Genomic DNA, 119,552 nt, shown 5'->3' with positions numbered 1-119,552 from the left:
GTGCAGTCACAGAAGCCCACCCTAGAAGGCCACCTTAGAAGCCCACTCAGGTTCATAGGGAGGGGACAGAGATGCCATCTCTTGACTGGGGGCAGGGAGGCAGGGTTTTTGGAAAAGCATGTAAGACTGAATTGGTCACATTGTTGTGACCAATTTTAAAAAATACAATCTACCACAGAAAGTTTGATACAATTTCGTTGGATTAATAAATGACTGTATACCATACACAGTAAGACCTATTGACATCTACTCTATGCAAGTATCTAACTCATAGAGCTGTTGTGAGGATTAACTGATTAGAACTGTATATCCAGAGCACTTAGAATAGATTGGCACATAGTAAGTGCTTATGTAAATATTAGCTATACTCTAAAGTTCAGGAAAATTAGAAATAATAATTACAGGTAGCATTAACCACTCTTCCTTGCCACTCAATTTTCAGTTGTCCATTCTGCTATTCACTTTTTTTTTTTTTTACCTTCTTGGTTTACCTTCTTGTTTTGGTGGAACACATCATCTGAAGGCTTCTTAAGAAAAGGCACATGGGAGATAAGTTTTTTGAAATCTTGCATGTCTGAAAATATCTTTATTGACCCCCAACTTGACGGATAGTCTGGACAGGTATGAGAATCTATGTTGGAAATAATTTTCTCCCTGATTTGTAAAGTCTTTATTCCACTGTCTTCCAGTTTTGTGGGTTGCTGTGGAGAAGTCTGATGCCATTCTGGTTCTCGGCCCTTTGTATGAAAACTCATTTTTCCCTCTGGGTGTTCGTAACATCTTCTCTACGTCCCCAGTCTTCTGAAATTTTATCATGATGTGCCTTGGCGTGGTTCTGGTTTTGTCCATTGTCTTGGGCTCAGTGAGGCCTTTCAGTGTGGAAACTCATGTCCTTTCGTTCTAAAAATATATACAATTGAAGTATTTAATGGATTTCTTCTCCTCAGTTTCCCAGATGTCCTGGACGAGCTTTCTAATTTTCTGATGCTTTCTTACCTCTTTCTCTTCTTTTTGCCTTTTATCTATACATTCTAGGATATTTCCTCTACTTTATCTTCCTACCACTCTATCATATTTTTAATTTGAAAGAGCTCTGTTTGGTTCACTGAGTGTTAATTTTTTAAAATTTTATTTATTTATTTAGTGTGAAGAAGATTTGCCCTGAGCTAACATCCATTGCCAATCCTCCTCTTTTTTTGCTTGAGGAAGATAAGCCCTGAGCTAACATCTGCACTAATCTTCTTCTACTTTGTATGTGGGATGCCTCCACAGCATGGCTGATGAGTCAGCACCCGGGATCCAAACCTGTGAACCCCTGGCTGCCAAAGCAGAGTGCGCAGAACTTTAACCACCCGGCCACAGGGCCAGCCCCAGAGTGTTCATTTTTTAGAGAATCTATTCTATTGCATTCTATTTTTATTTCTCAAAGGAGCTAGATAATAGATTTTTCAAAGTTTTCTTCTCTCCGTGTAGTCTCCTGTTCTGTGTTTCATGCCTGATCCCTCCCTTAAATTCTGATGACCTTCGGCTGTCTCCTCTTATTTAAGAATGCCAGATTTAGCAAAGCAAAATACAACAAAACAAAACAGGACACCTATTTAAATTTGAATTTTAGATAAACAACAAACAATTTTTAGTGTATGTTCCATGCAATATTTAGGACAGACTTATAGCATATAAGTATTTTATACTTTAGTAAAAAAATTATTTGTTGTTTATCTGAAATTCCAATTTAACCAAGTGTCCTATATTTTGCCTAGCAAAATCTCAAAAATCTCTTTACATTTAAACTTTAAAATTTGCCTAGTGAAATCTCAAATGCTGCCTGGGAGCTCTGTGTGCACGTGTAAGTGAGCAGGGCTTGATTACTGCCAGTTGCTCCAGTTTCACTGAGTAACTGATGACAGTTCTTTAGGTCTTACTTTTCCCTGAAGGAGAGTATTCAAACTCCCTAGCCTGGCTGCCAGTGTTGCAGAAGCCAAGTGAAGGAAGAACACTGAGCAGCTCAATATTCATCATATTAAGTTTCAAATAGACCTTCAATTCCCCTACCTTGTGTGGTGGATTAAAGGTGGATTAAAGGTGGTTGCAATTTTTTTTGCTAGTCCCCCCATTCACAGATGGAAGGGGATTTAGCCCCTTCTCTGGAATCTGGGCTGGCCTTAGTGACTTGCACGGCCTAGAGAATGCAACAGAAATAATGCTCAGAGGCTTCCAAGCCTAGATAATAAGAAGCCTGGTAAGTTCTGCCTGGCTCTCTTGGAGCATCCTTTCTAGGAGCCCTGAGCCTCTGTGTAGGAAATCTAGCTACCCTGAGCCTGCCATGTGGAGGGAGCCCGTGTAGGTGCTCTGGTCCACAGTGCCAGCTGAGACCAGACTTCCAGCTCTCCTTGCCATGGTGCCAGACATGTGAGTGAATCCTCTAGACTGGCCCATCTGCCAGCTGAATATCACCAAGTGACCTTTGTTGATGCCAGGTGGAACAGAAGAATTGCCCAGCCAAGCCTTGTCCAAATTTAGACCCACAGAATCATGAGATATAATAAAATGGTCATTGCTTTAAGTCACCAAGTTTTGGGGTAGTTTGTTCGGCAGCCTTAGATAACCAGAACATCTTGTCTACACCCGGTATGCCCCACTCCAGAGATCCTCTGCTTTACCTCCTCCAGAGACCATGTTTCCAATCTTCTGCCCGAGCGGGAGAGGGGCAGTGGCATCTGAGCAGTACTGTGAAGGGGGTGGAGGAGACTGCTTCCTGTACACACTTACAAACAATCCTCTTGTTTTCAGTCTTAACTATATACCCACTTTAAGAAACACCGGGGGCAGCAGTTTCCTACGTATCTTGAGAAATTCTACAGTATCGTGTTGCTTCTCAGCTTTCCCTACTCCTGGCTTCGGAATCAGTTTTCTCAAGTCTGCTAAGTCAATTCTCACCTGTCTATCTGCTTTCCAGTTTCCAAAGTTTTGCTATTTTTCCTCTCTTGTTCTTATGAGATTAAAAAAAAAAATCTACTATTGCTTGAGTTGGATTTCAAGAGGGAGCTGAGGTAAATGTTTGGGTTCATTCTGCTCTCTTGAATTCAAAGGCTTCGTTTTGTCTTTAATTTCAACAATTGTATGAATTTTTAAAACACTCTGTGTTAGATCAGGTTCCCTAGAAGCAAAGCGTAAGAACGGGATTCTTGTGTAAGTGCCTTAGTGAGGGAGTATTCTCAGGAGAAACCTGCGAGTAAGTAAAATAGCACACAGAGGGAGGCAGAGCGAAGCCGTGGTTTCCGCTGAAATGTAGCCTCAGCCTAAACCCGTGGGAGCTCTGGAATATAAAGGTATCACAGGTTTATTCCTGGCCTTTGGTACCCCATAAAAGCCAGCTTCTGCCTGTGGCCTCCCAACCTGGCCTGAGGGCAATTACGGAGAAAAAGGGGCAGCTGTGAGCTGGGGGCCCCCTCCTGGGAGAGGTGATCTCAGCCGGGTGCTAACAGCATCTGCTCCATTCCTAACCTTTTATTTTTTAGGGTGGCCTAATTGTTATTTTTTAGGGGATGCCATAGTCTTTCTAATCTCTCTGAGGAAATGAATTATCTTTAATTCCTTCTTTTTATACTGTTTGTCTTGTTAATTTTGTTTCCTCCAGGTAAGTTCATAAACTGAAGCTCAGGACTTTTAAGCAGACCCAGGTCTAGAATCCCCATCAGTCTGATCCTTGCTCTTAACCATGTTAAACCAGCGCCTTTAGCTACATCTTAACGAAATAATTTAATGTTACCTCTCCAGCTTTAAGGGTGCAATTAGGCGCCTGGATTTTGGTCTGCTGGCTGGCAAACACACTCCCAAAGCTACCTACCCTTTGCTAAATAAAATCGCAATTTGCCTGTAGACTCAACGGATTCATGCTGCAAGCATTCACTGAACACCTATGTGCCCGAAACGGTCCTGGGCGCGGGTACAAAGATGCCTTAGACTCAGCTGGTGCCTTCAAGAGGCTTGTCTCCAGTCGGGGAAGCAGATAGGAACACACAAAACCGCGTTACAAGAGGGGAGCGCTGCCCCAAGGCCGAAGTCCGGAGCTACTGATCAGTGCCCAACCCTGGTAATTTACAGGGGAAGAGAGACAGATCCGGGCTGCTCCTGACCCTCTTTCCCAAAGGCTTCCCCAAGGGAAGGGAACTCTGTTTTCCTCAAGGGAGATGTAAAACTCCTGGGAACTTTTTGGAACGCACGTTTTAACGTGCCAAAGGGAAACGCAGTGTGCCGTTTTGATTTGACTTTCCACTCTTCCGGCCACAGGCTCGACGTGAGTCCTGACGTTGAGAGAGAAAGTGCAGTTTCCTAGGAGGAAGTTTGGATTCCCGGGCGCAGGGAGGGTGCGGGCGAGGCCCGAGGGCTCAGACCTCCGAGAGGGTGGGGGCGCCCGGGCGCCGACCGGCCGGAGAGTCCAGCTCTCTGCTGGGGCGGGAGCCGGGCTGGGCGGCGCCGGGCGGGCTGTGCGATGCGGGCGGGCACGAGGCTGGGAGCGGGGACAGCGGGCCAGGCCGCGGCCCGGGGCAGCCCCCCACCTAGGGGCGAGGCCGGCCCCTCCCTGGGCGCCCTGCGCGGCGGTCCCGGCCCCGGCTCCAGGTGCGCTCGGTCCGCGGAGGGTTTTCCGGTCCCGTGGGCAGAGGAACGACCAGGAACTCGGCCTGTCTCCACCCCGCAGTGGGGCGGGTCCGCCTGCAATAAGACCCGCTGCCCGGCCCCCAGGAGGGTGTGACCTCCGTGGCCGCAGAGGACGAGCGCCGTCCCGTCTCGGCACGAGCGGTAAGGGGGCCCGGGGCCGGGGGGTCCTGGGCTGCGGGAATGGGGCGCGGCAGCCCCGAGCGCCTCGCGGGGACGGCCGGTTCTGCGCCGGGCCCCAGAGGGGTTGCCAGTCGCCGGCCTTCGGGCGGGGCCCGGCGGCCACAGGGCGGAGCGGGAGCCGGCGGCCCGAGACTGGCTCGCGGTGGGCGAGAGGCAAGCCCGGGATTATCCACTGGCCCCGTCGAAAACGATGTCCAGGGCGGGTTATACTCAGGATGTAGTGCTGTTAGAGACCAGAGCAGTTACCTACTGAGTTCATGTGCCAAAAACACGGTGTTGGGTTTGGGCATTAAGAAGAAAGGATTGTATGATCTCGCTCATGTGTGGAAGATGAAAAACAACAAACACACAGATACAGAGATTAGATTGGTGGTTACCAGAGGGGTAGAGGGGAGGAGGGAGGGGGAAAGGGGTGTAGGGCGTGTGTGTCCTGTGACTGATGGTAATTAGTCTTTGCCTGGTGAACATGATGTAGTCTACACAGAAATCGAAATGCAATGATGTACACTTGAAATTTATAAAGCGTTATAAACCAATGTGCCCTCAATAAAACTTAAAAAAAAAAAAAGGAAGGATTGAGTTCATATTCTCTGGAGCTGACTCAGACTAACACCCAAGTTTTACTTTTTAATTCTTTCTTTGCTCCTTTTAAGAAACTTACTGCTTTCTCCTAGTTTCTTACTGCTTCTCTCCTTCTTGTGTATCTAATGCCTTCTGCACTATGCCTGGCACATGGACATCTGTTATTATGAGGTCCTTAACTTGGCACAGTCTGGCTCTTTTGTCATGGCTTTGACCAGCGGGAGACTTTGGGACCAAAGAAGTTATTGCTTTTCAACAATCGGCCTAATTTCAAGTGCTCCCCAAGTTGGTGCAAGTCCTCTCTGAGCTGTTTGGGGCATTGTGGGTCCTGAGTAACCCACACCTTTCAGGAAAAATGAGCATTTGCTCTCTCCAGCTGACAGAATGGATAGGGTCTCCTTCACCAAATTATGTATCTCTTTGCCCATCAGTTCTAGAACCCTCTGCCTCCTTACACTGCAAGTACAGTGGTCCCTCGATTTTGGGGTGGAATTGGTTGCAGGACCCCTTTGGATACCAAAATCCGTGGGTGCTCAAGTCTCTTATATAAAATGGCATAATATTTGATATAACCTATGCACATCCTCCCGTATACGTTAAATCATCTCTAGATTACTTATAATACCTAGTGCAATGTAAATGCTATGTAAATCGTTGTTATCCTGTATTGTTTAGGGAATAATGACAAGGAAAAAAAAAGTCTGTACATGTTCAGTACAAGCACAAGCATTGGAGGCCTTTCGGTCTGTGATTGGTTGAGTCCTGGGATGTGGAACTGCAGATATGGTGGACCAACTGTAACTCTACTGATAGCCAAACCGGAGCTCTTTAGTTGCCAGGGAATTCTCAGATGACAGAGAGATAGGAGAGGAAGGGGACAGGCACGAGAAAATGGGTAACCATAGCCCCCTAAGACCTGCTTTCTTCCCAGAGCCCTATCTGGCCAAAGCCACATCTCCTACATTCAGCTCAGGTCAGATTTCTGTTGCTTTGGGGACACACACACACACACAGACACAGACACGAGCATGCCCAAATACACAACTAGTAGATCAAGGGGTCTACAAATTTCCCTCCTGGATTTTCTTGCATTTGGTTAGGGATAAGTTTTCTCTGCAACGTAGAGAGTAACATGCGCAGTCAAGTTGGACCACACCAGCCCTCAGCATCTGGAGGGAGCCTCCTGGTCCTCCCAGGACTCATACCCAGTGGCCCGTTCCTTTGTTTACGTCCAGCACTCATTCGTTTTCCCGATCTTGCCCATCCACTTGCAGACTAAGCCTGCTCTTCTCCATGAGAGATGAAGGTGATGGCAGGCCCTGGAGATGGTAGGCTGTGTGCCAGAGAACACCTGAAGCTTCAGAATAAACAAGGGGGGGGATTTTCCTTGGATGTCAATTTTACCCAGATATTTGAGGATAAATCACTTTTCATATTCAGACAATCACGGATATATTGTGGACTGAAGTTCAAAATTTAGATACTTTCTTAATATAAAGCAAGAAACTTCAAAACATTTTTGCTTTGGCTTTGGGTTGCACTTTGGCCCCAACTTAGTCCTTGAGAGTTTGCTTTCACTGCAATTAGGGCTGCTGATGGAGGCAGTTTGATAGATGCAGCAGTGTCCTCCCTGGAGAGACTTTGAAAGACAGTCATACTAGGTGACTCATTTAATCTTATTTCAACCAGAGGTGGGGTCGTTAACCTTGTTTTACACGTGAGGATCCCAAGGCTCCCAGCTGTGGTCCTTGGTCCAGGTTAGACCACTTGTAAACAGATATATTCTCTCTGCCCCACTGTGGCTCCATCAGAGCTTGGTTTATAATGACTGGGGATTTAGATTTGTGGCTTCAGGGCTTATTAACTAAATCTTTACCAAATGTTTTCCTTTCGCTCTTCAACTTTCTTCTTGCTGAGCTGACATATGCGATACGGTTGAAAGAACTGGAGCTGTTTCACCCGGAAAGGGAAGATTGCAGTGGGTGATGGAACGCGTATTAAGGGCCCTAAATTCTTGAGGGCCTTGGTGTGTGGACGAGGGAATAAACTCACTCCTTGTGGCATTGAGTGGAACTGGGTAGGAGTTTTTTGGATGGTGAATTCTGGTTAAATTTAGGGAAGTTGCTTTTGAAACCCCCGGGTCAGGTGGCCTGGAGTTGGCCAGAGCTTTCTCACCAGAGGTGTTGAAACGGAGGCCCCACAGCTCCTTTTTTTTTTCTTTTTTTTGAGGAAGATTAGCCCTGAGCTAACTACTGCCAGTCCTCCTCTTTTTGCTGAGGAAGGCTGGCCCTGAGCTAACATCCGTGCCCATCTTCCTCTACTTTATATGTGGGACGCCTACCACAGCATGGCGTGCCAAGCAGTGCCATGTCTGCACCTGGGATCTGAACCCGCGAACCCCAGGCTGCCAAAGTGGAACATTCGAACTTAACCGCTGCGCCACTGGACCAGCCCCCACAGCTCCTTTTTGATTGGTAGAAGGTTAAACTAAGGTGATTTCTAACGCCGTAGTTCCCAGACTTCAGGGTGTATCAAAATCCCCCAGGGAGCTTGAACAACATCCAGATTCTTGCCCCACTCCCAGAAATTCTGATCCACTATGACAGGTGGGACCCAGGAATCTGCATATTTAATAGGTTCTCTGGGTGATTATAATTCAGGTGTTTCTTGGACCTTGCTTTGAGAAACTAAGCTTTAGAAACACGTATATGAATATGCACATGCTTGTTAAATTGAATAAAGCATTGACAAAAAGATAGGACTTAAGGGATCTTAGGGCTGTTGTTATGCTCTAAACTCTGGGTAACGTGATAAATGCTGAAATTGTCCCCACTCACAAGGATAGCTCTTTATTACACTTATCACGTCAAATTCACCCCATGGTTTTACGGTGCTTAACACTTCTAGACATACATGGGGCTCCAACTAAAGATTTTTTATTTGTTTTTAAATTTAATTGAAACTGAGAAGAATTACTGTATTAAGATTAATTTCCCTAAGAGAAATCAGTACTAGAGACGTAACGTACGGCTTGACGACCGTAGTTCACGCTGCTGTGTGACATGGAGGAGAGATGTCCAGAGAGTAAATCCTGAGTTCTCTTCACAAGGAGAAATTTTTTCTTTTCTTCTTTCTTTTCTTTTTATCTATACGAGATGATGGATGTTAGTTGAACCTATTCTGGTAATCATTTTACAATATATGTAAATCAAACCAAAAAAAGAAATTAATTTCCCCAGGAGTTTAGGATTTCCATCTAAGGCCGGTTGTCGGTTTTGTTGGGAGTAACTTGTCGTGTTCAGTTGTGTTTGAACTGGACTGAGAGCTTTTGCTATGGGAACCTGAACCACTGCCTTTGAAGAATTCTTTTTAAAGGTTCAAGATGTTTGAGGTCGGTAAATTGCCTACTGCTTCTTGGTCTGGACTGCTAGGCATAAAACCCAGAGTGAATGTTTTATCCACAATCAGCAGCAGCGATAAATTGCAGCTAAAGGCCGGACTGTAAATTATTCTGCAAAAGACCTTCCACCTTTCCCCTCTCAATGTCATTAACCCTTTAAGGCCTAGGTATAGCAGCATGAGCAGCAGGAGGCCCCATGAGTGGACTTCTGGGAAGTCATCAGAAAGGCCTTCCCGCCCAGTCACTGTGGATTCAATCCTCTGGGTTAAGGCCCTCACTTCCCCCCTCCCAGGAGGTAGCATTAAATTATTACCAGAAGCTAAGGGAGAGGGGCTCCGTGATAAGTGGGAACAAGTTCTCCTGATTTATGTGTGGTTGAACCAGCTCCCCTGGAGGAGGTCCTACAAACACAAGCCCGGTTATATAATCAGCCCCCAGCATCTTCCCACTCACTCCTCTCCAGGGGGCTCAGGAAAGCATTTTCTGGGTCCTGCTTAGCTTCAGCTTCTGCTGTTGCTGCTTTTTGATGCTGTACCATGACCTGTTGACTCAGTCGTTCTCATCTTTGTTAGAGTCACAGACCCCTTTAAGAATCTGGTTAAAGCCATGAATCCTCTCTAGAGAAAAATAAACACATATTTGACATTTTTCATACAGTTTCAAGGGTTTATGGACACTCTTCTACACCCAATCATGTATACCTAGCAGGTATGTAGACATCATGTTAAGAATTACCCTGAAATTTGGCAGTGTTTGTCAAAGTAAAAAAATGCATTTACCTTTGTTCCAGCAATTTGAATTCTAGGAACTTATCCTAAAGATATACTTGGACATGTGTAGAAAGACATATGTACAAGGATATATACATTGTTTATAGCAGCAAAAGATTGGAAATGACCTAAATATCTATGAGTGAGGGACTGGTTGAATTATGGAATATCTATGCTGTGCGATATTGTGTAGCTGTTAAAATTTTTTTTTTAAAGATTGGCACCTGAGCTGACAACAGTTGCCAATCTTCGTTTTTTTTATTCTTCTCCCCAAAGCCACCCAGTACATAGTTGTATATTCTAGTTGTAGGTCCCCCTGGTTGTGCTGTATGGGACGCCATCTCAGCATGGCCTGATGAGCGGTGCTGTGTTTGTGCCCAGGATCCAAACCAGCGAAACCCTGGGCCACCGAAGCAGAGTGCATGAACTTAACCACTTGGCCGCAGGGCCGGCCCCTGTGTAGCTGTTAAAAAGTGATACAGGTTGATAGGAACAGATAGAGAATGATATTGAAGGTACATTTTTATTTTTATTTTTATTTATTTATTTTTTTGAGGAAGATCATCCCTGAGTTAATATCTGCCACCAATCCTTCTCTTTTTTGCTGAGGAAGACTGGCCCTGAGCTAACATCCGTGCCCATCTTCCTCTAACTTTATATGTGGGACTCCTGCCACAACATGGTTTGACAAGCAGTGTGTAGGTCTGCACCTGGGATCTGAACTGGTGAACACCGAGCCGCCAAAGCAGAACATGTGAACTTAACCACTGTGCCACTGAGCCGGCCCCTGAAGATACATTTTTAAAAAAACAAAATACAGCCTTGCATGATGTGCTACCGTTTCTGTATATGAGAATGATGGGGGCTGTTTATAGTCTTTTTTTTTTTTTAAGATTTTATTTTTCCTTTTTCTCCCTAAGCCTCCCAGTACATGGTTGTGTATTTTTAGTTGTCGGTCCTTCTAGTTGTGGCATGTAGGACACCGCCTCAGCGTGGCTTAACAAGCGGTGCCATGTTCTTGGCCAGGATTCGAACTGGCGAAACCCTGGGCTGCCGAAGCAGAGCGAGCGAACTTAACCACTCAGCCACAGGGCTGGCCCCTATTTATATTCTTATATACTTGTTAATGCATTAAATCCTTCTAAACGAATACACAGGAAGATTACAAGCATGGTTGCCACTGGGGGCGAGGAGGTGGAGTTCTTAGAGATTTATCACTATATACCTTTTTGTGTCATATTCTTTATGTGTCATTTATTCATAAATTTACTTATTCGCTCGTTCAGCACATATTGATTTCATAGCTACTTTTGCTGTTACTACTCTAAGCGCCAAGCTCACAGTCTGAAATGAAGCAGAAAATCCCCAAGCTCCCTGAGGTTTCATCTAAGCATTTACTCTGTCCTGGGGCCGGGTTCTCTGAGGTCCTGTGACAGAGCATGTAGCTTCTATAATCTAAATGTCTCTAGGTGACTATTTAACCAGTGACCTCGAAATCATTTTACGAGCTTTGTTAGAAGTTCAGTTCTCTTAAATATGAACTTAAATGGTTTAATTTGACCTCTACATCTGAAGTATGTGTGAACCACATAGAGATTTTGAGGTTTTTTTAATCATATTCTTGTATTGTCAGTTTTTTAAGATAGTTACAGATATCGCCTGCCCATTTAACATTGTTTGTGAAGAAGGGAATGAAACAGAAATGAAGAATGTATAATTACCAAATTTTCCAAGCTCAAAATTAATATATGACCGTATATTTTCTTATTCGTATACAAAAAGCTAACGTGCACCTAGGCTTCCTTTTCCAATGAGATGAAGTAGCAATCGCTGATTCTTATCATACATTTCAGTTGGGTTATTTTTCCGTTTGGCTATACTTCAGCTTGTTCCAAAAATACTGTAAGGTGCCTTGAATTGCATGGTGGGGAAAGCTCTGTATGTAAATGGTCTGGTCGGTTCCATGTGTCTTTAGCTGCAGAAGCAGAGAGAGGAGGTGGGCGATAAGTCACGGCCTGTAGACCAGACAGACTTGCTGGGGTGGGGCGCTTTGTCAGAGAAAGTCCTGGCAGTGATATCAGGTCGTGGGCACTGAGGGGCTTGGCTTTGGCTTCAGGACCTGCACCTCCTTCTTCATCCACACTGTGCCTTAGTCTTTGAGGGTGCTGCCTCTCTGCATGCCGGAACCTCCGTGCCGCAGCTATCAATAGCTAATGTTCACCAAGTGTCTCCTATGAGCCTGACCCTGGGCCAAACACCTGGCGTGGCTTTTTAAAAATTTTTCACCCATATTAGGTGGGTGCTACTAGTATCATCCCCATTGTACAGATGAGGAAACTGAGGCACAAAGGGGTTGAGCAGTTTGCACGAGATCACCTACTAGCAAGTGGTAGAGCCTTGGCGGACTGATTCTGTATCCTGTGCTCTACCACTCTGTCTACTGTATAATGGGCTAAAAGTGGGGAATCAGCCTGAAAAGGCAGGGCTGGGGGATTAAACTGACCATGGGGCTGGACTCTCTCAGAGGGGAAGTGGTAGAGTCTGTCCAAACCACTTGTCCAAGAGGAACTTGATGGTGACCTGGGTCATTCTAAGTATCCAGGGGGTCCCAGATGATAGGTGAGGAGGGGAGGGCAGACAGTGAACCGGGAGGATGTGCTGTGTCTGGATTCTGGGGGCACATCCCTGTGGGAGCAAGACGTGGAGCAGCATCTAAAGGCAGGAGAGGCAGCTCAGCACCTCAGGGAAGGGTCTTCAGCTGTTATGCAGGATGTCAGCAGCCCCTGCCAAGTGGACCAAGGTTCATTTATTTATTATGTAATGTGACAGACACTAGAGATTCAAGGATAAAATACACAGACCCCATCCTTAGGGAGATAAACAATCGAATCACCAATTCAAAAATCATGGGACTGTGCAGTAAGTGATTTGATGCTTTATGCCAGACTCCCCATGGAATAACAGACGAGGTGCACCTAACTCATCACGGGTAGTCAGAGAAGGCTTCCTGGAGGTAGCATAGGAGAAGGGCTTATTTACAGGCATGGGGATGAGAAAGCAAGACCAGGCACACTGCAGGAGTGGCATGTTGATCAGAGCAGGGCTAGTCTCAGAGGACAGAGCAAGAGGGCCCTCAGAAATTAAGGTCATTCCGTAGGCCTATTGGAGACATGACCAATCAGTATTGGGGGACAGGTCCTAGAGAGTCCAAGGGTCCCAGGGTAAGAACTGCTGGCCTGGATTATGAATCCCTCTTTTCTTTTGCATCTGCTCCACTGCTTAGCACAGTTATGTAATACATGTTTTTGAATAAGATGGAAGCGCTGGATACCAGGAAGGAAATCAAGGCAGAGATCCGGCCTTGGAAAAACAAGACTCCCCACTGCCCTGTCCTATGGCTGGCAACTCGGCTTGGACACAGGCTCCTTCCCTGACTGACTGAATCTGGGTGAGGGCTCACTGTGTGCTCCTGTCTCTGGGATTCCCCATCACAGGAATGTTCACACCTTATTGTGTCTGATTATAGGACTGTGTCCTCCACTCAGCTTTGAGCTCCTCTGCAGGTAAGGACCACGCAGCCCCCATCCTCTGGCCTAGCACATAGTGGGTGCTCACCAAAGGTATGCTGAATGAATGTACGATTGCCCATGGCCTGGAAAATTTAGTCAGCCTCCAAGCCTGGCCTGCTGCAAAATGATCCACTTTTGAAAATTACTTTCCCACCCCTTGTCTCCCACCGTTCTCTTCATTTCCTTAAGCTCCAGCCCAACTCCATATGAATGACCACTATTTTGCAAGGGTCTTACCATTTGTGATCATAGCTGAGGCTTCATTTTTACTGTTCTTTCTGCCCGAAATCTCCTTCCCTTTTGAAATCCTGTCTGTCCTTATAAGCCTTAGTCAAATAGAGCCCCTTACTCTCTGGAATGTAGAGGGGGACTTAGTCTGTCGTCTCCGCTTATCCTGCAACTCTGGTAATAGTACCGCATGCTGCTTTGTCATCGGATTCGTTTGTTATATACCTGCTTTGTTTCTCTTCCTAGCTTACATGCCCCTCCAGAGCAAGATCACGTGTCCTCCATCTTTGTTTCTCTCACAAAGTCTGGTACTTGGTAAGGGTAAGATAAATATTTAAGGAAGGGCTGTAAGTGCCTGCACACACAGCCAGTGGAGGTTTTGGAACTGGGGTCTCCTGCAGGGACTGTCTGCATGAGAATCAGGGCCTGGAACTGGGTGCGTGGCGAGTAACCAGGGGTGCTTATTGCAACTTGATTAAATGAGGTCTCTGGGCCCCACCTAAGGTTTCCTGACTCAAGCTCTGGAGTCTAGCATCCCTCAGATCTGTGTTTCTAAATGCCCCCTGGGAGATTTTGTACACAGTAAACTTTGAGAACTTTCCCCGGGTACCATGGTAGGTGCTCTGCCCTCTATATTAGATTAGGATCCTTTTGAAGCCATTGCTCTGGACACTGTGTCCTGACATCATCCAAGGCCAGAGAAAAGGGGGAAGTTGGCAGGCTGACTCTGCCTTTTTCAGCCTGGGCGAAATCCTTTCTCCAAGTTTCTGGGCAGGTTTATCTTTATTTCTCATTGTCCAGAAGGGGGTCACACGGCCACTCGTAAACCACTCGTAGAGTTGTAATGGGCTTGTCTTGGACCAGTCATTATGTCCTCCTGGGGTGAGTCCCGCCTTCTTGGTTTACCAAATCCACTCCCTGAACTCATGAAGGTTCTCTTAATGGGGAAGGAGGGTATAGTGGGGGTTGACGTTATTGCTAATCCTCAAAGACGTCCTGCACAATAGTCACTACTATCTGAATTTTATGCCAGAATAAACTGGCTGTTATAGGTGGGGTTAAGTCTGGAGAGCAGAGCAGGCACTGAAATGTGCCCTTACTCTGGATTCCCAGCCTCTGGTCTGCAGTGCTGAATGATCTTCACAGCCTGTGCTAGCGCTCACCTGTGGGAGGAGAATTGAATTTGCAGTTCCATGGATTTCATAAAATAACAGATCAGGCTTACCAGGAGTAATGCATGTTTGCAGTGGGTGGTTTGAGGACTCTGGTGTTTAAATCATCTTTGGCCAACACGTTCCCTGAGTCATATTTATACAGACATTTTAAAAAGTGTTAATGTTGTGGTTCCCCCCTCCATGAATGTAATTCCTCTTGTTTTTCCCCCCTTTTTCCTTATACTTGATGTAAGATCAAGAGTGGGAATGTACACTAATAAAATGCCCATGAGGTGGAATCACCTGGAGGGCTTCTTAAAAAGCAAATTGCTGGGCCCCACCCCCGAATTTTGGATTCTGTAGGTCTAGGGTTGAGCTGGAGAATTTGCCGTTTTAACAAGTTCCCAGTAGATGGTGATGCTCTTCGTGGGGGGACCACACTTTCACAACCACTGAGTTATGTGAACCTCTTTTGGGTTGAAATACTGCTCTGGATCTATTGAAAAGATAAACACAGTGAGATTCTAATCATGCACATGGCACATTCTACCCTGTCCAAATTCTGTGTGCTTCCTCTTAAAGGTGCCCTGGGACCGCCCCACCGGGGCTCTGCTATACGTGGATGGGAACCCGGGTCTTCTGTACTGTGAATCTGGGCTGGGCTTATTCCTGGGAAGGGAGACGGTGGAGTAACATCCACACACCTCCCTCCAGGCCAACCATGGTTGTCTGGGCAGCAAAGGTGGCCCTAAATCTTGGCCTTAAAATCCCACTTTCACCTTGAAAAGGAATGAAATTTTGATACATGTTCAAAGATGGATGAACCTTGAGAACATTAGGCTAAGTGAAATAATCCAGACACAAGGACAAATACTATATGATTCCACATACATGAGGTACCTAGAACAGTCAAATTCATAGAGACAGGAAGTAGAATGATGGTTATCAGTGGTTGGGGTGAGGAGGAAATGGGGAATTATTGTTTAATGGGTACAGTTTCTGTTTGGAATGACGGGAAAGTTCTGGGAATGGATAGTGGTGCTGGTAGCATGACATTGTGAATGTAGTTAATGCCACTGAAGATTACACTTAAAAATAGTTAAAACGGTAAATTTCGTTATATGTGTTTTACTACAATTACAAAAGAAATCCTGTTTTCGTTACTGTTGTGTCTCACAGTGGTGTGCTGGAGCATCCTTTGCGTCCTTGTATCAGCTCATCAAAGCTGATTATTAAATTTCCAGGGTTTTGCCAACTGATTGTTAAATATAGTCATTATTTTAAAATTAAATTATATGAATTTAGGAGTAAATAAATGATATTAAAATATAACTGTTTATAAATAAGTTATATTTAAAACAACTCATCACTTTCTAATTATTTTACTACCTCTTACTATTACATACGCTCTTGAGGTTATTTATGTCTATTCTGTCTGTGTGGTGGAAATGCTATATAATGGTGTACTACTGCCTACTTATTCCCAGCTACTAAGTACGGTAACATCACATTGGTGACTTGAAACCGGTCATGATAAAAATATTTACACCAGGAGCCAGCCCTGTGGCCAAGTGGTTAAGTTTGCCCGCTCTGCTGCAGGAGCCCAGGGTTTCACCGGTTTGAATCCTGGGCGTGGACATCGCACCCCTCATCAGTCCATGCTGAGGCGACATCCCATATGCCACAACTAGAAGGACCCACAACTAAGAATATACAACTGTGTACCGGAGGGGGGCTTTGGGGAGAAAAAGGAAAAAAATAAAATCTTTAAAAGAAAATTTACACCAAAGAAATAGCTACAAATCAGGGTTTTCTTTCCTTGGAGAGCCATTTGTGAAGTTCTTCAGGACCCCTCTGGTCTTACCGTGCCTTGTTGGTGGGGCAGAGTTGGAGTAAGTTTGGAGGAATAAAGCGTTAGCTATTTGAGATCTTCCAACGAAACTTTCTTTTAATTGAATTCTAGCCCCTTCCAAATAGCACTGCCTTTGGGCGTTTTTGCGGTGCCTAAAAAAGAAGAGGTTGTGGCTGAGTTTGGTGGGTGGGAAACAAGATGAGTCATATGATAAATGACTGACTTATCCTCCTGGGCAAGAGTTTCCTCAACTGGAACGTGAAAGGGGTGGGAGAAAAACTAGTGGAAATAAAATAAAGTGATTTTTCTAGCAATGGGGAAGAGAGACTTTTTTTAAAAATTTGTATTATGGACATTTTCCACCATACAACCAAGTGAGAGAATAGCAGAATGAACCCCCATGTTTGTATTCAACGCCCAACTTAACAATTATCAGCATTTCACCCAAAAACAGACTTTTCTAACTATTGAATAACAGGGAGGAGTACAAAGGAAAAGATGGATAGGTATGATTTAACATTTTTCTTCCAGATTTTGAGTATACTAAAAGGAGACTATTAAAATTGGAAAAATACCTAATAATAAATTTTAAGTATAAAATGTTAAATTTTGCAATGTATACATAATTTCTATAAATATGTTAGTAAAGCAGCAAGATCCTAAAAATGGGCAAAAAATACAAACAGATAATTCACAAATAAGGATACTAGTAGGAAAAAAAGTAAGATTCAGTGTTCCTACTGCTGATTTTAAAAAGCAAGTTAAACCAATGATAAAGTTTAATATTACACCTAAATATTAAATTATAAATAAATAAAGCAAGCTTATAGCTGGCTGGGCTTTGGATAGCTTTGTAACTTTGAAGAGCAAAGGGAAGTGTTCATAATTTTCAGATATTGTAAGGAATAGGTCAAAAGGAGAATAAAACATCTACAAAGCTCATTATGGAGATTGTAGTCATGGTATAAAAAATCTGAACAACCAATAGTAGGGACATTGAATAAATTATATCAATATGATGGAAGAGTGTAAATTTATTGAAATGATAAATATGGTGATTGTGTAGAATGTGAAAAATTAAGAGGAGAGAGTAGAACACAAAATTATATGCATACTGAGATTACAGATGTTCTAAAAGATTGGAACAAACAGAAAATCCAAGTAAATGGTAAGTTACATTGTTTAAAATGTCCTTTTCCGTGCTTACAGTTGATTTAATAACTTACAAAATAAAATGAAAGGGGGGGTAGATGATTGCTAACGGCCTTACAGTCTGTAAAATTCTATGAAAGTTAATCTTTTCGAAGGCAGTTCAAAGATCCATAATTTTCAGCATTACAATGGAAAATGTTGCCTCTCCCCACATTCTGCTGGGTTTGGGAAACAAGTTTATTAGATTAGGTAACAGCGGGAGGAAAGGAGAGGTTAGGAGTGGCAGGTAGAATTAGCACTCACTCTCCAGGCTCCATACTTCATTGGCACCACCATAAAATCCTGAGTTGCTAAAAGAGACATAAAACCAAATAACAAATTTTATGCCATGTACATTTATTATCGGTAAAATTTAAAAATAAAGGTTATTTTTAAATAGCTAACCAGTATATTCTGTTTTATCTTTTCTGTGATTTCCTGAAGTGTTAATATTCAATTTTCTATGATCTCTGCAAATAGTCTCCATTTCTTTTAGAAGGATTCCTGCTGGAGGATTCTATTTTATGAAAAAAAATTTTTTTTTAGTTGAAACCCAATAGTAGTGAAAAGAATGATACTTAGATATGATTTGGTAAGCCCTCTTAAATATACTTGTGTGTTTTAAAAATCTAAAATCTCTTGCCTCTTGATTAAATAGAGAAAAGGAGGAAAAGAGTGATCATAGAAAATTAATCTTGGCCTTGATGTGCTGAGTACGGAATATTTAAGCCAAAATCTTTAGTCTCAAAGGATTAATTGATATTCCTATGCTAGTCATTTTTCTCCTCCTATTTAGAATGCTGTTATTCTGCCAAATATTGAGGATGCCCAAGAGTTCCCTGAATGTTTCTTCTGAATAATGAAGTGGATTATTTTCAGGGATAGGCTTTTCCTTTAAATATTCCAGGCTTTGTTTCCTTCCCCTTGTTCTCTAGCATTTTGTCCTAGGTCCACATTGTGTTTTTCTTGCTTTTTTAAACAAATGGGTAAATGAATGCATTAAGAAGATAGGTTTTTTTGTGAGATTTAAAAGAGATAATCTGATCATTCACATAAAGTGTTTAGAATAGTATCTGATACAGAATAAAATAAGTGCTGGACAGTAGATCTGATTATTACTAAGCAAGGTGAAATATGTCTAGAGCAGTGCTATGCAATAGAAATAGAAAGCGAGCCACAAATGTAAGTTTGAATTATCTAGTAGTGACGTTTTAAAAAGTAAAAAGAGGCAGGTGAAATTAGCTTTAATAATATAGATTATTTTACCCAATAGATCCAAAGTATTATCATTCCAACATGTAATCAGTATGAAAAAATTTTTTTTTTAAGATTTTATTTTTTTTCCTTTTTCTCCCCAAAGCCCCCCAGTACATAGTTGTATATTCTTCGGTGTGGGTCCTTCTAGTTGTGGCATGTGGGACGCCGCCTCAGCGTGGTTTGATGAGCAGTGCCACGTCCGCGCCCAGGATTCGAACCAACGAAACACTGGGCCGCCTGCAGCAGAGCGTGCGAACTTAACCACTCGGCCGTGGGAAAAATTATTAATGAGATATTTTACAGTCTTCTTTTCATACTAAATCTTAACAATCCGGTGTATATTTTACGCTGACAGAACATCTGAATTTGAAGGCTAAATTTTCATCAGAAATACTTGATCTGTGTTTAGATTTCATAAAATTGAGTTTTCACATAGATTTACATACCCAAATTGTTTTGAACATACGTAAAAGTTTTCCAGTATCTGAACTGAGTACCAAAAATAATTTTGCTTTAATATTTGCATACACATTAAAAAAACTGGTTCATCTTTTTTAGAATTGATTTGACTTTAAAATGAAAAGCATATCACTTTTAAAACTACATCTGCCCATGTTAATTCACTAACTCCTGTTCCGGTTCAGTCTCTCTTTCTTTACTTACCAGTCTTAATGCTTCTGCCTCTCCATGTAATTCCACATCAGTAACATGCCTCCATTTAAAATTTTAAAATGTGTCCGTAATCGTTTTTTTCAAACTAGAAAATAATTTGTTATAACTGAAATAAGTATTTAGGGGCCAGCCCCGTGGCATAGTGGTGAAGTTTGGCACGCTCTGCTTTGGCGGCCCAGGTTCAGATCCTGGGTGCAAACCTGCACCCAGGTTTGCACTTGTCAGTCATGCTCTAGTGGTGACCCACATACGAAATAAAGGAAGATTGGCACAGATGTTAGCTCAGGGCTAATCTTCCTCAAGCAAAAAAAGTGGAAGATTGGCAGCAGGTGTTAGCACCGGGCAAATCTTCCTCTGCAAAAAAAAAAAAAAAAAGTATTTAAATTTAATGACAAATTACAATTTACATAAATATCACTGTAACTCGTGCTGTCTGTAACACATATTCAAATAAACACATTAAAAATGTTTCATCAGTGCATAGAAAAATATCATTCCAAGTGGATAACTCTGTTGATACCGACTGGATTGGTGATGTGGTTAGGTGTAAGACTAGAAAAGATGGCGTGCCTGACGTGTGCACTACACAGTGTGATGTGAAAGTGAAATAAACGTAGCAGGACCAAAACATTAAAGTTGTGTGTTATGGAAAAATGCCTTATACCGCTTCAGTTTTAAAATTTAAATTTAATTAAAATTAAACGAAATTAAAAATTCAGTTTCTCAGTCACACTAGCCACATTTCAGTTGCTCAGTAACTCCCTGTGGCTGTGGCTGCTGCATTGTTCAGCTTGGGGATAGATTGTGTCTGTCAAAAGACATGGTGAACAGAACACCTTAGTCTCACCCTTTCCACCTTGCTGTGTTGGCATTGGCTTTGAGCAGGAGAGAAAGTGATACAGTGCCTGGTCCAATTCCCAGTTTCTAGCTGGTTTTCTCTTTGTTCCCCTCTGCCTCTCCAAGGTAGCAGCTTCTCCTATCTCCAATGCCTGATTCTCTGAGCTAAATATGTGTATATACATCCCAGCATGCATTTCTGCCAGGGGTCTTCTCATCGGTCGTCTTTTCCGACATCCACTCTGCCACCACAGTGTCCACCCCAACACCTCTTGGCTAGTTTGGGGGTGAATAGGGTCAGTAATGGGTCCACCTCACAGCTCCTCAACTCAGGAGGGTGGGCTGGGATGGGGTTTTCTGAATAGATCTCTACATCAGACAGCTGATGGAGAGTTATAACCCGTATCCCCAATGTCACACACACACACACACACACGCACACACACACACACACACTCCATCTGCCTTAAGTTAGTTTCATTTCCTCTCAGCTTCTGACTTTATCTCATGTCAGTCGCAGTCTTTTTTGTTTTGTCATGAGTTTCTTCCCTTGCCTCCCCATGCCTCCATGAGGTTTTTAATGAAGAATTGGGAGGGGCTTCATCAGAAATAGCAAGTTCCCTATGTGAATCAGATATTCACTGTGGAAGAATTTTAACTGTTCTGTTTTTGTATTCTTCTGCCAGAGTCAGCTTGAAGTCTGGAAAGATTTGCAAATAGAGCCCTGCCCTGGCCCACTGAGGGCGTGGCTGATCCAGGGGGAGGGGGAATTGTCCACAGAGCTAGCCCTCACATATTTGCAGGGCATGAGAGGCGTCAGAATAAAATGTGACATTTAAGAGAGCAGTGTTTCTTCTCTGCTCACTTCCAGGTCTCCAAAGTTGAAACCAGTGTCATCTATGAAGGTAGACTCAGCTGCTTTTCCTGTTCATCTGGGAAGAGAGTTTTCTTCCCTCATAGGCAAACAGGTGGTGGTGTTAGTAAGGAAAAGACTGGCCTGCATAATGCCTGTTTTCCTACCTACAGGCAAATAAAACAATGGGAAGCCTGGCCACTTGTCTGGCCTTCTCACTGACTCACTGCAAATCTCTTACCTCCTGTACTTTTGTTTTTCATTTGGGTCCAGTCTGCGTATTCCTTTCCTGCATCACAAGGATTTTGTAAAGAAGGATGGAGTGAATTTTAGTTTCTCTGGGAAAGATTGTAAGAGAAAGACCAGATGCTAGACTTAGTGTTCTTTTTTCTGATGAGGTGCTCCTCCTGTTTTATCCCCAAGACTTGTGATTGCTGAGACAAGAGAAGATATCGAGAGTACTGGTCAACCTTGGAATTTGAGTCTCAGGATATGGCGGCCTGCAGTTTGTGATTCGTAAGGAGAGGCCAGGGGTGACCCAGATGCGGTTGGACATATGAGAATCCCTGGTACTAGAACAGACGAGACCTGGAGATCAACGCTAGTAGCTTGTGATCAACTAGTTGGGGTTCCTGTATGAACAACTAGTTGGGATTCTTGTGTGAACAACTGGTTGGGGTTCCTGTGTGAACAACTGGTTGGCCTTCCTGTGTGATCAACTAGTTGGAGGGTGGTGTCGCCAACTTCACAGCCTAGTTGCTAATTTTACATGATGGCCATTCAGATAGGCAGGAACTCTTCCCTCCTTTGAATCATCCTTCCTTCCACATCACCCTACGTCCATAACAAAGTGTCTGGAGCCCAGAACCCAACCACTCAAGTTTATAACTCTCCTACACATACTTCCTAGCTACATGATTTGGGGCAAGTTATAATCTCTCTGTACTTCAGTTTCCTCATTGGTAAGATGGAATTAGTAACAATGGTTACTTTATAGGGTTGTTGCAAAGGTTCATCAAGTTATTACATCATATGAAGTAGTTAGAATGGTGCACCCATTATGTACTCAACAAATGTTAGCTATTCTTTTTATTACTATTCTCTCCAAGTAACCACATCTACGTGTTCTAGCATTACCTGTTTAGTGAGCTGTTTAAGGTGTGGGTTACCAACTCTACCCATATTAAAAACATCTGTGGTATACAGAGATCAGGCTTTCACATCTACCAACATGTCAAACCAGATTTACCTTATGGTTCTTTTGGCCTCCAAGTCAATGAGGTCCTGTGTGTCCGTCATCTGGCAAGATCGTTGTTCTCACACTGCCTGAATTCTAGGACAGCACCTTCACTGGTGCCTGATGGACCCACCCCTTACCTGGAGACAGGGCTGTTTCCTTACCTCTCAGCCTTGGAATTGCTCGCTCACCTGTGGTTTACTTGACATTTTGATTAGAAATAGGGGAAAATCAACTCTGTGAGATGAAAAGAATGGTTGTATTTTAAAGTCTAGAGGGGCACTGCCTCTGACGGCATAAGTAACTGCCATCTAGGGCTTGAGAAAACATGTCATAGCTGCGCCAAACCCATCTTAGGCTTTGAATGAAAGCCCAAAATGTTTTCTGTTCTTAGCATAAGCTAGAAGAGCTATTTCTGGCATTCCTTCTCTCTCTCTCTACTGCTCTACACTGGATAGTCTTACTCTTGCTGGCACTAGGATAAACATAACCAAATGGGGTCATTACTTCTAACCTCCTTGGACACTGGATTCGGACTACCCCAAGGGCGCGAGGCATCGGTCCGTCTCTGAAGCGGGCTGCACTTTGGGCACTTTTATGTTGTGGTTGAATCAGCCATGACCTCCCTCCTGCACTGAGCTCAGGATACTGGGCCCTGTTATGGGGCGGGGGTGAGTACAGAGTGTGCCTGGATGGAATCTTTATGTCCTTCTCAACTGGAGATGGCACGACTCTGACCACGTGTCTGCTCCGAGAGGCATTGTCAGGAACCGTGTTGCATTGTTCTCCCACCAGAAAGGCCGGATGGCTGAACTAGGGCAGGCATTTGTGGGGTTGGAGCTGTCCTCGCTCTGCAAACAGCCCCCAGCCTTGGGTCAACACTTTCGATTGGGAGCTGTCTGCCAGTCAAAGTGTGGTCCAGTGTCCACCAGGTTAGTCTGGGAGAGGAGTATTTTTGTTGTTGTTTTATTTTGTTTTGTTTTGCATGCAGCTTGTTAAAGATATGAAGAACAAGAAAACGTTTAGCTCAGCAAAAAAAGTGACAATTTAAAGTTTTTATTCCGTTATTACCCTAAAAGCTTCCAGTATTGTCACCTGCTTTTATACATAATTACACACACATGTACATACGCATGCATTTGGCCTGGCATGATACAATGCTTTCTAGAGTCAGACGGACCTGTGAAAACACAGCTCCTATCACCTACTACATGAGTGACCCTGGGTGCTGTACTTGACTTTTCTAAAACTTAAGTTACCATGCCGAGTTCATTGGACAATGAGAGGACAAAATGATACAATATTGATAAGAGCACCTGGCACTCATATAACTAAGTAGTCAATAAATATTTATTTAAAAATAAACTCCCTCTAGCTCCAGTGCACAGAACAAGGACCACAAGGCCATCTTTCCCGAGAAGTGGCAAAGCCTGCCCCGTGGAGGAGGGAGCCCCGTGACCAGAGGGAGGATGACTGACGGCTGGGAGATGACCATTCAGAGAGGTTGTATCACGCCCTCGCAGTGGGAAGGAAGTGCAACGACCTCATTGCCAACAGCTTCCAGGATATTTTTTTCATGATAAGTTATTCTTGAACAGACAAGACATAGGGGATAATTTTCTGCATAAAGGGTATATAGATGGAAATTTAAATTGTGCCTTTTAGCACCTAGAATGGTATTGGTCATGGGGCAGGCATTCAGATATTATTGCATGAGTGAATGAATGTGCGTGAAACATCAGTTAAACTGTCATATCAGTCCCATGACTGTGAGCAATAATCGGCATTACCAGTACATCCACTTCTTGTTTCTGTGGTCACTGGCCTGAGAGGAGGGGAATCTAAACAGTTTGTCTGCGCTTAAAAGGCAGAATAGGGGCCAGCCGGGTGGCATAGTGGTTAAGTTCGTGTGCTCTGCTTTGGCAGCCCAGGGTTTGCAGGTTCGGATCCCAGGCACAGACCTAGCACTGCTTGTCAAGCCATGCTGTGGCAGCATCCTGCATAAAATAGAGGAAGATTGGCAACAGATGTTAGCTCAGTGCCAATCTTCCTCACCAAAAAAAAAACAAGGCAGAATAGTTAAAAAATACCACCAATGACAAAAAGGCCAGCCAACCAGAATTCCAAAGATCTCCAGTCCACAGGTGGCACTAGAAGTTGCTCACATAAGAAAAGAAAATCACTTAGGAAAATCTGAAACACTGTACTATGCAAACTGAATACCAGAGAAACAAAGTAAGGTAGCTACACATTTATAAAGTTTATTAGAATATGCTTTGGTTTGTACCCTACTTGAAGCTTGAGCCTAGGGAAACTGAGGTATTATGTGAAGTAGAAAGACATTTAGTTAGGCACACATTGAACTAAGAGTGCAGGACTCAACCACCTCTCCCAGTTATCATTTAGGCTACCTCAGTGCTCTTTTCATTTTTCTAATCTTATCTCTCTCTCTTTTTTTTTTTTTTGAGAAAGATTAGTCCTGAGCTAACATCTTCTGCCAATCCTCCTCTTTTTTTTTGCTGAGGAAGACTGGCCCTGAGCTAACATCCATGCCTATCCTCCTCCACTTTATATTTGGGACACCTGCCACGGCATGGCTTGCCAAGTGGTGCCACGTCCGAACCCAGGATCCGAACCAGTGAACCCCGGGCCACCCGAAACGGAACATGTGAACTTAACTGCTGCGCCACTGGGCTGGCCCCTAATCATATCTCTTAATACAATATAGAACTCACCATAGCCAGCGTTCGTTATTCTATCATCCAGCTGGGTTGTAAAGTGGAGATGATAATTATGACTGTAAAGGTTATTGGGTAGATTAAGAAAATGTAGAGGAACGTTTAGTAAATGTTCCTCCCCTCCTTCTCACTGCCTTTTGGACAAAGGAATTGTTGGAGTAAAACCTTTAATAGACTTTGGCATGATGTGAGAATGGTAGAGAAGGAGTGGGGATATTTTAAATTGTGTATAAAATATGTGTTTTCTATTATTTATAGATTGAAATTACTATTATTATTGTCCCCCCAATGCTGTGAATAAGTGGCTAAAATTTGGATGAAAGATTGTCAATAAGTTACCTGCCAGGAGCTGGCCCCGTGGCCGAGTGGTTAAGTTCTCACGCTCTGCTGCAGCGGCCCAGGGTTTCGCTGGTTCGGATCCCGGGCATGAACATGGCACCGCGCGTCAGGCCACGTTGGGGCGGCGTCCCACATGCCACAACTAGAAGGACCTGCAACTAAGATATACAACTATGTACTAGGGGGATTTGGGGAGATAAAGCAGAAAAAAAAAAAAAGGATTGGCAATAGTTGTTAGCTCAGGTGCCAATCTTTAAAAAAATAAGTAAATAAATAAGTTACCTGCCAGGTGCTGGGTTGGAATAGATCCTTTCCTAAGATGGTTAGCAGGCAGGTTTCCAAATTTGTCTGCATTCATTTATCTTACACATCTTGCCTTTGATTAAATGTTTGAAAATGCTTATTTCTCCAGACTCAGACCCATGGTTGCAACAAAACTTCCTTTACCTTTAGAAGGATCTAAGTTCCAAGGAAAAAGAGTTGCTTTCATTTTCCTACTTCATAGACAGTTTTGAAAGCTTTTAGTCTTGGGTGGGGCCCAGGCACACCGTCCACAAATCTACAGCCTAAAAGTTTAAATTTGTCATCCTGTGGGATGTAAAATGAAACCATGTACCAAAGAAAAATGGTGAATGACTCACTCACATGTGATCTTTGGGGAAGAGAGGGATTCAGTAAGAATGTGCCACAAGGACAGCAAATCCCTTCATAATGAACGTTCCCGTTGCCTGTCCTGGGATGTGGGTCAATGTTGTGAGTCTGAATGGAGGCCATCCCGTTAAGCTGGAGTTTCAAAGAGAGCATCTGGTACTGGGGTGAATTCATCATGGTGCCACATCCAGCAGGACCAGAGAGATTGTATTCATCAGCCCACCAAGAAGGGATTCAAGTCTCAGGGACAGGTTCATATTTACAGGCTGACCATACACCTGCACACGCATGTGTCACACACAAACACACACGCTGCTAATTTATTTATTTACATTGAGAAATGTAATTGTTACTTAGACAAAAATTCTCCTGCTCCAGGACTTTGTAGACAGATCCACATGGGAACCCACACTCTAGTCCAGAGGTTGCCTGGCAACCATGGAATCAGAACAGAGGGTTTTAGATGGGTAAAATTCATCTTCACAGTGGGGAAATATCTGACCCTGGACCACTGGATCCTGGGGCCACCCCCCCCTTTCCTTAGGACAGGGCTTTGATGAATATTTCGAAGTAACCTCCTCTGAGGGTTTTGCGTGGAACTTGCATTGCTGGTGGACACAGTTTTTCTTTAAATATGCTAATACCTTTCAGCAAGCTGGCTTCATCCCAGGAGCCATTCTTTATCTTTGAAATGAGTTTGCATATCTTTGTTTTGATAGTGATTTGCTGATTTTAATAGTTTAATGCTCAAAGAACAATCTAATTTGCCTGCTCTCCAAGTTCTGGGTGAGCGGGGAGGAATACACCGCATTGCTGCCTCCACGTGTGGCATACTGAAATATTGCTTGAAGTCAGAGGCCCTTGTTCCACGGACCTGCAGTCTGCTGTGGGGACATAAGAAACTTTGTACTTGAGTCAGCACCTGGCTTGCCAATTTCTAGCAGGGTACAATAGGACAATTTGCGGGATAGTGAAATAATTATCCTTCTGGACATCGAACTGGAAAAAAGTAGGGATGTGTTCTTTTTTGTTTGTTTTTTGTTTTTTTTAATTAAGATTATGATAGTTTACAACCTTGTGAAATTTCAGTTGTATGTTATTGTTAGTCATGTTGTAGGTACACCCCTTCACCCTTTGTACCCTCCTGCCACCCCCCTTTCCCCTGGTAACCACTGATCAGTTCTCTTTGTCCATATGTTAACTTCCACCTATGAGTGGAATCATGCAGAGTTCATCTTTCTCTATCTGGCTTATTTCACTTAACATAATACCCTCAAGGTCTATCCATGTTGTGAATGGGACGATTTTGTCCTTTTTATGGCTGAGTAGTATTCCATTGTATATATATACCATATCTTCTTTATCCAATTGTCAGTTGCTGGGCACTTAGGTTGGTTCCATGTCTTGGCTATTGTAAATAATGCTGCGATGAACATAGGGGTGCATGGGACTTTTGGAATTGCTGATTTCAGGTTCTTAGGATAGATACCCAGTAGTGGGATGGCTGGGTCATATGGTATTTCTATTTTTAACTTTTTGAGAAATCTCCGTACTGTTTTCCATAGTGGCTGCACCAGTTTGCATTCCCACCAACAGTGTATGAGGGTTCCTTTTTCTCCCCAACCTCTCCAACATTTGTCACTCTTGGTTTTGGATATTTTTGTCATTCTAACAGGTGTAAGGTGATATCTTAGTGTAGTTTTGATTTGCATTTCCCTGATGATTAGTGATGATGAGCATCTTTTCATGTGTCTATTGGCCATCCTTCTATCTTCTTTGGAGAAATGTCTGTTCATGTCCCCTACCCATTTTTCGATTGGGTTGTTTGATTTTTTGTTGTTAAGCTGTGTGAGTTCTTTATATATTATGGAGATTAAAGTAGGGATGTGTTTTTGACATGCCTAATTTTTCTTTATGAATCCATCATAAATTATGTATGCAAATTTATGTAATCTTCTCTGAAATAGGTCGGACTTATTTACAACTTATTAATCCTTTATGTAACTGCTACTGGGGTAGATCTCTTATGTGTACTTCCAAGCTGTGTTTCAGTTGCTCTAAAACTATGTCTTCAGATCGTCGGGAGCCGTATCATGGGCTCTAGTTGTGGAGTTCCAGTATTATGAAGGTAGTGTAGTTTCCCGCCCACAAACTGCATAACCCTTAGATTTTTTCAGACATCACTAACATATGGTCCCTTCAGTCTTTACCTTTCCATCTTGAAGAGTCCTGGTGCTTTTAGGGCCATTGGAGCCATGCTCAAACCTGAGTGTGTTTGCATTTTATAGATGTAAAAACTGAGGCACAGTTGCTAATTATTTTGCCCCACCTGTGAGCAGCAAAGGAGTTTTTAAAAAACCAGCACAAAGTCTGAGTCATTGGGAACTTGGTGATATTGTTCAGGTTATGGAATTGTAGGCCAGCCTTCAGAGAGAAAGAGTGAATCAAGGAAGTGGAGGCAGAAAAGGATTCCTGTAAAGAATCCTTGGCTTTGCAGGGCGGTGGAAAGGGTGGGAGGACGTTTACAGATGGAGCTTCAGGGAGAAAGGCCTTTATTGTTTGGGGGCTGGTTATTTTGTGCAGTTAAGAAGAGGCCTACAGCCATTCTGTGTCCGGGGAGGGGTGTATGTGATTTCTTCCCCTCCTTTCCGCTCCCCCCTTCCTTGCCGAGAGTAATTGAGACCTTCCTCAGTGCCAGACGCTGTGCTAGGAAGCGTTTGTGTGGATTAACTTTACATATATTATCGATATCTAATGAAAGAAACACGGAGTACCATTGTCTGCATTCATTTCTATAATCTATTTAGAAACTCAGTTGGTACTAGTAAATAATAAATATACAACAGCTGTCTGTGTATAAATGGACTTATGCTGTGTGCTGTCCAAGTTTCAAAATAAATTGTCTGGCTAAAAAGCACCCCGTGTTCGAGTATGATACATTTTTTTCCTGTAGTAAAATATTTCTAGCTCATTGAATAATGGCTCTCAGTATTTCCAGAAGGCTTTGCTCAAGCGGTCTTTCTACTTCTTGATGTGGTAAAAAGGACCAGAAGTGTTCATATTAAAGGCTGGCTTCTTGGGGAGGAGTCCCCATTCTCTGCCTCCTCACTGGTTGTCATTGATTCCAAAACCACATGGAAGCAAAGGGCGGGCCCTTGCTCCTAAAAGCTGTGTATGCCAGGTCATCAACCAAGCAGCAGCAACTCAGTCCAACTCACATATCAATTATACTTAGGGATATGGATGCATTTTGATAATTCATATGATGTGAGCCAGGGCCTCCAGGTGAAGGAGTGGCTAAGGCCCATGAAAGTCTCAAGCAGCCCTGCTCATGGCTTCCCCTAGCACATTCTGGGCAAGTGAGAAAGAGGCACCCCTTCCTGCCCCACAGATGGTCCTGGCCCACTCCAGCCCCATCTCCTGTCACTCTGGCCCTTGTTCTTGATGCTTTTGTCTATCCCTGAAACACAGTAAGTTTATTCCTGCCTCAGGGCCTTTGCACTAACTGCTCCCTCTACCTGAAACCGTTCTCCTCCAGAACTGTGAATGGCCAGCTCCTTCTCATTCAGGTCTTAGCTTGGATGTCATCTCCTTGGAGATGACTTCCCTGATCACCCTCTCCAGGCCAGCTCCTTTCCAGTAACCTGATCATGTCATCCTCCCTACCAGGGGTCAGCGAACTTTTTCTGTGAAGGACTAGATATTAAGTATTTTCAGCTTTGTGAACCCCACAGTCTCTGTCATAACTACCCAGTTCTGCCATTGTAGCATGAAAGCAGCCATAGACAATATGTAAACCAATGGCTGTGGCTGTGCTCCAATGAGTCTTTACCTATGAACACTGAAATTTGAATTTTATGTAATGTTCACATGTCATGAAATATTACTCTTTTGGTTTTTTTTGTCAACCATTGAATATGTAAAAACCATTCTTAGCTAGTAGACCGTACAAAAACAGAATTTGGCCCATGAGCTGTAGTGTACTGATTCCCATTCTATACCATTATCCTGTTGTATTCTCATCTTACTGGTATCTGCAATTGTCTTATATATTCATTTGTTTATTTGTCGTCTGTCTTTCCTGGTAGAGTGTGAGCTTCTTGAAGGCAGGTTCCTTGTCTTAGTCACTGTATTATCTCTGTCAGCTAGAACAGTGCCTGGAATATAGAGGGGCTTTATGAATGTTTGGTGATTAAATCCGTATAGTCCATGAGCCACTAAATCCAGTAAAGTCTCCCTTCCAAAGTTTCCCTGTGTATATCCTGTTCCAGGTGCCACACCCTGCTGAGGCATTTGCCTCGGCCTGTCTGTTCCTGTAGTGGAATCTTATGCCTTCCTGAGCCCTTATCTCTCACTCCAATCTACCCCATGGTATAGTCACTTGCTAAAGCATGTCTTTTATTATATCATTTCTCTGGAAGAACCAAACACTTTCCCCTGTTTTCGCTTTACCTACAGTGTGATGTCAGACTCCTCAGCTGGGCATTCAAGGCCCTTACTAATCAGTTCCCCAGCTGCTTTTCCAGTCTCATCTCCGAGCCTTCCCTGGAATGAGCCCTCTGCTCCAGCAGCCTCCTGTCCTCATTGTCCCTGAAGCCACTGCTCGTTCCCACCCCTGCACCTTTGTCCAGGCTGTGCCCCAGAACCATTTCCCCTTAGGAAGGGATTGACCTTCTGTGTGATATGAGGCGAGTCTGCAAGGAGTGATGGGAAACAAGGAAGAGTGGAGCTGAGCATAAGGGAAGCTGGAAGATGAAGACTGAATGTGACCAGACATGAACTAATCAGTAGGAAAGTGGGTTAAGAAGGATTTAGTTATTCTGGGGAAATAATTGAAAAGTGCTGCTTGGTAGAACTGTCTAGGTGAGGGCTTCTCAAACTACCGTGCAGACAAATATTTGGAGAATCTTGCTAAAATGCAGAGTCTGGGAATAGGTCTGGGGGAGGCCTGAGATTCTGCATTTTTAACAAGCTTGCAGGTGATGCTCATGCTTCTGGTTGTTTGAGTATCAAGGATCTAACTAAATGCTTAGGAAAGGAGCCTTTTCCATAGGACCTAGATATGGAGACAGGAAGCCAGTGGGCCTGCCCTTCAGAGGCCTGCCTCTATGTCATGAGAACCCCCCAAGGGTCCTAGTCTACAGTAAAGACAATGCTTGCATTCTGAATGACTGAATAAATGTGTGATGGTTCAAGTCTTTTTGATGAGGGAGGGAGTGCCAAAGAGAACTAAGGACAAAGCTGAGTGTGGAAGGCTGCAGCTTAAAGGGAAGAAGCCCCTCTAAGTCCTGAGATGGTGGCAGTGAAAGTGATCACTGGGAAATGAAAAGAATCTAATGCTGGTTGGGCCGCTGACCTGTCATCACACACGCACACACACAGACGTGCGCACGTACACAGAATAGAAGCGGGAGTGAAGTACTTTTCCCTGATGCAGTTGGATTGTCTCTTCTCTCCAGAGAGACACCTCTTCTGATCCACTAGAGCATACAGTTCAAAATCTAGGTTAGGCTTGAGTACAAATATGTACTTCACCCTAACAACACAATAGGAATCATTTCTGTAACGCGGATCTCCAGACAGAAGAGCAGGTACGTCTTTTGCTGGTGTAGTAAACTTGCCCGTTCAAACAGTTTCTCTTTAATTATTAACCTGGCCCTTGTATCTTTGGCTAATCAGTAGCTGGCTTTTTGATGAAATTGGGTGTTATTTCCCTATGGCTTCAGTTCATGCAAACTACAAGTTATCCCGATTAATGATTTTAATGACACTCCCTCACCACAGTAATTTCCCCTCTGCTTTTCTCACAGAGGAGCTTCTTCAAGGCGGGCTGAACTCTGATCCCGACAGAGAGTCATGGCCATGGTAAGTAGGGGAGCGCCTCACCCTACCTGGTACCAGCCACAGACAGGTACAGGATGTATACTTAGGGACCGTTGGCTTATACAAAGGCTCGTTTGCTCAACAGAGGGGCGGGAAGAGGAAATGAAAAGGCAGGTTTTTTTTTTTTAAACACCAGTTTAATTTCTTTCAGAGGTGGTGAGTAACTTGACCCTGAAAATTAATTCAAAGAGAGACTCCTTTGAATTCTTCCAACATCTTGAAATACAGAAACAAGTTATAGTTTTCTCGCTGCGGAAGCACCACATGTTCGTTGGAGAAAATTTAGGCAAATAAAAAGGAAGAACTAAAAATCCTGCAGATTCTACCAGCAGGAGATGACTGCCATTCACTTTTTGGTGTAACCCCATCATTTCAGGCTCATCAAGAAGGGTGGTTCTTAGCCATGTGGGCTTGTCATCTGCCTCCTGCTTCTGGCCGCGACTGGACTCCTCAGAGCTTGGTTATCCGATCTTTGAGACAGGCAGGGAATTGGATCCCTCTGAGAGTTCCATAAAGTTCAGTGCTGGTGTGGAAGCTGAGCCTCTGCACTGCTGACATGGCTCTCCCTGAGGCTGGCCATCTGCTCTCTGTCTCCCACCCAAATGAGGTTTCTGAATGGGCGGGTGATGCTGATCCCTGGTCTTCCAGGAGAGAGTAATGGAAGTAGAATCTTATACCTGGAGAGGAGCTAGGGATCCCACCCGTTCTAGATGCCTTTCTTTAGGAAGATGGGTGTGTGTAAACTGTCCTGAACAAATAGTAATATACTCTTAACGTTTTTTTATATTAGACATTCTAGAATTTTATTCATCATCCCTGATAGCCAAAGTCCTACTTATGTCTGCTCAGAATCTCTTATGCTTTAATTTAAAATCCATTTCTTCTTGATTGAGTCTCCCAGGACATGGAGAACATGTATTTAGAAAGGTTTATGGTGCTCCTACTTTGTGCCAGATGTGGTACTTGGCTCGGGGACTCAGAATTAATGGGACAGTCTTTCTGTCTTCAACAAGATCACAGCCTTCCTACACTGAGAACTGTAACCAAGTGACCCTTTAGTGTGCCTTCCACTCGAGCAAAATCACCTCAGTCGCTCTTGTCTTTCATCTTAGAACCTGTTTTTCCATCATGACTGTTATTTATTGGACAGATAAAGGACCTTTTTAAAGGAAAAGAAAAACAAACAATAGTCACAATATTATAGTTCCCAAATATTTTCCATCATTTTATTTTAGACCCTATTCATATGTATAATGGTTTTTAAATAGTAGTAATAAGAGCATAAGTAACAGTTAGGTGTATACTTACTCTGATCTTTGCTACGCTAACATGTTTATATTACTTTTTATAGCATCTTAAAATTACTTCTATGAAGGGGTAGAGTTATGGGTGTTTTAATTTTCTTCTTAATTCTTCTTTTTTAAAAATTTCCAAATCTCTACAATGACTGTATGATACATTTCTAAAAGGAAAACATGTTTTAAAAGCCATTGTAGTCAAGTATTAAAAATTTTTTTTTCTAGAGGTTTAATTAACATATAGTGAAATGCACAGCTCTTATGGTTGCTGGTAGATGAGTTTTGACAAAGGCATGTACTCTTTTATCAAGATAGAACATTTCATCACTCCAGGAAGTTCCTTCATGCCCCTTCTTGCTCCCACCCTGCTCCTAATTCCACACCAGAAACGCAACCACTGTTCTGATTAGCCCCATAGATTAGTTTTGCCTATTCCAGAACATCCTATAAATGGAATCACAGAGCCTGTACTCTTTTGCTGGTTTCCAGTGCTGAGCGTTATATTTTTTGCAATCCATCCATGTTGCTGTGAGTATCAGCAGTTTGTTCCTCCACTCCTTTTTATTGCTGATTAGTATTCCATTGTATTTTAATCTTTTGGACATTTTTCATCTTCCTGATTATTTTAATAGCCAAATAACATTTCATGGATTGTGATATAACATCTATTTCTAGCTGTTAGTTTTTATCATTCTTCCCTACATCCTCCCTGTTTCCTTTGTCTGCTGCCACAAGAAGCCTTCCTGGGTGGAATCCCCTGCCTTCCCAGAACAGACAGTGGTGCATTATACCCTGGAATTTAATCAATACGGATACTTTAGGGCTGACAGGAACAAATTTCCTGAGCTTATCTTTTTCCTGGAAAAAAGGAGTCACTAAGAATGTTAATTGATAACCTAACTATCTTTGCAAATCCCCCTATCGATTCATCTTGTTAGATATTAATTTTAATCCCACAGTAGTGTCCCACAACAATGCAGTTTGCTTTAAAGTTGAATGCAGTATTTGAATACCATCCAGAATTTTTTCAATACTCAAGTTCCAAAAAAACATTGTGGAACATTTGACTCACAAAGCTGTCTCCTGGTGGGGCCAAGGGCTGAGTTAGGCCATGTTGGAATTTTGACAGCAAATCACCAATTTGCTTATTACTATAGATATATAGTAGAAAAAGGGGAATAAAGTGCTATGTTAATTTCCTAGGGCTGCCATAACAAAACACCACAAACTGGATGGCTTAAAATAGTGGAAATTTGTTGTCTCAGTTCTGGAGGCCAGATACCCAACCAAGGTGTGGGTAGGGTCGTGATCTCTCTGAAACCTGTAGGAGGCTCCTTCCTTGCCTCTTTCTAGCTTCTGGTGGTTTGCTGGCAATCTTAGTCATTCCTTGGCTTGCAGCTGCTTCTCTCCAGTCTCTGCCTTCATCCTTATGTGGTGCTCTCCATGTGTGTCTCTGTCTTCACATGTTGTCTTCTTATAAGGACACCAGTCATATTGGATTCGGGGCTCACCGTGCTCCAGTGTGACCTCATTTTAATTCAATTAATTACATTTACAATGACCCTATCTTCAAATAAGTTCACATCCTGAGGTGCGTGCATACTGGGGGTTAGAGCTTCAACATGCCTTTTTGGGGGGAAATACAATTCAGTCCATAACAGTGCCCAAGGAAGTTAATGTTATAGATTTCTGCTTTTCTCTGTGAGGTATACAGAGCATAATGACTAAGTGCTGGATGCTGACCATATCCAGGAGGTGAAAGCCTGGTCTTTCAGCAGACGAGGCCCATACCCTCTGGTACCTGAGGCCTTTGGATGGGCTCGACGTGAGCCACAGTGGGCCTGAGAGGTGCAGGCCAAGGTGGACTAGCTCATAGAGCTCAAATCTAACTGGCTAGAGAACTGCCCTAAGGGTGTGAAAATCCTCCATTCCTTTAGATGGCCCATATTACATCCTTGGATCAAATTAAATCATCAGAGAGCTTCAGATCTATTCTACATCGTTTTCACTATCTACATCGCATTGTACAAACTCCCTATTCTAGATTTTGCTTTGGAGTTACCCCATAGGCTTGTGTTAAGGGATATTATCAGAAATAGATGTAAGAATCTCATTATTATTTCTACTGTGGAGATGTTGTTGACATCATATTTAGTAATAATGGTGATGATGATAGCCGCTAAGTTTGAGTCTTTGTTTTAGTGTTCACTGTTGACTGGATTCTGTGCTGAGTGCTTTGCTATATTATCCTGCTTCATTATTAGAACAACCCTGTGGGTTGATATCATTATCAACACACATGAGAAAAACAAAACTTCCCCTAGCCCATCCAGCCAGAAAGATTCAAACCCAGTTCTATCCCACTCAATGCCGTGTCGCTTCCCGCTAAGCTTTGCTGCCTCTCACTGTAGGCCACCATGTCTCCCTCATGAAGACCCGCAGATGAAATTCCCCCAATACTAGGATTCCCTTTATAGTGTTCATGACTCTTTGAGTGATGTAGAAGAGACAGCACTGACTGTCTCCATGAATATTAGTACATTTTAGCGGAATCATGGGCACGAGACTATGGGGTACATTTCAACCAAAGCTTATATAAAACCCTTCTCCCTTTGTAATAATTCATAGTCATCCCCCTGTTCTGTTCCCTCCCATCACCATAACATCTTACCACTCATGACTACTAAAAGAGGCATTATCAGAAAGGTTAGGAGAAACAGACCTGTTGATGTAACCTCAGCCCCAAGTTTAGCCTTGGCTGTCTCTTCCTAGCCTCAGCTGTGAGCTCTTAGCATCTTAAAAGCACAAAGTACCAGCTCTGGACAGAGGACGGTTTCCAGATGGGTCTGAACTCCATCGACATCTGGGCACCAAGAATATCACTTAGATCCTTGCTCCTGTGCAGCCTTAGCTGATCAAATGTACACCACAATGGCAGACACCTGACAAATTAAGGGAAAAGAGACAAGGCAGAATAATTTTAGAAAGTGCTGCTTATGACTGATTAGGCCGTTTTTAAAGACAGAATTCAGAATATCAAAACATGAATTGCTGAAGGGTTGTAGTAACGCTTAGTGTCAGCACATAGACGGGAAGATATATTAAAGAGTAAAGCTAGTTTGATTCTACTCTCTGCTGCTAAATCAGGGAGCCGAGAAGAGCTCCGCTAACACAGATTGCATCTCTCTAAACTCAGTACAAAGAAAGGCGGGGCATTTCTTGGGCAACTGGTTTCTTTTCTTCCCATGAACACAACAATCCTCATTACTGATTACAAATCTCTCTTGCTTTGGCTTCTAGGCAGAGAAATCTGTGGCTTCTCTCTAATAACTGCACAGGCCCTTAAGGTCTGCAGTTTGGTTTCCTTCCCACCTGCGTGACTGTACCTTAATTTTTGATGTTTTATGTCTCATCACTGAATTTCTTCATCTATTTATTTACTTTTTTTTTTTGGAGGAAGATTAGCCCTGAGCTAACTGCTGCCAATCCACCTCCTTTTGCTGAGGAAGACTGGCCCTGAGCTAACATCCATGCCCATCTTCCTCTACTTTATATGTGGGATGCCTACCACAGCATGGCTTGCCAAGAGGTGCCATGTCTGCACCCGGGATCTGAACCAGCGAACCCCAGGCCGCCAAAGCGGAACATGCGCACTTAACCGCTGTGCCACTGGGCCAGCCCCTATTTACTTTTTTATACTGAGTTATATGTATTTCTCTTTGCTGTCTCATATAACATAAATCACATATTAATAAACTGGTAAATACATTAGAAATATTCAGGGCACTTTGATATTAATTGGTAAATTATCTCTAAGTTTTAATCCAACTGAGATGGTTCCTACTGGTCATCAACCCATGTTTTGCTTGTTGATGTTTTTCATTTTTCATCTTTCTTTGCAGAGGGTCAGGGTCACTAACTTTTTGTCCCTGGTACCGTATCAGAGTACGTCTTACTTTAAGGCAGGTTGATCATTTCCAGTGATACTAGTCATCATCTCGGTTGTCTAGAGTTGGTGTCTCCTCTTCATGACTTTCCGTTCTCCCCTCTGCCCTCTCAGTCAGGCTGTGTCATCTCCATTCCACTGGGAAAGCTCTTGTCAGGATCACCAGGCACCTCCATGTTGCCAAATCTGACCATCCCTTCCGTGTCCTTCTCTTATCCCTGCCTCAGCCGGCACTGACCGCTCCCGCCTTCCTCAGCCTCTGGACTGCACACTCTCTTGGTTTTCCTTTTACCTCAAGGACCAGTCGTTCTTGGTCATCCTTTCTGGATTCTCCTTCTCTGCTGGACCTATACTGCTGGAGAGGCCTAGGTTTGTCCTAGGATCCCTGTTCTTCTCTATCTTCATCTCGTTTAATACCATCCAAATGCTGAAGTGTCCTAAATTTATTACTCTAGACTTGACCTCTAGACTTAGATTGTATAATATACTGTCCTTTTGACAACTCCACTTGGATGTTTAATGGACATCTCAAACTCAGCGTTTGAAAACAGAAGTTCTAAATCCCACCCCTACTGCCACCCCAAATCTGGCAGTCCTCCGGCTGTCCCCATCTGGGTAAATGCTACCACTCTCTGCTCAGCTACTCAGGGAAAAAGATTTAGAGTTAGACCTGATTCTTTTCTTTCCTCACCTCCCCCGTCAGTCCATCAGCAAGTTCTGTCGCCTTTGCTCCAAAACATGTGCTGAGTCTGTTTCTTTCCATCTTGACTGTTTCACAAGGGTGAAATGGTGGGCAGGCATCATATCCCTGGATCTTGGCCCAGATTCTCAACTGGCCTCTGCATCTCCCTACAGCAGCCTGAGTGGTCTTTTAACATGTAAATCAGATTGTCTATCCCATCCCCTTGCTAAAAACCTGCTGGTGGCTTCCCACTGCACCTAGAATAAAATATAAATTTACCCAGTTTGTGAGGACTGCCTTGTTCTGGCCCCAGCCCACCTCTCTGATTTTCTTTCCCTTTTAAAAAATTTTTATCAGGGAAAATTGTAAACACATACAAAAGTAGACCAAATATTAAAAAGAATCCCATTGTTCCTAACAATAATGATTAACTCATGGTCGATCTTCTTTCTTCTTTATTTCCACTTACTTCCCCCCACCTGTGTAATTTGAAGCAAATTCCAGACATCTTATCAGCTCTCTATAAACTATATATAAGATTAGAGCTATTAAAAAAATGTATATAACCAATACCATTAGCATACCTAAAAATGTTAACACTGATTCCTCAATGTCATCTAATATCAAGTCAGGGTTCAAATTTCCAACTGTCTCATAAATGTCTTATCTTTTTTACTGTTTGTTTGATTTAGAGTCCAAATAGGGTTCATGCATTGTAATTATTGACATGCCTTTTTAATGTTTTTTAAGCTACAGTTCCCTTCCATCTCTTTCTTTTCTAATTCCCCTTGCAATTTCTTTGCTGAAGAACCTAGCCCATTTGTCAAGTGGTGTTTCTCAGTCTGGATTTTGCCAATTACAGCCCTGTGGTGGGAGTGAACATTTTCCTTTCTTCTTGATTTATGGTCAATTGGTATTTGGCTCCACAGGCTTGATCGGATTGAGGTTTGAGTTTTTCCCTTTTTGAGGGACGTGATAACTTCATAGGTGGTGGTGTAACATATCTTACCACTCTCCTCCTTGCTGCCAATTTGAGCCACTCTGGCCTCTGCCCCTCTCCTCCCATAGAAACTAGTTCCAGCCTCAGGGCCTTTGCCTTAGCTGTTTCCTCTGCCTGTGATGCTTTCTCCTCCTTTGCATGGTCAATGCCTCATGTCAGTCGGATCTCAGCCTAAATGTCACTCAGAGCAGCCCTTCCAGGACCTTTCAATCTCCATAGCACTTCTCACTGCCAGGCACTTGTTAGAATATTAGTTTGTTGGCTTGTTTACTATCTGCCCTCCCACCCCACCGCCTGAACTAGAACCTCAGCTCCATGGGAGCAAGAGCCTTATCTGTCATCATCACTGCTATATCCCCAGCCCATGGGGATGTCTGGCCCATGGTAGGTGCTCAGCAAATGTTTGCTAATGAGAATCTCTTTGTCAGTAAGATGCTGCCTGTCAGTCACACCTTTCTCTGTACGCTTAGGCAGCCAAAGGTGGCACCGTCAAAGCGGCTTCAGGATTCAACGCCATGGAGGATGCTCAGACCCTGAGGAAGGCCATGAAAGGGCTCGGTAAGTGTCCCACTGGAGGTGAGCACTCTCATGTGTTGTGTCTCAGAGTCACACAGAGGGTGCTGTGTCCACTGGCAAATGTGAGCAGGTCTCACTCTCAAAAAACACAGTGGGAATGAGTTGCTTTTCAAGACAAATTAGGTGGGAGGGCATTAATTATCTACTTTTACAACAGAATTGTAAATTTAATGCACTCATTCTGGAGTTCCCCAATTATTTAAATCTGTTTTGCATTACAGCATTCTGAATCCGTATGTAAAACTTTAGAAATGTATTTGTTTTCCAATTAGTGCTGTATGTTTGTAGTGCCATGAGGTTTACAAAGCACTTTCACAAACATTATCTCAGTGTGTACATGCAACAACCCTGTGATTTGGTGAAAGCAGCTATTACTGTTGTGATTTTCGCCTTGCTGTACAGATGTGAAATTGAGATCCAGAGAAATTAAGTAACATAGTAAGTCACATTGTAAGGGGAACTGAGCCATGAGTCATGCTTGGCAGAGCCCGTCTTGAGGTTGGGCCTGCAACTCTAAGTCCATGGTCTTTCCCTTGAGTCCCTCTGCCTGTTGCTGCTGTGATGGGCATAGCGGGGAGGTCCTGACAGGCAGCGTGTGGGATTTCATGTGAGAAGGCTGTGTGTACAGGACCAGAGCACTTGTCTTCCAGTGCTCTACCCTCCAGCTGGCTCCCCGAGGGCAAAGGCCTCATGCTGGGTGGGCACAGCCATGCGGGGTGCGCTTCAGGCTGCCCTGGCCTAGCCCCTTGCCTGGGTGGACATTTGGCCAGAGAAGTGCCCTCTGGTTTGTAGCTGCTATTTAGAATCTGCTTGAGATTTGGATAAAAAAACTTGACCATGAGGCTTTATTTCCTAGTTTTTTAACCCAAAAACGGTTCACTTTACTTAGCCCCCATGCTACTAACAGCAGCAACAGCAATAAAAATAATAGTGGATGTTTGTTAAGCTCTTCTATGGGTTGGGCATAATTCTCCACGTGGATTGTTTTAATCCTGACAGCAGCTTGTTTTACTGATGAGAAAGTTGCGGTTTAGGGAGATTAGCTAACTTGCCCAAGGTCTCAGAACTAGTAAGTGTTAGAGTCGGGATTCTAGGCAATTCTAGGCAGTCTGACTCCAGAGCTGGGGTTAAGTCACTGTGCTGCCCTGCTGCCTACCTCTGCACAGAACATTGTTCTGAATCTACGTATCCTTCTCCTCATCTTCCATTTTTCACAAATAAAATGGAAAATGTACTTGGCCCACCCTGTTTTCAGGTTATCCTCATTCTTTGCTATATAGCAAAAACACCATCTTTCAGAACGTGGACCACATGGCATTCAGAATTTTCAAAATAAGAGTTAGGAGACATTCGACACAACCAAGCATTTTCAGTGCCTGTGTGTGGGCCAATGCAAAGTGGATGGTTGGAGGAGACAAGTATTATAAAACCTAGTCCTTGTGGTCAAATAGTCCATGGGTGCTAGGTGGCTAAGGCGTGTACAGAAATAACTATGATCAGTTCCTAATATGATAGAGATAGGAGGGGCACAAATAAGACCCCATTAGGGTTCACAGAGGAGATCACATTTCAAATGCGGGCATCAGGCAGAACTCCTTGGAGAATGTAGAATTTGAGATAGGCCTTGGGAGATGAGGTGAGTTTCAGTAAATAGAGATAAAAGAGAAGGTGTTTCAGGTGAATGGAATAGCATGAGCAGAGGTGTGGGATGAGTGTGAGCATCGTCCCATTTCCTAGTCTAGCTGAGGCCCAGGGCAGTCACAGTGAATACATGGAAAGGTGGATTGTAGCAGGAGGTACTTGCAAAGCAGGAGTAGGCTGGTTGGGAGCTTTCTGAGAAGACAGATAGCAAAGAGAGGGCCTGGAAGTGTTACTGAGAAGGCCACCTGGAGAATCACAGACATGGGGGCATGGTCCAAAGGCATTGGCTGGGGGACAACAGATGCCAGAATAATGACACTAAATGGATGAGGTTAGGGAGACATATAAACCAATAGACTGACAATGAAGGAGGTCAGGAGAAAGGAGTGCAGTACAGTTGGGTCAAGTATAGTTATTCAAGAGCTGAGTCGGTGGATCTGGCTGCCTGGTATCTTTTTATGTGGGTATTTATGATAGTGAATGGGATCTCGTGGAGAGTCTCGGATGGCAGACTGCAGCGCCTGTAGTAAATCCAGCAGACCAGGGAGCCATTGTGTATTCCCGAGCAGGGGAGGAATGCATTTTAGGAAAATGAATCTGGCAAGACTTTGGAAAGACCAAATAGGAGGTAAGATTACTAGTTAGCCAACTTTACAGTTGTCTAGGAAGAGACCCCCAAATCCTGAACTGGAGTGGTAGTGGTAGGAATCAAAAAGAGGAGGTGGATGCAAAAAAGGTTGTAGAGCTAGATTTTGCATAACTTGGCAGGAAATTTGAATGTGGAGGAAGACAGAAAGTGAAAAACATCAGAGCTGTTTTGAGGGTTCATACTTGACTAACTGGAAGAGGGGTGGTGCCCTTTCACAGAAACTGGGTGAACAAAAGGTGATGGGCCTTCTCCCCGCAGCTGAGAGCTCTGAAGGTTGTGTCTTTTACCCTCTGTTTTTTTTTAAGAGACCTGAAAGTAGGTCCCTAAGATATATAAACTTAAAGTTCTGTAGCTTCCTCCCTACACCTCACATTTTTCTGGATCTCTAATCTTGGAAAGAATAACTGTGATGAATCTATATTTTTTCATTTCTCCCTGAAATATTTAAGTAGAATCCCTTCTGTAACCCATCACAACGCCCCCATATAGTATAAACAGTGAAGGAACAGGAAACTCACCAAACATGCATGAACATCCAGCTGTTACTAAGACGAGGGACCAATTTGAAAAATCAGAATAAAGTCCCCCTATAAAAGTTGCTGCAAGAAACAGGCAAACAAAACTTAGGACATTTTTAATTTGTAATTCATATTATAAAGCTTTGATAGGATATCGCATCATGGGAATTTGTTGGGAGTTATAAAAAGGGAATCATCTGAGATCAGGAAACATAGCTTGGAGATGAAAAACACAATTACAGATCTTAAAACTCGGTGAATGCAGTGAACAGCCAATTTAAACCCTGCAAAGTGCCAAATCAGTGAATGAAAAGACGAGTTTGAATTGTTTCAAAGCTTGGAGGAAATGATAAAGGGATAAAAACAAAGAGAGAAAAGGCAAGAACGTGGAAGATAGATACAGGGGATCCAAAAGACATTATAAGAATTCCAGAGGAGGGGAAGAAGCATGATCCCAGTCAACACTTACTGAGTATTTAGTAAGTGCTGGGCATTGTGCTGAGTAACTCACTTAAGGGAAGTACTATGATTACTCCCATTTACAGATAAGGAAACTAATGCCTGGAGATGTTAACTATTTTGTTCAGTGGCAAACAGCTAATTAAAGGAGAGGCTAAGACTCAAATCTAGTGTCTGTTACCCCCACAATAGACAAACCCTCTGAACAAGGACCTCTTTTCTTAGAAAGCTCTCTGCGTGTGTTTGGGTTACTCCAGTGTCTGCAGAGGAACCCATTTTCTCATCCCTCTCAAATCACATTCACTCACTGTCTCTGCTCCACTCCCAGGCACGGATGAAGATGCCATAATCAGTGTCCTCGCCTACCGCAACACCGCCCAGCGCCAGGAAATCAGGACAGCCTACAAGAGCACCATTGGCAAGGTAGGCACAGTCTCTCCATCTCCGTGTTGACGAGGGACCTGTCAGGCAACAAGGAAGCAGGGCTAGTTCCCGATCTAGGTTCCTGAAGTAGCCCTGTGTTTTTAAAAGATGGACCCCTTGCCATGTGTAAGGATGCTCTTGAAAAAAAAAAAAAAAGACAATTTCAACACGTGTTTCCTCCACTATCCTTAGCCAGAAGTGATGTCGGGGAGCTCTTGATTCATGGAGCTCAGGCCAAGCTTAGTCTCTTCCCACTCAAGTCTTCTCAGGGACTTGGTTGTTGAATGGACTCAACCACCACCCTTTTGAGCACCGGGCAGGGCTGAGCTTCCAGTGTGGCTTCCCTGAGCCGATGGCTTCTTTTAGGCCACCGTGGATGAAGACCCTCCAAACTGACTGAAATATTTAAATTCAGTTTGTTTTAAGTAGGCTCTTCCACATAAACCCATTTGTAGCATATATTCGTTCCTTTGATGATCCGCAATTGAGGGACACCCCCTTAGATTCTAGAATGGGGCTTTATGTGTGTATGTCTGTGTATTTTAGTAGCTCATGCATTCAGAGGTTGTTCACTCACCATGTTTTCCTCTTTGAGTCTGAATCCCACATCCCTCAGGAACCCTCTCTTAGTCTCATTTTCAATGACTCCCTTGCCAGAGTCATTCCACCCCATCTTTCCACAGCACTGAAAACCTATCTCTGATTAGCAAGAATCTTTTTATTGAGGAAACATTATCAATAAGAGCCTCCAGTTCTCAGAGTACAGTAACTCCATGACGTGTTTCTATCCTCGAGATACTTTACAGCCAGTCAGACGGCCACTGCTTCTCAAGGACAGCTCTAAACTGCTGCGTGGGACAGGGCTGCTCCGCTATGGCCTAGAGCGTCTGATGTGCACCTTGGCTGGGCCCCCCCGGTCGGGAACAGGATTCTTCTGATCAGATTGCTTGTACTATCTTCTGTGCGTTGTAAACTCTTCTCCATCCCCAAAGAAATTTATTGAGCAGAAATAGGCATGAACGTGCGTGTGATGTGTGAACTAGAGACCTAAAGGGTGTTGCCACACACATTCGGGTTGATTATTCAGCTTCAGAACTAAGCTAGTCTGGTGGCAGTTTGTTAAGATGAGCAACATTAACGGATTGACTGAGCACTAATTTATTTAGTCATTCATTCATTCATTCATTCATTCACTATGTCTGGACATAGCATAAAAATATACACAATAGGTTGAAATACAGTGTTATGGAATCAGGTTTGTGGGAATCAGAGATCTGGACTTGAATAGCAATTTAGCCCCTTATTAGTTGGTTGATCTTAAGCAGGTTCTTAAATTCTCTGACCTGTTCTAGGAGGAAATGTGAATAAATGTCTTTAGTATTTTGTCCTTTGTCCAAATAAGTACATTTCTTTTTAGGAAGTGAGCCTTAAGAAATAATCATGAGGGGCCAGCCCCGTGGCATGGAGGTTAAGTTCACACATTCTGCTTCAGCAGCCCGGGGTTCGCTGGTTCAGATCCTGGGTGCGGATCTATGCACTGCTCATCAAGCCACGCCGTGGCAGGCATCCCACATATAAAGTAGAGGAAGATGAGCATGGATATTAGCTCAGGGCCAGGCTTCCTCAGCAAAAATGAGGAGGATTGGCAGCAGATGTTAGCTCAGTGCTAATCTTTCTCAAAAAAAAGAAATAATCATGAATGATTGCAAAGATACAACTAAACGCATGTGTAATTTAACAGTAGAGAAAAACCAGACACAGGGGACTGGTTAAAATGTTATTGCATCTACATATAGAAATTGTAACAGCTATTAAAAATGTCATAGATGAATATTGATTTGGAATATATTCAAGATATATTGTTAAGTGAGCAAATACATTTAACTCAGTGTCTACTAAATTTTTGATCTCAGGACACTCTTAAATTACTGAAGACTTTTTTGTTTTTGTGGATTATATCTGTTGATATTTACCATATTAGAAATTAAAATTGAAGACATTTAAAAATATGTATTTGTTAACTTATTTAAAAAACAATAAACATATTACATGTTAATATAAATAACATTTTTATGAAAAACAGGTACATAGTCCAAAAAAAAAAATTTAGTGGGAAGATTGGCACTCTTTTACATTTTGCAAATCTCTTAACATCTGGCGTAATGGAAGATGGTTGGATTCTCATATCTGCTTCTGCATTCAGTTTGTTGTGATGTGTGGTTTTGGTTGAGGTATATGAAGAAAAGCTAGTCTCCTATAGATATGTAGTTGGAAAAGAGAGGACTATTTTAATAGCCTTTTAACATAATTGTACGTGTGTCAAGTAGCCTTTGGAAAACTCCGTTGTACAATTGTGAGAGAATGACAGCGTAAAGGCAAATAACGTCTTAGTGTTATTATGAAGATAGTTCAACTTTGTGGGCCCCCTGAAAGGGTCTTGGAGACCCCAGGCGTCCCTGGACCACACTCTGAGAGCGGCTTGTTTCAGTTACTACATGGAGCAGTTAAGCAGAACCGCTTTCTTGCATTGTAGGACCTGATAGACGACTTGAAGTCAGAACTGAGTGGCAACTTCGAGCGGGTGATCTTGGGGATGATGACGCCCACCGTGCTGTACGACGTGCAGGAGCTGCGAAGGGCCATGAAGGTTTGTGCCCCCTCCTCGCGTGCTGTCTGTGCCGTTAGTGCAAACGCTGGGGAGCTTTCTCAAGAAACTGTGATAATGGCCTTCTGAGAGTGGGGAGGATGAGGTACAGGAGAAAGATTTTCCTTCATTTGTGACAACTTGAAAACGTGACATTGCATTATAGCAATTGTAATTTTAAAATTGTTTTCCGAGAGTTATGGAAGCATTTGCTCTTTCCTATGGCTCCAGGGGGAATGATTATAGTTGTGCTTTTGGTGCAGTTCCAGAAACTTTCTTGTCGTGTTAGTACTTTTGAGGTAGGAAACTTTATGACTGACACGTTGGTGGCCTCTGGGCTGCTGTGGGCTCAGAACTGGCGGAAAAGGTTGTCTGCCTCCCTAGATGCTGGATCCACTGTGCCCTCACCCAAGGTCTGCCAATTTTTAATGACCAAGTATGAAATTCAAACACAATTACCCTCCTCAACCGTGTCAATAAATACTCAGCCTCATGGAAGGTTCTGGGCTAGGCTCTGGGTAAGCAAAGAGTCTTTGCCAGAAGATTCTGCCCTTCAAGGGAAAAGTACAGGGACGTCCAGGAAAGATTAAGTCCCCAGAGGGCAGAAACTGTCCCTAACCTGGCACCTTAACTATCAGTAGAAAGAGCCCATGAATGTTTGTTGTTACTAATAATGATTATGGTAAACACATTGGAATTTGAGCAGGACAGTTAAAAATTAGCAAATCCTGTTGCTAGAGCCCCGAGGGTTGTCTTTATTCTCTACAGATTCCTGGCTGCATTCCTTCTGTGTCTGGCACTCAACTTTGTAAACTGGCTCATAACACCCTCTTCCTCTGGGTTTCGTGTTTAGGGAGCTGGCACGGATGAGGGCTGCCTGATTGAGATCCTGGCCTCTCGGTCACCGGAGGAGATCCGGCGCATAAACCAGACCTACCAGCTTGGTATGTAGCATCCTCAGTGGCCTGGCTGAGGTTTTGCTGGGATTTGAGAAGTAAACTAGCAGCAGGTCGTTACCCACTGATTAGACCCTGTTCATAGAAACACTGACCATGAGGCATCCTCAGTTCCAAGCTCTGCTTTCAGGCAGATCCCCGTCTAGGCAAAGACTGTCTGTTGGCTTCTCAAAACTTCTCAGGTGAAGATGCCACTCTGCTTAGGCTACCCAGTGCAGTGTTCTAATCTTCTGAAGGCTGGAAAATTGTTCCTTATTATCAAGCAGAGAATCAAATATGCTTGTTCAAAAAGGGTGGCACCAGTGAATTCTCTTGTTCCAAGGAATGGCCTGGAGGGGCCGTCTGGCCCAACTTCTTACATCCAGATTGGACTGTATGTCCTCCAGCCTTCTCAGAATGCTAGCCATTTACTTGCTTCTTACAAATCTCCAGAGGACAATACATATGAAGAGCCTTTAAAAGATGCATACCTTTTTTCCCCTAAGAATATAATAAAAAAGTGCACAAAGATTTAGATCCTGCAGTGTTTGTTTGGCATTGTTTATAGTAGCTAAAAATGTCCAACAGTAGCAGATTGGCTAAATAAAATATGATACACTCACACAACAGACTATTATGTAGTCATCAAAATGTATACTGACAGATAATATTAAATTACATTACATGATATGGTATATGGATGAGTGAAAAAAGACAAATTATAAAAAGTATGCTATGATCCCATTTTTTTTAGGAAAGAAAAATAATATGTGTATGTGGGGAAAAATGAGGAAGGATATTCACCAAAATGTTATCAATGATTATTATTTTGGGGTGATTAGATTATGGTGTGGTTCCCCCCCCTTCATTTTACTTATTTGTTTTTTCCTAAGTTTTCTGTAGTAAACATGTAGTACTTTGGGAGAAAGAGAACAAAACAGTAAGAGGTTTTTGGTAAGTGTCCAGAGCCGGAGATTCTAAACCTGGAGAGTGTGGTTCTGGCACCGGGATCTGCATGTCTGCTGAGGGCAGGTCTTCTCCCCGAGGACTGTGAAGGGTTGGAGCTTCTCTGGGGATGCTCTCCAGCTAGTGACATGGCAGGGAAGGCACATGCTAGAATTTGAGCCTGACAGCCCCCTGCTTGTCCCCACCGCGGGTTCGGAAACTCGGCTCCCTTTGCCTTTCTGCACGCCGATCAACAGTTACTGTTCTCTGTGTCCCCGAAAAGCACGTTCAGGACAGACCCCTGGACAGTAGGGACCGGAGAGTGAGGATTACACCCCAGCTGTCTCGACCTCCCGTTTTAAGGGACAGGAATATCTCATTTCCACTGTAATGACAAGCTAAGCTTATCTTCACTGTTTTATCAGAGTTTAGTTTTTGAAAAACCGTGGGGTGAAAAACCTCATGAGGAGCTGCGTCAGTAAACAGGTTGGTCCTGGAGAGGACAGAAGGCTCCGGAGTGTGACACAGTGTTGGGCAGGACTCTGTCCTGATGTCGCTAATTTTACTCTCTTGCTAGAATACGGGCGGAGCCTTGAAGATGACATTCGCTCTGACACGTCTTTCATGTTCCAGCGCGTGCTCGTGTCTCTGTCCGCTGTGAGTGGTTCCCTCTGGTGGCTGCTTCTGGTGGGGGTTGGGTTTTATTGAGACTCTTACTCTGTATCCCCTTTTCCAGGCTTTCTCATCCTTTCAACCTCCCAAATGTGAACGTTCCCCAGGTGTTTTTCTTGGGACTCTCTGTTGTTTTATCTTCTCTGCTTTACAGTCTCTGGCCAGTCATGGATGCCCATTTATTCTAATTTTACTTATTTAGTTAGTTCTAATTTATAGTTACAAGTACCTAATACATGCCAGGCACACTGAAAATTAGGAAGATGATTAAGAGGCAGTTCCACGGCTTTAAGAGTTTATATTGTCATAAGGAGTATATCAGGTACACAGTTGCTATAATAAAGGCATGAAAAGTTAAGTACCAAGGGGGAGGCACAGAGTAAAAGGAAGATTCAAGAAGCGAGTTTGGTTGCAGAAACAAAGGAAAGGCTTCATGACAGAGGTGCTACTTCAGAGTGTGGAGGGTTTGCTAGGATTTCAAGAGGCAGAGGTGTGGGTGGGTATATTCCAGGCAGGAAGAACAGCAAGAAAGGGCCAACGAGACAGGACACAGATATATTCGGGGAACAACTGGCTGAGCGGTTGGGCTGGTAATTTTAGGAGCAAGGTGGAAGGATGAACTGGGATTCTGTATGGGAATGAGTTTGCCCTTTCTTTGGAGAGCAGTAGGGAGCCACTGAAGGTTTTGGAGTGGTAGAGTGGTGTGATTGGAACTGCGTTTTCAGAAGAGTGATGTAATAGTGATGTGTAAGATGAGTTGAACTGGAGGCTGGGAGACCAGGTAGGAAGTTACCGCAATATTCTAGATGAGAAATAAAGGAGGACTGGGCTACTGTTGGAGCAGGGTGCCAGAAAAGAGAAGATGGATACACGAGATATTTCACATGACTTCCCAATTTTATCTTTATCCCTGACCTCCTTCCTGAGCGTGAGACTCATTTCTCACTGCTTTTAGATGATTCCTTATGGACATTCTACCATCAACTCAAATCAGTCCTCCTAAACTAAACCTGAACTCATTTTCCCTCCAAACCAGCTCATCTTCCGGACTTGCCTGTTTCTGTTCATCTTGGTGCTGTTCTTCCAACAACCAAAGCAGAACCCCGGAAATCATCTCCAACTCCCACCTCACTCTGTCTCTGAGATTTGTTTAACAATGCCGGCCTGCTTTTCTTATTTCCTACCCATTTCCTCTTTTCCTCCCACATTTACCAGTCTGCTGAGCCAAGCCGAGACCATAGAATATTGAGAAAGCAATAAGAATAGCCTAACAAACCAGAGTAGCTTATTTTGTCACTCTTTAGCATTCCTCCAAGCCTTCAACCCTGCTCTCCCTGTGAGCTGGTGTTGGTGAGGGGTGGGGGCATTTTCATGTGCTCCTCAAGCCCCACTGCTGGTCCAGATTCTCTTGATTCTCCTTTCCCAGCCCCTATTTGGCATAAATGATCAGTGTAGATTTGCCAGTTTGGAAGGCATGAGTCAGCTGGGGAGACACCGGAGTGGGGGAGGTGGGAAAGGAGAGGAGGCAGTCGTGGAGGGAGTGGTCAACAGAGAGCATCTGTTCTCCTTCTGCTGGCAGAGACACCCACGCAACATTAGGGAGCCACACTGGGGCTCGCCCTTTGGTTGGTGGTGTTCTCTAGGCACAGATCAGAGCCACAGATAATGCAAGCTCATTCAAAGGACGTCTGTTCTCTCTTCCTAGGCTGGAAGAGTGACCACTAGTGGCATTCTGTCTAATGACCATGTGCTTAGGTTCCCAGACATTCTGTCTTAACAGCACCCCCCAGTCTTGGTAGATACTCTCTTATTTTCTTTGGTTTGTTTTTCTCGTCCTCAGGGTGGCAGGGATGAAGGAAATTACCTGGATGATGCTCTCGTGAGACAGGATGCCCAGGTTAGTGGAACTGCAGCTTCTTTCCTCTCTTTTGCCAGTAAGACAGGCCTTGGTTGGAGGACACCCTCTTATATTTCAGTGTATAATTGGCCAGGCTGGGATATGTTATGAAAAAAAGATTCCTACAGGTAACCTTCAACAGAAGAAGTTCCTTGCAGATCTACTTAGGGCTGGGGGTGGCACAGGACATCATTATGTAAAGACCCTTGGATTCCAGATTTCTTGACATTGGGACCATGGTGTAGCCACCCCAAAGAACCACGGAGCATCTTCTAAACTACTTGGAGGTGAAGGGACCTGCCTTTGCTTGGTTTATTTTGCATTTTTACTTCCCAAAGAGAACATTTGATAAGACCTGTGTAAAACAGCTTGGCACAGTGTGTAACCTGTTGGGTAAAATTCATACCCAACCCCAAGAAGGGGTTGCTTCCCTGGTACCCAGCCCACTGATGGTTGCCCTGTCCTAGTTACAGTAGCCAGATAACACTAATAATAATAGCTAATAAAAAGTGGGTTCTTACCAGTTACCAAACATTCTTCTAAGCTCCTTATATGAAGTAAGCTGTTGAGTCCTTGCAGTAACTGTATGAAGTAAGTATTGCTATCGCTGTTTTATGGACAAGAAAATTGAGGCCAGAGAAGTCAAGTTCTTTGCTCAAGTACACAGATAATAGATGGCAGAATTGGGATTTGAACCCAGGCAACTTGGATGTAGACCCTGTGCTCTTAACCAATATACAACCATAGAGAAGGACTGGTCCCACTCGGTATGTGAAGTATGAGCCACTCTGGATTCTGCAGGAGAGAACCTGTTGCTCTCATAAGAGTTCTGAGGACTCGGGGTGGCCCATGCCCTACAGGAGATACAGGAAATTGCCTTTAATCCAGAAGCTTGGAGGAGGGAGAAGGTATTGAAAATACTGGAACTCTTGGATGCTTATGTGAATTTCAGTTACCTCAAGGAGAGCATTTTTGGGCAGGCTGGAAGGAACCTAATAGCCCAGGGGAATCCCAAATGAAATGAAGGGTTAGTGAGCAATTTATTCCTGAAACACTATATCCACTGTCAATTTTTGGTGGGTTTACTAGGTGCCAGGCATTGTGTTAACTACTTTACATTTTTTCCTTACAACAAATCTGCTAAGTAGATATTATTACTTCTGTTTTATAGATTAGGAAACTGATGCATAGATTTAAATAACTTGTCCAAGATCACATATTGGTGGAATTGGGCCCTGTGAATCCAGGTCTGCCTGATTTTTATTTTTCAGCTTTTTTTTTAACTTTTTTTTTTTTTTTGAGGAAGATTAGCCCTAAGCTAACTGCTTCCACTCCTCCTCTTTTTGCTGAGGAAGACTGGCCTGCTGCCACTCCTCCTCTTTTTGCTGAGGAAGACTGGCCCTGAGCTAACATCCGTGCCCATCTTCCTCCACTTTATATGTGGGACACCTACCACAGCATGGCTTTCCAAGTGGTGCCATGTCCACACCTGGGATCCAAACTGGTGAACCCCGGGCCACCAAAGCAGAACGTGTGCACTTAACCGCTGCGCCACCGGGCCAGCCCCAGCCTGATTTTTTTAAAGCATGCAATTCAACAAACAAATATTTTTGGGCTCTTCAAGGAGCACAGTTCTCTTTGGAGGTGACCAGGTGAAAAGGTGCTTCCAAACAACTTTGGGCTTGGGAAGGTGGACAGAGGGAACAGAACTCAGAATAGAGTGTCTCTGGATCCTCCAAGTCTTACCAAGAGGCGAGGAATTTAAGAACAACTCCAGCCAAGATTTCAGCTTTTCCAGGATCAGACAGTAGGAAAAGCTGGTCCATCTTTGCTCTTTAATTTGCACCAGCAGCAAGGGAGTATTTGCAAACTTTGGGTATTATAGCTGGATTTCAATGTAGGAAAGTAAATGAGTTTGAGATAAGAATGATCAGAGCAGGTGGAATTAGGGACTAATTTCTCATAAAAGGTAGAAATTTTAAAATATAGAGAGGCTATTATCTAACAAGTCGAATTTTATCTATTCTTGGAATATAACTTGCACTAAAGGAAATAATAGGTGATCAGAATTCCTACTTTAAAAAGAAATTCATGATATATTAAAACTACATGAAAAATACCCTTTGGAACTTTTGCTGGACGATGACACATATTTGATTCCCTTCTTCTGAAAGACAAACAAACCAGGAAATATAAAAATAGGGAAAAATCTGCATCAATACTGGAAACTGTGGAGGAGGACCATTAAAATGCCAGATGGGCAGCAAACCTGGGCCAAGGAGGCGGGAGGGCCATTCCTGCCCCAGAAAAGAGGCTCAGCACCCGGTCCCCCCACCCCCTCCCAGGGAAGCAGGCACAGCGGCTTCATGCAAACAGGAGGCAACCCCTCAGAGAAGACTTGCTCTCAGCTGCCCCGAGTGCACTAGCCACAAGCGCTCCTGCTTGAAATTCGTCCAAATGAAAAGTGAGGAGCTGCAAGAAGAACGCACTCACCTTGTTCTGGGGAACAAACAGATCTGGAAACACTGCCCCTCATTTAAGGATGAATGAGCATGAAAATCAACAAATCCTCAACTCAAACACGATGTGGCCTCTGAACAAACTGAGGCAGGAGGGAGGCAAACATGGCCATACCACAAGAGACAGGTTTCAGAGTGCTTTGGACCCTAAATAGATGAGAGAGAAATGGATTTTAATTAAACAAGAACTAAAAAAAAAAATGCAATGAGAAAATAACAGAGATGAAAATGGAGCTGGATGGAAGGTAAGCAGAGACAAAAAAGGGAGCTAGATGAATGGAGGAGAAATTTCTTAGATGAAACAAGAAAAAACAATTTTAATGTTTATTAGAAGCAAGAATGATCAGAAATGACATTGCCAAAAACAGAATCATTGTTGTGGAAAGCGATGCTGAAAAAAATCTCCAGAGTTCGGAAGAAAAGGACAAAGCGATCAGAGAAGAGGAGGAATATAGAGGAAAGATGATGGAGATTAGAATCCTGACAGCCTTGATCTATGTTTAAATAGAAAATAAAGGTAAAAATAAGTTAAAGCCTGTGGTCCTGGTATAAGAATAGAGAGAAACCAATGGAATGATTGGACAGTCTGAGAGCAGGACCAAGCCTGTGTCAGAATACACAGGTAGCATTTCAAATCGGTAAAACACAGATTACTTACTCAGTGGAGTTGGGACAACTGCCAACCATTTGGGAGAGAATAAAGTTAGATCCCTACTTTCCCCTCACATCATAATGGGTTCCAAATAGACTGAAATCTTAATGTAAATAAATGAAGTCAAAAAGTTATTGTAATAAAAAATAGTTAAATATTTTTCTAATCCGGAGCTGGGAAAGGATTTTGTATGCATGACGCCAAAGCGTGAAACCATAAGGAAAAATGATTGGTAGTTTGGCTACATTAAAAAACATACAATGCCAGAACTAGAAGGACCCACAACTAAAATATACAACTATGTACTGGGGGGATTTGGGGAGAAAAAGCAGGAAAAAAAGAAGAAGATTGGCAACACTTGTTAGCTCAGGTGCCAATCTTTGAGGAAAAAAAAAAAAATATATATATATATATATACATGACTGTTTTAGCAAACAATACCACAAAAAAAATTAAAGTCAAATGATGAAATGGGAAAAAGTTTCACCTTATGTATAATAAGCTTAATATATAAAGAGGTTTTATAAGTAAATAATATAGTTAACTATGTTATTGATAAATCAAAACTACTGTTTTGTTACTATGAATAAGAATACCCCAGTTTTTTTAAAAAAATGGACAATGAACATTAACAGCTACCTCAGAAAAGGAAAAACAGAAATGGCAAATGTGCAAAATATGTCCAACCTCACTAGTTATTAAAAAAATTAACACAAAAAGATAGCATTTTCCAAGCATTATTTAAAGTTACTCTTTTCAAGGTCATTTTTATGGTATTTTACAAAAGTATTCGGTGACAGTTGAAAGTTGGTTCTTTACCCACATGTTATAGTTACTATTTCTGTGTAACACATTATCTCAAACTTAGTGACCAAACAACCACCATTTTATTATGCCCATGGATTCCATGGGTCAGGAATTCAGACAAGGCACAGTGGGATGGCTTCTCTCTGCTCTGTAATGTCTGAGGTCTTAGCTGGGAAGATATGAACAGATGGAGGTGACTCAACTGGCTGGGGGCTGGAGGCTCCATCGCTTATGTGTCTGGTGTCTGAGTTTCGCTGACTCAAAGGCTGGGCCCACCTGGGACTGTGAAAAGGAAGAAACAGATGAACAGATGGAAGTAACCCCAATAAGTGACAAAATGTGTCAATTAAGGGCATTTTGAGAAATTTAACAAGCCAGCTGCTGATTATCAATGAACAGTAGGGTTTTTAAAAAAGAATTTTTTTTAATTTTTTAATAAAATACACCATTTTAACCATTTTTAAGTGTTAAGAACTTAAAATCTCCAGAATTTTTTCATCTTGCAAAACTGAAATTCTATACGCATTAAACAACTCATTTCCCCCTCCCGCTAGCCCCCGACAACCAGTATTTTACATTCTGTTTCTATGAGTTTGACGACTACAGATGCCTCATATAAGTGAAATCAGGCAGTATTTGTCTTTTTGTGACTGACTTATCTCAGGTAGCATAATGTCCTCAAGGTTCATCCATGTAGTAGCATGTGTCAGAATTTCCTTCCTTTTTATGGCTGCATAGTTTTCCATTGTATGTATACCACATTTTGTTTATCCGTTCATGCATCGATGAACATTTCTGTTGCTTCCACCTTTTGGCTATTGTGAATAATGCTGCTATGAACATGGGCATACAAATATCTCTTTAAGATCCTGCTTTTAGTTCTTTTGGGTATATACACAGAAGTAGCATTGCTGGATCACATGGTAATTCTATTTTTGAGGAACAGCCATACAGTTTTCTAGAGCAGCTGCATCATTTTACATTCTCACCAATAATGCACAAGGGTTCCAATTTCTCCACATCCTCACCAACACTTGTTATTTTCTGTTTATTAAAAAAATTTTTTATAGCAGGCATCCTAATGAGTGTGAAGTGATATGAACAATAGTTTTGATTTATCAATAATATAGTTAAAGTGACCAGAATTAATTTCTTATATTCCTATTTGGTTAGAATATAAGCAATTACTAATGGGGTTCTGGTTCTATTGTGAGACCTTCTGTAGCCTCCAGATAACCATAGATCATTCTAGATCAGTGTTGTCCAATAGGACTTTCTGCGGTGTTGAAAAGGTCTACATCTGTATTGTCTAGTATGGGTAGCCACTAGCCACATGTGGCCACTGAGCACTTGAAATGTGGCTACTATGACTGAGGAGTTGAATTTTAAATTTTATTTAATTTTAATTAAAATTTAAGTAGTGGTTAGTGGCTACTGTATGGGACAGCCCAAGTCTAGGGCATTCCTTTTAGCTCTTAAAATAGAACCACGTCATCTGCCTAGAGGGGGCCGCTGGTGTTTGCCCTAACTCTCAAGGAGATATCATAGGGTCCCATTAGGAGCTAAGGAAAAATCCTGAGTCATTTCCACTCACTGCCAATGCCACTTCCACCCCCATCACCAACAGAATAAAACTAAGCCAGCTCAGCTCTTTGAAGTTCTGGAAATATTTGCATATGTCCTGGCACCTTCTCTGCGGTGTTTTCAACTTGTGCTTTGTTTGGCTTCAGGATCTGTTTGAGGCTGGAGAGAAGAAATGGGGGACAAATGAGGTGAAATTTCTAACCGTTCTCTGTTCCCGGAATCGAAATCATCTGTTGCATGGTAAGGCACTTGTATCATCTTCCAAAGAAACTGTTTGAAAGATAGTGAAAGCTGTATTTCCCATAATTAATTGATAACCTTTTCCCCTTTCCTTGGTACAAAGAACCGATTGTACTGAACTGTCTTAGATGTCTTACCTTGGAAATGTATGAGTGCATGAGGGCCAATTTCTAAAAGATTAACTATGAATAATTAGCAGATATACAATGTATTCATAGAAGTTTGGCATTCCTGTTTTAGGAAACCGACCTTCCTAATCAGCCCTTTTTCGAAAGCAGCCCATTTTAAATTTAGTTACATAAGAAAAAATCTTCAGTAACATCAGTGAACAATAAAATAAGAAATATTGGTTGACATTTATTCCTGTTTAACATCCAAGTTGTAAAGCTAATAAAAGTGATTTCTTTAGGGGGTATGTTGCATAAGATGAACAGTGGATAATTTCAAATTTTATTTCCCATGTGTGATGTTTCTAATTTGCTTGTGATAATGCTAGTCTTTGTAATGTGCTTTTAAGTTCTTTGGGGAAAAAGATACTATACAATTGTAGCATATTTGTTGTCATGTTTATTTTCTTCTTGTAAACAGCAATAGAGTTTAATAAGATATTTCATCTTTTATGTAAACTCTTTAGGTCTTTATTCTATATCATAATTTTATAAACCCACCATGCCCTTATAATCACACACAATTTACAAAGCTCGTGGGAAAATTGAGAAGAATGAGTTTGCTATGTTGAAAACATAAATAAAGTAATTGAAAAGTACAACACTTTGGAAGCTGCAGTCATTTCAGATATTCCACAGTGAGAACAAATAGGCAATTACTCCTGTTAATAAATGCATGAGCTACCATCACATGCACCGACTTCTGACTTAGCTCCTTATTTCTTTGCCTTCCCTTTTGTGATTACTGACAACACACATCTCCCCCTAGTGGCATGTTTCAAGAACTGCAGGTCCTCAGAAGGCGAGTTAGTGCAAATACATTTGTAACAATTTTCAATTCCTGGTGCGACTCCACAGTTGGATGCTTATAAAATACTATCTGCCTGTAAGCCACTTTTAAGTGCTATTTTGATAAAGAAAATTTTTTCATCTTCTTAGCAACCAACACAAATAGTGAGGATTTACAATAATGAAGGTTCATTGATAATTCTCTATCTTCTAGGTGCAGTGCTAAGCATGGTATAAGCATTGTTTGTTGCAACATCCTAATGGAGCAGCTATTATTTCTCTTACTTTATAGTGGAAAAAACTGAGGCTTAGAAAATGTGTCAATTAGATTTCTTTGATTCCAAGTAATATTCACTGACTCTAAGTAAGAAATGAGGAAATAATATAGAATGGGACAAGAGGAACATGGAAGATACTGATCGCTCACTGAATTAAAGGGAGAGCTGAACAACTCTAGGAAGAAGAAAAATCAAGGCAGTTCTGGGGATCTCAGTAGAAGGGAGTCATGGATTTTATTTCTAAGGCAGAGTTTCCCAAAGTCTGGTGTCCATTCTTGAACCCCTCCTTCAGACTTGCTGACTTAGTGTTTCAGAGAGTGACACCCAGGAGGTTTGACAGGTTTCCCGGGTGATCCCTATGTTCTCTGAGGTTAAAGATGACTCAGTGCCTTTGGCCATCCCCATGATCTGCTCAGTTCAAAAATTCCCAGGAGGGTAAGACTGATTGGTCCTGGTGGGTGAGCCCATCACTCATTTGGTAGACCTAATGGTGCATGCTGTGGGGCAGGAGTGTCCCAAGACTGACATTTGGGCGACACAGCACCCCAAAGAAGGTGATGTAGATAAACGAAACAGATATCCACTCTCAGAAGGCTCCAGAAGGAGACAGCAAGAAAGGAAAACATGTTCATCACATTAAAAAATACTTGGCAAAGATGCAAGAAAAAATTATGTTAGAGTCTATTAAAAGATCCAGCCAGCTGTTATCAAATGTGACTCAGTTTTGAAGAGGTTGAGTTTCTCTAATTTTGATGAGCCAAAAGGAAACAATGAGAAAAGCAAATCCCTCCAGAGATTATCTCCATATTATGTGTGAGAAAACAGGGTCCCAGATAAGGGAAGAGACTTGTTTGATGTCCTCCAGGATTCACAGTGTTCCTTCCTCCGCTCCTTGGGCCCATTCCACTTGCCATATGTCTCCTGGGTTCTCATTCACTTTGCTAATTAGCTTCCTCTTGAAATGTGCCAAAGAATACATGGTGTGGTCTAGTTAAAAGATGCTCACTCTCCATAAATTTTAGTTTTCTTTATTTTTTTATTACTTATTCTTTTTTATTATTTATTATGCTGTCTTGTTATTGTTTGTAGTGTTTGATGAATACAAAAGGATATCACAGAAGGATATTGAACAGAGTATTAAATCTGAAACATCTGGTAGCTTTGAAGATGCTCTGCTAGGTATAGGTAAGCTGGTGGGGGTGGGGAGTGGAGAAACAAATGTCTATAGACTTTCCTCATTGTTACCAGTTTGTTGTCATGGTGATGCAGAATTTTTTTTCAGGAATAAAAAAATTGTTTAAATTACTCATGATATGTTCCAGAATTTTAAACAAGAAATATTATATACAACCTGATTGTTATTGTACCACGTGGTTTTATATATTTCATTTCCTCCGTGCCTTTATTTTCAGTATATGACAAAGATGATCCTATACTAACTTCATTTGCAAGTCTGTGAATGGTTAGAATTAATAACTGTTTCATATGGGAGAGATAGTAATCATTTTGAAACTATTTGCTGCCTTTTGCTTTATTGGCCTTTGTTAATTACATCTCCAGGAACTTGTCAATAAATTAAGGATACTTTCCATCTGTGAAAATGTTTTCAGCGTGGCTTATGTTCATGAAACACTGTTTGGCTAAAATGTTTTCAACAAAGCAATCAAGAGATAACTACTAAATACCTTGTAGAAACAGAGGGAACTGTCATTTTTTTCCCATGGATTTTCTCTGTAATCTTTTCATTTCTTTTTTTTATCTCTTGATAGTAAAGTGCATGAGGAACAAACCTGCATATTTTGCTGAGAGGCTTTATAAATCTATGAAGGTAAATGGCTTCATTTTTAGCATCTGAATGACTCTGTCATGTCTTACGTCCACCTTCATATGCTTACTTACATCCACCACTAAAATTAGCCAAAATCAGTCTAAGATAGTCAATTCAATTCATTAGATAGTTCATTGAGTGCCTGCCAATAATAACACTAGGTAATATTGGATACTTATGATGTGTGATCACTGTTTCTAATGCTTTATATGTATAATTTTATCCCCATGACAGCTCTACGGGGCAGGCCTATTATCAACCCCCATTTTACAGATGAGAAAACCGAGGCATAGAGAAGATATGCAATTTGCTCAAGGTCCTTTGTGAGGAAGCAGTGGAGCAGGGATGCAAACACTGGCTGTCTGGCTTCAGAGCCCAAGTTCCTAACCATGCATTGTACTCTGTGCAAGCACCCTTGATGGGAACCACGGGAGGTGCAGGAAAGATCAAAATGCAGTCCTTGCTCTCAAAGAACTTCTAGTCTTGAGAGGAAGGCAGGTGTATACAAAACACCTTTAAGAACAAAAGAGAATGTAGGACCATAATTGAGGATCCAAATATTATAGGAACACAGAAGAAAGGGTATTTTGTTTCAATATTTGTTTAGGAGACAAGGATCAGAAAAGAATATATAAAGAAGTTGGTATATTTGAGCAGGACCTTAAAGGAAGTTTTATATCAGAGGATTTTACATGGTAGGAAGGAGGGTAAGGCTGGGGAGGGAAGGATGACATGTGGGGAGGAGTCATTGCAGGTGAGGCCAGCAGGCTGCAGAACACAGGAAATGTGTCTAGAACGGCTGAGGGCGGTCTCCTCTAGTCAGAACACAGAACGTTGGAAAGGTAGGTTGTGGAGAGCCTTGAAGACTATGGTGAGGAGCAATATTCCACAGGCCTCTAGGCTTGTGGTGCAAAGGACATCATCATCAGGAGAGTCATACATCCTCTTGCCTTGATAGACCGAAGATGAGCACTATCTGAAAACAAGAGAGGCTTTGATATGCAGCAATCTTGTTTTCTTCCTTAGGGCTTGGGCACCGATGATGACACTCTTATCAGAGTGATGGTTTCTCGAGCAGAGATTGATATGTTGGACATCCGAGCAAACTTCAAGAGGCTCTATGGAAAGTCCCTGTACTCCTTCATCAAGGTGGGTCATGGGAGGCTTGCCTTGGCCCAGGGGAAAGCTCTGATGAAAGGATGGGGTCCTCACCTAGCTATTTAGATACTTCTTATCTTTTCCTCTTCTGCAGATGTCATTCCCTTGAAAGATGCTCCCCTAATTCAGAGATTTCCAGTCTCTCTCCTTTCACACAGATGTTTAAATCTCTGCCAGGTTAGAAGCTGGAAATGTTTGCATCTAAATATAGTAATTATTTCATTTGATCCCAGACAGAGAAAGATCATATTTTAATGAATACTTTTAAGAGCACAATTTCCTTGTCTGCCTGCTTGCAGTGAAAGATAAGCAACTGAATCAGTCACCCAGAACCCTTCCGGGGCCAGCTGAGGTCTGCTGAAAACATGGGAAAGCATGGTAGTTATCTTAGATTGCTGTTCTTTACCTGGCACCAGACTTCCAGGAGTCCTAGCATGGCATGGGAGTGACGAGAAACGATTCACATCCCTCAAAACCCTCATTACTGGGATTTTACTTCTTGAGGAAGACAGAAGGGTCTCATGAATAGGAAAGCCAAGAGCCATTTCCCTAGAAGCTGGTGTTGGGTGCACAGTAAACTTCAAAGCAGGATTTGCTCTGTGAATTAAATATTCTGAATCCTACTCATAGCTTGGAGAGGTGTAACTATTAGGGGATTCGAGCTGCAGAGTTTGTTACTATGTCTACAAGGCATTCAGGAACCTGTTTCTGTTTCTGTAGAGTCTATGAGGTCACTTTATTTACAGAGCTGAAATATAGCTAGCTGTAAGTAAAATACAAGATTCAGGGATGACCATAAATGAAGTTATGGGAAAATATATTTGTGACATATAATAAGGGTTAATATCCCCATAGGAAGAGCTTCTACCGATCATTAAGAAAAAGGACAAAAATCCAAAAAGAAAAATTGGGCAAAAAGAAAACATGCACTTCACAAAAGATGAAACACAAATGGACAATAAATATTTAGAATGTTTAATCTCACTAATATACAATGAGTTGCAAGCAAAAAGAAATCATCGTTTTTCACCTAATACCTTAACAAAGTTTAAAGAGATCATATCGGCATTGAGAAGGGCCTGGGTTAAACTCACCATCTCTCATGGAAGGATTGTAAACAGGTCTAACTTTTCTAGGAGGCAACTTGGCAAAACTTATAGAATTAAAAAATAAACTGTAACCGTTACTTAGGTATTATATGTTTAGGATTTCTTTAGAGAAAATAATAAAATAAAAATGCACTAATCTACAGAATGGGAGAAAATATTTGCAAATCATATCTGATAAGGGTTTACTATTTAGAATCTATAAAGTACTCCTACAACTCAATAACAAAAGGACAAACAACCCAATTGAAAAATGACAAAGAATTTGAATAGACATTTCTCCAAGGAAGATAGATAAATGGCCAATAAGCACTGGAAGGGATGTTCAACATCATGAATCATTAGGGAAATGCAAATCAGAACCACAATGAAATACCACTTCATACCTACTAGGATGGCTATAATTAAAAACAAAAACAAAAACAGAAAATAAAAAGTGTTGACGAGGATGTGTGAATGTAAAATGGTGCAGCTACTGTGGAAAACAGTTTGGCACATCCTCAAAAAGTTAAGCATAGAATTACCACATGACCCAACAATTCCACTCCCAGGGAAATACTCAAAAGAAATGGAAACAGAGACTCAAAAAGATACTTGTACACCAATGTAAACATTATTCATAATAGCCAAAAGTTGGAAATAACCTAAGTGTCCATCAGACAGATGAATGGGTAAACAAAATATGGTACATAGATACATAAAAAAGAATGAAGTTTCTGATACATGGATAAATCTTGGAAGCATGCTAAATGGAATAAGCCAGACACGAAAGGACAAATACTGTATGATTCTACTGATGTGAAATATTTAGAAGCAGTAAATTCATAGAGATAGAAAGTAGATTGGAAGTTACCAGGGGTTGGCGGAAGAGGAGAATGGAAAGTTATTGCTTAGTGGTTACAGAGTTTCTAATTGGGGTGATGAAAGGGTTTTGGAAATAGATAGCAATGATGGTTACACAACAATGTGAATGTAATTAATGCCACTGAATTATACACTTAAAAATGGTTAAAATGGCAAATTTTGGTTGTGTGTGTGTGTGTGTATGTGTGAGGAAGATTAACAGCTGTGCCAGTCTTCCTCTACTTTGTATGTGGGACGCCTCCACAGCATGGCTGATGAGTGGAGTAGGTCTGCACCTGGGATCTGAACCTGTGGACCCAGGCAGCTGAAGTGGAGCATGCGGAACTTTAACCACTTGACCACAGGGCCAGCCCCCCAAATTTTGTTTTATATATATTTTTTACCACAATAAAAAAATCTATGACAGAATTTGAATAAAATTGTTTCATGAAATGTGAAAAAAGTACACTAAATATTATATTTTATCATAGCATTATTTAGATTTGTATAAATAATGTCATACATTTATAGTATATAACATTACATATTATATTATTTTTATTAACCAATAAGGTATGACTCAAATAAATTGTGGAAAGTCTATATAATACTATTCATGATGGAGTACAAAAATATTGATTGGCTTGGGGAAACATCAATATAAATATAACATATTTACATTATATGTTTGTATATATATAAATATGTAAATATATATGTGTATTCACACACTCACACAACACTGGAAAGAATTAAAAATGAAGAATACATTGCCCATTCAATAACAATTGCCAAAAGGAGAATAGAAATATAAAATATGCAAATAATAGAAAAAATGACAGAAGATAAAAATGTAAATTATAATAATAAATAAAGTCTCAGGTTAGGTAAAAATATAAAATCCTACTCCATGCTGTTTAAAAGGAACAAGTCAGGGGCCGGCCTGGTGGCGCAGCGGTTAAGTACACAGGTTCCGCTTCTCGGTGGCCCGGCAGGTTCAGATCCCGGGTTCCGACAGGGCACTGCTTGGCACGCCATGCTGTGGTAGGCGTCTCACATATAAAGTAGAGGAAGATGGGCATGGATGTTAGCTCAGGGCCAGGCTTCCTCAGCAAAAAGAGGAGGACTGGCAGTAGTTAGCTCAGGGCTAATCCTCCTCAAATAAATAAATAAATAAATAAATAAATGTAGTTAGCTCAGGGCTAATCCTCCTCAAATAAATAAATAAATGAATGAATGAATGTAGTTAGCTCAGGGCTAATCCTCCTCAAATAAATAAATAAATAAATAAATAAATAAATGAATGAATGAATGAATGAATGGAACAACTCAAATACAGTGACATGTAAGAAGCTTTAAAAAAAAGGCCAGGGAAAAGCACATTTGAGAAATACAAAAAAGAAAGCAGGGATTATAAGTAAAACGAATTTACAGAGAAACAGCATTAAATAAAAAGTGGATCACTTTATATTGATAAAGGCAACAATTCACAACAAAGATTAAATTGTCATGAAACTTTACGTGGCAAATAGTATTGCATTCAAATATATAAATGAGAAACTTGAGGCTGCAAAAGACGACATTGATGGAAATACTCTGCTAGATAGACTTGAACATATCCTTGTTCTTTGGCAGATCAATGAGACAAAGTATGAACAAGAATATATTAAGATTTATTTTAATAGATATATGTCGGGGCCGGCCCTGTGGCCAACTGGTTAAGTTCACGTGCTCCACTTCGGCGTCCCAGGGTTTTGCTGGTTCGAATCCTGGGCGCAGACATGGTACTGCTCATCAGGCCACGCTGAGGCGGCATCCCACGTGCCACAACTGAAATGTGCAACTATGTACCAGGGGGGTTTGGGGGTACAATACACAGCTTATAGTCATCTAGGTTAACTTTTTCAATCTTGTCTGGATTTTTCTCAGAGATACAATTTTTTTTGGTGAGGAAGATTGGCCCTGAGCTAACATCTGTGCCAGTCTTCCTCTATTTTGTATATGGGACGCCGCCACAGCACGGCTTAATGAGTGGTGTGTAGGTCCATACCCAGGATCCAAACCTGCAAACCCTGGGCCGCTGAAGCGGAGTGCACAAACTTAACCACTACACCACCGGGCTGGCCCTGTGTATTCCATTTTAAAATCCATTTATCTGACTGTAACTTCTCCTCCTTTGTCGCCAGGGTGACACATCCGGAGACTACAGGAAGGTACTGCTCATTCTCTGTGGAGGAGATGATTAAAATAAAATCCAGAAAGGATAAGAGGATTCCCAACTCTTGAAATTTTTTTAACTTCATCTTTCTACACTGCTATTAGCAATATCTCACAATGCTTATTTCCAATTAAAACGCCTACAGATGCCTCCTAGGATATAGACTGTACTATTATTCGTCTATAATTACTCATTATGATGCTTTAAAGCTGTACTTGCATTTCAAAGCTTATAAAACATAAAAGGAGACTTAAAATTAGAAATAAAAATGTGCTCTGTGTTTCAAAGGAATTGGAATATTTTAAATTATTTCATGTTTTCTTGTTGGTGAAAAACTATTCAAGTGGAAGACTTCTAAAACCACTTTTCTTCCCTAATTCTGTCTTTAGAGTGGCTGGTAATTTCTTGATTTGGAATTGTGAGCATATAGTCAGTAAGAACATCTATCCAGTTTGCTGTTTTACAAAGTCATGGTTTGAAAGTGTCCACAAATCTCTTTGTTTAGATTTTGTCTATAGTGTTAATTGACCTTTCCTGAGTTTGGCCTGGGAGACTTCCTCCATCACATCTTATGTTAAGATCACTCACTCTCTCCAGGTTAAGTGTAAAGTGTACCAAAATCACCAACTTGTCTGAACAAATTAAATTGTAAAAGTGTGGTTATACAGATCCTATGTGTCTGCTTACCAAACATGAATGCCGAACATTCCACAATATTATGGTTAATGTCTTAATCCATCTTGAAGATGAACGGAGAAAAATAACTGTCAAACTAGGTATCCTGGTGATGGTGTAATGCTCTGAGTTTACTTTTACTTAAAGGAAATTTTTTGTGCTAAAACTAGTTTTAAAAATCACTTTCGATTTCGTTGATTTGTAATTTACATTTGCACTGTGCCTTTCAACCCCAGAATTATTCTGAATGCGTACTTGGATTTCATTCAAAAGTTCAGTTTGTATCCAAGATGGAAAAATAACTTTAATAAAATATGGTGCCTTTAAAATGAAGTATGTGCTTTCTTTGACTGACTTTGCCACTTGTGAGTTTTCTCATCCTAGACCCTGAAAGGGACTTATGTTACTCGGTTTCTATGAGGAACTACAACTTAAGAGAAAATAACATATTTAGTCTTATGTGGGCTTAGTGCTATAACTAATGTTCCCATATACTAAAGACTAATGATATAATGTATTTAATTTATTCTTCAGAAATGAGTGATGCTCTCTATTCTAAGTAGAACATTTATATTAGAGTATGTGTCTTTGTTTATTCTATAGTATCTATTGTATTTTGATAGGTGAAATATAAAGATTTGTTTCTACTTGCCTATTATAAGTGCTTGATCTATTGGTGAAAGCTATTTACATGAATATTTAAGTCATTCCAATTAATTATAGGAAATACTACTGCAGCTTTGATACCTACCCAGAAGAGTATGGGATCTCTCAGTCAACTTTATTTGGCTTTGGAAGCATTACAATTTTTTGATAGTTTTATCTTTAAATTATATGACTTAGCCAAAATTTTAAAAGAATTACATTTGTTGACTGGACATCTTCTAGAGGCCAGGATTAAGCTTCCCTTGAGGAATGTTTATTATATAAACAAGCATGACTCTGGAATATAATTATGAAGCAACTTTGATTTTCTCTCCCACTGTCCATGTACGTTTCTTCATCGGGCCTAGTTCTCCTGTCTTTAGATGAAAATTCAGATAGAGGATAGAGTCATGACTTTCCTGGTCACTCTTAGGTTTTAAGAAGTCCTACTGTGCCATCCCTTAAGGTCATGAAACAGTGTCATTTCAGTAATTAATATGTCAAAATTCCAAACCTGATTTACAGTTGAGACTCCCTCCCTCGTTCAGCTCTGGCCTAGCGTCAGCAGGAAACTGGCTTTTGGGAAAGGGGATATGTAGGCTTCTCTTCTTTCTCCACTATGGCTTCCTTCCAATACTTCCCCACCCCCAACCTAGCCCCGGTTGTAGCAGGAGGAGGCAGGAGAGTGAACAACAGCAGCAAAGGTTCTTACTCCACTGTTACTGCTGTGGTGGTAGAGGATCAGCTATGTTGGCAGATGTTTAAAGTGGATTGTTGTGCGCATTCTTTTGTGTTCCTTTATCAACCCCCATCACCAGCGAACTACTCATTTTTGATTCCTTTGGCAAGGCAAATACATTTTTCCTTTTTCAGCCCCTAGGAACTCTTCAGGTTCTCTGTTCTGAAGTCTGTTGGTCCTTCCACCCACACCTCTTGGACAGAATCTAAGATGATCCCATGCTGGCTGTCTTATGGTGGCCCACACTTGTTCCACGGGAAACACTTGCACATGCTTTGTGCTGACAAATTCTGGGCATGCACACTGATCCCCCTGCAGCCATCATTCTCTGCCCCTCCCTACCCCCCCAAAAGCTGCCTCAGCCAGCCTCTCTCCATACAGATTTCTCAGGCCTGAGTCAGACACCAGTCCACTAACGCCCCCAAACTACATATACTACTGATGGGAATATAAATTGGTGCAGTCATTTCAGAGAGCAATTTGGCAATAGCTACTAAAGGTAGAAAGTTCCCAGCAAATCCACTTCTAGGAATCTATTTAGTGAATCCCTTGCACATAGTGTTCATCATTGTTCTATAAGAACATTAAAGTAGAAACAACCTAACTCCCTCAGTAAGGGAAAAGATAAATTATGAGTTAGTCTCCAAAGAGTGGTGAAAATTAACTAGAGATTGTCACTTAGATAAATCTGAAAAATATAATTTTGAGAGAGGAGAAAGGTGTAGAATGGTAGGTACAGTATGATTCCATTTAATTACATACCTAAATGTGCAAAAGAAAATATATTGCTTATGGGTATTTGTATAAGAACATACATGGGAATAATGATACACACCATTCTCAGCATAGTGGTCATCACAGTGGAGACAGACAGACTGACATGGAGAGGGAGCCTCTGCCTACCTCTATTGTTCTATTTAAAAGAATGAATCAAAGCAAGTATAATTTAAATTTAAGGTTTAGATTATCCTACTTGTGGTAGGCCCATGGATGTGATCATATTACCCTATTTGAGTAATTCATTATAAATATTTCATTTAAAATATCTCATTATAAATACTTTATTTAAAAAGTAGCAGAAGGGAGTCAAGGAGTTAAAGCTGACTGTCCAGAGTCCCTGACAACGGCTGCATACTCGAGGCAGACAGCTGTCAATTTTGCTCAGACACATGTAAATTTTGCTCGGGCCTCCAGAAGGCACTTTAAGCCCTGACAGTTCCGGTACCAGACCCTATTCAGATGTCCCACTGCTGCTAGGAGGCAAGGGAAGGAGTGCAAGGAACGTTTGTCCTAATTCCTCCAGGGCAGAGGAGGGCTGATGTTTAAGAAACCCAAAGGCCTAGCAAAACTCCACATTCTAGGTCCTCCTCCCCCAGGAAGCCATGCCCACCTCCGACAGGGCGTGATCCCAGCACCGCTGAGCTCCTCCAAAGAAGAGTCCAAACAGCACTGTCTTTTTTTGCCCCCTGCCTAGCACAGGGCCCAGCAGGCATCTGGAGCTCAAGGGAACCTGTGCAGAAAGAATGAATAAGCTGGAATTCGCGGCCCTGCTTACAAAAACGAGTGTACGAAGTAACGCTTAAAGGTAGGTCGGCCCCAAAGTTCCAGCTGGTATGAGACCCAAGCCGACCAGAAACCAACAACTCGCGCGGGTCCCACCGCCAACCCTGCGTCTCATTCTGCGCAGGCTCCACCCGCCAAGCACGCCTTTCCCCGCCCCTTCCGGAGGCTCGCCGCACGCATGCGCCCGTCGGTCGGCGCTTTGTTGCGAAATCGAGGGGGCGAGGTCCTGCGCTCCCGGCGCACCGCGCGGCCAGTCGCGGCGGGCGGGGCGGAGGATGGAGGTGTGAGCGTGCGCTGCGACGGTTGGGGCTGCGCGCGAGAAGGTGGCGGTGTAGGCGCCCGGGCTAGGCGGGGGCCAGCGGCGGCCGGACCATGGCTGGAGACGGTCTCCGCTGGGCTCCCTGAGGTGCGCTCCCTGAAGTCCCAGGGAGCCGTGGCCCATGGGCTTGCTGAGCAGCCGAGTCCTGCGCCAGCCGGGGCGAGCCCGAGCTCAGCAGGACCCGGGGTCTGGGGCGGGGGGCTCGGCCCGGAGGCAGGAGACTGGCGGCGACGCGGCCGGCCACGGCTTCTGTTACTGCCCGGGCAGCCGCAAGCGCAAGCGGAGCAGCGGGGCCTTCTGCTACTGTCACCCCGACTCCGAGACAGACGAGGATGAGGAGGAAGGGGACGAGCAGCAGCGGCTCCTCAACACCCCTCGAAGGTACGGGGGGGCCGCGCCCACGCTGACCCGCCCCGGCCCCTGTTGGGGGCTCCCGCGGCCCGGCCTGGGGACTAGCCCGGCGCCCGGTGCCTTGGGCGATGCGGCACCCCGCAGCCTGCGAGGCGCCGGCGTGCTCTTGATAGGGTTATGTGGGAGCCGGCCGGATGCAGGGCGGACGGGGGGCACCTTGGGAGACGCCTGGTGTCCTGCAGTGTAGACCACAGACGCTGCCAGGGTGGTGGTACAGCCCCAGGATGAGACGCCAAGCCAGAGCTTGCTCCTCATTAAACACCCGGCGGGCTGGCTGGCCGGTCTTCGTAATACACCTTTGTGGTCTCTGAGTAGGTGGCGGTAGAATAAGTTGTTTTGCATCCGGTTCCTGAAATAGGACAGACACATAAATTTAGCGTCTGAAATGGGCACCCCTGTTGTCGTGCACTCAGTGTAGGGGCGATGATTACACACAGGAGTTCTCCTTAACTGTAAAGGTGAGGTTTATCAGGAGTGTACATTTGTTCCTTACCAGGAACAAAGTCTTTCTAAGTCTCTGGTACTTGGACGTTGACCCTGAGTATGTGTGAAGCTGCGCTGCAGCTTGCTTAACCGTTTTTCACCGTTGAAAAACAGGATATTGACTTGTGAACTAGAATGTAGTTTACAAGTAGAATGTATTTTCACATAAACAGTCTGGTTGCTCCGTTTTGTTTTTTTAAGGTCATCAGTGGGGTCACATAGATGTAATTTTTTAAATGAAACTTTAAAAAAAGTTTCAAAAATTTTTTGCTGCACAAGGGTTAGGTGTCTATTGTAAAATAAAAGTATCAAAGATAATCTCTTTAATAGTTTGGTTTATAAAATCTGGCGTACAGTTTTGCGTATGAATGCTTGTATTTATTTACAAAAATGGTCCCCCACTGTCGTTGTTTAGTTACCTTTTTGGAGAGTCAGTGTAGTATAGTTTTAAGAGCTCAGATTCTGAGTTCTAGTCTGTATTTTGCAATGTAGTAGCCTTATTTCTTCGTGAGTAAAATGGAGAAACTAATACTTGCCTTACGGGGTTTGACAAATATTAGAACACATAGAATGCACAGTGCCTGGTGTGAAAGCCCGAGATAAGTATTATGTCTCCTTGATGAATTGACCTCCTTTATCATTAGAAAATGTCTCTCTTTATCCCTGGTAACATAGCCACTACCACCTTCTTTTGATAGGTGTTTAAAAGGTGTATCCTTTTCCATTTTGTCTGTGTCTTTATGTTTAAAGTAGGTATTTTGTAGACAGCATATAGTTGGGTCTTGCTTTTTTAAAAATCCAATAGGATATTCTTTGCTTTTTAATTAGTATTTAGACCACTTATATGTAGTGTCATTTAAAAAATATGTATGTTAAAGTCCATTTCAGAGAGAGAAATCACACAGTAATTTGAACAGGGAAAATTTAATATAACCATTATTTTTTTTTTAAGATTTTATTTTTCCTTTTTCTCCCCAAAGCCCCCTGGTACATAGTTGTGTATTTTTAGTTTGTGGGTCCTTCTAGTTGTGGCATGTGGGACGCTGCCTCAGCGTGGCCTGATGAGCGGTGCCACGTCTGTGCCCAGGATTCGAACCGGTGAAACCCTGGCCTGCCGAAGCGGAGCGTGTGTACTTAACCCCTCAGCCACAGGGCAGGCCCCATAATATAAGCATTATTAACAAGTAACTGGGAATTAACTACTGAAGGTAAACTACTAAGGTAAAGAGATCTCTAAAAAATACAGGAATAGAGGATATAAGGAGCAGTCACTACTTCTAGGGCTGAGAAAGAATATCCAAGGGAGGAACAAACTTGGAAGAGGGACCACCTGTCCCAAGCTGAGATTCAGATGTTGAAGGACGTGTGGCTGCAGCCCACTAGATGGTGGAGAAGTTTGCTGAGATGTGGTAGGCTGAGGCCAGTGGGCAGGAAACTGCCCAGTGGGATGATGACAGAACTCGCTTGGAGGCTGTCTGGCCCACGAAGCTGAAAATATTTACTGTCTAGACCTCTACAGAAAAAGTTTGCCCACCCCAGGACTGCATAAGTAGACTGAAGTGGAAAAAGTCTTTAGAGCAAACTTTTATTATAAAACGCATTTCAGAATTTAGTATGTTTTATATCAATGGAAGATGCCTGGCTGATTCAGCCCAGCATGAATGAAGGGTGTAAGAAAATATTAAGACCTAGAATTTTGTATGTTGGCACTAATATGCTTCTTGAGGTTATCTATCTGGTGTGTTCACCCACTTCAACCAACTACTTGAAAAGCTTCGGCTTCCAGGTCCACCTTTCACTTCATACCTTTTGTCAACTGCCTGCTTTACATTAACAGACTGTTAAAACTCAACTCTTCTGCAACCTGATCTTGAATGTTTGATGTCCCTAGATTGTCTCTAAAAATCGAAATCTTGTAAACAGTATTTGTTGTTATAATTATGTAAATATTGTTTACTGCAGAGTCCAGTAGTGTGCTAGGATTATAAATCATACTTCTTGGGTCCAGTGTCACAACCCCTTGCTTTTCTTTTTTTTTTTCTTTACTTTTTTATGTGTGTGAGAGGAAGATTGGCTCTGAACTAACATCTGTGCCAATCCTCCTCCATTTTTACGAGGAACGCTGCCACAGCGTGGCTTGACGAGTGGTGCCAGGTCCACGCCTGGGATCTGAACCTGTGAACCCCGGCTGTCGAGGCGAAGCATGGGAACTTAATCACTACGCCACTGGGCCAGCCCCCACTTTTTCTCTTGGAGAAATTTTCTAACCTTGTAGTTAAATGAAATCTTTTTCTTGTGTCCCATCAAGTGCTTAAAGTTGGGCCCTGTTTTCATTTTATCTTGAGATAATACCTTTCATTGTATTGCTTTTTTATTTTCCTAGAGTTTCTACCTTTTCCCCCCTTTGTTGACAAAAGAATGATACTTCTTAATATCTTCAGATTTTTCTGTCTTTCCAAACACACTTGCATGGAGTCCTTCTCCTTTAAAACCAAGACCACTCTCTTGGGTCCCTTCATCCTTCTGTTCCATTCTGGATCCACTGCTCTCTAGGTCTGCATTTATCTTGGGACTTCCTTTCACCGCATCTCTAGGTTTGGATCCACTGTTTTCTGTAGTGTATATCTTTTTCTTTCTCACTCATTTTAGGGAACTACATCCTTAAATATTTTCCTAAGAAAAGGTACAAAAGGAGGTAATTTGTACTTATCTAAATGTAAATTTAGTCTCTCGCTTTATTCATCCTTTGACTAGGTATGGAAATCTAATGCAAAATAATTTTTCATACCTTTGATGATATTACTTCATTGTCTTCTAGCCTATAGTGTTGATGAGAAATATGATGCTGGTCTGATTCTCTTTAGGTGATCTTTTTTTTCTCCCTGGAACTTTTACGATTTTTTCTTTGGTATTTTGAAATTTAACCAGAATATACTTAAATGCGGGTTTTTTAATGGCCTTGGTACTCGCTGGATCCTTACAATCTGGAGACTACTTTAGTTTGGGGAAACTTTCTTCCATAATTTCCTTTCTCCTGTTATCTTTGTTTTCTCTTTCTTGGACCCCTATGAACTGGATTTTGGATTTCTTGGATTGTACCTCTTTCTCTCTTTTTTCTTTCTAAGTCTTTTTTGCTTTGTGTTTTGGGAAATTTCCTTAACTTTCTCATTTAGCCTCTCTTTTGGCTTTTTAATTTCGGCAACCATGTTTTTAGTCTCTAAGAGCTCAGCTCTTTTTTTTCTTGTTCTGAGTAATCCTCTGTCATAGCATCCTGTTATTTTGTAAATGTAATAATCTCAGCTCTCTAGATGTACTAATTAGAGTGTTTTGGGGTTTTTTCCTTAAGTTTTCTTTTCCCTGAATTATTTATTTCCTCTGGGACCAATTTCTATCTTTAATAGTCTTTAATACTCCTAATTTTATTCATGTTGGGTTATCCACGGTTGTCCACTTATATTTAAGAATGAATAACTGGTGTGTGTGTGTGTGTGTGTGTGTGTGTTTAATTGAGTAAGTAGATGTATTTCTACTAAGCCTCTTTGAGTAGGAAGACTGAGTACTAAGTTGGATATGGCTGGGGCATGCTTTGTTTTAGAGCAGAGATTCCCAGACTTTCTTCGTTAACAGCACCCTTACTGTTTCAGTAATTTTTTTCATGGCACCTCTGGTCCTAAAGAAATATCTCACAGTTAGGTCCAAACAACCTAATAGTAGATTACGTGGTATCTGAAAGATGTTGCTGTGTTTCCTTCAAATTTAAAATATTCCACATGCCTCCCTGAGTTTGCTGTGGTGGTCCAGGTGCTTTGGGAGCACATGATTTACACAGTTTGGGAACCATGATTCAGGGTGAATGGGTTAGGATCTAACAGGCTACAGATTCCTCAAATGCCAGAATGAAGATTGCTTTGTCTGGGGCGCCAAGACCCACACTAAAATCTTAGATCTTCCTGATAGATTTGTTCTGTTTCTTTCCTGAAGAGCCTGGGGATCTTTATGCCTCAGTTATCTGTACTCTGGTTATCTGTACTCTGTGTTCATACAAAGTGGAGGCGACCTTTAGGGGAATAAGTTTCCCCGTTTGCTGCCTCACTTCTCACTTCTGCCTTTTGTTTCCCCTGAGACCTCATCCCCCAATGCCTGGGTTCTGAAAGGCAGATGGGCTTCAACTTCCATCTAGACTTTCATGATATATTTTGGGCTGTGGCTTTCACTGCTCTTTTCCATTCCAGTTTATTTTCTAACTTCCAGATCCTTAGAATTCTCTCATCAGGTGATAAGCCCACCCTTACCTGTTTGCTGTTGTGGGCTTACTCTTTTCTATACTTTTACTCTATTAATGCAGTTTGGGGAGAGTGCTATCAGGAACTGGAAACTACATTATCTCATTTGTTTCTCACAGTAACCCAATGAAGTGGCTACTATTAGTATTCTCCTTACCTCTGGGGTACCTGAGCTGTGGTGGAGCTGGGACTCAAACTCAAGTCTGTCTACCACCAAAACGTGCTATTTTTACTGTCTGTTGGGAAGAGGTGTTAAAAACACTGGTTCAAGACACCATCTGAAACAATTACTACTTCATTTTTAAAAAGATTTAAAATTTTTAAGTACTAGGAAAGCTGTCGGGATTGGCCAGGAATTATAAAAGATATTGATCATCCTCTGCCTAGGGCTTCTCTAGTAAAGACCATCTTGAGCAGTGATTATCAAACTTAAAAAAAAATACAATTCTTCCTTTAAATTAAATCTTATGCAGAAATCCAAGATGTTTACAGATATAATATGTGATGCTGCTCTGCTGAAAGTTAGGTGGGATGCCCAGAGTTCACTCCTCGGCTCTTCCTGGTGGCCCCTAAGACACTTATCCATTGAGCATAGTTTTGAAAACTTTCGGTCTACAGCTGCAAATCATTTGTCCCATGGAAAAAAATTTTTAAAACTAGTTTAAGAATAGTTTGGTACCAAAATAAAATTAAATGTAAATTATTTAAAAAATTACGTAGATAGGTGAAGTTTTTACTCTTGTTCTCCATTTTGTGGTTGCAAAGCAGTATTATTGCATTTGTATTGAGATCCTTCATACTGTTGATTTCTAAATAAGGAAATAAGCAAAAATCACCATGCTGACTTATCTTCTTAATTTATTAAATAGACAATTCACTTAGTTCAAAAATCGAAATTGCCAAAAGGTATACAGTGAAAGGTCTCCTGCCCATGCTGCCCCCATCTAACCACTTTTACCCCTCTGGGGAATACAGTACTTCAGAGATAACCAGTATTATTAGTTTCTTATGTATTCTTCCATACATGAGCAAATTTGAACATATAATATTCCTCTATCCTTTTACACAATGGACAGGTTGGCTCCATTTAATAAAAATTTAACAAAAGGAGTATTTTGAGTTATGTGCAAAATCAATAAAACAGCATTACATATATGTAACATTTGCATTTCTTTTAACAGGAAAAAATTAAAGAGTACCTCCAAATATATTTATCAAACATTATTTTTGAATGGTGAAAATAGCGACATTAAGATTTGTGCTCTAGGAGAAGAATGGAGTTTACACAAAATATATTTATGTCAAGTAAGTATTTTATTTTTCTTCTTGAGTAAACAAGGTAGTTACTTAAAAAACTCTGGGACCGGCCTGGTGGCACAGTGGTTAGGTTTGCGCACTGCGATTCCACAGCCCAGGGTTTGCCGAGTCAGATCCCAGGCATGGACCTGTGGACTGCTTATCAAGCCATGCTGTGGTAGGCATCCCACAGATAAAGTAGAGGAAGATGGGCACAGATGTTAGCTTAGGGCCAGTCTTCCTCAGCAAAAAGAGGAGGATTGGCAGCAAGTGTTAGCTCAGGCTAATCTTCCTCAAAAAAAAAAAAGAACCAAACTTAAACTCTTTTAAGTGATGTTCTTTCTCATTGCATTTCACAGTAATCTTTTGTTTGGAGAGTAGTTGTTTAAGTCATATCATCTGATAAAAAGCCTTTGTTTTATTGGAAATATGGCGAACATTGTTACTGAAAATAATCTGGTCTAGAAAACAGATTTTGAATTTTCATTGTCATACCTGCCTGGCAATACCTTTTTGTCATTACTTGAATAAGTTGTTTATTTTGTTCTTCTGTCTTCTGTTGTCAAAAGGGAAAATGTTAGGGAAAAAATGTTTAACATTAAAGTTAAGATTGCTGAATTTATTTTGTATATGATTATTTTAATTGGATAAATTCAGCTGAAATGTTGCTTTGTAGTTAAGCTTGAATGTGATTGGAAAGTTCTTTTGTTTTTTTTTTTTTGAAAGAAAGTGCTTTGTCGATAGCATCTATTGTACTGCAGTTTTCATAAACCATGATTGCCTCAGGTAGTGTGCAGGGATAAGAACCCCTCCAAGAACTGATTTATACCATGGATATTAAATATGTAGACTCTCTTGACCCTGAGAGAAAAACTAAGGAGAATTAAGAGGATTTGGGGCAAGTCATGGATCCATAACAATTATAAGGAGAAAAGGGGAATGCATCGATGATCTCCTAATTTTCATGATTAGCTTCTGAAGAACTACCACAAACCATTTTCAAACAAAATAGTGATCTGTTTGCGTCACTGGACTGGTCCTATGGGATAATTTTATGATTTTAATATATGTCTCAGTCCTATCTACAGTTTTTTGAGAGCATTAAGGCACATTGCATAATAAATTAGATACTGACACCTGAGTTTGATGCTTCTGTCACAGAAGAAAATATGAACAGGGCCATATGATGTTATCTGACATGGGATCACCAAAGAGTTTCCAGGAACCTTTAGCATAAAGATTGAAATGAATCTAAGAAATTCACATATGGGGGAATGTCTGTTCATGGAAGAGAATACAACAAATTTGAAATCATAGCTTTTAAATCCTCTGCCCAAGCCAGTAGCCAAGGGAAGAGAATCAATATAAGAAGTTTTTACTCTCCTGGGAAAGCACTTTTGGAGATATTCCTCTATTCATTTTAACTCTGACAACTTCCTCTTTGACATGCCATCATCAATTCATGACATTTCTTTTTCTTAAAAAGTTTTATTCAATTTATTTAAACTAAAACTCCCAAAAACAGTTCACCCATTTCTCCTACCCTCACTTCTCACCTCTTGCAAGCACCAATTTGTTTTCTGTATCTATGAGCTTGGTTTTTTTGGTTTGTTTTTGTTTTTTAAGATTGAGTGGAAAGTTCTTGACACTTACTCTTCCTTCTTTCCTGCAAAATGCAGTTAAAGACAAGACCAAAAAAGTATTTTAGACTAAGTCATTTAGCTGATATACCTACTTGATTTCTATGCTGCAAATACTGCTATTTGCCACCTCATTTTTAAAGATTCAAAACTTCCAAAATAAAAGAAAATGTTGCTCTAATGGCTCGGATGTTTTATTCATTTATTCTTTCATCAAACCTATCTATTCTTTCTTCAAATCATTGTTCTAGGCACTGGAAATAGAACAATTCAGTTCTTATCCAGTGGAGCTTATATTTTTCCTCTCTTCTTTATCGTTTGACGATAATTACTGGTAAGACAGTATGGTATAAGATTTTTCAGTAAAAACATTTGAAAAGAATTTTTTCTCTAACATTTTAGTCATAATGTTTTTTATTTAATCTTTTTTAACAAGTTTACTTTGGCTTGAAGTATATAGCCCAGATAATATATCAGGATATTAGTCTCAACTTGAAGATATGGTCCATATCTTTCTTTTTAATCTCCGAAAGCAGTTTTGTGAATTTAAGGATAAGAATGCCTCTTTTAAGGCTTTCCCTCTCCAGAGAAACTGGATTGATTATAGTGCAAGCCACATGGTAAAATATAAGCCCCCTGAGGACAGAAACAATGTCTGTTTTGTTTACTGCTATATTCACAGTGCCTTATATGTACTAGGTACTCAGGAAAATTTTTTTTTTGGAATATTAGCCCTGAGCTCACATCTGCTGCCAATCCTCCTCTTTGCGCTGAGAAAGACTGGCCCTGAGCTAACATCCGTGCTCATCTTCCTCCACTTTGTATGTGGGACGCCTACCACAGCATGGCTTGCCAAGCAGTGCCATGTCCGCACCTGGGATCCCAGCTGGCAAACCCCGGGCCGCCGAAGCGGAACATGTGTGCTTAACTGCTGCACCACTGGGCCAGCCCCGGGAAACTTTTTTAAGTTAGTTAAAATTTGATCCATTCCAAAGTAATTCTAATTATGAGAGGTGCTGTCAAGGAGGTAACTAAAGACTTCATTCTGATACCTTTCTAAGAATTCAGGTCCATTCTGGAATTTTCTGATTGGATAAAACTAAACTTTGGATTTTCCCTAATTTCTTGGGGATCATCCTATTGTGCTGACTTGGGACTGGTCTGGACCCTTTATAGCCACTGATGTACAGTAAGGATTCAACATTTGAGGGCTTAGTCTTTTCTTCTGTCTTCCTCAGTACGTTATCATCTATCTACCTTGTGTGTTGTCATATGTTTGTGAAATATATTTATTGACACAGTTTCTAAGCTTGAATTTAGAATGTCATTGAGAAGGAAAACATACACATGTAATATACTCACAAACTTTTAACTAAATAAAAAGCTAATGAGGTTCAAATAGTAATATAAGGATTCAGTTCAGATAGTGATAGAGGAATTTCATTTAACTTTCATTAAATTAGTCCTAAACTGAAAGTATTTTGATAGACCTAGTAGTGTCCTTATCTTTCTTTTCTCTTGTAGACATATTTGGCAATTCTTTTTCTCTTGAAATAACATGATGGGTTAGGCTTGATAGAATAGTTGCTTGAAGTTAGAAATGAGAAAATAATTTGCAAGACAGAAAGCACTGGATAATTGTTGTCTTTTTTTTTTTTAAGTCTGGCTACTTTTCTAGTATGTTCAGTGGTTCTTGGAAAGAATCCAGCATGAATATTATTGAACTGGAGATTCCTGATCAGAATATTGATATAGAAGGTAACCACCATCATAATTACTGTTATGCCAAAATCGTAAAAACATAATGTTTTTATTCTTTTGGTAGAAAATATTTTCTTCTAACTCTGTAGGCTAGAAAAAAGCTTCATTTAACACTCTCAGGTGACAATGTTATATTGATTTGGTCCATAGTTTATCACTTCTGTTTTACCTGTCCCTAATCTATTTAGTCATGTGGGCCTTATCAGTCTGTTTACTTATGTTTATAAATACATCTGCCTGGGACGTGGAGAATGTAGAGTGAAGAAGAAAAACTATGACCATTTATTAAAATTATGTAGAAAAGCTGGTAAATAATATTCATTGATCATTCCCTACATATGAAGACCTTTTCTAGGAACAATAATGATGTGAATCATGTAATCAGTGTTGTTTTAGAGCTATAAGGGTTCTTAGATGAGGAAGCTGAGGCCCAGAGGATTTAAGGGACTTGTTTTAGATCTCAGAGCAGTTTAGTGAGCCTAGGTCAGACTGTAGTTCACTTAATTCCTATTCCACTCTCCTGCCCCCCTCTTTGATAGCCCAAGTGGAACTACCCAGTACTCACCACATAGGCAAAGGAAAAGTTCAGACTATTTATAAAGCAAACCATGTGGGACATGCATGAGAATAGCAGTGGAGAGAAGGATGGACAGGCTTAGATAGCTGTGGTGGCTGGGTGAGAATGTGTCATGCACCTGACCGGGAGCTATTCCACACTCCCCAGTGGTGAAGCCCTGAAAGCCCCCCTAACCCAGGGGTTTTCAGGTTAGGAGGATCGCTGGATCTGTGTACTTGTACTTAATGATTGGTCTGCTCGGAAGTATCTTTATAAAACTTTTTCCAAGGGTGTCAATTCTCACCACCAACTAATGTCAAGATTAGATGTAGAAGAATCCAGCTCAGTTTGGTAGAATAAGTGGAAATTTATAACATTCTTATTGAATTAGCACCGTCAATCAGTGACCATTACTAGCATTTCAGTTAGTGATACTTCTCTTATCCTTTTATATATATACTGGATTTAGACATAGGTCTTAGTGTGTGAAGACATTGTTATAATTTTTGTAATACTCTTTAGAGATACAATTGTTATTTCATTCTACATGTGTACTTTTGCTTTCAGCACTGCAGGTTGCATTTGGGTCACTGTATCGAGATGATGTCTTAATAAAGCCCAGTCGAGTTATTGCCATTTTGGCAGCAGCTTGTATGCTGCAGTTGGTAAGTATGCACATTATTCAAAGAAAGGATCACAGTTGTATCTTTGTTTTGAAGTGTCTATTCCAAAAACAAAAATAAGGCTTGTCTTTTTGCAATTTTTAAAATAAAAATTAAATGTATAAATATGCCACTTGTGATAAGTCATTTAAAATGCTTAACCAAAAGTAATGTATTACAGTTAAGGAGGTCATGATATCTGTGTAAGATGAATGCAAGCTATTTCTGTGTAGATATCTTAGAATGACTAAAGTGGAGAGTATTTGCTTGTCTAAGTCCATTTACAGATTTTTATTCTTTAATGACTTATCTTGACTGTTATTAAGCAGATGGCTTATGATTACCAATTCGTTTAGTTCATGGATTCGAAAAACGTTGAGTGCTTACTATGTAAACTTTTTCTTAATTATAATATAACTGTGTGTAAACCACATAAATGTGTATAATTTATTGATAGAATGACAGATTTGTTCATTCAACGGAAGTATATTGAGCAATGTATCAAACTAGGCGTAGAGATCCAAAGGTAAATTAAGATAGGTCCCCACCTGCAAGGAGCTCACAATATACTGTGTCTGTGGAATGGGGCAGGGAGGGTTGATAGAAGACCCAAAGGTAAAGTAAGAGCTGTCCAATATTATAGGTACAATAGTAAACATCCTGTAGGATTGGGTGGATGCTCAAAGAAGGGAGTGGTCACTTAAACTTGGTGGTGTCAAAGAAGGAAGTCATGTTTGAGGCTGAGTCTTGGAAACTGAAAATGTGTCTTTCGAGAGAGAAGAGGGGGAGGAAGAACATTTCATATAAGAATAAACTAAGACCCAGAGATGTGAAACAGTGGCGGATTAGAGAATCCGAGTGGAACACGGCTGTATCATAGAATAAAAAGAAGGGTTGGAGAGAGGGAGGCAGAGGCCAGATCATAAAAGTCCCTCTGTACCTTGTAAGAAGTTTACCTTTATATATAAGTACTTTTGGAAGATTTTAATCAGGAGAAAGACAAAGTTATGTTTTATAAAGAATACTTCAGGAATAATGTGAAGGATGGATTGAAGGAAAGATGAGTATTACATTAGAGACAAAAACCTACTTCAGTAGTCCAAGTGAGGGTCTCAGTTAGGGTAGTAGCAGTAAGCATGGAGAGGAACAAAACTGGATACTGGAGAGATTAAGCAGGGATAATCCTCTGGACTTGGGGAGAGGCAGTATGTTCAGAGGAAAGGGGAGGAGTCTAGAATGACTTCCAGGTAAATTTAAAATCCTAATGGATTCAGTGTTTTATTTTGATCTTTTGAAAAAGTTGTTTCCTTTTATGTGGCATTTGTATACTGATTGATTTGAAGTATTAGTTAATATCTTGCTAAATATACTTGGCTGAGGTCATTTGATTTTTTAAATGTTTTGATCCTTTCAATACTTATTTCCAATAGTATACTTTATTTTCTAACTTTAGTCCTTTTGGTTTGTTCTAAATCTATTTTCTGCATTACTTTTATAACTTAACTATTTAACTTAATAATATACTTGCATGATGATTGTATTTCAGAAATTTGAGTATAATATACTTGCATGATGATTATATTTCAGAAATTTGAGTATAATATACTTGCATGATGATTATATTTCAGAAATATGAGTGAAAAGTGACATTCTTTTCATATATTAAAGTTAGTTCATTTGAAATCTTCTATGTAAACAATTTAGATTAAAATTTCAATGTAAATTTAAAACAAGATATTTGTCTTACATGCATTTCTTAGATATTGTTAGATATTTTAATCTAATAAACACTTTCTGATGATCCACATTGTTTACTTGCCTACTCCATCATATGGTCAACTGACTATGTAAAGAGCTCCTAATTTAAACAGAAAAGGTAAAACAGACAGCAAACTGCTTAAAATTGCAAAGGTCCCGGAGAGGGGAAGAATAGGAAAGGAAGAGAATAACAACAATATTCATCTCCACCTTACTGCTTTTACCCCCTCCCTTCCATTTTTCAATTCCAAGTATTTAGTTGACTACTTGCTGGATTTTTTTCAGTATTTTTACTGGACTTATAAAAACCTTAGGCTTGCTGCACTTAATGAGTTTTCTTTCTTCTTTCTTCCTTTTTTTTCCTTTTTTTTTTTTTCCTTTTTAATATGTAAAAGCACATATTCAGAGCTAATTTTTCCCATGTGGAATGGGCCTTTCCAGTGCTTATTTATATTTACAGGATGGTTTAATACAGCAGTGTGGTGAGACAATGAAGGAAACAATTAATGTGAAAACTGTGTGTGGCTATTACACATCAGCAGGGACCTATGGATTAGATTCTGTAAAGAAAAAGTGAGTTACTTTTCTTGTTTTTCCTTCCATCCACTTTTGGGAATTTGGCTGCTTTGGTTTCTTAAGAGACTGTATAGCTATAAGAAAGAAAAAAAACCAGGGGACTAGAATTTTGTTATTAAAAAGTCCATTTTTACATTTGGCCTAATTAGTAAATTCCTCAAAAGTGTTGTCTTTGTAAGAGACCTTGGGTGTTATACATGCTTATAAAAACTATAGTCACTCTTTACAGTACATTTTCTGTTGAATTTTTTTTACGTAGTAGGCATAACAGTCATTATAAGAGTGCAACTGCTGGCAGTGTTTTGAATTCTTGAGATTTGCAATACCCACTTTCAAATTATAAAGAAGGTAATAGAAGTATGCAAACTCCTTCATAAACCATTTGACATAAACTTGGAATGAAGCTTTCTTAATTAGAAATGCTTTTATTAATATAAAGGGAATATTGCCTTAACAACTGCTGACAAAAACAATACTAAATTTCTGTTAAATTAAAAAATTTGAGCATGATCTAGCAAGACTAATAATCTGTTTTTATTTTAACTGTAAGTCCTACTTAGTGAATTATAAATATGTAATGTATAATTCCATGTTTTAATTTCAGGTGCCTTGAATGGCTTCTAAACAATTTGATGACTCATCAGAATGTTGAGCTTTTTAAAGAACTCAGGTATTTGAATTTTAAGTAACTTTATAATTAGTCATCCTAAAATCATGTTTTTCATTTGTTAAAATATGGAGAATGTTTTTACATAAAAACAAAAATGTATTACTTATGAAAAAGTGAACAAATTCATGAAAGGTCTCTTGGCTACATGCAGGAAGTGAACAAATGCTTCACAAATTTCTGTGTCATAAATGTATACGTTATATTATGTCTACTGTTTTAACCAATTTTACTAGAAAAATTCATTGCTACTATAAAATTATAGAAAAGTCTCAAATGTTACCTCACATTTGCTGGGCTCTTAGAGAATCTGAAAGTCTATTTATTTATTTATTTATTTATTTTAAAGATTTTATTTTTCATTTTTCTCCCCAAAGCCCCCCCGGTACATAGTTGTGTATTTTTAGTTGTGGATCCTTCTAGTTGTGGCATGTGGGACGCTGACTCAGCGTGGCCTGATGAGCGGTGCCATGTCCACGCCCAGGATTCGAACCAGTGTAACCCTGGGCCGCCAAGGCAGAGCACACGAACTTAACCACTCAGCCATGGGGCCAGCCCCTAAAAGTTTATTTTAAAAACCATCTTTACAGGGCTGGCCAGGTGGCACAGTGGTTAAGCTTGCACACTCCGGTTTGGTGGCCTGGGGTTCACTGGTTCAGATCCCAGGCGTGGACCTATGCACTGCTTATCAAGCCAGGCTGTGGCAGGTGTCCCACATATGAAGTAGAGGAAGATGGGCATGGATGTTAGCTCAGTGCCAGTCTTCCTTAGCAAAAAGAGGAGGATTGGCAATGAATGTTAGTTCAGGGCTAATCTTCCTCAAAAAAAACCCAAAAAAACATCTTTACCATTGAGAAATTAAGTTGAAGAAATTGTTTTAAACTTTTTGCTAAGCCTAATGAAATTAAATTCACAATCAAATTGGCCTTTTGAATTAAATCTGCTTATTATTCATTCATTCCTTCCTTCAACAAATACTTTCTGAATGTCCACTGTGTAATATGTATAAAGGTACTCTGTTAGGGGCTGTGAAGGATGGAGAGATGATTCTGTCATGATCTCTACCCTCAAGGACCTTATTTTAGTAATGGGGCTAACATATCTGCGATGAGTCTGAGAAATGCAGGGAGGGAATGAACTTTTTTTTTGGATTGGCACCTGAGCTAACAGCTGTTGCCAAACTTCTCTCTTTTTTTTTTTCCCCTGCTTTTTCTCCCCAAATCCTCCCAGTACATAGTTGCATATATTTTAGTTGTGGATCCTTCTAGTTGTGGCACGTGGGACACCACCTCAGCATGGCCCAGTGAGTGGTGCCATGTCTGTGCCCAGAATTGGAAATAGTGAAACCCTGGGCCGCCGAAGTGGAGCTTGAGAACTTAACCACTCGGCAACAGGGCTGGCCTCGGGATGAACTTTTAAAGGACGTTAGGCTTTACAGTCGTTTTCAGCCTTGCATGTTCTTGACAATGGTGCTTCTGAGACAAGGGTACAAATGTCCTTACAAGTATGTGGCATTCTGATGGAAATGTACAAAACCAAAGACTTAACATTGCATAGTTCCCTGGGTTGTCAATTTTACTGATTTTTTTTGCAGGGGGGTGTGGGGAGAGAGGTAAACATGAGTAGAGAGAATTCACTCTTCTTTGAACCTTAAAGATGAACTACAAGAATTAATAGAACTGTTATTTTTATGGCTGACTATCTCCTGGATTCCTGGATCCTTTCTTTTCCTCTGCTCTTAAAGAGGTACTTTGGTAGAAAAGTTGGAGAAGCGTTATTCTACAAAAAAAATCATCACCTAGTGATGTCAAGGTATAAACAAAACTCTTCAGTGTGTTTGGTTTAAAAATCATTAGAAACACTTTAATTTTTTTCTCTTTTATAATTTCTCATTGAGCTTTTTCAAAAGGAGATAAATCGTACTTGTCATCTTAAAAATGGAGATGTTCTTCTGGCTTTTTATGGCTTAAAGGAAGGAAAGAAAAAAAAATAAGAAAAATAACTTGTGATATCATTTCCACTCTAAATTTAAACTAACACATGTTTCTTTATCTTACTCTCTTTAACAGTAATAAAAACATGTTTTTTGACTAAGTGATTCTCTTAAGTCTAGAGTTAAAGGTTACTTTGAAGATACACATGTTTCAGTGAATTTTGACGTGTCTTTTTTTTTTACATAGCATAGGGAGGAAAGGCAAAAGAAGAAGGCTGCGACTTTATCAGAGCATACTAAAAAGTTATGTTGTTGGGACCTTGCTTTAACTTGATTAATTAGCAGATCAAAGCTCTTCATTTTCCTGTCAGTGCAAAAAGGACCTTTGATAGCACTCTGAGTTAGAAGTATCCTTGTGTTCAGATAGTTTTCTAATTTTTATTATGTTACATTTTAATTCCACATTTTCTTTTGATAAGAAAGACTAAAAAGTTTTCAGCTCCATGAGGGTCTTTTAGCCTGCACATGAAGCTAAACTCACTATCTCTATTTTATCTTTTCTAGTATAAATGTCATGAAGCAGCTTATTGGTTCATCTAACTTATTTGTGATGCAAGTGGAGATGGATGTATATACAGCTCTTAAAAAGGTATTGACATAATACAATATATGTAAGTATATCACCTCAGCATTGCTTATAATAGTGAACACAGCTAGTGTCCAGTGATAAAGGAATGGTTACGAATGTAAGAGAAGGAAAGATGCCAAAATGTTAGAAAGTCTTTATGTTTAGGGATTTGGTATCACAAGTGATTTTAATTTTGTTCTTTATACTTTTCTATCATAGGAATACATTTCTGTTTTTTTCCCAGATTTTTTTCAACAACAACAATGTTATTGTTACGTTCTTTACATAATCAGAAATGTTAAATGTTTTATGTGATTTTCAGGAATGTTTTCAAAGTTGAGCTTTAGTTGAATTTAATGACTTTATGATGAAATTTTCACACAGAGTTTTTCTAGAAAATGCTGAAATTCTTTTAAAGACCTCATTTGCTCTTTCAACCTTTTTAATGTAATTTATTTTCACAACTCCCTATTATACTTGTTCTGTAGATGGTAAGACTTAGAATTCTTATGATTACTAAGTGGCAGACTTGAAGCAGAAGCCAGGTCTTGTGAGCCCTGGTCTATTGCTTCTTCCACTGCATGATTTTGCCATTGGCCTTTTGTCCCCAGCAACTGCATTTAGCACAGTTGTGAAATCAGGGAAGGAGACACCTTCTAGGTTATGTCATTGCGATTGCTTGTTTTTATGGTAGAGATGAGATTCTGGTACTATTTTTCTTCAAGGGAGTTTAGTGACTGGGTTATCTAGTCGTTAAAGGAGTGGTCGATAGCCCATTTCTATCTCTGAGCCACTGGTAGCAGCTATTCTTTCCTGTTGTTGTAACTGCTTTTATGGCACTAGTGATAAATGCTTACTATGTGCCAGGCACTATTCAAAGTACATGACACATATTAATTCTTTAATGTCCTATGACATAGACATATTATCATGCTTATTTTACAAATGAAGAAATTAAGACCCAGGGAAATTAGCTAATTTGCCCAACTGTTAAGTGGCAGGGCCAGAATGTAAAAGTCCATGTTCTTGACTGCTCTGCATACTGTCTCCACAGCAGTAAGATAACAAGAAACTACTTTTTCTCTCATTTAATTTCTTGCTTTTATGATCTCACATAGTAAGTAGGGAAAGTGAGTTAATTGGTGAGTGGAATAAATTAGTATAAATTACTAATCTAATATATATATTAGAACTTTGCCTCTTTAATAGTGTAACTACAGTGTGTTTGAGGCCATAATACTTTTCAGGGATTACTTTATTTCTTATCACATACTCATCTAGTTTTTATCATTGGTCTATGATTAATGCCATGATGAATATTTTAAATTTTTTTTATTGAGGTAACATTGGTTTGTAACATTACATAAATTTCAGGAGTACATCATTATATTTTGACTTGCGTATAGACTGCATCATGTCACCGCCAAAAGTGTAGTTGCCATCTGTCACTGTGTAAATGTGCCCTTTTACCCCTTCCACCCTCCTCCCATCCCTTTCCCCTCTGGTAGCCACCAGTCTGTCCTCCGAATCTGTGTGTGTGTTTATCTTCCACATTTGAGTGAAACCATACGGTAACAGTCTTTCTCCTCTGAGTAATTGTCTTTCTTGGTCTGACGTATTTTGCTTAGCATAATACCCTCAAGGTCCATCCATGTTGTCACAATGAGTGCTGTGATGAATTTAAAGGCCTATAAGCATGTCATGTCGTAGTTCTACTTCTTTCAATTGCTTTTAGTAGAAGTTAAATTTTTTAGATATTATGTTTTAAGGTGGAAGCAGTTTGAAAATGTAAAATCATAACATGAAGAAATCTTGTAATTTTTTCTTTATTTACTTTTTTTTGAACTTAGTGGATGTTCCTTCAACTTGTGCCTTCTTGGAATGGATCTTTAAAACAGCTTTTGACTGAAACAGATGTCTGGTTTTCTAAGAGGAGAAAAGGTATGCTTGAAGTTTTTATTGAGAATTTGTTGTTTTGGTTTTTTTTACATTGAAATTTATTAAAATCAGGCCCTGCCTTATTTATAGACCTAGGGAATTTTAGAGCTCAAGAGGACCGTATCAGTTATCTAATTCAGCCTCTCATTTACACTGAGAAAATTGAGGCTGGATAAGAAAAATGCCTTGTCTAGTATTAACTTAATTATTATTTGTTGAAATAACACCATACTTTGATCCCTCAAACTACTATTTTTCCCATTTTATCACCAACAGATCTCAGCGATTACATTGTCTCTTGTTTGACCACATTGAATTTTCCCTAACCAATTAAATCCTGTCTATCAGGTAATAATTCTTAACATAGGGGCCCATGGACAGGCTTTGGTGTGTCACTAACCCCCAGAAGTAGATGCAGAATTTTATGTATATATGTGTGTTGCATGCATTTTGTGGGGGGAGAGCTTCCATAGTTCTCATCAGATTCTCAGGGGAGACTGATCTAAAATGGTTAAGATTGCCATAAGGTCTTTCTCAACCTGGACACGGGTGGAGCATGCATTGTAGTTATTTTTCACTTTGCTAAAACAGATATAGAACAAAAATTTTAGTAGCCCTCTGGTGCAAAGAAGTGGTTTAGTTCATGCTTTTCTTAGTTCACTGTAATTTTTGGTCTATGGCTGGCCACCTTTTTTGTTTAGTTTTAATAATGCATTGAACCTCCACGAACTAATCTTCAAGTACTAGAACATTAATGACTTCAGTTTACTCATGTGCTTCTCTCCTCTTGTGTCCCTCTGACTTTCCCCAACCACTATCTTGAGTTTTGTGTTTATTATTCTCTTGCCTTAAAAAAAAATGTTATTGCATTATGCATGTATATCTTAACATACATAACATAGTGGTGTGCTGGTAAGCTGGTTCTCTGAAAAAAATCCCTGATTGGTAGCATTTTAAAAATTTCTATGATACAGATTCTTCTAGCATGGCTGATTTTAAGCTCCCAATGTGACATCACTGAATGTGGAGTTGGGAAGTGCACATCGTCAGCTCCTGTGAGCCAGTACAGACCAGCTTCAGCACACCACTGGACAATATGTTATTTTGTTTTAATTGCTATTGAACTATTTCATATTGTGGTCTTGCTTTTCATTTCCTTGAAAACTAAAAAGATTAAACAGCTCTTTATATGTTTATTGGCTATATGTTTCCTCTCCTGTGAAATGTCTGTTCAGGTCTTTTTCCTCTTTTAATATTGTATTTGTCTTTTCTTAAGGATTTATAGGCATTCTTTATATATTTTTGATAATCAATCCTTTGTCACTTATCTTCCAGTTTGTAGGTTTTACTTTCTTAAAGGTGTCACTTGACGAATAGAGGTTGTTAACTTTAAAATTTAGTGCTTTTTGCATCTTGTTTAAATAAATTTTGTAGACTTATTTTATGAAGTGAGATTTTCTGGTTCAGAGCCAGATAAATTATTTTTCTGTCAAGCTCATGAACCAAAAATGTATGAAAGACTATACCAATAAAATCTAATTTGATTTACTTAAAGAACAAAATACTAAACTTACAGCTTAAATTATACTTTAGTGCTACTTTGTGGTAATTAAAGAAGGATTAGAGAAATTATTGAGGAGGAAATTTAAATAAAAAACGGAGAGAGAGAAAAACTGAAAGAGATAAGGAGGGTGGAGAAGCTAAAAAGACAATGGGACTTAATAGAAACAGTAGATGTTAGGTAAATGTTTATAGAAATTTATGCTCATTTGAGCTCCAGATGGATTAACCATAGCAATCCATCAAGAGAGAAATTATTCTGTGGCCTACATGGCAGAAACCAGAATAGGAAGCTGTGGTCCACTTCTGGTTTTCCCTCTCTGGGCTCTCCATCTCAGCCTCAGTAGTGTAAAAGTATACAGTTTAAGATAATTTTCCAGGGAGAGATTTATTACATAAAGCAAAATATATGTCTAATGCCCTTGTTTTTCAGTGAGGACTTTTGAAGTAATTTCAAACAATTTAAAAATTTTAAAGTGGTGAATACTCAGGAAATAGGACAGAAAAATCACTTGTAGTCCCCTCACCCATGATATTTTGGTATATATATTCTCTTAGGTTTTCTTAATTATTTGACTTTTCATATGTCTATGGGTCAGAAGTACAAGAAACGGTAGAAATTGAGAAATTTTGCTACACAGTTATATGTAGGGATTGCTATTGAATTTGTCTAGTGCAATTAATATGGCCACATTTTGGCCAGCTAGAGTCTTTAAAACATATTTTTTTCAATTTCATGAATTCTTACAAAAGTAGGTGAGCCGATCTCTTCTATGCCCTTGAAGAAGAGGGAATAATTTCCAGATTTCTATGAGATGATCTAGAATTGGTTTTGTTGTTGTTGTTGGGGGTTTTTTTGTTTTTTGTTTTTGGGGGGGTTTTTTTGCTGCGGAAGATTTGCCCTGAGTTAACATCTGTGCAAGTCTTCCTCTATTTTGTATGTGGGTTGCCACCACAGCATGGCCACGAGGGGGTGGTATAGGTCCATTCCCAGGAACTGAACCCAGGCTGCCAAAGTAGAGCACACTGAACTTAACCACTAGGCCACGGGGCAGGCCCTGGAATTAGATTTTTATAACTCGTTCATGTGATGGAGCACCTGTAAGAACATAATGGTATTCTCAGTACACTTTATGAAATTGGCACATTTAACTCAACATGTGAACTAGAACTAAAGTTACAATTAAAAAAAGATAAGACATAAATCCACAGTTAATGCCTGTTATATAAATAAGCAAAGTTAACTATTAATTTTTTTAATGAATTTACTGCTTTCTTGGACTCTTGGCAGGCACCAAAGGAATACAAAAAATGTATGGGATAAAAATTTGAAAATCGTGAAAATTCTTTTCATTAACTTAACTTTTTGCCGTTTTCAGGAAAAAAATATTTTAGTAGGCAACACCTCCTTTCTGGTTGAAGCTTGGTTAGAGACATAACAGTCTGCAGTAGCAACTCTCAGCGTTTTTTCCCTGTCCTTAATAGCAGCAGGGCTGAGTGTGCTCCCATTGGTGTACCTTGTTTAACAGAAAACAGACTAGAGCTTATGCACAAGTCCCTGTTTGATAGCGTAACTCTAGACCTTTCCTTCCCACTCATGAAAGCACATTGAAATGTACTAACTTTAAATTTTCCCTAAAAGAAAAAAATTCATATACTCGTAAACTTGAATTGTTTTAATAATACTACCCATGTGTTGCAAATCCATCGCTACAGTGTCTTTGTATCTTATTTTGTAGATACATATAGATTGTAGATATAAATCGAGAATTAACATATTAACTAGTGTTCATGACATGAAGCTAAAGCATAAGTTAGGAGAATCACAAGAGACATTCCACGTCCCATATGTCTTGTGAAGACCCTTGAGGGAGGCATTTGGGCTCTAGAGGTCCACTGGAGCGTTCAGATCCTGGGAGAGGGGAGTCTCGAGAGAGACTGTAACCTAACTACCATTCTCAAGCCTGCCTTTCCTTGCTGCTCTGTAAGCTCAAAACCCCAGAAAGGCATGTAACTGAATTCCTAGCCCAAGAGTTTACTTAGGACCAAAGTTAATTTCCTGTGGCTTTTCCCTAAATCTCCCCAAGTTTTTATCTACACTCCTGAGGTTAATAAAATCTTTGAAAACTTGGGAACTAGCTTATTTGTATTCTGATAGACGTTATGTGTGTGTGTCTGTCTCTCCCTACCCATGAAAACTTTTAGGAATAAAATATATTTAAAAAGAATGGCTATTTAATTTAAACTTTTTTTTTATAGATTTTGAAGGTATGACCTTCCTTGAAACTGAGCAGGGAAAACCATTTGTGTCAGTATTCAGACATTTAAGGTTACAGTATATTATCAGTGATTTGGCCTCTGCAAGAATTATTGAACAAGATTCTCTAGTACCTTCAGGTAAGAGAACATGATGAAATCATGATTTTAAGTTTATCTTTCTGATTATAAAAGTAATATATATCATAGAAAAGAATAATAAAGAAAATAAAAATTATCCTTAATCCCAAGAACGTATACATTTTTATACCAAAACCAAATCATACTATATAGGTACTTTTCTGTGTTCACATTATATATTATGGGTATTTTCCCATATCATTAACTGCTCTCCAGAATATTTAAATGGCTATATAGTTTTCTGTAATATGGTGTTCTTTAATTTGATTGACTAGTACACTATTTTGAGCCAGACTTTTAAAAATGACTTCTGAAGTGTTACTTAAAGGTCATAACTGCTTTTTCTATTAATACTCCTTAAATTTTCTTATTTTCTTTTTTTATTCTAGTCTTAAGCCTCATGTCAAAGCAATTGTAATATCTTTGCTAATTATAGCTTAAATTTTTTTTAAAAATTACTGATTTAACTAAGTTAAATCTCTAGTGCTCGTATAAAATTCAGTTTTAGTACTATATATGCATATAAGAAATAGAAAATAGAATTTCTGTTTGAAGATTTATTTGTAAATTTATAAACATTAGTAATAGTATCATAGATTTGTCTGAAAAGTTGTAATTATTTTTGACACCTCAATTTTTAATATAGCTGTGTGTTTACAGAGTTAAGTTGTTCTTGAAGTCTGTATACGTATTTGGAAAGATATTGAATGGACACTACTGGAATATTCGAAAGTAACACATTTTTATAAAATCACTCTAGCAGACATGTTTTTCTGTTAATTTTGTATAAATCAGCTTTATAGTATTAATTTTAGAGAGCCAAGATGAGAGAGTGTGTATTATATTTGTGTGAGTGTGGTTTCTCCGAAGATTGTATTTCCTGTAGTATAGAAGTTCTATGATAGTTTTAGTATGTGTTATACACCAGGCCCTGACAATGGTGTAATACTAGATGCCAAGGCTGATTCCTCTCTAATCGTACTTCCTTTATAAAACTCTTTAGAAATGAATTTTGAAAGAGATTTTTAAAAAGTGTGTTCTAAAGTAGTTTAATTTAGGTGTGTCTGTGATGCAAGTGGATAAGCTTTATGTTTTTGGAATACAAGTTGAGTACAAGTATTTCTAATCTGAAATATTTTATTCAGTATAAAATTGAAAAGAATTTAGATCCTATATTTCTGACCAGATTTCAGCCATTTTTTTCTGAGTTGAAATTATAGTAGAGGGCTTTTTTTTCGTTTTAGAATACTCCATCTTACAGATATAAATGGATAAATAGGTTTTCCTATATGTCCAAATAAAAGTTATAGTTTCAAAAGCAGAATATAAATTAAAATTATATCCTGTGCTCTTTGTGAGGGGTCAAAAAGTGGCCACATAACTCAAATTATGAGATAGATTGGTATATGCTTTCAATAGCAAGGTATCCTAGATTTGAAATAAATTAAAATAATTTTGATTACTTAGCTAAAATTCATTGATCATTTTTCAGAAATGGTACCAAAGAGGTGTCAACATTCTTCAAAGTTATGCATTCTGGGGAGTTTTAGTACATCCATTTTGACCATCTTTAGGTCAAAAGTTTTAGAAATATGTTTAATTCCGAGTTAAATCAGGATTTTGTATAGAAGCATTGTATTTTAGGATTCACTTGGGTCAAGTACAGTTGAACTCCATTATTTCATGGAATTAGATTTATTATTTATTAGTCATATCATTGTCTGTTTTATTCCGTACTCTCATTGTCATAATTCCCTTCCCCTTGATCCCTCTGACCTGTCTTGTTACCATTCCTCCCAAACCTTTCTATTAATGTGCTCCAGAACCAGAGTCAACAAACTCACATCTTCCGTCTATTCCCTCACATTTATTTAGCACTCCCAGCAGATGCCATTTTGCCTCCATAGACGACTTTCTGTCAATTAAGACACTGCCAATATAGGGCTAGGAGGCCAGACAGTCTTGGTCCTAACCCCTCAATGCCCTTTGCAAATGATTATCGCATATGATCTGAGTCACCCTCTATCCTTTCTCTTCTGACCCCCAGTCATTCCTCCACATTCATCTAAGACTTGGACACTTGGTTTATTGTCTACTTCTCCACCCCTGTCCAGTCACATAATGTGTCCATATCATCATTCCATTTAATACCCTAGCCTCCTAGTAATTTGACCTCAACTGTAGTAACATTTAGATTTGCTAAACATTCATTAGGCACTCGCCACCCATGGAAACACCATGACTCTTGTAACACGGAATTTCTCAGCATCAGAAACCCAGTAGTTTTCAGGCTGTATATAACCTTTTAGTGTGTTCATAGCCTCATTCCCTTTTACACTATTTGACTTCCAATCCGTTTTAAGCCCTCCATTTTCTTTCAGACCTCTCCTGCCTTTTACAGGCCAGGATTTCATGATAGATTATCTGAGCCATCTCTCTCACAATTGCCTTCAACTCTGTTCTTCTATTTGACAAAATCCTAAAACTAAATTAAACCTTCTTTGTTCCTATACTCTCTATTCTGTGCTGAGTACTGCTGCAGAGCATTCTATAACTTTTGAGTTGGTGCCACTGCACGTTCGCATTTCAACACTAAGCTTGGACCTTGGGACTCCTTATATCGTTTTTACTTGGTCACTCCTGTTTTTCATTCACTTCAGCATTTATATCAAACCTCTACCACTCTGTTGAGGCTTCCTGTCCAGTTACCGCATTGCCAGTGTGGGAACTCTCCTTCTGTTTTTTATATAAATTTGAGGTAATCAGGTGATTTTTTTCAAATTCCATCTTTCTCTCCTATCTGTTCTTCCTCTCCTGTCCCACAGGTTGAGGTGCTTCCTCTTGTTAGGCCAACCTTCTACTGTGTTCATAATCCTATCACTTCCTGTTTGTTCTAGAATTTTATTTTATCATTTAATCTGCATCTTTGATCTTTTCCTCACCTATTCTCCCTTAGTCTATAAAATGTCAAATCTCTTTTATTAAAAAACAAAACAAAAAACACTCTCTTGACCCTGAGCGCCCCATAGGAATAATTCTCTCCCTTCTAAGGCACCGTCTTCAGAGCAGTCTACAGATGTGGGCTCTATCTCCTTATCTTTCAGTTATTTCTCAACCAACTACACTCTGTCTTTTGCCCTCACTGTTTCACTGAAACTTTCTAGCAAAAGTTAAGATTGTCCTGTGTGCAAAATCTAGTGGCTTCATTTTAGCCTTATTTTAACTTCTCTAGCATTTTATATCATGGTTTGTTAGTTTTTTCTTAAAATTCTCAACTGTACTACTTTAGTTTAGAAATGCTATAGCCTCCTGATTCTTTTCCTATCTCTCTACCATTCCTTTTCTTTTTCTTTTGTAAGCTTCTCTTATTCTACCTGCCTCTTAACTTCCTGAGGGTCCCCTTGGCTCATTGATCTTTTCATTCTGTGTAGTGTCCCTGAGTAATCTCCTTCATTCATATGATTAAAAGATTCCAATTCTGACCTCTCCCTGAGTTTCATACTTGGACATCCAACTGCTGGCTAGCCCTTTATAAATTGCTTCAGTTCATCTGTTCAAAGCAGCACTCCTCTTCCCTCTCCAGCCCCAATCCCTGCTTGCTTTTTTCCCTGGGTTCCTGGTGTAAGTCTTCGACGTCATTAATAACCCAGCCTCGAAAAAGGGCAAAATCCTGGAAGTCATCCTACACTCCTCCTAAACTCTTTCTCCACATCCTTTCACCGAGTCCTGTAGATTTTTTTCATAGATAATTCTCAAAATCACCTCCTTCTCTTGCCCAAGACATTTTCTTGTTTAAGACACTGCCATCTCTTGCTACATTACTTTAGTACAGAAGGTATCTGTGTCTTTGTTGGACTGTGAGGGCCATATGTTTTTTATATTTTTCCCTCCAGTACATAGCACAGTGCTGGACAAGAAGGAGGCACTCAGTTTGTATGAACTAAAACTGTTTTCGAAAACATGTTAACTTACATATGGCCTAATAGTGCCTTTACTCTCTCAGAAAAGTTTGAGTTCTAGCTCCCGACCTAAGATCTTTAAAGAGAACGGGGAAAAGTAAACAAATTGTGTAGTTTCTTCACAGTGTCCCGGGTAATATGCCAGATTACGCATTTAACGTCTATTTTGTAACATAATCTTTGAAATTTATCAAGACAGTTGTCCCCATTTTATTGATGAAGTGAAGTATAAGTATTCTGTCATATAGCTAGTGAGACACAGAGCTCAAATGCGACCCCAAGTCTTTCTTGTTCTAAAGTCCATATATATAGTTTTTACTATATTTTACTGGTTACTTAAAAGAATTCCACTATGTTTAATCTCTTTAATTTTGTATATCCAATTATAGAAACTTGAGCAGTAACTTGGAATCACCATTTTTTTGAGCCTGCTTAATTTGTTGGCTTTTGATAACAAAGTAATAAAATAGATGTATTGTCCCTTATTTTGCATTGTGAGCAAGAAAATAGGTATTCTTGTAACTTTTTATATCAGGAATAACTGTTATGGGAATAATGGGGAAACCTAATGTTTAATATTATTGTAGGTGGAAGGGAGATGATATGTTAAAGCAATATGAGTTTTGTGAAAATAAGTTGCTGAAAATGAAAAGGTATATAAATCCATGTAATTAATTTTATTCAGAAAATAGCTTTGAATTATTCAGTACAGTAAATTGTCATCTTTGAGAACTAGATTTTTAGGTTATTTACGTGAGAATTTTTGAGCCAAAACTTCTTCATAATTTTGTACTAATACTATATACCTAGTTGCTCTGTCCAACATATTCTTATTTGTCCGTATAGAAATTTTTTTATTATGTAAACTTTTTATTCTTCACCTTCGTAATCTGCATCTGACTTATGTGTTTTATGTAACAGTTCAACTTGTAGGCTGTTTTATGCTATAAGCTTTACTGGTTGTAAGTAAATTTTTGTGTGTCTATATACCCGAAAATACACTTTTCTTTCACTTAAACAGTAGAATACTGGGCATGTTAGCAATGTTTCTTTTTGTTTGTTTTTTAAAGTTTGTAAATCTAAGACATTAGATTTTCAAATAGTATGCTTTTGGAGGCCTCCTTCCCCATATCCTTTGTGTGAGACAAGAGAAATAATCTAAATAAATTCATTCTGACTTATCTCATTTATTCTATTGGAAAAATACTGTGTTTACAGTTAAAACTGCTATAGACTAGATCTGCAGCTGCTGATCCGTGGCACTGTCAAATACCACCTTGATGTGCCCATTTTGAATTTTGTTTTGGACTTTGGTCTGATAAAGTTTAAAATAAATGCTTAAACTAGTTTTCACTGACTGGAAGTTTCTTGAAGGCATCTTTTCAGAATCTTCTCGCTGACCATTAACTCTCTGCCAAAAAGGATTCTGGCACACTGCCCAGTATATCTGCCTTTTGGAGATATGACTGCATATAATCATATTATAAACTCTGAATGGTATAAAGGAACCTATTTCACTTATTTTCATCCTGTGTTTTTCAAACTCATTTTAGCAGGATTCCTTTTTTTCCCCTTCATATCAGCTGTCAACATTGCATTTGAACTAGTGTTCTACTGACTTATGTTTGGGTTACTGCTATTGGATGAACTACCAGTGACGAGAAAGATTTCTAGTTGGACTTTTGTTCTTTTGGATTAAGGCAAGAAAGGACTTGGGACAAAAATACGTACCCATGTTTTTAACTTGTTGAAATGCTTTTGGTTTTAAAGATTATTCAAAGGTTGTTAGAACTTAAATTTTAAAACATTTTCATGAGATATTTGAGAATATATGTGTGTAACTCTTTCATTCCGATTTTATAAATGAATCATGAAAAGCCATAGTCTCTCTCTAGATCAGAATTTCAAACTGTAGACATACCCATTAGTGAGTTGAGAAATCATTTTAAACAGGAAGGGATCAACTTTTTTTTTTTTTAAATAAAATACAGTAGAACGGAATTTAAAAATCTGAATGTATTGCAAATAAGATATACGATATGTGTGTATGTATACTGAGTCACATAAACTTTGCTACTAGTCTTTACCTGCTGAAGACAAACTGTCTGTGGCCTAGATATTAGCAATTATTCCTTATAATAGCAAGAATATTATTTTGGGGGAAAGAAACATTCAATAGTGTATTTATAGAGAGTTTTAAGGAAAGATACCAATAAATCAGTGCACGTCATCTGGATACCTTTATTTAAGTAGAGACTTATGAAGTGAAAATCCAGATTTTAACCTACCAGAGTTTTCCCTCTTCCTTTAGGTAGAGATTGAGAAATGATTTAACTTTAAAAATAGAAAAACTATTAATTTGGTTGGGAATAAATAAAGCACAGAAAAGTAAATATGATTCTAAGCCAATTCTACTTATTTTTAATAAATCTATGTTTTTATCTAAAATAATTAAAATTTCAGCTTACATAAACTTGTTTTGTGGAAAAATTTGTATGCTTATTATTAAAGGGAAAATATCTATAATTTCTATTTCATTTGAATAAATTAAAATCTTTTATTTTTAATAATAGTTACCTGAATCTAATATGCCAAAATTATTTGTGTGTATGATTCATCTGATAATTTAGGGAATGATTTATTTCCCATTAATTAGTTTTTATTTTTAGATAATTTAATAAAGAAACAATCCATTATTCACTTTTCTGTTAAAACTTTTGTTTCTGTTAAAAACCATTAAGCCATAAGTATTGTAGCATATTTGTAAAATATAAACTACCAACTTTATTTATTGCTGTTTTAAACTTGAATTTAGAAATGGTAAGAATTTTATCAACTTGTTAAAATTTTTAAATCCTTTATGTTCTCCCATATTTCTTATTCTTCTTATATTTATTTATTTATACATTTTAGAATGGTTATCTTCTGTTTATAAACAGCAGTGGCTTGCTATGCTCCGGGCAGAACAAGACAGTGAGGTGGGGTAAGTATGTTACATTTGCTATGAATTTTTAAATGCGTTCATTGTATTGAAAAATCAAGTGACAGTATTGAAAAATCAAGAGCTGTTAGAAGTAGAGAAAAGATCATTAACCTACTTTTATTCTTAGGTTTCTATAATATTATCAATCTTATAAGTATTTATCTTTCTGGTCAATTAGTATAATAGGATGTTTGAATTGTCATTTGCTATATTAGTAAAATTGAATAAATGATATACTTTGTTTCTCCTAGTATTATATTATGATTTTCTTTCAATATACTGAAATATTACTTGGAATAATGCTTTCATAAAACATGATTTTCATATTTGTGTATAGGTAAAGGTAATTTTCTTATTTGTGATAGTATCGTCAAATTATGATTAATGTAATAGGTTTTTTAAAGACCTTTGAGTCTAAAATAAATTAACATCATCTGGTTCAGAAGCCTTCGCCAAAAGCACATGACCACCTACAAAGTATTTATCTGCTTTCTTCATTTTAAGGGAAAGCAGATTTTTTTATTCTTTCAATATATAGTGCTTTGCAATTCACAGAAGTACTTCCACATTTTTTACTTGGCCTTTCTATTAGCTCCTTGGTATAGGCAGTGTGCAGAGACTGTGAGTATATAGCAGAGGCCTCAAGGAGTTTTTTTTTTGCCTGATCACTTTTAACCCATTTTTATACACCAAAGAACTTCCTAAAATAATGGCCTAGTTATGTTTATATCCAAACAGTGAGTGTATGAAAGTGTTATATAAACTTGTGATAATGATTATGAGGTAATTATTATCCAGAGTTCTTAGTTTCTACTTTATTTACATAAATTTATATTCCATCTTTTCCCAAATATACGCACAGCATACTTACCCTGCACAAATGCGGTAAGATTGTTGAAATAGAAATAATAAATCAGAAACAAAAAAATGAGTTAATTTAATGCAATTAAGATTTTTGAAGCATTTTGTAATACATGAAATATTTTATAAATCATCCTACTTTTATATATTCAGTTTTAAAATGTTATTCTTTATTTTTCAAGATTTTTGTCATCTATATCCTTATTGAGTTTATACAGAGTCTGACCTAAGAGACTGAGCTAGAATAAGTGGCTTTCTTGCCCTCCGAAGTATGTAATTATAGTGCCCTCAGTGAAGTGCTCTGTTCCACAGATACTAAGCATCCGCTCACACTGCTGCAAGGCTACAAAAGTGAGGAAGACAGTGTATTTCCTGGATACTAGGTTATAATCTAGTAAAGTCTCCCTCCAAGGTTCTTCTCTTCCAAACTCTCTTTCGTGTTGCCAACAGGGTTCTTTTTCTAAAGGAGAAATATAATTGTATCATTTCCTTGCTTAAATATGTCCAGGGACATTTGATGATAGTTAGGGATTAATGCTTTATGTGTGATATATATTGTTAACACTTTTAAAAGTCTTTATCGTTAAGAAATGCATACTGAAGTATTTACAGATTAAAGGATATGATGTCTAGAGGATTAGCCTCAAAATAATCAGTCGGGAGGGATGTGGGGAGCAGTGGGTTGGGAGTAAAACTAAAACAAGGTTATTGAAGCCAGATGGTGAGAAAATTTGGCTCATTATACTATTTTCTCTACTTTTATGTGTTTGAAATTTTTCGTAATAAAAAATTGGAAAGTAACAGAACAAGTACCTGAGAACTCTGTTATCTATAGGAAAAGTTGAAATGCTTATTAGCATAGCCTGAGGCCCTTCAACAGTCTGTCCCAAATGCTTTTCTCTTCATCTCCTCTCTTGCTCATCTTGGGTTCCAGGTGCACTCAATTCTTCATACATTTGGTATTCTTTTATGCTCCAGTCCTTTTTTACCTACTGTTCCTTCTACCTGGAATGCCCTTGCCCTGCATAGAATTCGCCCCCCACCTCCACCCCAACAAACTCCCACTCAAGCACAAGTAATACTTCCTCTGTGATGACCCCTGCTCTAACTCTGGGCAAGAAATCTGTGCCTTCTTCACGCTCTTAACATCACAATTCTTTCCACATTATTATAATTATTACTTATGTCTAGTTCCCTATTAGACTGAGCTCTTGGAGGTCAAGAACACGTTTTATTAGTTTTATTTACATTTACTTTTTATTTATGATATTTGTTTCAGTATTTTTATATTATGATGTTGATGTCCCCAGTATCTAGGTACTTAATAAATGTTGTTTATGAATGAATATATTGTATTATTTTTATCATTTGGAATTCCAAGCTAATAATAATGCCATTTTATTAATACAACTTGAAATAACAGTGTTTCTCTTAGTTGATTAAGTTTTTAAAGTAGGGGACTGAGTAAAGATCAATTGATAAAATTCTACAGCTATTTCTATTAAATACTAGTTTGTATGGTTAGACTACATAAAAAGATGGCTTACAACGTCAAATGGTAGGTGATAGTCGCATCTTAAATAATATATTTTATTTTACTTAGTAGTTAGACTTTTAAGTGTTTCATCTTCTTGATGAGCAGAATTTCTCATAGATTTCTTTTCCCTCTTTTCTGGTTTGGCTGAGCCCTCATAAAAGTATTCTAGAAATCAGGGCAATAAGTGAAACATTAAACATTTTAAGTCTTTTTTATTTCGCAAAGGCCATGGGTTAGATTTAATTAATGCATTCTTAATTTTTATCTATTCCCCCAAAATTTATTTTTAAATCTAGTAGCAAGTTTTTCTAGTCTTTCTAACTTAAAATTCTTTTTTAATTATTAGTTGCCTATTTTCTACGAGATTTCATGTCTTATGTATATTTCTAGGCCTCAAGAAATCAATAAAGAAGAACTAGAGGGAAATAGCATGAGGTGTGGTAGAAAGCTTGCCAAAGATGGTGAAGTAAGTATGGGTTGTGACTCTGAATATTCTGATACAAATTGTTGCACTATTAATGCAAAATACACTTTCAATAACAATCATGATACTTGTCATACCTCAGAAGAGCTTTTTTAGTACAGTTTCTGTAGCATGATCTCCTGGGCAAGGAGTTACATGCTCAGTGGTGATTAATTATTTGGCCTTCCCTGAGACTTGAAGTTTTTGGGTCCAGATAGATATGAAGAGAGGATCCCTCAGTAATCCATAAATTAGGATAAATAAGAAGTTATATGGGAGCTGTTGCATAGTTTTAAAAGGGATCCTTTCTATTTTACAGTTACCCTAAATCAAAGACATTCAAACTCTTTGATTGCTACCCACATTAAGAATTACATTTTTCATTACCACCCAATATAAATGTATATAAATGAACAAAATATTTTGAAATAATGCTTAGCACTGCTGTTTCCAAAGATCCTATTTTCTATTTAATTTTTTTAAAAAGCTGATTATGACTCATTTAAATTGACTGTACAACCCACTAATGGGACATGAACTACATTTTTTAAAATTCCACCCTAATTGTAAGTCTCATGTTCAAAAAAAATTTAGCCTAATTTAAATAACCATTTGGTTATTTTTCTCCCAAATTTTCCCTCATTTTAACTTTATTTTTAATTTTTAAAAGTTAATTATTTTACATTTGCATTCATAATTGTGATAAATGTTCAGTCTGAAAGAGGAATAGGTATCTTCTTTATTCCTTAGTCTTCCTTGTTTCTGGTTCCATACCTTGTTCCTCCCTCATCCCTAATTGAACCACAGCTCCTTTGAAGCGCATGCTTTTCTATACGCCACTCCCTACCCTTATTGTGGCCGTCATTCACTGGGCTCACTGTTTTTTCATCACTGTTCTTGATATCAGTCTTGGTGATTTCAGTATCTCTGTTCCCTGACCTTCCTTCCACCAGTGATCTTTTGTTCCACTCTGCCCCAGACACCCACTTCCTGTGAGCATATCTTCAATTTTAGCATTACTAATTAATACACCCCCATCAAAAATCTTCATTTCAAGCATAACCGTGTTCAGCTTCTGCTTCCCATCATCTTTCTAGCACCCTCCCTCTAATACCTGGATTCCAACCATTTTTTAACCCCACCAAAATGTATAATACATTTTTCTTACTACCTTTTTCCCATTACCCCTCTCAACACATCCCTACTACTTTCTTTACTTGACTTATATTTTATGTTTCATGTTAAAATTGGTCCCTGGCTTCTACTCTTAACTTCTTTTTTCCCCTTTTCACTCTCTCAGGCTCACCTGGCTAAACCCCAATTCTTGTTAAATCCCAGCTTTTCATGTACTTCATGTCTGCTTCCAAACAGATGAATGTGGCTAAAGAAAAACACCATACCCCAGTAAAGCTCTCTTGAATGTCTGTAACTGTAAACTTCAAGCAGGTCTCTATTGCTCCATGGTGATCCTCTTACATTTCCTAGTGAATTTATCGTCCCACTCTTTGAGTAACTCATACCTTCTCAAAAGGGCAATGCTGCCACCCTCATTCTTACCTGATGGCCTTACTTTTTTCTTCACTGGGAAAATAAAAGCAATGGGAAGAGAATCTGTACATCCTCCCACCAACAATTCTACCAGTTTACCTGCATCTGTAGCTGTGCGCTGTGCTTTTCCTCTTATTAGAGGATGACCGTCTGCTTCTGTCCTAGTCCATCCCCTCCCCTTGTAATGGCCTCCACCCCTCAGCTATTCAAAAGCTCCAACAGTTACCACCTCCCTCTCCTGCATCATTAGTTTTTCTCTTTTACTGCATCATTCTCATTTAGCATATAACATGCTGCAGCATCACCCATCTCAAACCCTGACATTCTCCTCTAGCTACCACTCCATTTCCTTGCACCTTTTTAAGCAAAAAAAAAAAAACTTGTCTGTATCTGTTGTCTATACTTCCTGTTTTCTGATGCTCTCTTAATTCACTCCAATTCGTTTACTCCAGTGAACTCCAGTGAAACTGCCATGCCATTCTCACCAGTGATTTCCACATTGCCAAATCAAGTAGTTAGTTTTTAGTCTTCCAAAAGCTCTTGGCAGCATGACATGTCTGTTCATTCACTCCTTCTTGCACATTTTCTCCATTTGACTTCCAGGACAGCATACTCAGCTGGTTTTCCTCCTGCTTCATTGACTGCTCCTTCTAAGTCTTTGCTAAATCTTTCTGCTCTTTGTCAGCTAGTGTTGGTGTGACTCGAGTCTCAGTACTTGGGCTTCTTTCTTATCTGTGTCCACTCCCAAGTGATCTTATCTAGTCTCGTGACTTTACACTGATGATTCCTAACTCAAGAGTCATATATTCAGCTACTCATTTGAAATCTTTCTTAGAATCCTAATAGCATCTCAGATAGTCCCAAGGTGAACTCTTTTATTTTCATCCCCAAACTTCCTCCTTCCCAAGGATTCTCCAAACCATAAATGGCCCCTCTTTTCATCCATTGCATAAGCTGCAAACTTTGGATTCTTCCTTCTTTCATACCACACCTGGTATCCATAAGAAATTCCTGCAGGTTCTACCTTCAAAATATATTCTTAGCATGTCTACCACTACCACCCAAGTCCAGGCCGACGTTCTCTCTTGCTTGGGCTGTTGTAGTAGCCTCATAACTGCTCTCCTTATTTTGCCTCTTGCTCTTCTACATTCTGTTTTCCATACAACAGCCAAAGTCATCTTTTTCAAATGCAAGATAGAGCTTGTTACTTTGTTCCCTAAAAGTTTCCATTAGCCTCTTACTACACTTGAAATCCAAACTCTTCCTTACTATGAACTAACAGGCCCTAGTGTTCTGGCCCCTGACTGACTCTCTGAACTCATCTCCTCTGTCCCTCTCAGTTATTGCCCTTCTTTCTGTTCTTCAAATATGCCCGGCATGTTTTTACCTCCAGACCTTTGTACTTGCTGTTTTCTTTGTCTAAGTCACTCTTTCCCCGGATAGCTACTTGGTCTACTCCTTAGTTGACTCAGGACTCTACTCACCTAGTATCTCCTTAAAGTGACCTTGCTTGACCACCAGTCTGAACCAGCCGGCTCCCCAACTGGAAGCCCCTCCTCTACCCTGTCACTTTCTCCTGGCATTCTGTTCAGTTCTGTTGTCTTCCATTCTGTGCCATATATATTATTCATCTCCTTCCACACAAACATATACACATATTAAAATATACATTCTACTAGGGCAGAAACTTATTTACTGCTGTTTCTTCAATGCCTAGAGTAGTACATAGCACATTATATGTGCTCAATAAATATCAGTGAACTAGTGAACTAATGTTGTAATTCAGAGTGTTAACCAAACACTTGAAGTCCTAACTTTACCTCACTGTACGACACCACCTTACTTAATAGTCTCTCTTTAATTATTAGGCAATAGAATAAACAAACTTGTGACCCTCATGATGGTATTTAAAATAACTCCGTTGTGTATCTGTTGGCCAGTTCCTTAAGGTATTTTAGAGTATTTTTAAAGCAAGATAGGTTGTAATGGGTTCTTATTACCTCTATCTAGACTCCTAGTCCCCTAAACTATATCTACTTAGAGTTGCAGTGAAAAGCCATATTACTTATGATAGAATTACAGTGTGGAGAGAGAACGAAACAGATCATGAAGAGGCGATATTAGGAAAGTACCTCAAGGAATAATCATAAAGGCTGCTTTTCTGGCTTTGATATATTCTGTATCTATGTGGCAAACCCTTATAATTATTCATAAATATATTCGGTGTTAAGCCTTAAGGGAAAGGCACTGACAAAATTAGGGACCCATGAGAGAAATATTTGGAATGAGTCACAGAAAGAAAAGACATTTTGAACTTTTTATTTGTGACTTGCTAGTATGAAAAACTGAAGTAAATCTTCCTCTTTTGCATTCTTAGTACTGCTGGCGGTGGACAGGTTTTAACTTCGGCTTTGACCTGCTTGTAACTTACACTAATCGATACATCATTTTCAAACGCAATACACTGAACCAGCCATGTAGCGGATCCGTCAGTTTACAACCTCGAAGAAGCATAGCATTTAGGTAGGATGCAATTTTCCTACCCCACTCCTGCTCACTCTAGAAGAAATATAAGAAATGGTAAAACCTTGATAATTTACACAACAATAGTAGAACTTTGATAAGATACAATATATATAAATGTGCAAGAAAATGATAAGCCTCCATTCCTATGAAATATTATTAACAATCAAAATCATAAGATCCAGATCTAATATGTCAGGGAGAAAGAATAGGCTGGAATATGAATGATGCGGGATGGATACTGCGCTTGAAGCTGTTGCCTTGCTGCTACTCCTTGCAGGTAAAAGGTCCGAACTGGAAATACAAGAAGGTATTTTTCCAGGAAAACATGTCTGGTATTATCCTTCACTTTCTATAGGATTTTCTATGTCCACCTTTGCCTGATAGTTGTACTGGCAATATTTTTCTGGAGAGAATGCTGATAAATTAGAAAATCGCTTAATGAACGGGTTTTTTTAAAGTCATATATTTAATACTTACTTTATATCATATACGAAAAATAACTCAAAATGGATCAAACACCTAAACACAAGAGGTAAAACTATAAAATAACTCTTGGAAGAAAACATGAGGTAAAAGTTTTAATGTTGGATTTGGCAATGATTTCTTCAATATGACACAGAAGAAAAAGATAAATTGGACTTCACCAAAACTAAATACTCTTGTGCATCAAAGGACACTATCAACAGAGTGAAAAGGCAACCCATGGAATGGGAGAAAATATTTGCCAACCACATTTCTGATAAGGAGTTAATATTCAGAATATATGGACCCCTCCTAAAACTCCACAACAAAGAAACAAACAACCCAAGTCAAAAATGGGCAAAGGACTTAAACATTTCTTCAAAGAAGATATATAGATGCTCAATAAGCACATGAAAAGATGCTCAATATCATTAATCATTAGGGAAATGCAAATCAAAACCACAATGAGATACCACCTCACATTAAGATGGCTTTTATCCAAAATAAAACAAGCATTGATGAGGATTTAGAGAAATTGGATGCTTGTGTATTGCTGGTGGGAATGTAAAATGATGCATCCTCTGTGGAAAATGGTATGACACTTCCTCAAAAAATTAAACATAGAATTACCCTGTGATCCAGCAATTCCTCTTCTGGGCATTTACTCAAAAGAATTGAAAGCAGAGACTCCAACAGATATTTGTACACTCATTTTCATAACAGCATTATTCACAAGAGCCAAAAGATGGAAACAACCCAAGTGTCCATCAGTAGATGTCCATAGATAAACAAAATGTAGTATATACCTACGATGGAATATTATTCAGCCTTGAAATGGAAGGAAATTCTGACACATGCTGCCACATGAACCTTGAAGACATTATGCTAAGTGAAATAAGCTAGTCACAAAAGAACAAATATTGTATGATTCCACTTATGAGGTACCTAGAGTAGACAAATTCATAGATACAGATAGTAGGATGGTGGTTGTCAGGGGCTAAGGTAAGGGGAAATGAGGAATTCGTGTTTACTGGGTACAGAGTTTTAGATGGAGAAAGATGAAAAAGTTCTGGAGATGGATGGTGGTGATGAGTGCAGAACAGTATGAATGTATTTAATGCCAAGAACTGTGCACTTAAAAATAGTTAAAATGGTGAATTTTATGTATATTTTACCACAATAAAAAAGGCATATTTATGAATTATTTTTATATCTCAGATATGTATAATAGCACAAGCTTGTAAATCTAAATGGAATCATAGTTTGAAAAGACTTTTTAAAGTCTTTTATCAAAAGACTTATAAAGAATATGGAAGAAAAAATAAGTATTAAAGTGAGGGAGGGCTTATTTAAATTAATCTGTGATTTAAAAATCATGTTTATTTTTTTATTGGTGTGGTTTTTTTAATCCTAGATTACGTTTGGCCTCTTTTGATAGTAGTGGAAAACTAATATGTAGTCGAACAACTGGCTATCAAATACTTACACTTGAAAAGGATCAGGTATGTTGGATTACTTTTCTGTTCAGTGTTTCATTATAGTATTTGTCCTTTGAATCCTCTTTTGAAAATTCCTAAGTAGAATTAACATTTGATTTAAAGATTGTTTTGAAAGTTTTTTGAAGGTAAAGATGGAAGTGCCATGTTTACTTCTGCATAATTTATCCCATTCTGCTGTAAATGTAAGACAAGAAAAGAAAAAAGAAAACAATTAAACTTGAGGAGCAGGGAAAAGCTGATAATAGGGAAATAATTGTTTATCCTGAATATCATCTTCAAAAAGTTACAAATCTTAATTGCTTTACCCATTGTGTTCATGAATGCATTTATTTATATATTAATAGCAGACACCTGGAAGATAATCCAGTACGTCCCTGTAGCTCCTGAATATTAAGAGAACATTATCCTCTAACACAACAGGTTTCTAAAATGACAGACATCTGTTCCCAAAGTTCTTTTTAAGGCCATTTGTTTGTTTATTTCGTGCATGTGAAAGTTTCAAAATGTCATGATGAGATAGTAAACCACTTTCAAAAAGTAAAATGAGGGACGCCACCCCAGTGGCACAGCAGTTAAGTTCACACATTCCGCTTCGGCAGCCTGGGGTTTGCTGGTTCAGATCCTGGGTGTGGATCTAAGCACCATTTGTCAAGCCATGCTGTGGCAGGCATCCCATATATAAAGTAGAGGAAGATGGGCATGGGTGTTAGCTCAGGGCCAGTCTTCTTTAGCAAAAAGAGGAGGATTGGCAGCAGATGTTAGCTCAGGGCTAATCTTCCTAAAAAAAAAATAAAGTAAAATGAGGACCAGCCCAGCGGCATAGTGGTTAAGTTCACACACTCCGCTTCAGTGACTCAGGCTTCGCAGGTTTGGATCCCAGGTGCAGACCTAGCACCTTCTTTAAGCTGTGCCTATGGGGGCATCCCACACAAAATGGAGGAAGATTAGCAGACACATTAGCTCAGCAACAATCTTCCTTGAGCAAAAAGAAGAAGATGGGCAACAGATATCAGCTCAGGGCCAATCTTCCTCACAAAAAAATATAATAAAATGAGCTGTTAAAATATTGAGGAAGTTTGTTTCTATTAAAATGAACCAGCATTCCAAAGACATACTGTTGTAATAAAGGGTTCGGAGCCTAGAGTTCATACAAATTATTAGAAGTATCCCTCAGACTGAAAGAATCTCATAGAACATCAGAATTTACTTGCAAGGAAGCTTGCAAGTGATAGTTCAGCCTTCACATGCCCTGTGTGAGAGCCTTCGGACAGCGTTCTTACAAAGGATCCCTCACCCATTGTTAGGACTCTAGCAACAGAGAGCTGACTCTCATGTGGCAGGTAGTATTTGAGGAGGTAGATACACTGTAATAAGAAAGTTCAAATCTGCCTCCATTGGAATTCTCTCTTGGTCCCCCCTGTGCCCTCGGAGCTGCATAGACAATGGCTATACTTACGGTCTACCTGGAACTTCATAAAACAAATATTGTCATGGCTCAAAGCAGCCAGACACTTAAAAAGCACCAAGCCAAGAAAATAGTTGTATTCCAAGTGTTTCTTGATTTGTTCGTTCAGCAAACATTTGCGTCCCTGCTGCGTGCTAGGTTCTATGCTAGGAGTGGAGGAAATAAAGAGGAGCTTATGTTGTATAGCTTAATATAAGTAGCATGATAGAAATGAGCTCAGAGTAGTGTGTAACCCTTACTGCAGGGTTGGGGGCAGGTGTCATTATTGGGAGAGGACAAGAAGGGAAGACAACTCAGGGAAAATGTCCTCTCCTGGAAAAGTTGAAAAGTGAACGGATATCTGAAACAAATCTCAAATGACGAGTAAGATGGAGGCAAGGGAGCACGTGAGTCATTCAGGGAACTGAAAGAAGTGGGGAAGAGTTCAGTAGGACTGGAGCCAGGGCATCATGGGCTGTGGATAGAGTTTGGACTTTTTCCTGAGATCTGTAGAGAGCTATGGAAGGATTTTAGTTGGGGAGTCGTATATGTGTGTTTACGTGAGTTATAGATGTTTGTTATAGAAAATATAAATAAGCAGAAAGAAAAATCATCCATACCCCACTTAGAAATGACACCGAAATTGGATCTTACTGTTAACTATCCTGTAATCTGCTTTTTCTCCACTTGTACATAGCTTTTGTTGTCAATAAATATATATCCACAACATCATTTTTATTACTGCATAATATTTAGTTATTTTGGATATACCGTAATTTAAATAATTCTTCCCTTTTTGTTGTTTTTTTATTATTGTAAAAAAAATGTACATATGTCTGTACATTTTTCTGATTTTTAAAAAGATCAATTCCAAGAAATGGAATTCCTGTCAAATGGTGTATACATTTTCTAATGGCCAAATTGCCCTCTAAAAATACTGTCCAATTTACATTCCCTCCAGCAGTATAGGAGAGTATACCCAACATAGTATATTATCATTCTTTCCAATCTTTCCTCCAATGTAAAAAGTGGAAACAAATTGTATTTGTTTTAATTTTCATCTCTTTGGTTTTTTGTATGTTTCTTGGACATATTATCTTGTGTAAATTGACACTTTATTTTGTTTAAATTTTTATTAAGGTATTTATATTTTGTTAATGTTTAACAACTTTTATATGTTAAGAATAATAACATTTGTGATATGCTATAGTTTTACCATTTCGTCATTTGTCTCTCAACCTTCATGAAATGCTCTATCAGCCTATCCCTTTAATGATTTCTTCTTTTGGTGTGATGATCAGGCCTTCTAACTAGGATTATATCCGTATTTTTTCTATCTTTTCATTTAATTTTTCACATTGGAGTATTTTGATGATACATCTGAAGTGTATTAGATGTATTAATGTATTTGAAAGGCCATTTTTATCCTATGCTAAATCCTTATATACTTGATTTCATTTCTGAACTTTGTTATGTTTTATTGATTTCTTTGTTGTAGAGACAATACATTGTTTTAACTAGACTAACTTTAAAATGAATTTTTAATACCTAGTAATGCAAACCCACCTTCATTCTTCTCTTTTCAAAAATCTCTGGGTTCTTTGTGTATGATTATTCTTCTGTATGAGGTATAGAATCATTTTGTCAAGCCTCCTCTCAAAAATTCCTGTGAGAATTTTTATTTATATTTGTAAAATATATAGAGTAATTTGTGGAAAATTGACATTTTTCCCTTCTGGAATATGGTATTTTCTACATTTATTTAGGTCTCTCCCTAAAGTTTAGTTTTCCCCCATATTAATTCTATGTATTTCCTAGAAGTATAATGCTAAATATTTTATATTTTAATTGCTAATATGAATTGAATCTTTTTTTCTGTAGTTTTTGATGACATATAGGAAAGCTAGTGATTTTTTTTTTAAGATTTTAATTTTCCCTTTTTCTCCCCAAAGCCCCCTGGTACATAGTTGTGTATTTTTAGTTGTGGGTCCCAGTTGTGGCATGTGGAATGCCACCTCCGCATGGTCTGATGAGCGGTGCCATGTCTGCACCCAGGATTCAAACTGGCAAAACCCTGGGCCGCCGAAGCAGAACGCGAAAACTTAGCCACTCAGCCGTGGGGCCGGCCCCAGCTACTGATTTTTGTATATTTATTTTACAACTATCCATCTTATAGGACTATGTTAACTAAATTTGCTTTACAGAAAGCTCTCTCAGCAATACGTAAGAAGGATTAGAGACATCATAATGGCAGGAAGACGATTTAGAAGCTACTGCTATAATAAAGATAAGAAATAATGAGAACCTCAGTTTAAGGAAGGTAGCAATGGAGATAAAGAAATGTCTTTGGGTTCTAGAAATAAAGCAGTGCAAGTGATAGAATTTGGCACCTAATTGTGTGCGAAGGTGAGAAAGTAAGTAGTCAAAGATAGTTCCTGGTTTTCTAACTTGGGCAACTTGATTTATAGTAGTAATCTTTCAGGGCTGGCCCATGGTGTGGCTGTTAAGTTCGTGCACTCTGCTTCAGTGGCCCAGGGTTTGTCAGTTTAGATCCTGGGCACAGACCTACACACTGCTCCTCAAGCCATGCTGTGGCAGGCATCCCACATATAAAATAGAGGAAGATGGGCACAGATGTTAGCTCAGGGCCAGTCTTCCTCAGCAAAAAGAGGAGGATTGGCAGTGGATGTTAGCTCAGGGCTGATCTTCCTCACAAAAAAAGAAAATATATATATATAGTAGTAATTTTTCCTCAGATTTGAATTAGAGGAAGAAAAATGAACATGACTTAAAGTGAGGGTGAAGAGATGTTGAATTCAGTTTAAGGCATATTTAATTTGAGGGCATTGAGGTATAAATTTGACAGGCCAGTGGGTAAAAGGATCTGAAGTTTATAAGCAATGCCTGGGCTAGAAAAAAATGATTGGATGAGATAACCTACAGGAAATGCCTGGAGAGTATGACAGGATGGAAACCTAGGGAACACTGGTATTTAAGGAGTGGGCAAAAAAAGTAACCTGGTGACACATTCAGGAGCTGGGATGGGGAGTCAAAGCCAAATTTCAAGAGTGAAAGTATAGAAGGCCAAGAAAGAAAGGAAAGAATAGGTAGTAGCCAGTAGCTGATGGTTTGAATTTGAGTTGCTTTATATCTAAGGGAAGATTTCCAGTAGGGAATTGGATTTATGGATCCTGGAATTTAGACCTATACAGTAGAATATGGGGAAGTAATAGGGGTGTAGTACAGAATAAGTGGCATGAGCCTCAGAGAAGCAGGGATTTATAAATGAAGATGGAGAAATAATGGTCTGGAAGTAGAAATGGAAACTCGGGAAGATACTGCCACTCTGTCTGATGCTGTGATGTGTGGGCGTCTCAGCTTCCACTCCATAGCAGAAGGAGGAAAGTGGAACTTTATGGTGCTTCAATGCAAATGTAGATGTAAACTGAGCCCTCAGATGGAGTTAGAGGTTTGCTGAAGCTAGTGTCAGATATGGGGATTAATACAATTTAATATTCAGAAATTGGTGTATCCTTTCAGCTCCCAAGAGATGTCTACATGGTTCCCTTGTTTTCCTGGAGTTGGCCTTTTGACCCCCCACCCCAACCTTAACTATGTTCAAATACCAGAATACTAATCCTCCTCAGAGTCTTTGTTTTGTTGTGGTGCTGAATCTTGGTTTTTATCATCAATATACATATCGTCAAAGCATATGTCCTCAACAGATTTAGTAAATATGCCTTCACCTGGGTTGTTGCTACCAACTGCCTAGGTCAGGGTGACTCAAGCATCTAAAGATGAGCTATGCTTTGACCTCATTCTTCTCTTCTAACCCAGTTAGCACCTGACCCCATCATCTTTTCCATCTGGTTCCCTAACATTTTTTTTTAAAAACACCACTTTCCCTGTTTTGGGGTATATACAGATATCATGCACACGCGTATATGTGTGTGTGTGTGTTTGGGTCACATTTGTATTCCTTACCTTCTTTATCCAGTTTATCTGCTACTCCCCCAACACAGAAGCTGTGCCCAGTTGAGCTTGCGTCAGTCACTCAAATATTTCAGTTTTAGTCCGTCTTCATTGCAGGAACGTGTTCCTCAGTAAAAAATTAAAACCTCTAAATTTAAACAGTGTTTAATAGTATATTCTCCAAAATGTATAAAATAAAGTGAAATTAATACATATTACTGCAGAGAATGTATCCAAGTATTAAAAAAATAGTTCTCATTTTAGTGCTGCTGCTGTTAACTCTGAGGATTTATTCTGTTCACACCAAATGCTATGGTAAAGGGTTCCAAATGGAGATCTGTAGCATGAGAGATGGTTACATTTGTGTCTCTCAGGTGCAGTATCAATTCCTGTCTCTGTGTGATTTCAAGGCATTCTCATTTGTATTGACGTAACTGAAACTGAAATTGATTTTACATGATAATGTATTTTATGTTCCAAGAGACAAATAACATTTTGCATTAGAGACGGGAGGAAATCTTAGACAAGAATGAGAATCATGCTTGTTGGTGACTCCCCCCTATAATTATTTGCTGTACCTAAGGGCCATCAGAAAACAAAGCCAAATGAGAAGTCTGTATATTTCTGGACTATATCTGCTCACAAACTATGTAGGTACTTGATAGAAATTTTTCAGTAATGAAAATAACTACCGTTATTGAATACTTCGTATATGGCTGACTTTGCTGAGCCTTCCATGTGCATTGTCTCACTTAATCCTCAGTGTAATCCTATGAGGTGGGTACTCTTATTGTCACCAGTTTACAGTGAGGAAGCTGCAGTTGACAAGGTTAGTGACTTGCCCAAGGTCACACAGCTAGTGGATGTGAGTTTTGAGATTTGAGCTGTGATTCTCAGACTCTAGAAACAAGCTCTTAACCACCATACGATCTGCTTCACTTCACTCAATTCAACAGTTTGATTTTCTGTTTTATTTTTTTAATATTACTATCTACTTGTCCTGTCATTAAAGCTATAAATTTGTTTTATAGGAACAAGTAGTGATGAACTTGGACAGCAGGCTTCTGATCTTCCCTTTATATATCTGCTGCAATTTCCTATATATATCACCGGAAAAAAGAACTGAAAATAATCGTCATCCAGAAAATCCAGAAAACTGAGAATCTCATCAGTTGGAAACAGTAGCACTTTGAAAACTTTGGCCAGCTTTAATTTAATGGCCCTACTGATATTCACATCCAAGGTGACTAACAATGACAAAGGCCTTATGAACTGTACAGATAATACAGAAGACTGTTCTTACCCTCATTACATTTCTATGCATATATGAAAAAAACATTTTAAAGCCAAGAAAATATCTGTGAAACCATTTCTGTTAGAAAGATGTCGACTCATGCTTTTAATTTAGCACCAGTAGAAAATCACTGTAGGTACATTTCACATTTCTCTGCAGCCAAATATAGATTTAGCTTTCAGCTTAAACTCTGATCCTGCCTAATGTTAGTGAACCTCAGTTATCCATCTGTGAATTTACTTTTATTTGGCTAAAAGAATGCTAAAGGAATCAGCTGAATGGCCAATTACAAATGCTCTTTCAATTGGTGCATTTAAAGCCGTCCTTTAATTTTTTCAACTGCTCTTTATGATTCCTCCTCCTATTCTAATATCCTTCCAATCTATACTTGTTTTTAATTGTTAAATACTTTTTCCATGGTTTTGGAGACTTAAGCTGGGGAACTTTTTATTTGACTTAAGCATTTTCAGGCTATTTTATTTTGCTCTTAATTTAGCTTTCGTAGGATTTTAACAACAAAAAAATCAGCTTAGACTCTCAAATGAACTTATTAGGGGAGAAAATCAGTTTGATTCTGAGGATAATCCTTTGCCTTACGTGGTCTTTTCTTTGACATTCTGTACAACTCTATTATTAGGTCATGGATTATTTCTGTACCAAATATTATACTTTAAACATTTTCATATTCTTTGATCTTTAGAATTATTTATGTTCAAATTTAGTTGGGAATCCTATTTCCTACTTAAGCTCAGGACTTTATAACCTCTGAATTGAGTGCCTTTGAGTTACACATGCTAATAGAAATTTCATAGTAAATGTAAATAAGGTTGGAGGATCTCATATAGAAGCTGATAATAAAGCATTAATGTAAAAATAGAACTTATTTTTGTCAAAAATGAGATGTACACTTGTCATGATTTATATATGTTGGCTTCTTGTGTTTACTGCTATTTTGAAAATAGCCATGCTCATCTTTCCAGTCAGAGTAAGTACTTTTTGTGGTTAATGTATATTTTTAGTATTTTTTTAAATGGGAATCATTTTTATGTATCTGTACAAATAATAAATACCCATTTGGAAAAGGAATAAATAAGCTCTTATATAAAATGAACAAAGAAAAAACGTCATTAAAAATAGAATTTTTTTCTTTCTAGTTGGATTTCTTCCAATTAGGTTAACTTTTGGAGTGTATTGATAGTTTTTCTTCCCCAGTAATATGTCCATAGGTTCATAAATTGCTTTTGTCCTTTCAAAATTCATCCTCTTTGAACTTAAAGGAACCTTTTAAATGTCTCCCCCCTCCTCCGTCCCCACAACTATAGTTTAAATGTTTCCAATACAATAATTTGGCTCTTTCAGTAGGCTACATTTCTTATTTTTATATTTGACTATAATTATATCTCTTTCAAGAGATGCTTTTGTTTTCTTATTATAGCATCAGAAATTCCTTATTCTTTATATATTTAAAATATAAATAATCTTAAATTGATTTGAATAATCAAATTTTTACAAATCTTGAGAGTAAAAATAATTAAAATTTGAGTATATTAGTGAGCAAAATTAACTATTTCACTTCACTTATATAAATTAACCAAATTGGAATTATATGTGGTTCCCATCCATTGGTTCTTTCCTGGCCAAATTGCTTCTGTCATCCACAAACAGAGTAACTATTTCTTCAGTCACAAGTAGGTTGTGTTCTCATTTGAGAAACTGGTAATTATCAGCAGTACTTCACATTGATAGTAAAGATCTGCTTTTGTTTTCTTACCAAATACTTTGTGTTTGCGTCCTTTTCATTCTTTTCAATAGGAAGATTTTCAATAAAGTATTAATAGTATCAGCTGAAATAGCATACAAACTGTTACATATGAAAGCTTTTGTGTTTGTCAGCTTTTGACTTACAGCCTTTGCCAAGTCTTTTTAAGTTGCTGGAGCTGGAAAACAATATTTATCCATTAATAATTATTTTGCTTGGCTATCAGTAAAGAAGAGGTCCTTAAGAAAAAATGTTCTAGAGTCTCATGTTAAGTTATTAAAGAGGGATATGAATATACCTTTCCTTTTTTAAAAAAGGATTTTTAAAAAATATAATAAATTAAAAATTATTTAAATTAAAAAAAAATTTTTTAATGAATATACCTTTTCTTTTTTTTAAAAAGTGGATTTAGCTTGAAACTCAGCAAGGTAGGCAAAATTAAATGAACAGTGGTGGTCACTAGCTTTTTTACCGAGTGTTTAGCAGCTAATGTTTTATCACATCTCAAGTCCTTCAATGGGATTACCATCAAATATGAACAACTTCCAACATCATATGCAAAAGCTGGGTTACCAAGAGCCATTGTGGTTATTTGAATTTAAGTTAATTAAAATTTAAAATTTACTTCCTCAGTCACATTAGGCACATCATAAGTACATTGTGACCACATGTAACTAATGGCTACAGTATTGGACAGTGCAGATATAGAATACTTCTATCACTGCAGAAAGTTCTGTTGAACAAAGTTGCTCTAGAATATTGGACTGTAACATTGAAACTATGTCAGAAGTGGTATTTCCTTAAAGAAGAACCCATGTAAAGAATAGAAAAGATAATAGAGCCAGGGGTGCAAATAACAGATAACTTGTCAATCACCTGAAATGATGAGTCATAATTTCAAGCAATGTGGACTTAAAAAAACAAAAGGCAACAACAAAAAAATCAAACAACCCGATCAAAAAATGGGTAGGGGACATGAACAGACATTTCTCCAAAGAAGATATATGGATGGCCATTAGACACATGAAAAGATGCTCACCATCACTAATCATCAGGGAAATGCAAATCAAAACTACACTAAGATATCACCTTACACCTGTTAGAATGGCAAAAATAATCAAAACAAAAAGTGACAAATGTTGGAGAGGTGGTGGAGAAAAAGGAACCCTCATACACTGTTGGTGGGAATGCAAACTGGTACAGCCACTATGGAAAACAGTATGGAGATTTCTCAAAAAATTAAAAATAGAAATACCATATGACCCAGCCATCCCACCACTGGGTATCTATCCAAAGAACTTGAAATCAGCAATTCCAAAAGTCCCATGCACCCCTATGTTCATCGCAGCATTATTTACAATAGCCAAGACGTGGAAGCAAGCTAAATGCCCATCAACTGATGATTGGATAAAGAAGATATGGTATATATATATATATATATACAATGGAATACTACTCAGCCATAAAAAAAGACAAAATCATCCCATTCACAACAACATAGATGGACCTTGAAGGTATTATGTTAAGTGAAATAAGCCAGACAGAGAAAGACGAACTCTGTATGACTCACTCCACTCATAGGTGGAAGTTAAACATAGAGACAAAGAGAATTGATCGGTGATTACCAGGGGAAAGGGGGGTGGTGGGAGGGCACAAAGGGTGAAGTGGTGTACCTACAACATGACTAACAATAATGTACAACTGAAATTTCACAAGGTTGTAAACTATCATAATCTTAATAAAAAGTTAAACAAACAAACAAACGAGAAACAAAAGGCATAGTACAGTTCCTCCCCAACCAGAGAGTTTGAAATTCTTCCCAGGGTCCAAGGTACAGGGGTATAAAAGCAAAAAGCCTCAAACATCATCAATCACTGTTAACTAGTGGTCAGACTACATTAATGGGGGGAAAATTACTGACTCAACAGCATGCATCCACATGTAATGATAAAGTAGGATAAAGTAGGATAATGATTTTTTGTGAAATAGGACTAGCAAAGGTAAAACAAAATTTAACCGAGGCTAGAGATAGAAGACGTGCAGAGAATCACAGATGGTTAATGTTGGTTCTTATATAGGGTACATATATTTTAAATATGGTTTGCCTTTATTGAAAAATTACTGCCTGGTTGGGGAGGGAACTTATAAGCAAGTGTGATCGCAAGTGTTGCCCTTACCCCACTGTATCCCACTCAAATCCCATTAAAATGGCGTTTAGAATGAGGGAACTCAAACCATGTATCAGAAGCATAGAAGACTTTTTTCCAGATACAGTGCTGAAGATACACAGTGCTGGATAATCTACATCCTGAGAGAGAGCAACTTGATCAGTATAATAAGGAAGCCCCAGCAGAATCCCGTGTCTATCCCACATCTTAAAGGGACAGGGGACATTGGGAGACATCATTTTTCTTCCCAGCTAAGATTAATCTCAGGGCTGTCCATTTAGGGAACTTACTCCTTTGTGTCTTCCTTTCTCTTCTGTATCTTTACTTTTTTTTCTCTGTATTGACTCATTCACGCCGATATTTAAATGCGCTTAAAGTTTCTCCCATCTCCGAAAAACCTTCAGTCACACATTTAGCTCCACCCACTGCCGTATTTTGCCCTGTATCATCAGGCAAACTCCGAAGGGTTCTCCAGACTCTGTCCCCACTTCAAAATCCATTCACAGCTCAACTCCACTAAAACTTCGGAATCAGCAAAGAGCTTGTTGCTAAATCCTATAGGTTAGATGTGTTTTCACTTTTATTGACTAACAAAGTTAACCACTTTGTTCTTAAAAAGCAGTCTTCTCTTAAACTTCTCTGACATCACACCCAGTTTTTCTTCTGTTTCTCTGGCCACTCCTTAGTCTCCTTTTGGAGACTCCTCTTAGTCTGCGGTCCCCAGGCCCTTTTCTATCCCGAGCCTGCACCAGGTGATTTCATGCACTGCCATGGCTTCAAATGAACATCTGTGTTCTGATTCCTTTCTCTGTAGTTCCAATCTAGATCTCTCCTCTGAGTTCCAGATACACATTTAGTTGGCATCTCCTCTGGGTGTTCAAAATGGCACCTCAAATTAGCATGTCCATTTAGCGTGAACATCATCTTTCCCCAGAATTTTATATGCCTTATCTTAGCAAATGATGCTGCCATCTACCCACTTTCACAAGCCAGAAACCTGGATGTCATTCTTGAATCTTTAATTCCCTCATCCTCTGCATTCAAAAATCAAGTTTTTCCAGTTTTACCAACTATTTCTCAAATTCAGCCACTTTCCGCTTTACCTACTGATACCATTCTAGTACAGGCCACTGTAATTTCCAATCTAGATTATTGTACCAGCCTCCCATTATATTCCCCCTCTAGTCAAGTCTCCACATGACCCACAGTGTTCTCTGAATAAACTCAAATCTGATTCCCTCCCGTCCTTAAAGCTTTTCAAAGACTCCCTATTGCCTTTGCCTCAGGATGACTCTTTGCCATAGGTTAACAAGCCCATTCTGCTCCTTGCTCCCTCGGTGGCTGCCATACTTTAGTTCTCTACATAGCCCACACTCTCCCTTGGCTCTTGCCCTTGCACATTCAGTCACCTCTGCCTGTACAGTCTCTTCCACCTCTCTCCACCACAAACATCAGCCCATTTCACCTGGCTAATTTCTACTCATCCTTAAGGTTTTGTTTGGACATCATTCCCTCCTGGAAACTTTTGACAATCCTCTCCTTCAAAACCAGTTAGGTACAGGTCTTATGTGCACTCATAATATCTTGTTCTTCCCCTATCAATGCCCTTTCACATTATTTACTTGTTTGTATCCCTCACGGACTTGTATCTTTTTCACTGATTAATCCTCTGGTACATAGGTGTGCAATAAATGTGTGAATCATTGTATTAATCATGCCTTTTTATTTCTTTTATTTTCTGATGTTTTGACATTTGGGGCCTTGCTGAGACGGCCCCTCCACCCAGCGGCTAGCTAATTCCTAGAGATAGCAAATGTCTCCCCTTTTGAGTGTGCCTTTCGTATGTAAAGCAGCCAACCGAAAGCCCATACCCTCCAACCACCTTCTATATCAAACTCTCACACGCCAAGACAATATTCCTTTGCCCCCGGGACCCCAGGGCCAGGTACCAAACAACTCTGGACAGCCCCTACATCCCAAAGCCCGCTGAAATTACTCAAACTAGCCAATCTTAAACCTCTGCCTGCTTACCCTGCCTCTGCTATTCCTTCCCGCAAAAAC

The 119,552-nt window shown here is 39.6% G+C and overlaps 2 protein-coding genes across 3 annotated transcripts; both read left to right on the top strand.

Annotated features, from left to right (window-relative positions):
- Positions 1-4,468: 4,468 nt before the first annotated feature.
- ANXA4 (annexin A4) lies at positions 4,469-65,534 on the top strand. 2 transcript variants are annotated; one of them, XM_008514852.2, is made up of 14 exons: positions 26,652-27,178; positions 31,629-31,760; positions 31,980-32,034; positions 39,449-39,536; positions 43,150-43,244; positions 45,778-45,891; positions 46,742-46,832; positions 48,346-48,425; positions 50,281-50,337; positions 56,046-56,139; positions 58,463-58,558; positions 59,143-59,201; positions 60,228-60,350; positions 64,495-65,534. In XM_008514852.2, exons 3-14 carry the CDS (start codon positions 32,026-32,028, stop codon positions 64,552-64,554), a joined length of 966 nt encoding a protein of 321 aa, XP_008513074.1. In that variant the 5' UTR covers positions 26,652-27,178; positions 31,629-31,760; positions 31,980-32,025; the 3' UTR covers positions 64,555-65,534. The 2 variants fall into 2 exon arrangements, with proteins under 2 accessions (XP_008513073.1, XP_008513074.1); XM_008514851.2 differs by lacking the exons at positions 26,652-27,178; positions 31,629-31,760 and adding an exon at positions 4,469-4,800.
- Positions 65,535-68,294: 2,760 nt separating this feature from the next.
- GMCL1 (germ cell-less 1, spermatogenesis associated) lies at positions 68,295-115,339 on the top strand. The gene is made up of 14 exons (XM_070572434.1): positions 68,295-68,848; positions 74,826-74,949; positions 78,242-78,338; positions 79,465-79,562; positions 81,778-81,890; positions 82,498-82,563; positions 85,058-85,142; positions 86,972-87,062; positions 90,879-91,016; positions 97,889-97,958; positions 100,747-100,822; positions 104,745-104,890; positions 106,770-106,857; positions 113,302-115,339. Exons 1-14 carry the CDS (start codon positions 68,589-68,591, stop codon positions 113,428-113,430), a joined length of 1,581 nt encoding a protein of 526 aa, XP_070428535.1. The 5' UTR covers positions 68,295-68,588; the 3' UTR covers positions 113,431-115,339.
- Positions 115,340-119,552: the final 4,213 nt, after the last annotated feature.

The sequence above is a fragment of the Equus przewalskii genome, chromosome 14, assembly GCF_037783145.1.
Source record: "Equus przewalskii isolate Varuska chromosome 14, EquPr2, whole genome shotgun sequence".
Lineage (NCBI taxonomy): Eukaryota > Metazoa > Chordata > Mammalia > Perissodactyla > Equidae > Equus > Equus przewalskii.
Note: the sequence above shows the minus strand (reverse complement) of the source record. Positions and strands in the feature narration are given on the sequence as shown.

Excerpts from the sequence above, each read along its gene's own strand:
- ANXA4 (XM_008514851.2), top strand. Across the intron at positions 48,426-50,280 it reads TGCTCGTGTCTCTGTCCGCT|GGTGGCAGGGATGAAGGAAA; the intron begins GTGAGTGGTTCC and ends TCTCGTCCTCAG. Across the intron at positions 59,202-60,227 it reads GGCTTTATAAATCTATGAAG|GGCTTGGGCACCGATGATGA; the intron begins GTAAATGGCTTC and ends TTTCTTCCTTAG.
- GMCL1 (XM_070572434.1), top strand. The coding sequence starts at position 68,589 with ATGGGCTTGCTGAGCAGCCGAGTCCTGCGCCAGCCGGGGCGAGCCCGA. Across the intron at positions 74,950-78,241 it reads ACAAAATATATTTATGTCAA|TCTGGCTACTTTTCTAGTAT; the intron begins GTAAGTATTTTA and ends TTTTTTTTTAAG. Across the intron at positions 79,563-81,777 it reads CAGCTTGTATGCTGCAGTTG|GATGGTTTAATACAGCAGTG; the intron begins GTAAGTATGCAC and ends TTATATTTACAG.